General features: G+C 39.4%; 1 protein-coding gene across 3 annotated transcripts; it reads left to right on the forward strand.

The window, feature by feature from the left end:
• The first annotated feature begins 27,477 nt into the window (after positions 1-27,477).
• On the forward strand, positions 27,478-94,152 carry Ccdc50 (coiled-coil domain containing 50). Of its 3 annotated transcripts, XM_036203615.1 has the most exons (12): positions 27,478-27,734; positions 58,245-58,307; positions 59,263-59,389; positions 62,132-62,222; positions 69,902-70,019; positions 74,741-75,250; positions 82,284-82,399; positions 83,070-83,114; positions 83,196-83,300; positions 85,854-85,930; positions 91,733-91,839; positions 93,368-94,152. In XM_036203615.1, the coding sequence occupies exons 1-12, from the start codon at positions 27,686-27,688 to the stop codon at positions 93,385-93,387; spliced, it is 1,428 nt and encodes a 475-aa protein (XP_036059508.1). In that variant the 5' UTR covers positions 27,478-27,685; the 3' UTR covers positions 93,388-94,152. The 3 variants fall into 3 exon arrangements, with proteins under 3 accessions (XP_036059508.1, XP_036059506.1, XP_036059507.1); XM_036203613.1 differs by lacking the exon at positions 74,741-75,250; XM_036203614.1 differs by lacking the exons at positions 27,478-27,734; positions 74,741-75,250 and adding an exon at positions 54,668-54,779.
• Positions 94,153-133,726: the final 39,574 nt, after the last annotated feature.

Genomic DNA, 133,726 nt, shown 5'->3' on the forward strand with positions numbered 1-133,726 from the left:
AAAAATCTCATTTTATTCTTGAAATATTTAGAACAGAAGATGATGCCACTTAAAAATTATAATCTTCATTTATGTCCATTGATTCTGTGATCAAAGAGGGTCTCAGAAAGAAACACTTTCATTACACTGCTAGAGACACATGTAAGTCAAGTCATCCTGTGGAATCTTGAGGTTGGAGAAGATATTTATGAATATCATCCATTCTTTAGAGTTATATATGTATTTTTAATTTCACAGATGCATGAAACCAGATTTACAATGACCAGTAACACATATGATTGTTGAAAAGTGTACAACAGATCACCACATTTTTCTTCACATATTTTACACTATGCCAGAACCATGAGAAATTTCATTATTTTGCAGAGAGAGCAATAAAGACCTACAAATACAATGATTTGGATAGAGAGAACAAAATGAGAGCAAAATGCAAGACCCACCCTTGTATTTGTTTCTGGTGGTATTCACCTATCATTAGGTGAATCTTCATTAATAAGTAAGTTTCATTGGTTTTTCAAACCACATTAGGTGTGCCAAAGGTCCAGGAAAGGTGAATTGGACCCAAAAGTGAGAAAGTTGACCTTTTTCCTTACCTCAATGTCACAGAACATTTATTGAACTCCCTCCCACTCCCAGCTATGTGTGATAAAAATCTAGTGCCTTCCTCACAAGGATGTGGATTAGAGATAAGAATAAGAAAAGCCCAGTTTCAAGTCAGAAAGGATATTGTTTTAAGAACAGTATTTTTAATTCACTACTTTTAAAACAAGAACATTTACAAGAATTTCAGAAGTTAACTTGTTTGCATAATAAAGCAACACTAAATGTAAGTTGACCAAGTCACAGAGAACAGGCAATTTGTATACATTGAAGTAATGTTTTCAAAGAGTTTGTTATGATGTGACAAGCATCTAAATCCACTTTCACAGGTTTTATAATAGTCCATTTTTATAGACATCACAGTAAAATTGTTTCCTCAATGTGCATAGGATGAACTTAGTGACAAAATTAGCCAGTACCTAATCTGAGTGTTGCCCCCACCACTGATTGTCCTGGCATTGCTGGCCTCTTAGCTCGGCAAGCACATTTTTATCTTCTACTTTCTCTGAGATGTACCTTTCACAAGCATCAAACTAATAATCTCATGTGAAAGAAGTCTTCTCCTTTCTCCAAGGTACTTGTGGAATGTGATCAGCTCTACAGCTTCTTACACGTTTCAAATCTCTGACCATATAGAACAAATGTAAAATAAATGCCTGCAACTAGAAAAAAAATATATAGCTTAAGTTTATTTAGTATGACATTGGACATATTTGGCTCAATTTGCCATGGAAGAAAAGCTTCACAGAGCCTATTCAATTCAGAACAGCACCTACTTAAGGGGGGATTCGGTGATTAACTTATATTACTGCATTACAGAATTATTTCAGTAATGGCAGAAAAAATAAGTGAAATGAACAGAAAGATGAGGATTTAGATTCATGCATGCATACCTGAGATCAGATGTGACTGTCCATGCACAGATTTTAAAAGGTTCATCACAGACAACAAAGCCAAGAGTCCAAAGCAGAGAGAGGTTGAGAAGACCTTCATGTTAAAAACTTCCTGTGCTAACAGAGAAACCAGATTTTCAAGGCGAGACAGATATCCCAATGGCTGTAGAGTGCAGCGGAGCCTGCCTTTAAAAGGTGAGCGTGTTTCAAATATGAGTCTCCTACATGAGGAAGAAATTCATAAAATGTAATGCATCCTGTCAACGTGATTCACTGCCTGGAGAAGAGACAGATTGGCTGTACAGTCAATGGCAGGAAGCACCAGATCGATACATCTTGTACCTGCTTATTTCACTAAAGGCAGGCATTCTTACCCACGCTCATGCAATCAAATACATGCACAAGCAGGAAGCAGTTGCTAGGAAAACAGAACATGTATGTTGTGTTTTCATAAACTCTCCTTTATCTTCCTTATTATAGCATTAATTGTCCTGAGAACCTAAGGTTGACAGCGTAAAAAAGCTAGTAAAAGTGGGACCAATTTGACTAATTTAGAGCCAACTGATCATATTCCTAAGAGTCACATAACCATCATCACATCTTTAACCAGTCAAGAGGATGAGAGATGGAAAGAGCTCAGGTTTGAAATGTGTTGCTGCCCTAGAGAAGGATGGGTTCATTCTGCTACAAGCAGCACTTTCTTAAATCCAGGCTCAATTTAATTAATTAAAAAAAAAAGCTGGCAAATGTCCCATCAATTACTCTCTTTAATAGCCACCTTAATCAAAAAGGATTTATTTTAAGTCAGAGTATTTCAATACATCCAGAATTCCGACTTAATGATTCTAGGGGTGCTGCGATAACCTCTAGTCTTGGCATTTGCTTCTCCTAAGAGACTGAGTATGCATCAGCCCTACAGCTGACTCTGTTCCAAGTGTACTTAGTAGACTCAAGTGGGTTAAATACCAATTGTTTTACTATCCAGTTCCTTTGATATTTTCCTGAATAAAGTCTGAACTACCTATTTTAATATCCGTGTGTATCCTTTCACAGATTCGTTTTCCAGTCCTCACTCTTGGACCCACCCCCTACTCTCCAGCTGGCTGATGTCCTTTGTTTTCTGACCATTTCCTTTTTCATTTCAGAAGCCTCTGAACAACACCACTCACTCCAACACGTTAGTGTTTTTGCTCATTCAACTTACTTTGAGTTGTGACATTTGTTTCATCCTTTGGACTGTATACATCACATCTCAGAGTCCATTCCTCTAATGTTACCATTGCATGTTTATATGTCTGTCTCCACTTCTAAACTGGGAAGATTTCCAGAGACATCCTATCCACTTCTGTCCCTGGATAAAAATATTTCAATGAACTGAAGAGAAAATGAATGAGAACCTGCTTGATATGTGAATAAATAACTGTATTTCCAGGTAATTGAAAATTTAAAAAGTGGGGTAATATCCCCAACTTTGTAGCTGGTTACAAAGATAAAGGAGCTGAAAGAATAATTATCATTCATTTTTGTTTATTGGTAACCCTCAAAGTATATATGATCAATATCTTTGCAGTTTGATCCTACTACTTCATCACACCACTGTGTTTCAAAATTATCATTCAAAGAACCCTTACATCTGTCATAATTTGTATATGGGTTATTAGACCTCATTTAAGTTTATTTTAAAAATTACATAAAGATGAAAAATATTAAACCGTGTCACTTGGTGTCAAGAGGATATACAGATATGCTTTTAAAATAGTGTAATTCCAAGACAAATACTAAAAGAAATGTAAGTAATAAGATACAGAATAAACTCATAAGAATTAAACTAATAATTGAAAATTAAGACTTCTTAGTAAGTATTGCATGAAATCATAAAGTTAAATGTAAATGGTTTTAAATATTTATTCAGCTCATGTCTCCTAAATGTAAAAGAAAACCTTGAAATTTACATGTATATAATTTCTTTTTGAAAACTGAGGGAAAATCTAGCTGATTCTCACTATTGTGTTCTGGCTGGCCTGGAACTTTCAGTGCAGGGCAGTCTGGCCTTGAACTCAAAAATCCACCTGCCTCTGTCTCTAAGTGCTGGAATTACAGGCACGTGCCACATCGGCCAGACATAGGTAAATCCTTTTTAAGACCCTATGTTAAATTTCTGTGTATTAGGGGGTTAGTATTGCCTGCTTTGGGGGATGCAAAATGTTGATTTCAAAATTGTAGGAAGAGGGAAGTGATGCCAAATCTAAGCAAAACACTAATGCATCCAAGTTACTGTTCAGTGATGAACTAGTGATTTTATTTTGGCAGCATCTAAGAACTCTGTACAATGTGAAGCAATAATTTTTAAGATTTACTTGCAGTTTGTTTATTTATTCATTCATTCATTCATTCATTCATTCATTTTGTATGTGTTTTTTTAACAATAAACATATTTATTTCTTTTTTATTTAACATGTTTTTTTCATTTATTTTACATACTGACCACAGTGTCCACACGCTTCTCACTTCCCATTCCCTCCCCCAGACTCCTATCTACCCATTCATTCCTCCTCACCTCCATTCAGAAAGGGACAGGCCTCCCATGGGAGTCAACAAAGCACGGTACATCAAGTTGAAGCAAGAACTCCTCCCCTTGCTTCAAGGCCGGGGGAACTGCAAAAGGCAGCTAAGCAACCAGGGACAGGTCCTGATCTCACTGCTAGAAGCCTTACAAAGAGACCAAGCTACACAACTGTCACACACATACAGAGGGCCTAGGCCTGTCCAGAGTCCATGTGCTCCCATGACTGTCAGCTGTTTCTGTGGGTTCCTCCATCATGACCTTGACCCCTCTGGCTCATACAATCCCTCCTCCTTTTCTTCAGGAAAACTCCTGGAGCTCTGCCCAGTGCTTGACTGTGGATCTCTGCATCTGCTTCCATCACTTACTGGATAAAGGCTCTCTGATGACAATTAGGTTAGGCACCAATCTTGATTACAGTATATGGTCAGCCCAGGCACCCTCTCCACTATTGCTGGGAGACTTAGCTTGAGTCATCCTTGTGGATTCCTGGGAGATTCCCTGGCACCAGGTTTCTCCCTAACCATGCAATAGACCCCCCCCATCAAGACTTCTTTTTGTTACTCTCTCTCTCAATCCAGCCACTAACCACCTCCCATGCCCAACCCCCATACCTACTCCCTCAAGGTCCCAACCCCCTTCCCCCCCCCACCCTGTCCCAGTTTACTCAGGAGATCTCTTCTATTTCCCCTTCCCAGGGGAATCCATGCATCCCTCTTTGGGACCTCTTTGTTATCTAGCCTCTCTGGGAGCTGTGGATTGTGGATTGATTATCCTATACTTTAATGCTAACATCCACTTATGGGTGAGTACATACCTTATTTGTCTCCTGGGTCTGAGTTACCTTACTCAGAATAATATTTGCAAGGTCCATCCATTTGCCTACAAATTCATTGTATTTTAATAGCTGAGTAATACTTCATTGTATAAATGTATCACATTTTCTTTATCTATTCTTCGGTTGAGGGGCATCTAGGTTGTTTCCAGGTTCTGGCTATTATGAATAATGCTGCTAAAAACATAGTTGAGCAAATGTCCTTGTGGTATGATTGGGCATCCTTTGAGTATAAGCCCAAGACTGGTATAGTTGGATCTTGAAGTAGATCGATTCCCATTTTTCTGAGAAATGACAATATTGATTTCCAAAATGGCTATACAAATTTGTACTCCCACCAGCAGTGGAGGAAGGTTCCACTTACCCTACATCCCCTCCCACATAAGCTGTCATTGGTGTTTTTGATCTTAGCCATTCTGACAGACGTAAGATGACATCTCAGAGTTGTTTTGATTTGTATTTCCCTGATGGCTAAGGATGCTGAATAATTCATTAAGTGTATTTTGGCCACTTGAGATTCTCCTGTGGAGAATTCTCTGTTTAGATTTCTAGGCCATTTTTAATTGGAATATTTGGTATTTTAATGTCTAGTTTCTTGTGTTCTTTATATATGTTGGAGATCAGCCCTCTGTCAGATATGGTGAAGATATTTTCCCTTTCTGTAGCCTGCTGTTTTATCTTATTGACAGTGTCCTTTGCCTTACAAAAGCCTTTTAGTTTCAGGAGTTCCCATTTATTAGTAGTCGATCTCAGTGTCTGTGCTACCAGTATTTATTCAGGGAGTAGTCTTATGTGCCAATGCATTTAAGGCTACATCATACTTTCTCTTCTATAAAGTTCAGTGTAACTGGATTTATATTGAGGTCTTTGATCCACTTAGACTTGAGAGGTTTTTTGTTTGTTTGTTTGTTTGTTTGTTTGTTTGTTGTTGTTGTTGTTGTTTTTTGCAGGGAGATAGAGATGGATCTATTTGCATTCTTCTACATGCTGACATCCAGTTTAGCACTGCTCTCATAATGTTCCATATTTGGGTATGTTGTGCCTTCATTTTCATTAAAGTCTAGGAAGTATTTAATTTCTTTCTTTCTTTCTTCCTTGACCCAGTGGTAATTCAGTTGAGATTTGTTCAGTTTCCATGAGTTTGTAGGCTTTTTATAGTCTGTATTGTTGTTGAATTATAATGAAAGACCCCCGGAGAGATCTCCCTTCAGGAGAGACCCCCGGCTCAATGAGCACGCAGTGACCACCGATCAGATGCAACAGCATGAGGTTTATTAAAACACAGGTACCTGGGGCAACCAAGCCTCTCGGAAGACCAGCGCGCCTCTGGGTTGGTGGGATGGGTTTTTATAGCAAGAAGCACGGGAAAGCATTAGTCAAAGGGTTCTGATTGGATAGTTTAAACAAGGCGCGAATGGTTACAAAGCTCTGATTGGACAATTCAAGTGAGGCGCGAATAGTCAAAGGGTTCTGATTGGATAGTTTAAACAAGGCGCGAATGGTTCTGATTGGACAATTCAAGTGAGGCGCGAATATATAAGCATAAATCAAATGGGGCGTGGATTCAGGCTCAGGGCGGTTTGTGGGTTTCCTTGGTAACCAGATATGTGTGTCGACTCAACCCCTATCTAGAATTCCAGCTGCTCTGGTTGCCTTCTAGCTGAATTCCTTTGTTCCCCTACGTGCCTCACAAGCTAGGGGGTTTGCACAACAGGGCAATGTTATCGGCTATCTGGGCTGCGGTGGGGCCATTCTATTTCCTGGAACTGTCTTTTGTTCCCTTATAAGCCTTGCAAACATAGCATTCCTATAGGGGTGCCGGGGGGTCTTTCAATAAGTTTAACCCATGGAAATTTGATAAGATACAGGGGGTTAATCCATTTTATTTGTATCTGAGATTTGCTTTGTGACCAAGCATATGTTCAACTTTAGAGAAGGTTCCATGAGGTGCTGAGAAGAAGGTATATTCTTCTGTGTTTGGGTGAAATGTTCTGTAGATGTCTGTTAAGTCCATTTGAGTCATAACATGTTAGTTCTCTTATTTCTCTGTTAAGTTTCTGTCTGGCAGACCACTACATTGGTGATAGTGGGGTATTGAAGTCTACCATTGTTAATGTGCCGTGTTTGATGTGTGATATAAGCTTTAGTAATGTTTCTTTTAGAAATGTAGAAATGTGGGTGCCCTTATATTGGGGTCATAAATGTTCAGAATTTTTTCTGTGATGAATATGAGATGTCTTTCTCCATCTCTTTTGATTAATTTTAGTTTGAATTTTATTTTGTTAGAGATTAGGATAGCTACACCAGCTTGCTTCTTAGGTCCATTTGATTGGAAAATCTTTTCCCAACTCTTTACTCTGAAGTAATATCTGTCTTGGAAGTTGAGATGTGTTTCTTGTATGGAGCAGAAGGTTGAACCCTGTTTTCATTCTGTTAGCCTCTGTCTTTTTATAGGCAAATTGAGTCCATTGATACTAAAGGATATTATTGATCAGTGATTGTTAATTCCTGTTATACTTTGGTTTTGGTTGTGGTCATGGTAGTGGTAGTGTGTTTTCTGTTCCCCTTCTTTGAGATTTGCTGGTGTGAGATTATCTATTGCCTGTGTTTTTGTGGGTGCAGCTAACTTCCTTAGGTTGGAATTTTCCTTCTAGTGCTCTCTGTAGGGCTGGATTTGTGGATAGTTATTATTTACATTTGGCTTTGTCATGGAATATCTTTTTTTCTCCATCTATGGTGATTGAAAATTTGCTGACTATGGTAGTTTGGGCTGGCATCCATGGTCTCTTAGTGTCTGCAAAATGTCTGTCCAGGAACTTTTGGCTTTTAGAATCTCCATTGACAAGTCAGGTATAATTCTAATAAGTTTGCCTTTATATGTTACTTGGCCTTTTTCCTTTCCAGCTCTGAATATTCTTTCATTATTTTGTATGTTTAGTGTTTTGATTATTATGTGGTGAGGGGACCTTTATTTTGGTCCAGTTTATTTGGTGTTCTTCAGCTTTTTGTACCTCCATAGGCATGTCCTTCAAGTGAAGAATGGATAAATAAAATGTGGTACATATACACAATGGAGTACTACTCAGCAGAGAAAAACAGTGACATCATGAGGTTTGCAGGCAAATGGATGGATCTAGAAAAAAGTCATCCTGAGTGAAGTAACCCAGACTCAGAAAGAAAAACATGGAGACAAACAGAAGTTCAAAATCTGAAGATCTATAGCACACCGCAAAGGAAAATGTTCTAATCACAGAGAAGACAAGAGAGGGAAAAGATAAAAGAAACTACAACACAGTTAAGATGATGACAGTGTGTGACAAGAAACCAGTTGTTTGTAGTAACATTCCAAAAGTAAAGTGCTTGGGTGGTCTTAACTAAGGAGGCAAAAGATCTGTACATAAAAACCATAAAATATTCATTAAAGTTGAAGAAGACCTGTGAGGTCTTGGTTTGGAATTGTAAATGGCCACACCCTAAAGCAGTACAGGGATTCAGTACAGCCCCTCAAAAGTCCAGTGACAGTTTTCTTATAAATAGTAAACAAACAACAGTGAAAAAAACAGAGCTGGATGTTCAGCTCTTTCAGAGAAGGCTTGCCTAGCATATGGACTTGGACTTACACACACACACACACACACACACACACACACACACACACACAAACCCAGAGGTGGCAAGAAGGAAGGAAGGAAGGAAGGAAGGGAGGGAGGAAGGGAGGGAGGAAGGGAGGGAGGGAAGGAAGAAGGAAGGGAGAGGAAGGAGGAAGAGAAGAAAGGAGGGAGGGAGGGAGAAAAGGAAGGAAGAAAAATTTGTAAGGAAATTCAAAGCTCATCAAATAACCAAAGTGGGCCTGAGCATAAAGGACAAATGAGACATAACATTATCTGATTCAGAAAACTGCAAAACCCTATTAAAATAAACAGCCTGTGGCTCAGCGGGTTAGGGTGCTTTCAAATCTATTGATGGAAATACCCAGTAGGTAGATAAGAATAAAACAGAAAAATCTGTGCATTGGGTTCTGATGTTATCTGATTATTTTCTTAGCCTTGGGTTGGGTGGACGCTAGTGGTCTGTTAGTGCACTCCAAAACAATTTACCTATTAGTCACAAAGGAGTTAGGTCAAGCACAGAGATGGGAGATGAGAGGCTACTACAACGGAGCGCCGTTCCAATGCAGGTGGCTGCACAGTCCCATGTTCTATTCACCAGTGCAATGATGAGTAGAAAAGTTAAGAAAAGACCTCCCCAGCCAGGCAGTGGTGGCACACACCTTTAATCCCAGCACTCAGGAGGCAGACAGGCAGACCTCTGTGAGTTCGAGGCCAGCCTGGGCTACAGAGCGAGTTCCAAGGAAGGACTACTCAGTCACTCCAGCTTTTCACTCCCTGTTTGATTGTTTTGTTAATTCTTTGTAGGTGCCATTTTCATTGAGGGAGTTCCCTTCAATGCCTACTTTTGTGTTTTTGTTATGAAAGGACATCAGACTTTTATAAATTCTTTTCTTCCGTATATTAAGGTATCTTGAAAAAAAGTATGTCTTCATCCTATTGATAATATATATTCTCTGAATTTTTTTATACTTAGCATACCTTAGTATGCATGGTGTATGATCTTCTTTGTATATGTGTAGTTGGAAATATTCTCTCCAGGTGCCACCAAGCCCCTGTGGTCCCACAACCCATGTATAAAATAATCACTCAGATGCTTATATTACTTATAAACTGTATGGCCGTGGCAGGCTTCTTGTTATCTACTTTTTCTATCTTAAATTAACCTGGCAGCCCCCTCTCCTGCCTCCATCTTCCTGTTCCCAGAATTCTCTTCTCTGCTTGTCCCGCCTATACTTTCTGCCTGGCTACACAGAGCAATATCCACAGTATATGTTTGCAGGGTTCAATTTTCTGGCATTTTATTGAGGATTGTTATAGTTTCTCATTAATTCACTATCCGTCTTGGTTATTAGGTTAATTCTGGTCTCATACAACAGGTGGAGATGGGTTCTTCCCTCTTCTTTGTTTTTAGGAGCTCTGACATTGAGGCGGAATTTTCTGCCTGCAGTCTAGCACCTACACACTCTTCTGACTAAGTCATCCTTATCTTCACATTTCCTTCCCAACTTCCCTGAAGCTGCCCATTCAAAAGCTTTATTCTTACTTATTTAATCCATCACAGACTTAACCTTTACTTTCCCTGGATGCTCTCCTGGTCTCCACTGCTGAGTAGATTTTTAACTAAGGAAAATTCCCTGGTTCTTTCCCATGTCTCTTGTCCCCATTTTTCGATTCCTTCTTCTCTGGCCTTAAAAACCTGAACCTTCTCAGGCTTCAACTCTGTTCTCTTTTGATATTACCTTTCAGCCTGCTCTTAGGAGATCGTGCTTTGGATTTCTACCACCAGCCAGTGAAAACAGAATTTATCCTTCTTTTTTTTTTAACCTTTCTTTTTTTTTTTGTTTTGTTTTGTTTTTTGTTTTTTGTTTTTTGAGACAGGGTCTCTCTTTGCAGCTTTGTGCCTTTCCTGGATCTTGCTCTGTAGACCAGGCTGGCCTTAAACTCACAAAGATCCTCCTGGCTCTGCCTCCTGAGTGCTGGGATTAGAGGTGTGCGCCACCAAAGCATGGCTTAATCTTTCTTTTGAGTAACAAAATCACATATCCCAAGAGGCTTTGCTACTTGGGTTCTTCATAAGCTTCTCAGTGATGCCTAAACTGAACCCTGTGCTTACCTCCAAGTTTCTCTTTTCATTTTGTTATCACTGCTTTATCAAATAGGCCTTATTCACATGCACCATTAAAGAAGCTCCGTTTTCCCCTGACTGCTCCGTTTCCAATGTCACAGCATTTTCACTTATACCTCCTAACTACTCCCTTCTCTTTTCTTTTAAGAACCAGAAAGATAACATTTTACATTGGTACAAATAAAACACCCTCATTAACAAGTCTTCTCCAGCCCACAGTGCCTCCCATCAATACATTTTCAAAGTCTCTGGATTAATCTTTGGGAAATGTAAATGCTCATACATAATACATTTACTTAACACCTTTCAATATTATTTTTTTTCATTGCCAATATGAAAGTGGTCCAGTATGGATCAGAAAGTCCTGCGTTACAGTCTTTACCCACTTCTCCAATCTCATCCGTGTCCATCTTTCTTTGACTTAACTCAACCACAGATGAGGTCTTTCATTTCTTCAAAATTTCCAAGCTTATTTCTGCCACAGAAAGTTTGCACCTGTGAGGAAACCCCTCATATTTCTGTCTGTTTGTCTCTCTGTTCCTTTTTCTTTCCCTCTGCATTTTAAACTTCAGTGAAAGTGTTACTTTCTCAACCAAATATCTTATTGATTCCTCACGACTAAGTTCATTACCCAGTCCATAGCCTGTCACTGAAATGTCACTGAACCATGAGATTTTCCTGCAAATCTCATATGCTCACTCTAAATCAAGTATCCGCACAGGATTTGGGTTTTTCCACAGTGTCCATTGCAGCATATGTTTTGAAGTATCATCTGCATTGCTTAATTTATAACTAAGTCTGTATAATGTATAACTAAATCTGTCTCAACAACCAGAATTGTTGGTCCCTTCTGTGCTCCAGAGATAGCTAATAATTAAATGAATAGATTTGTGGATCTGTGTGCAACACTCAAACATTACCTGTAGGAGAGAATAAGTCTTCAACTATTCCATACATAGCAAGGGTACTCCACGGAAAGTAAAAGGATAGACGTTTTCAAAATCATGCAAATCTGAAGCACTCAAGTTCAGAGCCAAGAAAGAAAAGGGTGATATATACAACTGTTAGCCTCCTACACAGAGGTATTATAATCACATTAGGTGAGTGAGATGGAGGGTATCTGAATATAGTCATGGTGACTGACATGTATGTCAACTACAGAAATACAGATGTCTTAAGGAAGAAAGAAAGAAAGAAGAGAGAGAGAGAGGGAGGGAGGGAGGGAGGGAAGGAGGGAAGGAAGGAAGGGAAGGAAGGAAGGAAGGAAGGGTGGGAGGAAGGAAGGAGGGAAGGAGGGAAGGAAGGAAGGCAGGCATTCAGACATGGCAATAAACTATAATGGAAGCTGTTGTGCTTCGAAATAATGTTGCCATCTGTGAGGAAGAACTCTGTTGAGAGTCATCACAGAAGAGGTGGTAGGCCTCCCACAGAAACAGGGGCTGGAACTGAAGGAGGCTGTGTAGGAAAAATCTTTTCTACAAAAATGCCATCCAATAATGAGCCCCCCTATAATTTGTGTACCCTTTCACCTTCTGTGTGACTTTTAGATTTGAACCACGCATTCCTATAAAGCCTTTGTCCCTTCATAGAGTCTGACTCGTGTGCACTATGTCCACACTTGGCCCCTTTCCTACCTCTTTAGTTGCCGTGCTCTGGAGTCTTTAGTGCTCGTCTTTAACCTTGATTTCAGCTTGCAGTGGGCAGCCATTCCAGCTTTGATCTGCAAGTTCCAACCTCCACTGAGGCTTCGGGTAATGGTCACAACAACAAGGTGGGGCTGAGAGAGGACGCTGAAGACCCGGGACCCAGATTCACAGTCTCTCTTGGTTCCTGGACCCTGGACTCTGGAGGTAGACTGTGTAGAGTTCTCCAGAGAACACCGCCAGACTGTACCATGCCTTTCCCATACCCTGTAAACTATCCCTTCACTTGTAAGTTACCCCACAAAATAAACCTCCCTTTTAACTACGTGGAGTGGCCTTAATACTTTCACCAATATCTGGTGCCCAGCTAGCTCAGTTGGTAGAGCATGAGACTCTTAATCTCAGGGTCTTGGGTTCAAGCTCCACATTGGGTGCCATTTGTAGCTGGAGAGCTTCTCTCCAGGTCCCACAAAGCCCCAGCAGTCCCTGTAGCCCACTTATAAAATAAACACATAGACTCTCATATTACTTATAAACTGTGTGGCCATGGCAGGCTTCTTGTTATCTACTTCTTCTATCTTAAATTAACCCATTTCTATTAATCTACTATACTTTGCCACATAGCTCGTGGCTTACCGGTACCTTATGTCTCACTTGTCATGCTGGTAGCTGGCTGTGTGCCCTCCTCAGCCTTCCACTTTCCCAATTCTCTTCTCTGCTTGTCCCGTCTATACTTCCTGCCTGGCTACTGGCCAATCAGTGTTTTATTTACAAACCAATCAGAGCAACACATTTGACATACAGAACATGCCGCAGCATCAGGGGTTCCTTTTCTCTTGCTCAGACCTTGCCTTACTGTGCAGAGCAGGTAAGAGAATGCTCTCAAATGACCATCCTGTGTTCCGACTATTCTTTTTCTAGAAAAATCCTCATTCTTTCCTCATTATACTTGGAAAATTGATCATTTTTAAACAAGAGGTCCAAGGTCACACTTTCCAATTTACAAGATTCCTTGATTTTTCTCCTTAGGGCAGAATAAGTTGCTTTAACCTTCTCACATTTGCATCTGAACATCTGCTTGTCCACTTTTTGCATTCTATTAGTGTTTCAGTCACTTAGCCAAACTCTGTCTCCCACTCTGTCTTGGTTATAGGAAAATACTGATATTAATTCCTCATTTTGCCTTGCACCATACTTTTTTCAGCTTGTTGTGGAAATTAAAGGAGAAATGGATGTGTCATGGTGTAACATGAATTTAACACAGTGCCTGGCACATAGTATTGATGATGTGTTGCCTTCCTTTCTTTGACTAATGTTCATTACTCATTCTCTAGATGGACCTTCCCCCTTTCTTGGTGGCCAACCAAGTCTAGGAACTCATATTTTCCTTAGTCAGGGCAGAGGAAGAATTTGTCTCCTCCTATCTAGAGACCCATAGCTTTACAGGAAGTACAAGAGAGCAGCTCCAACCCAATACATACAAAATGGTGATTTTGCTTGGTCCCAAGCTGTTCATGATGCCACCCTGATCCATAGATCCCATTTTGCCTTTGTGCCACAATATTTTTCAGGGTTTTCTATATAAAACCTTCAACGATATTGATATATATAGTAATACATGAAGTTATATATTGAAAAATTCAGATTAGCTTTATTAACACAATTTTGAATATGTGTCCACAGTGCCTGTTTGAATAACAATGCATTAAGAAGAAATTGATACCAGGCATGATGGCACACACTTTAATCCCAGAAATTGGGAGGCAGAGGCAGGCAGATCTCTGTGAGTCCAAGGCCAGCCTGGTCTACAAAAAAGTTTCAGGATAGCCAGGACTGTTCCCACAGAGAAACCCTGTCTCAAACAAAAACAAAAGAAAACAACAACAAAAGAAACCCCTACTGAACAAACAAACAAAAAAGATGAGATTTAAGATAAAATTGCCATTATTCCAATTAGATTTCTTCCCCTGAGAGAAATTAGTAGAAGGAGTCTTTATGCTGACTTCTATAATTTGTAGTTCCTGCCTGCCTGCCTATGACTTCTCAGCTCAGCTGATCCTAAGTCCATTAACTACTGTAATGGAGTGAATTCAGATTTATTGGTACTACAGAGATTTGCTGACAGGTGGAGTTGAGGGGAATGGATTTCCTGAAAGGCAGGGGATGTAGAAACAATCAGTTTTATTGGCAGTTGCAGCTCAGATCTTCCCAGGGTTAAATAGATTCTTTTGAAACTTTCCTTTGTCTCTTAAGAAGGACTTGGTTCTTATCTTTCTTGAGTCTGTCTACCCCTCCAATCTGTTGTCTCCTTTAAGTGATCTCTCTTTCCCAGCTTGTCTCAAGTCAGAGCTCTCAAGGTTTACATTAACTGTCTCATGCTAAGAACTTTAATTACTCCTCAAGCTCTGGAAGCGCGGGACCCCACAGAGCAAGACTGAGCAGACCCCACCTGGCTGGAATTGCTATATATAGCTCTTGTCTCCTCTACTCCCATACCCACATCTTTTTCCTTTCCCTGTGTAATACTGGAGCTATTGTCAATGTGGGAAGAGACTTCTCATAACCTGTTTAGGTGTCCCAGTTTGGGGAAGAGAAATCACTTCCTTCCTGCTTGTCCTCTCACAAGCCCCTGTGGTTGGGGGCCTGGTCCCCAGCTGGTGCTGCAGTTTGGAGAGGTTGTAAAACTATTAGTGGGTGAGGTCTGGAAGTGTAAGTAAGTTACTGTGTTTAGACCTGTGAGGGTCATAGCCTGGCCCACTCCTGGTCCTGAGTTCTGCTTCTGTCTAGACATAATGGAGCAGCTGGCTGCTGCACAGTCCTGCCACTGTAAGCAGAGCCACTGCCTCTGTGTCTTCTCTACCACAACAGGGTGTCACCCCGACACCATAAGATCCCACCAAGGCATAATCCCACAAAGGCAGAGTGTTAACCATGACACCATAAGATCCTACCAAGGCAGTGTTACCTCTGACACCATAAGATCCCACCAAGGCAGAGTGTCACCCCTGACTTCATAAGATTCCACCAAGGCAGTGTCACCCCTGACACCATAAGATGATATAGATCTGCCTTCCCTTAAATGGTTTTCTTAAGTATTTTGTCATATTTACTAGAAAAATAACGCTCTTTCTCTGTCTCCCCCCCCTCTCTTCCCTCCCCCATTGGGCTCTACATTGAAGATGCCCAAATTTGATATGAAATCCCCAGAATCAATCCTTTGGCCTGTAGCGGCTTTAGCATGAGACACTTCCAGCTCTGTCAGGCAACCCTTACAGCCCAGGAACAGATCTTCCCTGTGAGCAGCAGAATAAACACAGAATTATGGCAGTAGTATCTAAGAATACACAACCTAAAAAGAAAAAAAAAAATCTAGCAGTCCTTAAGTACCTGTTCAACCTGAAAGCATTAGCACCAGCAGCCTAAGGATATAGAGGAGGAAATTGTTATCTGTTAGTTTATCTCTTCTTGATTTACCCCAACAACAAAGAAAAGTATGAAACACACAATATTAACTGGATTCTGTATTAGTTCCAAATGTTGCCGAATGCACCATCCTCATTAATAACAAAGTACAAAGGGCTGGGGTTGGGATCCTTATGCTGCATGGACACCAGCCAGTCCTCTTGGAAGAGTGGGAAAGCAAGGAGGGATGATTCTTCTGCTTATGGCTGCTGCCAGGCTTTTCACTAATTCCCTTCAGAAGCCTATTTCACCTCTGACCTTTATCCCTCCTGACAGGGCAGAGGAGTTACTGGCAGAAGTGATGTAATTAAATGAAAGGTCCATAAGGACTTTGGGAAGAGAGAGAACCAGCAATATCAGCTCCTCAGTTTAATTAGCTAATGAACGCCTGAGTCGTTTTTATTGATGTGGAACCTTGGTCTTGCCACTCTGTTTGAATACAGAACTGTGCATCATTGGAAGGAAGCAGGCTCTTAATCCTCGGGTCCACATTGAAAATTCTCCATGACCTGGATTTAACAGCCATACACAATCCTCACCAACTATGGTTTCAATATGCCCTCTGCAGTCTGGGTTACTCCACCTTAGCCTGAGTCTTTGAAGAGGAAAACCCTAGACAAAATTCCATGTTGATGTTTTATTGAAAAATACAAAGAAATACAAGACACACACACACACACACACACACACACACACACACACACACACACACACAGTTGAGGAACGGATGGGAAACGGCAACCCCATGAAATGCTGTTTCCCACTAAAGTGCAGTCAGCAGTGAGGGGTAAATCTAGACTGCTGAAAGGAATGGTTCGTTCACAGTGGGAAGGAGCACCAGGAGCTTTCTACTGCTCTACCGCTTCCTCCATAACCTGGTGTCAATCACTCTGTTGTATTAACAAAACTGGCATAGAGCCAATGAGAATGATGATGTCCACTGCTGATTGTGTATTTAACCAAAAATGGAAAAGATCAACATGCTCAGGGAACCTTAGGATTATGTTACAAAAGACAGTGGGACCAGGAATAGAGCCATGTAAAGGCCAACCATATTTGTTCCTAATGAGACCACTGATTTGATAACAGCATACCAAAGTTCCAGTGGCTGGCTCTTGTTCTTTAAGAGCGATACTATGTCTGCTTCTGGAGCCACTTTTCAGTGGCCAAGGTTCCCACATATCTTATGAGCAGAGGCATGGGTCCCCCTTTGTTCCAGAATATATTTTTAAGGATGTTTGAATCATAGTCAATCTCGAAAGGCAGAGTGCCTTCTCCTCAGACAAACAGTAGGTTTATTTCTAGTTTAGAATAAGAAAGATAGTATGTCTAACCAAGGATCAAGGAAGATAGGGCCCATTATAAAAGATTCAGGACGCCTAAGCTTATGGCTCCCTCCTCTCTTGTAACACATTCATTAAGTAGGGAGATACGTTGATACCTCTTGGCTCTCCTGCTATCACCCTTGGTTAATGAAGGCTGGGGTGCTGATGGTTGTTAATTCTGACTATTGTTCTTTCTGTAAAAACAAAGCAAACAAGCAAAAATCACTCCTTTTTGTCTTCTAACTCTGGAGTGTTATATTTTCTGTCAGCATTCATGAAATGTGGCACACTAGTTTACTGACTAGCAAGTGGAGACTTATCTAGAATTCTTCACAGTCCTTGACACTTGACACACAAGTGATTACAGAAGTTACAACTTGGTTGAAGTTATACAAGTCTTCCCACATCCACTGTGGTCCAGTTGTTTGTGACAAAAAAAAAATCACACAGATGAACTGATTAGGAAAATTCTGGTTAACAATCCTGAGAAAAACCAGTTCCACAATTTTGAACCAAATTTTGAACAACAGGCATAGTGGAGTCCTCAGTGTGGTCTTTAATTTAGACTGTCGTCTTCTGATAAGTGGCAAGGTCAAATCCTCTGATAGGGATCCACTCTTTTCTTTTGTCACAAGAGGTCCATCAAGCTCACATTTATTTCTCTTCTGTAGCTCTCTCAATTTGATAATCACAATCACTGCCATAATGAGCAATTGTTGGCTTGCTTTGTGTCAGAGATCTCACTGTTTAGCTCAGGTTGGCTTGAAACTCTTTATACATCTGAAGCTGTCCCTCAAACTCTCTGAAGTCTCCCACCTCATCCTCCCAAGTGTTGGATTACAGGTTTGTGCCACCATGTTGGGTTCTAAGCCAGTCAACTAGAACAACCATTCATCTCTCAGTGGCTGTCCATCTGGAGTTCATTCTACTCAACCAAAAGTGAATAATAATGGTGATTGTAATAAGGGCCAGTCACAGACACTTTGCTTAGGCAATACTTGGATGAGTCCCAAAATCCAGAATGGGTACTATAGTCTCAGTGTTTGAGTAATTTATTCAGTTAACTGTTTGCCTGAAGCCAGGAGAAACCAGAAGCTGCAGAGCTTGCTATACTCTAATACTGTATTGGGGAGCTTGAGGTTATTGGGAGTAAAGACACAGGACAGGCAGGATAGAAAAGAGAGAAACATTAAAAGGTAATGGTTTTTCCTTGCTGTCCATATGTCTGCAGAAGATATAAGACCATGGAGGTCAAGTATATTTAGAAGTAGGAACTGTCAAAATCTTTCCTACAAAATCCCAGTTTCTTTAGTTGTTGCCAGGATGATCCTCTCTTGAATTACTTTGGCATCTTTATAAAACAATCTAATCAATTGAATGTCTACATAGTCTCTTTCATTCACTGACCCACTTCACCATAGCAACACTGCAGCCCTGAACACTGTAGATTTCTAGTATGATAGGGAAGCTGTTTGTTTCCACCAACTTTGTTATTTGTCCCTATTGTTTTTGACAAGTTTAGTGTTTTCGTATCTATATTAATTGTCAACTTCTACCCCAAACCCTAACTTTTAGTAGAACTGTGCTGTGTGTGTATGTATATATATATATAAAATTTTAGAAAATTGGCCTCTTAAAAATATTCATTTTTTCAACTAGGGAACAAATGACAATTCTCTACTTCAGATTGTCTTCAGTTTCTATGAGCGATCTACAAAAGTGATGCTCAGATTTGAAGCCTTGCTTACCTTTGACAAACTTCAGCCTAAAACATATGAGCCTTTTGATGCTATAATAAGAGGTGTCAATTAAAAAAAAATTCCAACTGATTGTGACTAGAGGGAGATATAATTATTTATGCAGATTGACCTTAAACTTTGTTCTTGGCTTTTATTTCTAGTATTTTTTTTTTAGATTTCTTATAAGTTTATTGTTTAGGCAATTATAACATATATGTAATAAAAATTATTGCTTTGAGTGATGCAGTATAAAGTATGGATAACAATTGGAAACTGGTAAGAGTTCTCTAGTACTGTCTTCCTCCCAAGTGGTAGTATTACAGGTATGTGCCATCACACAGAGCCACATTGCCACTGATATTTTACCCTGTTTGTATACTTCTTGATTTGATTTCCTAGTATTTTGTTCAAGACCTTTTTGTTTATCTTTATGACCTATATGGGTCACTGTTGTAAATTTTATACAATGTTTCAGGTTTTATACTTGACCTGGTACTGTCCACGCTTTCTCCTCCTTGCAAATCTTCAACACTTCAACCATGGAAATTTAGTTTCATTATGTCACTTGGTATTTGCTTTCATTATCATGAAATTTACATCTACATTCATTCAAATGTCTGTTCATGCATTTTTATGTAGTTTACTTCTGTATTGAGGTTCCCCAACAAAGAACTTACTAAGACCATGTATGTCCCTGTACGTCAATAATTTACATGTAATACTTGCTTATAATAATCTATTTATGCCCTTGCGTATTAAATCCAGAATTTGGGCCATCTCAGTCTCTGGACTCATTAATTTTTTTTTTACTTCTTTACATTTCTTATGTCTAATTTTTTCACATCTAATAAGTTTTAGCTCGATGTTGAGGATTATAAGGATATTTTTGTAAGAATACATCATGTGATTTTTGGAATAGACTTTCTTATCATTTTGTTCTGGCAGACAGTTGATTTTTCTAGATACTTTTCATTTTACCAAGCCTGGATTCAGACTCTCAGACCATCTGCAAAGCATTCATTGTAGACGGCCTCTTTCTTACAAAAGCCCTGGATGTGTGGGTCATTGCTGTAAAAGTTCTAGTAGTTTTCAATTTAAAGATTTTTTTAAAATTAAGATCTCCCTCACATGCACAATTTTAAAGAACATTTATTTGGTGAAAGGCACACAATCAAAAAAAATTTTATGATTTTGGTAATAATTGCAAATAAATTTATATTTATTACTTGAATTCTCATGTTTTTGTAAACATTTAAAACTTGCTTTATGAGAAATTCGTCACTTGTGAAGTCTTCAGAGAGTTCTTTGTACACATATGAATTTGTGGAACTTTATGATAACAACTCCAGTCTAACAGAGATTGGGGAGCTTACAGTAGTCCTGCACCTGTAAATAATGGGGGCTCATTATACCAACGCTTCTGTTTTCACAGTAACCTATGAGATTAATTATAAAGATCACCAAGGACCTTGGAAGTGTGAGACATGGTGCCCCTTGGAAAAGGAAATTAATTTACCATGTATAGTTGGTAGCAGATTATTTCTGTTTGTAATACTGCTGTGAAAGTAACTCTGAGGAAGACTGGTAATTGGATCACGTTTATCAGTTAGGGAGAGATTATCACAATGGGATGCAGATTCCGAACCAGTGAAGAAGGATGCCTGGGAAAAGTGAAGTGGGAATAATTATAGAATGGGAGGGCGAATGGGTTACAGGCTCCGGTGTGGTCGTACAACAGTCAGAGTTGGGGCCCTAGTAACAGAGGACAGACGGATGAAGAACTGTAGCATAAATAACATTGCAGCTAATAGGCTCTGGGAGTGTCTGGTTGAGATATGGGAGGAGCAGATCTTTGTAAGTGCTGTTATATTTGATTCCTTGTCCACTCTGTTATGTTGTATTTTAATCCCCACTGTGAAATATTGAGAAGGTGGAAACAATCCAACTGCCTGGCTAACAAGTCTAAAATAAGGAGAGGTGGGGGGTTCTTAGGTTTTGATAAGACTGTCAGGACAAAGTTCCTATGATTAAATAGTGTTGACTACATAAGACCAAGGAAAGATACATAAGCATGCATGTGTGTGTACGCGTGCACATACACCTATTCATATACCTCTTACCTCTTGCCATGTGATGCTCTGCACTGCCTTGGGGCTGTCAGCAGGAAGCTTAATATCAGATACACCCATCTTATCTTGGATCAGATTGTAAGTGAAGTAAACCACTTTACTTTGTCCTTTATCCAGACTGTGATGCTGTGCAGTTCACAGCAGGGAACTGACAAAGATAGGAAGGTAGAAGGTCAAAGATAAAGAGGTGAATTTACCAGAAGGATTGTCTGTTGAGACACTGACATCAGTGAGGTACAGGATGACAGGACAGTGAGAAAGGACTATCAGTTTTGAGGGGTGAGAAGTTTCCCAGAGGTACAGGTAATTGTCATGAGCGGTACAGTGAGAGATGAGTGTGAGCCTCAAAGAAGCAGCAAGTACTTAAGAAGAGCCATGGACCACATTCTGTAATAGACAATGAGGTGAAAAGAAGGTCAAGAGGCACGTTTAGGTCCTTGGGTTACTGGTACTTAAATCATACGCTTACCAATTTAGGGAACTGGTGGGGCTGCAAAATCTTCGGGTAACAGTCTTCATTAGGGATGGACGGAAAAGGCAACATTCAACAGGAAGCCCTGAGTCCCGCATCCCGGAACCAAGAGAGCCACCTCCTCCTGCTCCTCAATCTTCCGCTCCCTCCTCTGCCCCGCCTTGTGGGCGTGATCATTACTGAAGCCTCAATGGAGGTTGGAACTTCCAGGCCAATGCTGGGATGGCTATCCACTACAAAGGGGTTAATAGAAAAAGAGGAATTCAGGAGAAGAATGAGCACTGCTGAGCATGAGTATCAGCTTCTTCCAGAAGAGCTGTAATTAAGTAGTGACTTTGCAATGGTATAGGAAGGATTTGGGTGGCTCTCAAGTTACACTTCTTAAAGACTGCTAAGAACACTCCCCACTTATTCATTTCTTTACTCCAAATTATTTTATTTTATTTTTAAAATTATGTCTGTATGTGTGCCTCTGTGTGGGTATGTACATGTGAGTGCATGTGCCTGCAAAAGCCAGAAGAAGACATAAGATCTTCCCCTGGAGCAGAGGACAGACAGCTGTGATCTGCTTGACATGGTTGCTGGAAACTGAATATAGGTCTCTGATATATATATATATATATATATATATATATATATATATATATATATATATATATATATAAAATGTTATTCTGAAATTACTTATAGCACATACATTCCAGAAATGGAGTTTATAGCACGGTTAAAAGTTAAAGAATTTTCTTCTGGAAACAAAGCTGTGTGATGGGTTTTTGAGAATCATTGTTGATGTAGGAAAGGGGAGCAGTTCTAGAAACAACAAGGCTATACAACATTTTGTCCCGCAAATAGACAGGATTTATTTATTGTCATTAACAAGGTGTCTTCTGGTGGCATCTTCAGTTTCTTGTCTTTCTCAGCCGAAAAGGCAGATTGCATCCTAAGATGAAGGCGCTACCTCCCCACTGCCTCCTTCCATGCTATTACCCACAGTTCTCTCTCCTTCTATCCTGCTTCAGTGTGAGGGTCCATGTGAAAGCTCTTTGATGCCTGACACAAACAAACATGAGCAGAAATGCTGCACTTGCTATCATGGTAGTCTCTGTTCATAACTGGGCTATATCTCCCCCATAGAGATACTCTGGACGGCTAACGCCACATACTTCTGAATGGGATTGTATTGGGAGGCAGTGCCCTTCACAGGAAATGAGGTTAAAATAAGAACATAAGAGTGTGCTCACTCCTAACACGACTGATACTTCTGAGTAAGAATAAGAAATGTAGGCATAGAATAGACATATTGGTTGCATACACATGGAACAAAGATTTCACGGGAACCCATGGACGAGGAAGACACCTGCAAGACAAAGAGGCAGAGGCTTCAGAAGAAACTAGATCTTTTATACCTTTTGATATAGCAGGTCTAGCTTCTAAACTTGAAAACTATGTCCTTCATTTAACCCTCCCATTGTATACTGATATGGTGTCTGGGGGTGGAAGGAGGACGTATGATCTCCTTGAGGTAGGTAGACTGTCCTATTCACTGTCTCGTTTTGGAGCAGCTCTCTTATCTCTTAGGTACATCCTCTTGATGAGGCAGGAAGAACTGGTTGTCAAATAGGAGACAGGAGTCTTTTCTGCTCTGTGTAACTTGATGTGCAGCCCTTCCTTCCTTCCTTCCTTCCTTCCTTCCTTCCTTCCTACCTGTGTTATCAAGGTCTAGAGCCATTCATTTGTCCATGTTGCTTTTTGTTCATCCCTTTCTATTTGTGAGGTTTATTGATAATACAATTAGATAACTTTGTCCATTTCTAACCAATAGTTTTTAAATGCTTATTATGCATGAAGGACTAGTATAAGTATTAGTGAGGATGGTCAACACAACAGATATGAGCCTCTGCTGTCACAGAGAGTACTTTCTGATTGTTCCAATTTCTGGAGTCTTATGTTTTCCAAGTAGATTTCTAATGATCATTTTCTACACAGTCCAATAGGCGATTTTTTTTTTTTATTGAGATGAAATTATTCTTGCCTTGCCCAATTTTTTTTTTTTTTTTTTTTTTGCGAGATGGGTATTGATAGCCCAGGCTGGTTTCAAATGTACAGACAGCCTGCTGCCTCTGTCTCCTGTATCTGAAATTGAATATGCCATCACACTTGCTGACCTTCTTCAAGTCGAAAACCTATCATATATCTTTTAAAAAAGTTATTACTGGTACCCATACTTCTTCATAGATAAAAGTTCTTATGTGTTAGATTGGCATTCAAAACTGACATTTTAAGATACTAAAATACATGGTTATGGGAATTAATCACACATTCATTCCTTATTAAATTCTTTTAAAAACATCAATTCCCTCATGTTGCTTTGAGTCCCCTGCTAAAGGTCCTCTAACCCTGAGCTTGAATTGTTCAGATTTGGGGCAGATACAGTGTGGGTATGAGTCACTGATGGCAAGTTCAGTCATGCAGGGAGTTTTCAAATCTTCAACTCTAGAATCTGGATGGGGAACCTAGTTCCTTTTCATTACTTTCTCTCTTAAAAAGCAGCTGATTCTTTAAGAATAGCCACGACTTTAACTTTTTTGTTTGTCTCCATTTTTCTTTTGGCCAGAAATGTGGGTGTTTAAAAGGAAAGCAAAGCCATGGCCTTTTGAATACCTCACTGAATTAGTCAGCTTCTAGACAGGAAACATGTTACAATTAACACAATTTAACAGAAAAGAACACAACTAAGAGACTATTCACAGGGGTGTTGGCAGGACCCAGGCAGCTAGCAACACTGGGAAACCATTCTACCCAAGCCCTGCAGGGCATTGGAAGGCAACATGACCATTAGAGGCCTATGCCACCCTGAAGCAATAAAAAAGAAGCTGTCGGGCTCTGATTAAACCTGTCATTCTCATCCTCAGGCTCATTCTACAAGGACATTCCTTAAATCCTTTTATGAATCCCAGACCACTGAGGACCCTCCCATCCTTCATCATCTCCTATATCACCAGGGAATTACTACACACTATTTGGATAAGTCCAAATTTGTCTCCCATCTTGAGTCTCTCCTGCTCAGTGGGGGCTTCCAAAGACAAACCAAATCGACACAAAATGAAACAAAGAGCAAAACCCCAAGAAACAATCCCCTTTGCTATTTCCCCATTGCACAATGGACTCACTCCTGCCTTTCTGCCCTTTTCCCGGGTTGGTAAAACCTTTTCTCTATGCCAAGCCTACTGCTTTGCCTTTGTATTTGCTGCTAGGTTTTATAATCATTATTGAGAAGGACATATCCATAGTGTACCTTCTTTCACCTACTCAGGGAGATTCCTTATTTTGCTCTACATTTTTGGTCTTTGTGTCTTTCAATGGCTAATCGATTTTACTTCTTCCGAAATTAAACAGAGTGTATGTTAAATGGCTACAAATATCTTCAGTATTAATCTAGACTTTGACCCACTCAAGACCTGCTTAACCGGGTTCCAATACCTCCTCACTTTCTCCTTTTATGGCACTCCTTAACCTCATATGGGGGGCAGCCATGACTTCTACTTTTCTAATGTACCATTAAAATCATCAACAGCTTAGTGTTTTTCTTATCTCCTGCCTCAATACTGAATGTGTCATATTTTCTTTGTGGGATCTAGACCTATCTCTGCTGCCCAGCCAATAGAACTGAAATATGAATCTTGCCATCTATCCTCCTCAAATTACATTTAAGAGTAAGAGTATATATTCCTACAATTGTATACATCTCCAGCCCAAACAAAACGACCCGAGGCTATTGCAGTGTTAGTTTCTTTTGGCCTCATTTGAGCCATAGGTACAGAGTGGGGAGGCCTTATGAATGCCCAGACCTCCCTGGAACTCACAAGGCAAATAACTACAATAGCCATGAAGTTTCAGTAATATGGGACCAATTAGATTTTACTTATAACTGTCCTACTTCAGACCTATCATGCTGTGGATTTACTTATAACTGCTTAAGTCAGAGCCTGTTTATGGTAGAATACATGAAAAACCTTTGTTTTTAAAAGACAAAAAGTTTGAACAAGTACAACAAAATCTCCAAAAATACCATCAAAAACACTAGTGATTTTTCAAAAGCAAAGAATAAAATGGAACCTTGGCTCGTGGGTTTTTAAAGATTTATTTTTATTGCATGTGTTAGTGTTTACCTGAATGTGTGTATGTATGTGCACCACATGTATGCTTAGAGCTTGTTGAAGCCTGAAGAGGGCATTGGATCCCTTGGAACTAGAGTTACAGATAATTGTGAGCCACCATGTGGGTAGTGGGAACCTAACCCGGATCTTCTCCAAGAACAACCAGCACTCTTAAAAACTAAAGCAACTCTCTGGTCCTAACTGGTAAATATTTAATAAATGTCTGTGGGCCTGTGAGATGGCTCAAAGCGTACATATGTTTGTCTCTGGTCCCTGCAAACCAGTGGGAGGAAAGAATGGGCCCTTGCAAGTTGTCTTCCAGCCCATCATGTTTAGGTTTATCAAACAGGAAGAAGAATGTAATACAGACTCTGTCTTTTCTCTCTTCCTTCTGATTTTTATTACTTCTGGTCAGACTCAACAGAAAGCACAAATGAGCAGCCCCAAGTGGATAGATACATCTATGGATGTCCGTCTCCCAGGGTAGAGCTTGGTAAAAAAGTTGAAATAATTTAGGGAGAAGAAAAGAAAAGAGGAAATACTGTCATTTTAAATGTTCTCTAGAACTACAGAAAATTCAAAACAGAACCATATATGGCTGGGCAGCTAAAAATATCCCCAAGCCTACTTTGCTATACTTTCCTACTTCTCACTTAGTTTAAAAAGTGCTCTATTACAGGGATGTGCAAATTTGTCTTATAAAGGCTTTGATAGTACTTTAGACTTTGGGCTTAAAAGGCAAAAATCATAAAAAAGATTAGATATTTTTAGTTCCTTAAAAATGTAGTATTTAAAAAAATATATAAAATAGTCACTCAAATTCAATGCGCTGGATTTGACCTATGGGCAGCAGCTTTGTCAACCTCTGACGCTCTAATTTCTGCTCTCCGCTTTTAATGTCCTGACCTCTCACACTAGGATCCCGAGCTGAGATAGAACACCAGCTCATGCCAGCGGCTGAAGTGATCCGTCGGACTTTGAGAAGAGGCTGGCGCGAGATTGCAGAGTCTAGCAATCCCGGAAGCAAACCTGGAAGCTAGGAGGAGGAGGAGGAGGAACTGTTTTCTACCGTGTTTCCACCAGAAAGTGCCCTTTTCTTTGCGTTCTCCTATCCTTGGTTATGCTCAGTTCAGTTTCGTCGTCTGCTAGTTAAGAGTGACCTTTCACTCAGGAAACAGAATACTAATTTGCTACCCTGCCCTTTATGAAGCAAGCCCGGGGAAGCAGTCCGCTCCACCCGATTTGATCTCACACCCATTCTTCAATAAATATTCAGGGCTTGTGGACTAATGGACTGAAAGATAAGAGCAGTGATGATACAAGTTTAGGACAGGAATGTTCCCTTTAGATGAGACAGTCCCCAAAGGAAAGTGAATGTGTACCCACGGGGAAAGCATAGCCACACAAAAGCCGGCCTATTTCAGGGAAACACAAATGTCAGAATTACAGACCAGCGTGTGGCATGTTTGAACAGTAGGAAGCCAGATAGAAGTCACAATCTCGCCACCCCAATACCGAACATCAGATTTGGTAGACATGTATTGGTTATTGCTGAGTGAAGATGACTCACTTCTCTCAAGTGGTTGTGAACACTCTTTTTTTTCCCAGGAGGGCCCAGAATTGTATTAATTCTGTGTGCTTCAATTCAATGTGTGGTTCCCCCTTTTTTAAGCATATGTATATATGCTCAAACCCTAGAAACAAGAGAGCCGGCTTGGCACTCAGTAAGCATTTTATTCAAGTCTGCAATCTCAGAGAGGCTCTCAGACACGACCGATCCCGTCGGGCTAGCAGGTGCAGCCTGCGGTCCAGTCCCGGGACTTCCAGGACTGGGAGCTGCTGCGGGCTGGCCGGGGCTGGGCGCGGCAGGCACACCAGCGAGGAGGAGGCGGTCTGGCTCGCACGCCTGTGCGTGCGGTGCAGCCCTGCAGCTCCCGCCCCCCGCCGCTGCCGCCGCCGCCGCCGCCGCCGCCGCCTTTCTGTCTCCTCTCTCCCTCCGTACTGGACTCCGGTGCATTTCCGGCCCGGGGGAATTTGGCTTCGACCCGGCCGGGGCGCGCGGGTGGCTGCGGCCGGCCCGCGGGGTGGGCGTGCGCCGAGGTCTCCGTGCGCCCGAGGCCGAGCGGCCGCCATGGCCGATGTGAGTGTCGATCAGTCCAAGCTGCCGGGCGTGAAGGAAGGTAAGCCGGGCCTCGCGGGTCCTGGGGAGCGGGGTGGCCCGGGCTGCGCGGGGTTGCGCGGGGCTGCGCGGGGCGCGGGGCTGGCCAGGCGCGCGGCGACCCGGCCTGGCTAGCCCGGGGCTGCGGGAGGTCCTCGGCCCGGGCCGCGCGGCCTTGTTCTGTCCAATGGACGCTGAAATGTAGTAGAAACCACAGCCCAGGCAGGCAGGCCGGGGCCAGGGGGCGTTCAGAGTGGAGCCTTTGTTTTGAAACATGACCCTCTCCTTCTGCTCTTTCTGCTCCCCTCTTCTCCCTCCTTCTCTCCCTTCTCTCTCCCCTCCTTCCCACTCCCTCCTTCTCCTAGCCAAGTGTCTGGCTGGCTCTTTCTCACCTCTCGAAAGGTTTTAACATTGCAGGCTGGCAATGGCCTTAAATGGATGGGCCCCCATGTCCTTATAAGCCTGTCTCCCCTTCTTTTTAATGAAGACCAGAATGAAGGGAGTGTTGTGACCCTTATTTTTCATGGCTCCCTACATTGAAGTCCAGGAAAATAAGGTTGACTAGTCCTGGCCAGGCCTAGCATTGCAAATAAATAGTCTTCATCACATGCCCTGGGGCCTAGCTTTTTTTTTTTTTTCCCCCCTTTTTTAATTATTTTGGTTACTGACTCACCTTAACCTCCCTGGTTGGCTCACTAGGAAGCATTGATGTTCCAGACTTAAGCATTTCAAAACCCAGACTGTTCATGAGTGCTGTTGGAGAGCCAGAAGTTCTAAAGGGCCTTTGTTGTGGATCCCTCTTGTTGCATCTGGGATCTGTGGCCAGCCATGGGGAGTGTGGAAGTGATAAAGAGTTTTGTTTTCTTGGGACTTGAGGTTTAATTGCTAACTTAATGTGACTCAGATGGTCTTGCTCAGGCCAACCTAGAAATCCCAAGACCATTAGTGACTGCTTGGCTGCATTTGCCCCAGAGTTTCAAAGGAACCCAGTGACTGGTAGTCAATGATGTTATGTTCAAAGTGTAGTAGATTTGGATCTGCTCCTTTGTTTCTAAAGGGTAATAATGTCCCCAGGCTAAGCTTTCAGTGTCAGTATTTTTCCAGCATTTAGGTTCCTAGCTTGACTATGGTTATTACAGTTTTTAGTTCACCGAGACTAGAGAGCTGAATGTTGGGGAAGACAGATGGGTTCTTTACCGTGAGACCTGTCATAGAGCTGCTTGTCTCTCAGAGGTTGTCTCTTGCCAGATAGGGGTTTTGTGTACATATGTGTTGGTTGGTTTTATGTCTGAAGGAAAAGTGTTCCCTTGGTAGTACTCTCCTTGTTTGTGGGTGTTGTGGAGGAGGATGAGACTTGGAGTTCAAACAAAGCCTGACACACCAAGTTTCAGCTCCCTGGTGCTGTGCCTTCCCCCAACCCTCCATCTTGTATCAGTGGCCTGGAAAGAACTTAATGTTTGTGTGCGCTCTGAAACCCTGAGGCCTCCTGATTTCTTACCAAGATGTGCCTCATTCGTGCTATTATCTTCTTTCTCAAGGAGTTCCACACTTTCCATCTAAAACTGTTTTTCATTCCCAAACACTAAGAGTTTTAATACATTCCAAGTGGTTTTCCTTCTGGATGATATGCCTGGCAATCCTGTTTGCATACTCTGATAAATTGATGAGGAAATTTAGTGTGGCTCTTTCACGGGTCTTTGTTAAGTTAGAATTTGCTACTTGCTCCCTTGGAAGGCCTCAGAAGCTGTTGAGATCATTGTCCTTGGGAGCACCTGCTTCTCTGGCTTGTAAGATCATCAAAGGACATGATGGGTTTACTAGTAGCACCCCCACATTGGGGCGATTTTGATCTGGGAAGTAGTCAAGTCTAATAACTTGTATCTTTCTTTAATGTAATTCTTAATTATGCCCCAGTTGCCACCTAACAATATCTTCCCCCTAATTAAAGAGATCTCGAAGGTGCCCATGATGAAGCAGAGCATGCCCTGATGCTGTGTAGTCTGCAAACTCTTACCTAAGTCCAAGGGACTTAGTAGCACTTTGATTATTATTTTGGTTCAGGTTTTTGAATCTCATTAAAAAGATTTCTATCTGTGTTTTCCATTCTTCTTTTGAGTTTAAACCTTGGTGAGTTTATGTACAGTTACAGTTGACATCATGGGTGGTTCCAATAGAGGCTGGGACCAATGTGAGTGTGTAACCCTTCCTACTGCCCCTTCTTTAAGAGAGGGTAGGACACTTTGATTTTTGATGTATCAAGAACAGATATCAGGGTACTGGCATATTTCCAAGTCTTCTTTCCTAGGTTATGGTTTTATGGAGGTAAGAGCTTCCTTGGGAAGACCCTTTATACACACAGCTGGGAAGTGTATATGCTCAAAACCAACAAATTAGGAGACAGAGAGATCTGAGTTTATACAGGTGAAAAGAGTTGAGGCAGTTAAACGTCAGTACATTCCTGTTTCCTAATCAAAGTAGATTTGGAGCATCCATATACTTTTGTAATGGAACAACTCTTCTCTGTCAGTCTTCTCTTTCCACTCAGTGGTTCTCCAAGTTTTGTTTTGTGTTCTTATTGTTCAGATACAAGGCTCATCATTTGCCTCATCTGTAATAATCTGCACCCTCCACCCCATTGTGTGCATGTGAGTAGCAACATGCTTAACTTCTAAAATCAGTGCACCCAGGAGTGACCCATTTTTAGCGTATAGGCCCTGTTTATGAGCCAATTCTTTTTTATAATCAATAAAATTTAATAAAGTTTTAGAAATAGCTATACAAAGAGTCATACCTAGAAAGTGCTGGTTGATTTTCAGTCTAAGACTCCCAGGTGGCACAGTGGGGTAAATTAAATGAATGGTGTAACTTCAGAACTTCAAGAGGAAGATATTTAAAACAATACCTGGCACGGTAAAGTACCCTGTAGTTCCAGAGATCCAGCACTTAATGCCTGCCATTTTGGCAGCTGATGTGGTGTCAGCATTTGTCTGGTTCCAGGGTGAGTTTACCTTTCTTTTTCTTCAAAGATCCACAGCAGATTGTGCCATGTTTTAATGAGACCCTGATTAGTCTCTTTGGAACATTTTATTTATCTCACTGTATTCTCCTTATCCACGTTCATGGCTTTTATGGAGCCAGCAAGTATTCAGGCAGTATTTGAATATGTGATTGAATGAATAACTGAATGAGTACACGTATTTTAGATGTTCCCTGTATGTTTAGAAAGTCTACCGTAGTGTAACGCTTTCAGATTCCTTCTCAGACTATAGGCTTCTGAAGCCAGAGTTCCTTTTAGTTGTATCACACACCAATAATGCCACCATTGAGTTTAGAAGGACACACACTTCTACATGTACATATATACACATTTGTGTAAATATATATCTTGTAAGTAGAATTCATCTAATATAAACATGTAAAACATACAAAGAAGAAATTTCTTGCTTTATATTCTGGCTTTGGGAATAATATTGGAATAAAATTATACTAAAACCATTATTTTTTAAGTACAAAGCAGTGTGACAATTTGGGAGCTGAATGGACAGGTTTAAAAGTAATTTTTTTATTTTATGTATTTGGGTGGATAGTCTGCATGGATGTCTGCACTGTGTGGGTGCTTGGTGCCTGTGGAGCACAGAAGTAGGGCATTGGAACCCCTGGAACTGCCATTATAGAGGGTTATGAGCTGCCATGTGGGTTCTGGAAATTAAATTCATGGCTACTGGAAGAGCACCCAGTGCTCTTAACATTTGAGCCGTCTCTCCAGCCTCCAGATACAGATTTTTAAATAAATCTGCTTGTTGCCATATAAGGTGTGAGGGTAGTTCCATAATACAAGTGTCCTGGGCTACATGGCCATGATCTTGATTGCAATTTATACTGCATGGCGTTATTTATGATGCATGGAGGATTTTTGTTTGTTTGTTTGTTTGTTTGAGACAGAGTTTCTCTGTGTAGTTTTGGGGCCTGTCCTGGATCTCGCTCTGTAGACCAAACTCACAGAGATCAGCCTGCCTCTGCCTCCCAAGTGCTGGGAATAAAGGCATGTGCCACCACCACCCGGCACATGGAGTTGTTTTAAACAACCACCAGATAGAGCTGTCTGTGCAATGCCTGTAACCTCAACAAGCAGGGGGATTATATAGTGAGACCTTTCTCAGAAACAAAACAGACTTGTACATGTTACAGACCTGTGTGTTCTAAAAATACCTCCTGCGGTAAAAGCCCGTCACTTTACTGCACTATGCAGGCAAGTGATAGTTTCTTGAATGAATAAGTGCAAGTTGTTTGTAAAATAGAAAACAACAACAATAACAACAACAACAACAACACACACACACACACACACAGACACAGACACACAAAACCCCACAGTCCTGCAGGTAGAGAGAGTATAATTGCCATTTATCGAACATAAAGCTCACTGTCATTTTTAAAAAGATCGAATGGAAAGCACTACAAACTGTGTATACTGGCAAAGTATTTCTTTTCATTATGAAACTCCAGGAACCAGAGACGGGCAGTGAGTAGCATGACTAAACAACTGACGTCATTAGTGGGATTTGCTGCTGTCAGTCTCCCCCTTCCCAGCCCTCCATTCCCACCCCTCCTCCCCACATTTTCTTTGGAATTGTTGTGTGGATGTGTAAGTAGAACTTCTGAAGTGCTTCCTGTAGTGTTGCCATGTTCAAAAAGTGGAATGAAAATTATGCATGACTAGACCGTTTCAGGGGTTTTTCTGAGGAGTTATTTTGGGGATAATGCTTCCTATGATGCTTCATAGCCTTTATTTTTTAACTGAACCTTTTTCTTTTCTTTTTTTTTAGTGCTCATGTTTGAGCAAATAAATTATTGCATGAGTTACTGAAAGTCACACTTCTGCCTCAGTGTTTCTCTGCTTGAAAAAAACAAACACTTGTATTTTCTTGTATACTCAGCCTTCATGAAAGGGTTAATGTTAAAGGATATAAACTGTCTACAATTAAACTTTTTAAGGGAGTAAACTTAAGGGAAATCATAGTTCATGGTCATTCCTTACTTCCTATATGCATTTTCCAGATAAATGAATTTTACTTCAGTGACCAAAAGCACTTTAAGAGGTAGTCACTGTTAGTGCCATTGGATGGACTATTTTAACTGATGACACACTTAAAGGTGTCCTTGCTTCATAAATAGACAATCAGGACACCTAGATCTATGATAAGACTTACAAAGGATAATTAGTTTTATATTTGGGAGGACTATGTTTCGGAGATTATTTATATCTAGGAGATTATTCAGATGCTTGAAATAAGAAACTAGTGTAAAGGAGTGTTCAGATCCTATTTTTTTTAAACAGATGACAAATAAGAACTCTTTCCTTTGACACCATTTCATTTAAATACACATACACACTCACATACTCACGAACATGAAGATGTGTGCACAGGGTAGTTGGTGACCATAGTGTCATGAACTACACAAGGGTTTACACAGTCCTTGTTTACATATTGTTCCTCTTCTCTCTTTTCCTTTGCTTCCTTTTTCAGTAGAGTTCAATGAGTTATGATTTACATATAGTAAAGTATCATTTGTTTCAGTGTATGGTTGTGAATAGTTGTGGAGTCTATTTAAAAAGTTTGCCTAGTTTTGTAAATAGACTTCTAACTGAAGTTGGACAATTCTCTATATATTCTGAATGTACATCAATACAATTTACAAATGAAGTCAGTTTTAAATTTTCATTTAATATCACAGCATTGTATGCAGCTTTATTAAATACCCATATGTAACCCTTTAAATGACAGATACATCTCTTGGAGATGGTTCCAGGAAGTTGTCTTCATGCACAAGACTACGTATACATTGAGCAAGTGAACAGAGGGTACTTTCTGAGGTTTTAGTGGTGCAAAAGAGAATTTGATTTATAAAAGCTGTAAATTGAAATTTCAGTAAGTGACGTGTTGTAGGGGCAGTCATGGCTGAGACGGTTCTTTATAAAGTACAAACAAAGATATCTTTAAACTTAGTATGAACACTATTATAACTTTACTTTGATATCAAACTCAGGGCTTTACTCTTGCCAGGCAGGTGTTGATATCAAACTCAGGGCTTTACTCTTGCCAGGCAGGTGTTCTACCACTGGCTTACAGACCTAGTCCCAGGAGACCCAGCTTTTAAAATAAATTTGCTCATTTTATTTTTAGCTTATTTCTCAGTAATTGGCTGCATTCAAAATCTCTTATGTGCATTTGCATAGGTGAAGTATTACTTCAGAGACTTTGCCAGAGGTGTACCTAGACCAGTTTGCCATCAAACCTTGAAAGCTTTGCATCTGATAGACATTTGCAGAAGCTCCTTAATGACAGATAGCACAGATAACCAGGAAGGTCAACACTGGACTTCCTTGCTTTGTCTTTGTACTGAGTCTTCAAGATGGGGTTAGTTTCCTTCAGTTTACTCTAGACATGAATGCAATAGAAGTGTGAATGGCATTGGTCTGTGCTTCCCTCTCTTCTGTCTCTGCGTCAATGGCATAATCAGTCTTGTTTCCTGACTGTATTGGCACTCACTAAGAATCACATTCTCTAATTTTGAGGACACTGGGAAACGAAGCAGAGAAGGGACTCAGTTAAGGCTCTGTTAATTCCCTTTTGTAGTTCTCATTTGTCCTCACATCTGGGCTAGCAACTCTTTTAGAAAGTGTCAGTGTCTTCAATTATAGGTCACGTTCTGGCTTTGCCTACACAATGCTCCTTGTTTTGTCAGTGACAACAGGATTCTCAGTTGAGGTCTGTTTCTGTTGTTTTCCCAGATGTCTGTTGTCTGGATTCATTTTAAACGGGGCTATATTGTATGTGCAGCTCATTCTTTTATTTTGTTGTTGTTTTTTCCTTTTATTGAAAATAGATTGTTTTCTCACATATTATATTCTGGTTATAGTTTCCCCTCCCTCTACTCCTCCCAGGCCCTCCCCACTTTGTCTCCCCTCCAGACCCACCCCCTTTCTGCCTGTCATTAGGAAAGAACAGGCTTCTAAGAGAAACAACCAAACAAGACAGAATAAAATATAATGAGATAAAGCAAAGGACATCATTTCGATGTTGGACAGGGCAACCCAACAGGAGAAAGAGTCCTAAGAGCAGGTACAAGAGTGAGACACCCACTCATTCTTACACTCTACGAAGTTAAAAGCTGTAATATCTGCGTAGAGGACCTGGTAGGTTCTGTGCTTGCTGCTTCAGTCTGAGTTCATATAGGACTTGCTTAGTTCTCCTGGTGTCTCCATCCCCTCTGGCTCTTACACTTATTTTACCTCCTTTTCCTTGGGGTTCCCTGACTTCTGAGGGGAGAGATTGGATAGAGAAATCCCAATTAGAACTGTGTGTTTCAAGGTCTGTCTTTCTCTGTATAATATCTGGCTGTGGGTCTTGGCATCTCTTTCCATCTGCTGCTGGAGGAAGCTTCTCTGATGATGACAGAATAAGACACTGATCTGTGAGTATAACAGAATATCAGTAGGAGTCATTTTATTGATACTTTGTTTTTTTAAGACCAGTAGTGTTTAGTTTTACCCTAGGTCTTTGGGCTATCTAGTCTCTGGTTCTGGTTACCATAGCAGTGTTGGGTATGGGTTCCATCCCGTAGAGAGGGTCTTAACTCAGATCAGACATTAGTTGGTTGATCCCACAAGTTGTGTGCCAGCCTTGCCCCAGCAGTTTTGCAGGCAGGGCAGATTATAGGGTCAAAGGTTTTGTGGTTAGGTTTGTTTTTACGTTTCTCTATTGGTAGCCTGCAGAGTACCTTCCCACACCAAAATCACTGCTTTTGGTTGCTGACATAAAAGGACTATGGCCTCTAGGTTGCTGTTTCCTCCAAGGTTTCTCTGTTGTCCTCTCACCCATCCTTTGCTCTTGGGGCTCCAGCACCTGAGGCTGCTGGGCCCATGCATGCTGCCAATTCCCTTGCTTGCATGTGCTTTCCAGGTGGCTTGTGTGGCCTCCTTGTATCGCATGTCAGGCATTCTGTGTCAAGGTTGTCGTCACTCATACCAGTTGGTGGGCCATGCATGAGCAAGAAGGTGTCCTTTTGTTTGGTTGTTTTTGTTGTTTTTCCATTAAAGCTCCATAGAGTTGATACTTGAAAGTTATCAACAGGAAGGGGGCATGGAATATGATAACGGAGTAGGATCCTTGTTAGAAACCCTTCCTGGCTGTGTGAATGCAAAGCTTCATTGGCTGGTGAAACCTGAAGGCTATGTGTCTCCCAAGACTGTTCTGATGGTCTTATTTTTAAATTCATAGTTACTAAGTGAAATATAAAGTATGCACTCTAAAAAATGCAGTAGAAATGATTGAGACCTCATGCATTCATTACCAGGTTTATGAAGACTTTCCTTGTCTTTAGCTTTCTTTCTGCTTGCTCTCTACTTATGGGATTCTCTGTGTATTTCCTAAAAATGTGGGGAACAGATGGTGAACTGATTTTGCCACAAGGGAGTGCTAAGAAATATGTACATTTCTGATTCCCCATTAGCAATATATAGCTATCATTTTTATTTTTACTTAAGATCAGGTGTAGGAGGTTACTCCTTTGCTATCTATACCCAATTCTGCTGTATACCTTTCCTGTAACTGAGCCTCCCCTAGAATTATTTTGCAACATTTGTTTTTACTTAATAGTACATTCAGTTTGACATCCGCTTGCAGGGTAAAATTTCGGTTCTGTGGAGAAACTTCTTTGTAAAGGAAATTACCTTGTGCTTAGATCTGTAATACCTGGTTTTGTCTCTCCTTTACTATAACTCTAGCAATGTTCTCAACCTGTGGGTCATGACCTGGTTGGGGTCGAAGAAACTTTTCACATGGGGTTGCCTAAGATCATCAGAAAATACAGATATTTACATTACGATTCATAACATTAGCAAAATTGCAGTTATGGAGTAGCGATGAAAATAATCTTATGGCTGGGGTCACCACCACATGAGGAACTGTAATGAAGGGTCACAGCATTGGGAAGGTTGAGAACCATTGCTCTAGCATCTCAGAAATGAGTCCTGTCTTCTGGTTCCCATTTCCTTATCTTTTCCTCAGAGCTAATGTTTCCTGGGCCAAATCCGTGAGCTTGCCGCGAGAGTTCTCCTAGAACTTGACATTTTGTGCAGTAGAGTGGTGGACGTTTTGTCTGCTGTCACTGCTGTCCAGGTCACTTTGTGATCATGCCAGCATTGTTTCAGTGAGCCCTAATCTTAGCCCTCTGCCTGAAGTCAATGTCTCCACTTTGCACATGGAGCCTTTCTGCAGTCACAATCCTTGGCCTACCTAACCTAGCTCAAGTGATTCTCTGGAAGTCTGAGCCATCCCTTTCCCATGTGTCTCCTGAGCCCCCTGTGAAGTACTTACTCCTGGAACAGCCTGCCCATTCTCTGAATGGGCTACTGGTCTGTTGACTAGGCCACAGCTGACTGCTCTCTCTAGGTTTTACAGTTTTGTACACTAGATAGTACTCCAGAAAACGTGTTTTCTGGGCAGGATGATCTGGTGTAATTGAACTACTAGTCGGGTAAGAGCTAGGATCCTGCTCATGAATCCACTAGGGTAGCAGTGGGAACAAGGATTAAATCGTGTTTACTTTTCCATACACAAATTGTCTCATCTTTCAGATATCTAAAGAAGTTTTGTATTTGGGTTTATTCAAGGGACTAGTCTAACCTGTTTACAGATTAATGTTAGTATTTCGAGACCCTGGTAAAATATGTACATTATTCAGTAATTAATGTACCAGTTTCATTGTTGATACTAGAAAATATGGTCTTTTAGATAGTGTTGCATTTAAACTCAGAATTCTTATGTGTACCATTTTCTCCATTAGTATTATTATTAGATAAAGGACATTAAAAATAACATTTAAGATAAATAGGTAAATTAAGTGCTTTTAAAAATAAAGGGAGATAATAGCAAATAATTTGAAAGCTTTAAATAAAAACAAAAATTATGTGCAGGTTGTAAATTTATAATGGTTTATGATGAAAAGAAGGGGAAATAATATACAAAGTAGCTCAAGGGTTTTTTGCTTCAGTTATGTTTAATTTGTGCTTATTTTAGAATGATCTCATTTAGTTTAAGTGTCAAAAGAGAACTTAGCACTCCTTTAGAAACGCAAATGTTATAAGTGTATCCTTGGGAATTCCTTGTCTGAATACAGTGTATTTTGATCTTATTCACTCCCTCCCACTCAGCTCTTTTCAGACCCTCTTCCCTATCACATACCTCCCAACTGCTTCTCCTCATTTCCCCTCTTCCTTTTTAAACGTGTTTCCTTTTAAGAATTATTTTGACTACTTTTGGTTCTCTGTATATATGTGTGTCAGTGTGTGGGTGTGTTTACATGAATACAGGTTCTGTGGAGGTCAGAGGCCTAAGGTAATTCTGGAGCTGGAGTTATAGGTGCTTATGAGCATTCTGATGGTGCCTGGAGCTGAATTTGGGTCTTCTGCCCAATCTCTTAACTGAGAGGCCCTCCCCTCAGTGGTCTCTCCCCTTATAATAAGAGTCAAATTTGTTCTGCACTCATGTTTATGCAGGGGCAGACATCATTAGAGTTGAGTGACCAATGTGTATTCATCTTCTTGCAGGGTGAGAGATGAGGATCAAGTTTCCTTCATCTACATGTAGCTACTCAGTTTTCCGTGCATCATTTGTTGAAGGAGCTGTCTTCTTCAATGTGTATCTTTGGTATCTTTGATGAAAAATGGCTGTAGGTGTGTGTTTTTCTATCTGGTCCTTTGATCTGTATGTCTGGATTGTGGCTGTGCCATGCTGTTTTTACTACTGTAGTAGTATAGCTTGAAAACGGGGATGCAGACTCCTCCAGCAGTGCTGTATTGCTCAGGACACTTTTGGCTCTCCTGGATGGTTATTGCTTCCCTATGGATGTAAGATTGTTTTTGTTTGTTTTGTTTTTTATTTCTGTGAAGAGTTGTAATTGGAATTTTGATGGATTTACGTGGAATCTGTAGTTTGCTTTTCACAATATTCTACCAATCCATAATCTTGTATTTTCTTTACATTTTAAAGTTTTTATTTCATAGGTCTTTCATTTCCTTGTTATGTTTATCCCAAGGTCTTTTACTTTATTTAGGGTATTGTGAATGGGATTATTTCCTTGAATCTTTCTCAGTGATTTTGCCTTTGGTTTGTTAGTTTTGTAGCTGGTCATTTTACTGAAAGTATTTATCAGTTCTAGAGTTGCTTTGGGGACCTTGGGATCTCTCATGTACAGAATAGTATTATCTGCAAAGGGATACTTTGACTTCCTCCTCCTCCTCTATATCTAATCCCTTTTATTTCTTCTCATTTTATTCCTGTAGCTGGGAATCCATGTGCTTTAGTGAATAGAGTGGACCCTTTGTCTTGTCCCTGATCTCAGTGGGAATGCTTTGATTTTTGCAATTACACGTGATAGTAGTCCTAAGTTTATGGTATAAAGCCTTCATTGTGTTTAGATGTGATTCTTGTGTTCCTAGTCTTCCCCAGGATTTTCTTTTATCATAAGTGGATGTTTTATTGTACCAATGTGATGATTTCTGTCCTTAATATATATATATATGTGAGTTACACCCATGTCCCTAACTTGGTCTTTTGGATGTGTACTTGAATTTCCTTTACAAGCATTTTGTTGTCAGTTTTGCATCTTTGTTGATTAGGGAGATTATGTTACAACTGTTTCGGATATGTCTTTACGTGGGTTGGTATTGGCTGATATTGGCTTTGTCAAAGGCTTGGAAGTGTGCCTCCCATTGCCATTTTACAGAATAAAGTTTGGAGTGTTGATGTTAGTTCTTCCTCGACGGTCTGATAGACTTCTGTACTGAATTAATCTAGACTTGACTTTGTGTGGTAGGAGATTTTAGTAGACTTCTGTACTGAATTAATCTAGATCTGACTTTGTATGGTAGGAGATTTTAGTAGACTTCTCTACTGAATTAATCTAGGTCTTACTTTGTGTGTAGGGAGATCTTAATTGCTGCTCTTACCTCATTGCTCGCATAAATCTTTTCACGATTTACTTCATCCTGGTTTAGTTTTTGTAGATCTCCTCCCATTTCTTTAACATTTTTTGGTATAGTTGAAATGTAAAGTTTTAAGGGATGTCATCATGATTTTTTAAAAAAATTTGTTGTCTTTTAATTTCTCCTGTTTCTTTCCTGATTTTACCAGCTTATGCCTTCTCTGTCTTTCTTTTGGTTGATGTGTGCAAGGGTTTGTCAGTATTTATCTTTTCAAAGAACCAGCTCTGATCTGTTTATTCTTATTGTTTATTTCATTTCTATTTCATGAATTTCTAACCTTATCTTCATTATTTCTACCTGTCTACTGCTTTTGGGATTGGTTTGTTTTTGTTATTCTAATGGCTTAAGATTCATTATCAGGTTATTTAATCCTAGGAATTTTTAACATTTCTTTCTTGATTCCTCAGTGTACATTTCATCTTTCCATAGTGTGTTGTTTAGTTTCCATGATTGTATAGTTGCTGTAGTTTCTCTTGCTGTTGGTTCCTAGTTACATCTCACAGTGGTCAAATAGAATACATGATGTTACTTCAGTTTTTATTGATTTGTAGAGACTTTGCTTTGTCCCATATATGATGTGCTTTAGAGAAAGTTTGATGGATTGCTGAGAAGCATGGATTCCTTTTGTCTTGTGGTCAAAATTTCACCCTGGGCAAATTTGTTTTTGCCAGTCCTATACTTGTCTCTTTTGGGTTTCTAGCTCCTTTTCTGTGTAGAGTTTTCACATGGAACTCCTTGGCACAAACAACTGTGAGCTCGAGACAGCAGATTAACGACAGCAGGGCCATCAGCCAGGACCGCTGTGTGGTGCCTAAAGAATTGTGGAGAGCATGTGTCTACTTCCCAGGGTTTGTTACCCTTGTTGAGGCACTGTGATGACTCTGGCAGCAGTCACTGTAGACCCATTCTGTGAAGGGGGACACTGCACTGCTTGGTGGATTGCATGGAAGAGCTCTTGTACCCAGTGTGCAGTTAATTGCCAGCCTGAGTTGCCAGATTCTGCACCTGTGAGTCTGATGTATTTGGTGCATGCAGTCCCAGCAACAAGTAGGGTCCCTTGGTAGAGGACAGTTTTGGGTCTGGTGGCAGAGAAACTTTGTTGGTGGCGCATTGATCAAATGGATTCTGGTGCTAGAGAAGCAGCTGGTGGAGAGAAAATACTCCTGTTCCCCTTGTTTCCTAACAATAATCAGCCACTCATTCTGACATGGCTTCTACTCTACTATCTTACCTGGAAAAAATTTCTATTTCTAAGGAGAGATATAAGCCTTTTTAAGTCCCTAAATAATATTTATTTATTTTTGGTGCAGGGAGGGCATTGAACCATGGGCCTCTGGAAATGCTAGGCAAACACTGTACTGCTGATCTATCTATCAGCCCTTCCTCCAAATAATTCTTATCTTTTATGTAACCAATGACAGTGTAGTTTAGTAGTAGAGCTTTTGATTTGGCTCCAATACATAAAACAGAACAAAACAAAAATACCTATAATACTCACACATGTACACACACACACACACACACACACACACACACACACACACGGACCTGGACACAGCCACCCTCTAGAGCAATAAAAGTGAAGTCTATTCTCTGCATCAGAAAAGTATGTGGACATCTTGTCTTTCTGTTAAAGATGTAGATAGTCCTTTTCTGTTCAAGATGCAGGCAGCTGGCTAATTTGACACAAATTAGAGTCTTTGAGGAAGAGGGAGCTTCAACTGAGAAAATGCCCCCACCTGCCAGGCTGTTAGCAAGCGCTTTTAATCCCAGCATTCAGAAGGCAGAGGCAGTGAGATCTCTTAGTTCTAAGTCATGCTGGTCTACAGAGCAGATTCCAAAGCAACCTAGGCTATACAGAGAAACCTTGTCTCTAAAAACCCAAAAAGAAAAAGAAGGAAAAAAAGAAAATACCTTCACCAGATTGGTCTGTGGGCAAGCCTATACTGCATTTTTTAAATTAGTGATTGATATGTGGAGAAGGACCAGCCCACATAATATGGCAGGTTGAGCAGACCATTAGGAATAAAGCAGTAAACAACAATCCTCTATGGCCTCTGCATTGCTTTCTGCCTCCAGGTTCCTGTCCTGACTTCCTTTAGTGATGGACTGTGTGTGACTTGAGAATTTTTAAGAAGAAATAAACTCTTTCCTCCTCACTTACGTTTGGTGATGGTGTTCATCGCAATAGAAACCCTGTAGTGTAACTGAGCATCCAGACCCAGGAAGCCTTTTAGCAAAAAGTCTGCATTTGTAGTCACCAGACAGTTGATGACTGATAATACGGTTTCCCTTTACCCTGATAGTGAATGCTTTGTGAGGATTGCTGGTTAGAACAGGAAAAGCTTACCAACGGAAGGTTATTTGAGCTTTCACTGATGAATAAAAGCAAATATTTCTTGCTTTGCTTACTAGAAATAGCTTACAGCAGCAGTGTGGAAACAGTTATTTGATGCAGGACAAGGTTAGCACCTCGGTTAGTTTATGTGGGCAGTCTTCATGTAGGCTGCAGTGGACAGATTTGTATCATTATATCGAATAACTTTGTTTCCTTCCACTCTGTCTCTTGGAGGAGTTCATGGGGCTACTGTAGACTTCCCTCCACAGCTCAGGCTCTTAAGTAAGAAGGAACCTGTCAGAATTCACTGTTGTTCAGCTGCCAGAACTTAGACTAAAACTCTGAATGTTTTCTAGGAGCAGATGTACCTATGTGTTACAGTAAGGTCATTTTATTTCTGCATATTGGCTAAACAATATCATGTTTCCTACAGTTAAAGATACCAAAATGGTATATAGATTATGTGGAAAGTTTCCATTATAAGGCAATTCAAAGTACAGAAATTAGGAAAATTCGTCTAGTTTTAGTTACACGAAACTTTTTCCTGTACATTTCAATGTGTTACTTGGATTTTGAATAGCTGTACTTCTCAGTATGCAATTGTAATTTGTTTTAATTGTGATGCTTTGATGATTGTTCTGTTTCACAACTATAACTGTGATTGTCATAGATTGTTAATAGATTTCATGGTTTTCATTACATTGCTAATCTTAGGTGTTTGTGAAAATTTGGAATGGTGAAACTAATCAAACATTTTAGACATTCTAGTTTCCCCTTAACTTACACTTACTCTGTTTTGGACATGTGCTGTCATTCTGTAGGATGTTAGTTACAAAGAGGTTCTGCTTCTGTCCCCTCATAGTCATATCTGAGTGTCCAGCCTTCATTGAAAATAAAGAACTATCAAGCATCCATCCCTGGAGCTGGAGAGATGGCACAGCAGTTGGGAGCATTTCTGCAGATTATTAAAGGCCCAGAGTGACTGCAGTCCAGTGTAGAAGCCTAGATCTGAGTCACCAGTGAGTTAATAAGACCTGTCTAGAAGAGATACTTAATAGAAAAGAACTAATTATAAGACATTATTAACTTTGATGACTCCAACACCAATAATAGGCTTTATTGAATTACTTCTTGTTAAATGGCAAATATTTACTTTACCTTTCCTATGGCATAATTTATTTTATTTTAATAAAATGCCCCCATTTTAAAGAAAATATTTTGTGTGTATAAAGATAAATAATTATACATACTTATATCCTGGTGTTGGATATGTGGATATATAACATAATGCTTAAATCAGAGTAAATACCTGTGCAAATATTTATCAGAATCCTTTTAGCGGATGGAAATATTCATTTTATTGCCATTTTATGTGGAGTTGTACTGTTCAATAATGCCCCAGATTCCTGGTTCCTAGAACTTAGTGCCAACTCAACTATATTTCCCAAATGAGAAACAAAATGATTAAAAGATTTGCTTAAGGTTTTTAGTTGATGAGTAAGTAATATGTGAATCCTGATCCATGTAGCTCCAAAGCTGATGTTTTGTCTTCCTTGGAAATAGTTCTGTGAAATAATAAACAAAACTTGCAACATATCCATGTTGCTACTCAGTGTGCTGTTTACCTTGGATCTTAGCATCCTTACTGAATTCTATCTCTGGGAGTTTTGCTTTCTCCCTTCATAGTAATAGCTGACTTTTCAGCTTTTGTTAAAAAAAGAAAGCTACCAAGACTCCACATGTGGGGCTGGAGAGATAGCTTAGCAGTTAAGAAAGCTAGGTACTCTTTCAGAGAACCTAGGTAGGATTCTTCTCACCCACATGGAATGGAAGCCAGAACTATCTCCACCTTCAGTCCAGGGGAGCCAAAGTCCTCATGGCCTACTTAGGCACAGTATAAATGTATTGTATACATATTAGAAGCAATATACCCATACACATAAAAATAAGTTAATTTTTATATAGTCATAGTAATTTGAATACCAGTAAGATGAATAATGTTTCCTTCCTCAAGAAATAAACAAAATTATGAACAAAAATAAAAACTGAACTGCACTCAGTTTACATAATCCTTTCTAAAGAGCTTTGTGCATTCCCTCGTTTTTTTGAATTGCAGTGTTATGGTCATACTGGGAAACACAGGCTAGTTTCTTCTTTGTAATTACTGCAGGGTCCCTATATAGACTTTATTTCTGGAGTAGAATATATAACTTTAAAGTAAGTCTCCTTGTCTGGCAGCTAGAAACGTAGTTCTAATCTGTGTGGATACCTACATCATTGTGAGACTGAGTTGGTGTCAGTCTTAGGGTATCTTCCAGGTACATTTCTTATCCATGAATATGACCTATTTCTGAGATATGATGATATGTCAGCATGAACTTATGGAAATCTTAAGACTTGCTCATGTGTTTCTGACCTAATTTTTATTTTATGTATTTCAAAGTTACTGGAAACTTGTGTAGATTCTGAAAGTTACCAGAATGCAAATGTGAGTTTTACAGTTGATGGGAAACTTTTTTAGGGATATTTTACTTTGTTTGTTTATCTTATCATCTATAGCTGTACTAAGGTGGAAGTTTTTAATATTGGTCATTTATTTTTACTGAAATTAATTTATTAATGATAATAGGGGAAAGGATGTTACCAAATACATACTTCCAGAAGAGAAGTTGAGAGTATACAGTCTGGCTCAGGATAAAAAAATAATCTCGTAGGAGCTAGTACTTAAGGGAACTCTCTTGTTCGATGAAGCCACTACCCAATAGGGTTTTTCCCCTGCTCTGGTAAGTTGGGTTGGATGTGATCTTTTGGGTTTTAATGAGCACCGCTGGGTTTATTCTACAGAGGTTTCAGGAGATGAGTGGCTTTTCTTTCTAGGCTAAGGCAAACAGAGAACTAGTTGCCAAACCACAAGAGGCCATCAAAGTGCCAGAGAAATGCTACTCGGAGAGGGAGACAGATGGGTGGGGTTTCTTTCAAGATCCATAAACTCAAAGTAGGATAAATAGATTCTTATTATCTGGATGATTTTAGAGGAAAAATGCTTTAAAAAATCTTTTGCATGTTACCGATTATATAATGGCATACTCTTTTGAGGATGCCCTAGAGCTAAAAATAGTCTTATTTTTTAGACATTGTGACTGTTTCTATCAGAATGAATACCTTTGAAATAATGATGCTCTGTACTGCTTAAATACTTACTGATGGTTACTTCTCTCATATTACAAATAAACAAACTTGTGTTTACACTTATGTGTTACTAGAATATTCAGTTAGAGAATCACAGAGCCAGTCTTGGTTAGCCCTTTCTGCTTCTTTGTGCATTGTGTATTCATTGAGTGCCTCATAGAACCAGTGTTGTACAGTATACTATGGGAATGTGTGAGAGCTGCATCTTTATAAGGATGGTTAGGAAATTTTATGTTGATCTGAAAATAATGAACATTTTAAAGCAGAGATGCTGCTATTTTAGTAATTTTTATGATAGAATTATTTAGTTATTTTAAGTTCAGATATTCCTAGATTGTTACAAAGTAGATCAACCATATAAAATATAATTGCATACAGAATTTCAAGGTCCTTGGGTATGTCTTGATTGGAGCAGCCTGAGAGCCTTGCTGAGTGAGCTCCATTAACCATTAAGCTCCCTTTCCTGTTTGGGCATTATTTACTTTAACTTTAGCTTTGTGGTTGTATGTGCACAGTGGTTGCCTCATAAATATAGAAGGACTCTTTTCCTTTTTACCCTTCTGAAGGCAAAACTATCATCCACTGCCAAGCTAAGGGCCATGAGACAGGAGCGATCTCAGGATACAAGAATCTGGAGCTAAGTTGGTGGCTAACATAAGAGCAGCAATGTGCTCAAGAACCCTGATTGCTTATAATTGCAAAATGCTTAGAAAAAGAAATATTGATTAAAACAGGTGTACTCCCACATGTACCTGGATACACATGTACTCACACATATCTGCACATATGTACACTTAAAGGTGGTATTGGTTTTAGACGTTTATGTTGTGGAGCCTAATCCAGATTCGAGTGATCCATTTATCCAGATGAGTACTGTCCCATCTGTCCAGATCTAATTATTATCTAGAACACTGTTCACACAAGAAAACTTATTTGATAATGAAATTATTCTATATATGGTATGTAGCATATACTATATATAGCTATTTAGTTCCACCAGTCCCAGCTAACAGTTTACTACTGGAAGCATGGTTCATGGAACTGAGAACTCAGTTTTAAAATTTTGATCATAATTAACTGAGGCTGAAATAGATCCATGTGACTAGTACAGTGTGAGCCAGTATTGTGTCCCAAGGTCAGAGATAAATTGTACTTCAGTGGAGCCTTTCAGCCTTTGGTCTTCACATGAGTGTCACCTGATACTGTCTGCCCCATGTTGGGCCCTGTAGACTGCACATCACCGCAGTGTTGAAGGAGCCCTGTGACTACTGGATGGACCAAAAGAAGGCAGAGCTCAGCCCTCACTTTGGTGATCTTCTGATTGAACTCATCTCAGACTGTGGGTGTTCTCCCCAGAGAAAGCACATGCAGCTGTGACTGGAGTCTCAGTAGTTCTTTCAGTCCGTGTGTCCGCATTTTCAGAGAATAGACAGGATCTGAAATGTAGCTTGCTTAGGTTCATTTCTGCAACAAAGGAAGTTGATGGAGTTGTGTTTTCTAAACTCATAAGGGCAATTTCCTTTGGAAAGTCGTCTCTCAAAAGTGTTACTAGTAGGAGTAACAACTCTTCACCCCCTGTTTTCTTTGCTGTGAGCCCCAGCCGTTTTCCAGCAGCTGGAATTCCTGACTCAGCGTTTTTCTCCTTTAGTTCCTTACCCATTTTCTCTGTGGTCTTGATAATGAAGTAGAAGGCTTGAGATATTCAAGTAGTACTTCTGATTTGATGACTTGTATCATCTCAGCATTTTCAGAACTGCTGGCCTATAATCTGCTGCGTCTGTGGTTAGCTATAGCCCTGCTTGCCAAGTAAGTGGTTGAAGTTACTGCTTTTACACTTAGCTTTGAATTTGGAGGGAAGAAAATCCCAAAACAGTGACTCAGAAATTTACTTTGATAAATTGCATAATAGTGAAAATGTTTGGATTAGATAAATTGTTTAACTTTAAAAAGATCTCTCCTATTCTTAGCCTTGTGTGCGGTGTATGTGTTTCTGTGTGCTTCTGTGTGTGTGTGCTTAGTGCGTGCATGCATGCATGTGTGTGTGTCTTGTGTGTATCTATGTATGTCTATGTTTTGTGTGTCTGTGTGTGGATGTGTCTTTGCATGTGTGCACATGTTTAAACTAATACATATTATCTTTCCATTTTATAATTTAAGTTCTAACATGAATTTACTTACATATTTTATGCTAATAAACAGTTTTTCCAAGTGAAGAACTAGCTTTAATTTTCTTTTCTGGTGATAAGAATGAACTACTCTTAATATTTTACCTTTGCTGCTTCAGAAACAATCAGAAAAATTTATGTAAATTTTATTTATTTGTGTTTTTTTATAAAACACAAAAGCTCTAATGGAATAGTATATGTTGAATCAATAAAACCTGATGAGCTTGATTTTTTTTCCTATTTGATGCCTTACATTTAGATATTTAAATTACATTAAAACACATCTTATTATATGTCTATAAAACATTTTATTACAAAATGATTTGAAAGGATTATAGGTATACTCTTTATGGAAAATAATTGGTAAATAGAAATGTCCCAAAAGGAAAGGAATTTCAGTTACATTGTAATGCTACAGTATATTACTAAGATTTTTATGCTTCCCCTTTCTGGAATGTTCTAAAAATTCTACTTGTTGAAAAGTCAGACATTCCTGTTGTAGTCAAGAGTATTCTATAAGGCTCCCCAAGATCACTGTTGGACTCTGTTTGTACCACAGAGAAAAAATACTTGGCCTGTGCATTAGCCTCTTATAAGATACAGTAATAGACATCTGTGTGGAGAATAAGCTGTAATTCATTGTGCCAGGGCGGTTTTGTTGCATGCTTTAGGGAATGTGGATGCCTTTGGGCTGAAACTGAGACCCCACTATACAGGATACCTGCTGCAGGCCAGAGGATCGTGTTTTTCTGAAGACCGTTTTACTTAGTTACTTAACGGATTGGTTTGAGAGGAAGAAGGCTTCATGCAACAGAAGTATTTAAGAGGAATAGAAATGATTGCTTGGATTGAACAGGAAAAGCCTGGATTTGACAATTACTGAAACCTTTTGTGATTATTACTGTTAATTAAAATTTGGTTGAGGTGGTAAGTTATTCACCTTTTTTTTTTTTTTTTTTTGTGAATAGTGACTGAATTTAAAAATACTGCAATGTGTTCCGTCATTCATTACCTTTATTCTTGACATTTTCTCGGGATTAAAGGTTTCTGATAACTGATGCACTGGTGCTCTCACTGAGATGGGAACTCCCAGTTACATATATATTTGGAAAGACCTTGTGGAGGATACTTGTAGATGTAACCATCTTGTTAAATAAAAAACACAGAACCAATTGCAGAGTTAAAAACCACAAGGTCAGAGCAAGAGCTGAAAACCTTACCCTTCACTGCTTCTGCTGTCCTTCCTCTCCGCAAGAGAACTACTTCTGTGTGTCCTGCCTATTTAAAGACTTTCTGTTCTGTTTTCTCATTGGTTGTAAACCCAGCCACATGACCTCCTCATCACTGCCTGTCTGTACAGACCTCCAGATCTTCTATGGTTAGTATTGAGATTAAAGGCGTGTGTCTGCCTTGCTGCCTGTGTCCTTGAACACACAGAGATCTGCCTAGCTCTGCCTCCCAAGTGCTGGGATTAAAGGCGTGCACCACAACTGCCCTGCTTCTTCTCTGGCTTGCTCTGACCTCAAGGCAACTTTATTAACATACAAATAAAATCACATTTCAATACAAATAAAACATCACTATATTTCCCCTTTTCTATTTTAATAAAAAGGAAAAAGTTATAACTAATATAAGAAAAACTATATACAAAAGTACAAGAACTATATATACCATATATACAAACAATAAATACCTAAACAATGTCTAGTCCATTTGCATTTGACAAATTCAGAGAAAAATAATTCCATTATCTATCCTATTTTGGTAAGTCCAAAATGTACCTGATTTACTTTCTATCCGAACTTATATTGCTAACGGAACTGTCTTATAACGTCTTTCAAATTTATACACTTACAACTCTCAGTGAGTTTTTCTGAAATCCTTAACAATAATAAAAACTATAATTAACTGATCTTCAACTCCCTCAGAGACCCAAGAAGGAAATAATACTACCTAATAAAAAATAAAAACAGGAAGTGCATGCAAGCAGCTTCCAAAAAAAAAAAAAAATGTGAGTTGACAGAAACAGCCAGCTGCCTGGCCAGTCACCCGAGGTTTCTCCACAGTGTTGGGGCATCATCTTCAGCCTATAGGCTTAGCGTATCTGACAGACTCATTTGTGAACTAGGATGTATACAAGGCCAACAGTTTGACCTCACATTTGGTGAGAGCAGTCCATGTACCAGAAACACCTGAATTCCATTAGTGTCATGTCATGATTCAGGATTTTAAATTCTGGAAATTATTGATGTTTTTTCAATTCAGCTGCCCATTCTTCTTGGCTGTGTATATGTGGCTTCATCTCGGCATCCTGTTCTTCTCCACATCCCTCTATTAAACGCCAGTCTACTATTGAGAGGGGTGAGCTTAGTTATTCTTCAAGAATAACCGTTTCATCTGCTGTTCCATTGCACATCAGAAGCCATTGGCCCACTCCCTGTTCAGCTGCCTTCGAAGAAAAGGGCATGGTACCTTTTACAGATTGCAAAGGCCACTCACTTCAGGGATGGTGCCATATTGTCCTGGCTTCAGAAGATGCCTTTTGTTAAAGCCACAACCACACTTGTTTTGGCAAGAATTGGTAGTCCTTGGTTTCGTGTCCTGTCTGTCAGCAGTTGATTCGAGGATACTTTGTTGTCCAGTGGCTAACTTTTGCCACAATGAAAGTTAACTCCATATGCAGTTTCTTCAATGCCCATATTTTCTCTGAAGTAGATTGGTACTGCCAGGAGCCAACATGTCTCATAGTCATAGCAAAAAAGAAAAATTCCTAAGTTATTAAAACATTTAAAATGCCATATTCTGTAGATCTCTGAAGGGTTTGAAGATGACCTGTCTATCTAAAATATATCTGTTTGATCTTGAAAACACACCTAATATGACTACAAGTTCAATTGTAATGTCTAACCACTAACTTTCATTTCTATATATCCTAATAGTTGGTAATACTAACATTCAAGGATTAGCAAATTGCATTACATTGTTAAATGAATGGTATAAATACAATATCTCGAGCAAGATTAGAAATATGTGTATGGTATATTCTAACAATCTCAATCTCAATAATAATAATAATAATTTGTATACAATATAAAACAATCCAATCCAATGTAAAGTATTTAAAACTAGTAATTGTCTTTTTCTTTTTTTCTTTTTTTTCTTAAAAAAGCACCTTTTGCCTAGCCCTTTTCCTAACCCTTAACAACAACTTGTAACCAACCCTCCTAAACAATGAAAACTATCCCAGACCCAATACCCATAAAAAGACCAAAAAACCACCCACCCCACATTACCCCTTTGGGAATGTGGGCGTCGTATTCTTAAAATTGCTTCCTGCTGGGTATGGGCGAAGTTATCTTTATTCTGAAAAGAAAAATTTTGGGTTAATTGACAAATTCTAGGAAAGGTAACTATATTCTTTGTTATCCATAATGCCAAAGTTCAGGGTTTATCTCAAGTCCTTATTCAAGTAGTCTTTGAAACTGGATCATCTCAGCTAGCCATCTCAGAATTGCTCTAAGCACTTTGTAGTCCGAAGCTGAGCTGTAGATGATGTTTGTCAGCTTAGTGATATTATTTTCCATGTGGAATTGTCGTTGTGGAGCCCCATCTTCTTCCTGGAGATTTCAGTTGAAGTTAGGCCTGGCCGTGATTTCCTGCAGAAAACTGAAAAGAGACTCGAACACAAAGACATGTATAGGCAGCTAATCAAAGCCTTTTCTCTAGAATTAATTAGTACTCTATATAACCATTATTATCTTAACAAAGTTTAAAAAAATATTTATATATAGTAAATTTTGATATAAAATTCATACTTTAAGAAAAGTTTAAAGAATCAGAATAGAATCAAAGAATTGAGATTAGTAATAGAATAGTCCCTTAATTAATTTGGTTTTTCTGAATACTGCAATGTGTTCCATCATTCAATACCTTTATTCTTGACATTTTCTCGGGATTAAAGGTTTCTGATAATTGATGCACTGGTGCTCTCACTGAGATGGGAACTCCCAGTTACATATATATTTGGAAAGACCTTGCGGAGGATACTGGTATGGAACCTTTGAGTACTAAGTCGTTATCTGTCTATTGTCCTTATTGCAAGACTATTACCTGTGAAGTATCTTTTTATTACTAGATTTCTTTAAGATTTTGTTACTTTTCCTTTCTCTTTTTGTCTTGTGAACTTTGACTTGTTTTTGTTTTCCATTCGCTTTACTGATATTTTCTAGCTTTAAGCATATTTGGCAACCAGCAACTTCTGAGGTCATAGGATAGATAAATTTTCAAACCAGTGACTCAAGAAACTGGTCCCAAGTTCTGCAATTTCCTATCACTATCTTATCACATTTTACAATCTTTGCTTCAGTGTGCCACCTATATCCTAAGTCTTGCTGCTTGCCTTAACGGACTTACATACACACACACACACACACACACACACACACACACACACACACACGGTTCTACATTTGGGCAGTGTCACTATTTCATGATCTTGGAACATCATGTTTACCATTTTTTTAAATACATGCAGTGGTATGTTTTATTATGGTCCAAGGAGACCAAGAGTGGATCACTGAGTAGACCATCTTTCTAGATGTCCTAGGATTCTGTCACATACAGTATACTGAATTTGGGATGACAGAATTTCCTGTTGCTTGAAGAAGTGTTGATAGATATGCAGGACTTAAAGACAGTTGTGAGCTTCCATGCTTACTGGGAATGGAACCTGTGTCTTATACAAGAGCGATAAGCCCTCTTTAACCACCGAACCACCTCTCCAACACCAGTATCCTTAGTTTTACTATTGGTTAATATTACTTTATCCTTCAGTATACAGAAGTATACAGAAATAAAAGGTTGTAGTTTTACAAAGAAATTTTAGAAGTCTTTTTGTGCTTTTTGAGTAGTTCAGTGGAGTATGATGACATAGTAACGTAGACAGATTTTTCTTTGAGCACCAGCTCACAAATAATGAGATGAAGACTTACTAATTATGAAAGCTCAGCCTACAGTTTAGGCTTGCTCCTAACTAGCTCTTATAACTTAAATTAACCCATGTCTATAAATCTGCATTTTACCATGTGGCTTTTTGCCTTTCTTTCTGTATGTCCGACTCCCTCCATGTCTTGTTATCTTTCTTGCTCCTTGATTCACCTCCTATTTCCTCTTTCTCTGCCTGGAAGTCCCACCTGTACCTCCTGCTTAGCTATTGGCTGTTTGGCTCTTTATTAAAACCAATCACTGTAGGTAGAGTTTTCCTGCCTGGCCTACAGTCAAGACAAATCTCTCTTATCTGCCAGTCCCACAGTCGCTCAGACCCAACCAAGTAAGCTTACAGAGACTTATATTGTTTACAAACTGTATGGCTGTGGCAGGCTTCTTGTTACCTACTCCTTTTATCTTAAATTAACCCATTTTTATTAATCTATACTTTGCCACATGGCTCGTGGCTTACCAGTACCTTACATCTTTCTTGTCATGGCAGAGGCTGGCAGTGTCTCTCTCTCCCCTCAGCCTGTTCCCTGAATTCTCTTCTCTGCTTGTCCCACCTATACTTCCTGCCTGGCTACTGGCCAATCAGAATTTTATTTATTTTAACCAATCAGAGCAACACATTTGACATACAGAACATCCCACAGCAAATCACAGCAGCATATCTTCACACAGTGCACAAATATCCCACAACATACTCAGGATCATGTGTGACTGAATTATGGATAGATGTGATTGAATTATATACACACACACAGACACACACACACACACACACACACACACACACACACACATTATATTGTGGATCTTGGCTAGGAAGGATCATCTATTTCCCAGGCAGGTGGAACAATATTGTTAAGAATGGGATTTGTAGAGTTGGTCAGAGAAACAGTATCCCTGACTTTGTTCTTTTGACCTGGGACAAATAATGGAAGATGGAGCACTTGTACATTTCATCTGTTCAGCACCTGCCAAAATTACTCCTCTTTTTCTAGCCTGATGCAGTTTGAATTGTTTAGTTTTATGTGAAGGGCCACTAAAAGAGAGAATCAATGACTTCAATCACCCTCCATTCCACAGCACAGTAATTGCTCAAATATCACTTAGACATTTCTTTGTTTTCAGCTTTCTCTTGTCATTTGTCAGAGAAACCAATTATCCAGAGTTTTATTTGCTATTTTGAGGTTCAAAATTGGCCAAATGGTGAAGAGAGCAGTGGCTGAAGGTCTCTGTCTTCTGTTTCAGCCAGTGGTTGTTCAGGTGATGGTTGGGTTGGTGTTGGTGATGCGCGCGCGTGTGTGTGTGTGTGTGTGTGTGTGTGTGTGTGTGTGTGTGTGTGTATGTACATACATATATACATACACATGTGATATATATCTTAGACCAGTGTTTTTCAACCTTCCTAATGCTGTGACCCTTTAATACAGTTCCTCATCACCCCCAACCATAAAATTATTTTCATCACTACTTCATAACTGTAATTTTGCTCCTATTGTGACTCAGTGTAAATATCTGTGTTTGACAGTGATGTTAGGCGACCTCTGTGAAAGGGTTGTTCCATCCACAGGTTGAAAACTGCTGTCTTAGATATATTAGTTTAAAATTCTTTAGTACAATCTCTCCTTTGAGGGGAGATTCTTTGATGTGAAATGGAGAACCAGAATGGAGGGGGCTGAGATTGTAAGGTCCCATAAGGGAAATTTTCCTGTTCAAATAAAAAATGACTACAGTGTTCTTTCTGCTGTTGGTCTTCTAACAAGCATGGCAGATGCCTTAACGTTACAGCTTTTCCAGAGTGAATTAATTGAGGCGGAGTCTCACTGGTGGTAGAAGCCTATTCTAAGTAAAGACTGTGGGAAAGTAAATTACCTCCCATTGGTTCTTCTGGGGGCACTGTATGAGTACATATACATACCATCTTTCCTGAAATTTAATTTCCTTCTTCATTTCAAAACCACACATACATGTGTATTATTCTAACAAGCATTTAATACTACCACTCCTTTATGACATTCTGAAATGCATATTATTTATCTCAGTTCAAATTTTAGCACACTAATATTTGAGACCAGAAGAGGTGAATTTAATTAATAATGTTTGTTTGTTTGCTGGGGAATCTTGCTCACGCTACTTCTTTTTGTTTCAGTTTCTTCATAAATCAAAAGAGCATGTTGATAAATCTTGATATTTAGATGATTAGGAGACATAAGCAGGCAAGTCTTACAGATGTCAACTGTGACTGTCACACATTCTCCAGAATATGTTTGGAATATCCTCATTGTGTGAATGAAAGCAGACACAATGCCAAACCCTCTCTCAGAGGAATCAGTGAGTATTCCATCTGATGTTAATAATATTCACATGAAGAAGGACAGTACATAAAATTTGACCATTTCATAAAAGGGGAGTTGAAGGAAATAGTCTCTAGTGAACGCATTAGTAGTCTAGGCATTTGTATGTGGCAGTGCTGCTGGCTTGTGTTGGATAGGTTGATTAGCGTGTGTGCATGCACACACACACACACACATATACACACACATATATACAAACACACATACACACACATGCACACACATACACACACATATACACACATATACACACACATGCACACACATATACACACACATATATGCAAACACACATACACACACATGCACACACACGCACACACATATACACACGCACACACATATATATACACACATACACACACACACACACATCCCTATATATTTGCTATGTGTATATTAATTTTGTAGCTACACTGGAGTGAAAGGTAGTTCTTACCAAAAGAATATAGTTTAATTAAACTTTTGAGTGGAATTAGTTTAGCAAAATGTTACTTTAAGCTTTTGAACCTTACTAAGACTTTTTCTTACCACTGTAAATAAATTGATGTTAAATGCTTGATAGTTGGCTGAAGTTTGAGAATGAGTTCATTTGTTGGAAAAGGAAACTGAATTTCTGCTTGTACTTTGATATGTTTATATATCTGTGCATGCTTGTAGAGGAGCTAGCTATTGAGGGACGCTTCTTTTTGTCTACACAAAAGGTAGGAGAATCCAATGAATTAGGCTCTGTAATAAAAAAGGTTACATCCTCAAAACAAGTTTAAAGAGAGTACTTGGTTCACAAGCAACAAACATATTTTGAATGTGCTTTTTAAACCAACACTTTAAAATATTTTATGTAAAATACAAACTAGTTTTTTTTTCCTTTCTTGGTAGAAAACTGAGGTGGTCATAATATGTTACTATTAATGACTAAGAAAACATTTTAAAAATACTATTTTAAGACCTTACATTTGTTTTCTTTGGGCTGGAATTCTAATCATTGATAGTCAACTTTTCTAAGTTGTTGATAATTAAATATAGTTTCTCCTTTCTGACTGATTTTCAAGAAGAGGATGGATGGGGTGCTATTTGTGTAAGAAGTAGTTCTGTAATTATGTGTGTGGAAAGCCCCACAATTACTGTAGGGAGAATTGGGAGACAGGCAGGTCTGAAGCTCAGAGGTGAAGCTGTTTATCAGATCTGTTGTAGGGACAAATGATGAGAAAACATAAGAAGAAACAAGTTAGTGATTGACGAAGAGGAAAAGAAAACCATAAAGGACAGTGTTGGATTGGCTAGTGGAGTCTGGTGTAAATAGCAGAGGTTGTTTTATTTTTATTTTTTTTTTTGATGCATTTCTTTTAGAAATTGCCCCTGGACTACTGTGGGACTTGCCAGTACATATGCTAGTGTCCATAGGGTCTTTGCAGCTCACTCCACTTGCTGGGATTCCTAGACTTCTGTTCTTCAGAACACTGAACTTGAGGAGATCTGAAGCAATTTTGTGTTTTGCATTCATTTTTATTAATTAGTTTTAACTTTCCTTTGACACTCATCTTTACATGTTAATTTAGAGTTCTTTGGTTTTATACACACGAGTAGTATAGCTACTTTACACGACAGTTCATTTTTATTTTTCTGAGGAATTGCCACTTATTTATAGTGGCTGTACATACATTATTACATTCTTTTTCTTAATGAGTCAATTTTTCATACACTCTTCTAATCACAGTTTCCCTTCCCCTTTGGTCATTGACTCAACTAGATGTAACCCATTCCTGGCACTGAAGGTTTCACTTAGTGGTGAGAGATGTCTAGTTGGAGCATTGTCTTCCCTGTTCTTTGGTGACTCCATTCATAGTTATTCTTATATGTGTATATTATAAAAAGCTTCTACAGTAGTAGGTTTCCATATGACCCCTCAAATGACCCTTATTGTTAGTTATCTTTCTTCATATTTACTCCTTTACTCTGTCATGCATCGGGCATCTCCCTTCCCTTCTTATCCTTGTCACACCCCTCACTGCATCTTCCCCAGAATTATGTTTGCATTTAATCAGCATCCATTAGTTTTTCTGTATACATGCATTGTGTAGAGAAGGTGTGGAGATAACCCCCCCAAAGTCCCCTGCCATTAAGATTTTGCAACACATGGGAATGCCTGGTGAGTGAAAGTGGACATAGCCGTGAAGGGAAATCTGAGAAGTAGGTACATTAAGCTTTGTGGTGTGTGCCTTACAATGAGCTGGGATGCTAACACTAGGTCAGTTCTGCTTTCTCTCGACCATGACATAGCATAATTTGAAAGCACTTTCATTCTGTGAGCTAAAGAGTGACTCAAACTGGGCCTCAAGTCATTAGAATTTTCTAAGAATACGCCTAAAGAGAAGAGCACAAATTTCAATTGGATTTACTAGTTTAACAGTTACATTTGAAAAGGGATAAGTGAATTATATTCAGTTTGACATGTTTATAGTGCAGAAATGATTCCTGTGCTGTGAAACCATTTCAAAATAATCTTGACATCTCCAAGACCCCCCTACATGTTTTCACATGATCTGTGGCTGTTAAATTAGGGGCAGATCCCTGGTCTCGAGGATTCCCATTGTCTTTGGATTGCAGATTATAGGGGAGCAGTTCTTGGCTTACACAGAACTAGAGACTCCATTCTAACTTATGTGTACAGCCATTAATGAATCCTCAGAATAGAGATCTCCAACCCTGAGAAACTAACAAGGTGAGATTCCCCCCATACACACACACACACACACACACACACACACACACACACACACACACACACTGAAATAGGCACAACTCTGTAAAAGAGGGTCTCTGAACTATAGGGTGAGGTGTAGTAAGATGCTGTGACTCTTGACCCTGCCAGAAACCAGTTTTTCCTTAGCAGCAATGTGTAAAGCATTGTTGAATCTGGTTATTTTAACTGTATCCTAGAAAGGTGGATGGAAATTTATAAGACCTTTGGGTTCTGAGGCAAGGGAGGAGAGCTAACCATTGTTTTGTGGCACACTTCCTTCATGTTTAGCAGGCACTTTGGGTTTTTATTTTATGATTTCTTCATTTCGTTTTCTGTGTGTGAGTGTTTGTCTGTCTGCATTTATGTTTGTGCAGCACGTGGGTGCCTGGTGCCTGGTGCCTGTGGAGCCTGAAGAATGGGTTGGATCCACTGTTGTAAATTGACATATGGGTTGCTGGGATTCAAACCAAACTCTTTTGCAAGAGCAATAATTGTTCTTAACCACTGAGTCATTTCTCTAGTCCCATCACTAGGAATTTTTGTGAATGATGAATTAATACTTCACTAGACATTTTATGCATTGCGATTTATTTAACCTAAAAAACTGCAAAATATTGCAATTGTTTTGAAGTACACAGAATTATTTTCATGTAGAAGTGCAGTAATACTAATAAGTTCTCCGTTCTTCCTCTTCTGCAGTGTGTCGAGATTTTGCTGTCCTGGAGGACCACACCCTGGCTCATAGCCTGCAGGAACAAGAGAGTGAGTAACAGTTCTAATTCATGAGTCTGCAGCTTTCTCTTTAGTGGCAGCTTGAGGCTGGTTTCTTCCTGTGAGGTAAGGAGAAAGTCCGTAAGTATACCTCATATCTACCTTGAAGGATAGGTCTTGGCAAATGAGAAGGGTAAATAATGAATTCTGCATGTTTTGAAGTGAGTCAGGGTAAGAATAGTGTTTACTGTCTGGAGGAAAAGGACACACAGTCCCTCCCTTAGGAGGGAGACAGTGGTGGTAAATATATCTGTAGTATGTCAGAGGCTTGCCCTTGGACTAGAAACAGGGACATTTTCCACAGGCAATAGTCGTGTCTATGTTAAGTCACGCTGTGGATTTGTTTGTTGTTTGAGATAGGGTCTCATGTAGCCTAGGCTGGTCTGAAACACCCTATGTAGTCTAGGGTAATCTTAGAAATCTGATCCTCCTGCCTCTGTGTCCCATGTGCTGGCATTACAGGCATGTAACACCACACACCCAGTTGATGCCATGCTGAGGATAGGACCCAGGGCTTCCTGCATGCTAGGCATATACTCTGCCAACAAAGGTGTAATCCCAAACCCACATGGTGAAGTTTTCTGAATACTGATTTAATCTTTTAGTGGGAAATAAAACTCAATTAGATGACAGTTTATGAATTCATGATTTGTGAGTTCTTGGAATGGCAAGAGAGTTTAGTAGAAAGAATAGAAAGAACAGTGGCCAGCTTAGAGTGTCTATGTAGACATCCTGGCATTGCTACTTTTGTGTCACATGATCAAAGGCAGTGACTTACTCCTTTTGGTATTTTTATTAAGTGGAGTAATTTCTGAAGTGCTTTTATCTACTGTTAAAAGCATAAAATGGAGTGGTGGATATCTGGCAGGGTTCTTCTTAAATTAATTAAGAGTTTTTTATTAACCAGTCAACACATTGTAACTCCTCTTTCAATGGTTCTGTCTAGTTGAGCATCATTTGGCATCAAACATTCAGCGGAACCGTCTGGTCCAGCATGATCTGCAGGTGGCTAAGCAGCTCCAAGAGGAAGACTTGAAAGCCCAGGCTCAGCTCCAGAAGCGCTACAAAGACCTGTGAGATCTGGGGAATGGTGTTGATATGAGGCCTGCCTATGGGACCAGCAGCTGGGGCAAGGAGGGGCCCCTCCTGGCTCTTTCTTTTCTGGCAGTGATTACAAATTGGGTGGTGGCTGTCCAGAAGTTTTCTTTGGATATTTTTTTGTTATTGAAATATGCTTTGGGAAGTGTTAGTCACAGCAGGCACACTTTTAGCTCTATGACTTTGAGCTGATTGGTTGATCTCTTTCAGTTTAGTCTTTGTACCCATGTTGTGAAGAAAATAATCTCTTCTGATTGTAAGCTTGTTTGGGGAAAGCACTGGAGCAATAGGCACCAATTCCTTGTGGGCCATCATGGGCTCCTTTAGTTTTCTTAGCCATGTCTGCTGCTCCATCTTTCTTTGATTGCCTTGTTTTTCAAGAAGCACAGTGTTCTAGAAAGCACTGAGTTGTAGGTTATAAGTGCTAAATGTGAGAAATGCCACATTTCTTCATAGAACCCCAAGGATAGGGGCTCCTAGGAAGCTAGAAATAGTGGCTTTCAGCCTTTGCTCCCTGGCAGTCGGGCTAGCTGGCACAGCAGACCTTTTAATTAATGGTACCTTTCACTCAGATAGGGACCGTTAGCTACTTCTGAACGAGGGTGACCAGTATGGACTGCTCTATGCTCAGGTAGTCCTCCTTCCTCATGGCTCTGTATATTTAGCCGACTGAGCTAGAACTAGCCCTACCTAGAAGCATGCTTTGAAGCTGTGAAGCTAAGCCTGAGCTAGAATTAGCCCTACCTAGAAGCAGTCTTTGCAGTTGTGAAGCTAATCCTAAGCTACCCTTTCATGTCTTCTGTGTCACATGTGACCTTTGGAATTTTGATCCTCTTTCTTTCCACACTGTGCTTCTGCCTTCTTCCTGTTCCTTATCACCTTTTTTTATAACTTCTTCAGTGGCATGAGAAGTCATGGCATAGCTCATGACGGACCGAAGTCAGGTCTGTAGACTTTTCATTTAGGGATTGATTCTTTGCTGCCATGTCTTAAAACAAAGTCTGATGTGAGCTTGTGTACTCCTTTGTTTTTTACCGCCTTGCGTGTGTATACACTTTAGTGTGTATAGACACACTTCTACTTTCAGATACATTACCAACTTCCAAGATTATTCAAAACCAACATTTTGTGATATAATCAAAAATGATTTTCATCTCCTTGGGTTTGTTAGAATACTTGGGTTTCAGTTGCTTCAGAGAAGGTTAAGGTTCTCCTGACAACACTTTCTAATGTAACATGCTGACTCTGAATATTGAGTGTACAACCATGTCTGAGACTCAAAGAATATTTAAAGTTCAGTTGTTAGAGGGAAAATGAAAGGAGATGTATTTATTTAGCAGTTGAACTGCAAATTATAATTTGAATTTTTTCTAGCTTGTTTTGAAGTAGTCATTTCTAAGCATAATTTTGTTCATCTTTCCTAGATGGCTACTTTGTACAAGAGATAACTCCCCAGAGTTATCACATCTTGGAATGTAAAAACTCCCATTTTTCTTAAAACCTGAAATAAGAAGACTCTGTACCTAGGATCATACTTTATAGTTACTTCTAAGAGAATCAGACTTCTTCAAGATGAGATGGCTCAGTGGTTAAGACAACTTGCTGCCCTGGGAGCAATCTCACGTTACCTTCTGTACCCTCCAGTTCCAGGGATCTGATGAGGTCTTGTTGCCTCCTTGGGTACCAGACATGTATGTGGTGCCTGTTCACACATGCAGACACTCAATACATAAACATAAAATAAATGAATATGTCTTAAAGGTGCTATTCTAAAGGTCCCTTTTCTCTTACGAAAATGATTGCCTTGGTTTCTCCCATCTGAATATATAAAAGACTTACTTTTTTTGTTTCCTCTGTACTAAGCATCATGTTGGGTCCATAGTAGTATTGCTTTAATTTTTGTTTTATGTACTAATATGAAAATCAAACAAATAAGCAGAAAACTAAAAATAAGAAACTATGATAGCAACAGTGTTTCTAATTCCAAAGCATTGAGAAAATTGATATTTTCCAAAGAAGTCTCCAATGGTTTACAGTTAAAAAATGAAAACTCTTTTTGTCCTTTTAAATTTTTTTTTTTTTTGGTTTTTTGAGACAGGGTTTCTTTGTGTAGCTTTGCACCTTTCCTGGATCTCGCTTGGCTGGCCTCTAACTCACAAAGATCCGCCTGCCTCTGCCTCCCAAGTGCTGGGATTAAAGGCGTGCGCCACCACTGCCCAGCTGTCCTTTTAAATTTTAACACAACTTTTAGTGTTCATTTCTAAATTTAAAAATAACGCAGATCATGTTTTATTTATACAATACTTTTGAAATCATACTACTACTGCTGATCACAAAATTATTGATGTTTTCATGAATTTGCACACATTCTTTTTCTGTGTGCTCTGTATTTGAATATTGGCGGGTATTGCTCTACTGGGCTATACAGCTTCTGTAGAATTCTGGAAGACCCTGTATCTTCTTGTAGAGTGGCCCCAGTTGCCTGAAGCAATACAACTTTCATAACAATATCTGGAGGAAATGGCAGTTTTAACACACAGTCACTTTGTGTTCCAGCTTTCTCCTTGGTTCAGTTGGACATTGGTCCTTTTTGTCACTGTCACACAAATTGATTAAAACATGTAACAGCTTGCAGTGAATATTCAGTGAACGGTTCTGCTTAACAACAGTGTTCCCTTGTGTTCTTTGTTTATATCACCTTTGCCTTTGTTTTATAGTGAACAGCATGATTGTGAAATTGCTCAGGAAATTCAGGAGAAGCTGACTATTGAGGCTGAGAGACGACGCCTTCAGGAGAAGAAGGATGAGGTATGATATTGGTGAGGGTCTACATCCATGGGAGAGGTTTAGCTCCGTGCAGCCTTTCTGGATGGCAGCAGGACTCTGGAGTGCAGTAGGGCCTAGGTGTTGTTCTTTGTGGACCACTGTTTATGGCCTCTTGATGGCTTGTGTTCCTGGAGAAGTCTTGCCGTGAAATCTGAGTTCATTTTCTAGCACTACTGAAAGAAGTTATCTCCAGCGTGATGACGTAACAGGATAGGAACTTACTCTCAAAAGCAGGAAGTCTGGCATGAGCTTCTTTGCCCACATCAGCTTCCATCATCATTGGCATAAGCATGAAGCCTATGACTGGTTCAAGGACCCTGTCGTATCCTATATGACCTTAAATGATTATATCACAAAGGCCTCAAACAGGGCCACATTTTGAGGCTCTAACTAAGTGAAATGCTGGGAGCATTCTTCAGCTTGCTAAAACTCTGCACCTGGGTTGCAGCTTTTTCGAGCAAGCTTAGAGTGCAGCTCACACTACAGTGAGGAGTCAGTTCTTGTGACCTGGCATTATTCTCATGGCCTTTATATCAGTGTTATATATATAACACTTACCTAATGCATTTGATTCTTCCTTTCTTTTTAAGTTTGTTTTTAAAATTACAATGAATACAGTTGACAATAGTGTTTGATTGTGAGAAGAGGAATTTAATTGGCACATGTTTGCTGTTGTGTTGTTTATTTGTAATACTCTATACTGAGAATTTCATTTGCACTGACTCTGTGTCTACCTTCTTTCACACATCTTAGGCTGTTGGCGGTCATTGTACAGACTTATAGCACTGTAGAAAATGATTGGTGAATTTTAATGGCAGATTTATAGTCTGATTTGTTGTATATCCAGGAACATCTTTCATAGCTACAGGGGGTGATGCTAATAATCACATACAGTGGGACTGTTCTGGGCTAATTTACATGTGTAACTTTTAGATAGATCAGGGTCATTGGTAAATTAGCTTACATACAAAGAGCTATCTTGGGTTGGGGATTTAGCTCAGTGGTAGAGCGTTTGCCTAGCAAGTGCAAGGCCCTGGGTTCGATCCTCAGCTCAAAAAAAAAAAAAAAAAAAAACCAGAAACAAAAAACAAAACAAAACAAAACAAAAAAAGAGCTATCTTTGCTTCTTAAGATTTGTTCAGTGTCACTGAGTGTGCATATATCTAAGTATATTTACCTATTTATTGAAGAAATAAATTATGGTTATCTGATAATTATAGCTACAAGTAAGAATTAGGGTTGATTTCTGATCTACTCTGTTAGTATCACAAGAAACCTTTCTTACCGCAGGATGCCATGAACCCAGGCTGAAGTAAGTAATTGTATTTTATAGACAGGAAGCTTCTGTCTGTAACTTAACAGATGGATTGACCTCTTATAAATGCTACTTATATTCTCTGACCCTACCTCAATTCAGGAAAACATGGGATAGAAAGGAAAGTCAAACACTTGATGTTAAGTATGTGGGTTCAAGTAAGCAAGTTAGTAATTAATTCTAGTTTTCAGATCAAGAAAGTGAGTCTTAAATAGTGACTTGGTTCCAAGTTATAGTAAGATACAAGAGAAATTTGTTTTTCCTATTTAGTTCTGACTTATATGTACTGTGGCACAATATAAAACGTGTGTTTTAGAGTTGGGATGCTCAGGCCTAAATTTTAGCACATTAGCTTTTAACTGTTTGGTGTCCACCTGTTCAGTTATGTCTGCAGTCTTAGGCTCCAAAATGGCCCATAATGTCAGTTGATAGACCTTTGCAACTGAGAAGCTGTGGCAGGGTTTCGGTGAGATGGTATGCAAGAGGCCTCTGGTGCTTACCAAGTTGATAATTGCCTTCCTTTTAGCTTTTGGCTGGTTGGTTTTTCCACTTCCATCCCTTTTAACAATATAGCTTCCCTTTCCAGAGTATATATGCAAAATTAGGGAAAATTTAATAAGTCTGTTCCATTGTGGTGTGATTTAAGGCTCTCCTTTTCAGACCTTCCGCTTGCTTGCCCTCCACTACATTTTGACCTACCTCTTTCTTTACTCTAGTAGAGTCAAAAGTGATCTGAGAAACAGTCAGGGAGATTTCAGCAGCTAAGTCTTTATGATTAGCCATACAAACACCCTTGTGATTGTTCACTGCTCAAACTCCTGCCTTAGCTTAGGGTGGCTGCTGTGGAAAGAGAAAAGTGTGACTTGGTGATTACCTTGTCATCAGTAGTGAGTGACCGGTTGCATTATTGTCCCTGGAGGATGGAACAGCATTCCTCAGAAGTGGAGCAGTAGTTCCAAGTCTCCAGCCTGGCTTTGACACATTTACTGTCACTAATGACCTGTCCTGTTTTGTACTGCTCTCTCCTCCACTTCCCTTTGTCTTCCTGTGGAGTCTCGGAGTCTCTGGTTCATTTTTCAGTAGCGTGGCTGTGGAAAACTAACTCCTCTTTGGATTTTTACCAGGAACTTTAGAGATGGTGTGTCAACTCTCTTGAGCAGTCTGCCCCTCCCCCAAAAGTAATAAGATCAAAGCCTCTTTCCTCTTGGGTCAGAGATATTTTTCTAAACATTGCTGGTCATGAGACATAATCGAAGTATATGCAGTTTTGTGTATGTGAATGGACTTAGCATGTTTATTACCTTTGTATGTGTTAGCAGAGCAGATGCAAGCACCATAGCCACTGTGCAGGGAGACAGATGGAGAAAGTCAGGGGAGGGAGGGTGCTGGTTAGTGTTGGGAACCCCTTCGAGTCTCCACTTCCCTTCCTCCCCCTTGTTTCCCTCCCTCTCTGTTCATCCTCCTCCTCCATTTCCTCCTCTTCTCCCCACACTTCCCTCCCTGCAGTCCTCATGCTTTCCTCTTTTCTGTTTGAAAACAAAACTCTTATCTCACATCTTAAATACACTAGTTGAGTTTTTCCTAGGTGCCCAATGGAAAGACTTGCAGCTTTGGGTTGTAGTACACTAGTAGGGTTTGAGGGTCAGATATGTGGGTTGGTTCCATGTCAGGGGTTATCACTTTGGTCACAATAGAGGCATTTGTTGGTGTTTTTAAAATGAATCAAAAGAATGTATATTTAGTTGACTTAACTTGGCAATTCTTATAACTCAGTGTATATATATGACGTGTATGTTTCTCTCTCTCTCTCTCTCTCTCTCTCTCTCTCTCTCTCTCTCTCTCTCTGTGTGTGTGTGTGTGTGTGTGTGTGTGTGTGTGTGTGTGTGTATAGAGGTATACCATATTTTGTACATTTAAAGTTTGGTCCAGATACATGTGATGTGCAACTCTTTTAGGCAATATTTTTTATTTATGTAATATCAGCATGACTAACCCTGTCATGCAGGATTACAGGTCTGGTCTAACAGTTTGAAGCCATCTGTACTATGAACTGTTCAGAGATAGACTTAGTAACCAATTTATAATCAAGATGAATTCAATGTGATGTGCACTTTCAATGTATTAAGTAATAGTACTTTCAGTGTATTAAGATCCTATAAAAGTATATTTATGTAAGTTTATTATTTTGAGAGCAGCTCAAATAGCAATAGATTTTGTTAGTACACTTTCTGTCATTTGAACTGTAGACTACTTGTATACACACATAGCAATAATGCTGTGAAAGGGTCTTTCTAGTTGAGAAAACCCTGCTTTCTATATCTGAGTGATGTTGTTACATTTATACCTGTAACCTTTTCCAGTTTTCCTAGCTTTAAAGGGTAATGCTTGGTGTTATATCTGCTTTGCAATGCCTCCTGAGTTAGGCATTCATATGCTAAATGCTCACTAAGACAGTAGACTAGCAATCTAATTGAGTGTTTTCAGGGCCCACTTTCCCTCTTACTGATGCAATTTAAACCTCATATTTTTAGGTCTCTTTTCATTGTTTTTAGATTGATGTATTTATTTTGTATACAGCATATATGACTGCAGGCCAGAAGAGGGTGTCAGATCCCATTACAGATAGTTGTGAGCCACCATGTGGGTGCTGGGAATTGAACTCAGGACCTCTGGAAGAGTAGCCAGTGCCCTTAACCTCTGAGCCATCTCTCCAGCCCCTTTTCATTTTTAAGTTAAAAATTTCTTTCGTTTAAAACTCTTGATGATTGGAGGACAAAGGTGAAAACCTTAAGGGAGAACTAACCCTGACACACTCCTGTGTATATGCAGTGTAGAATTTCCCTCTAGTTCTTGGTCCTGTGATTGATAGAGGTTTCCTCTGGGAAAGCTCTGAGGGCTACCAGAGCTGCATTAGTGACTGTCCTGGAGCACTGAGCCGAGCCACCGTTTCCTGCGTTATTCTCCTGTGCTGTGGCCACTTGATAGGTGTTGTTAAGGATTCTGGCCTGTATCTGGATTCTCTCCTGTCCAGAGCGTGATGTTTGGCCCCTTCAAGGGAATCTGTAAATGTACGTTTTCATTGTTTTCTTCCAGCATTCTCGAGATTTTGAGCAATGTCTTTCCTGTGGTTGGCACTAGGAACGGGAGAGAGGAAGTGTAATTGCTGACTCACATGCTAACTAATATGCTTACTTACCACATGGTCTTCTGTAAATGGCTTATTTCTGCAGATTTGCCCAAAGTAAATCTACCTGTTACATTAAAGCTGACTGGGTATGAGTTCAAAAAGGCTTAAGATTTCTTGAAGTTATATTTGCTCAATTTATTTCATAAAACATGAATTCTGCAGGGTTCATATATTTTTAATTTAATAAAACAACTGTCATAAAACAAAACTGAAAAATCCTAGGTTACTTCTTAAAAGATTTCTTCTATCCAGTTTTGAAAATGTTAAGATGCATTTAATTTAATTTCCTTATTTTTGGGAGCAGTACTGTTGATTGAACTCAGAGCTTCGGGTATGCCTGAGATACTTTTCCACTGAGCTATACCCTCAGCGTTCAATGTGCCTTTTAAAGAGTTAACTTCTACAGTGAGTGTTTTGAGCTGAGTGCTTTATACTAGGAGGATCTGATGAGACTGTGTGCTCTGTTCTGTATGATGTGTTCACAGGAAGGGAGCTGAAGATCAAGAAGATTGTACATATGCTAGGTGATCAGTTGACTGGCTGCATCCAGCTCAATGACTAGTACCAGCCGCCTTTAGTTTCATAGGAAACCACTTTGTCGTAGGTCACACTGTCCAGAGGTGCATCAGGCTGTGGTATAGTTGGAAAGCAGGAGGAGACTCATTTTGGGGCCCGTGACCTGGGTACAGTGGCAGTTATTCAGTCCTTCCTGTCCTGTTCTTCAGCTTTAGAGAGCCATTTCTTCTGCAGCACCTACAATCACTGAGAGCTTAGAAGAAAAGAAAACTCACTGGTTAAGTACCTGACATGTGTTCTCTTTCTCACCAGATAGGCCAGCCAGTGCAGTTGTAAAGGAGGTCATGATTCTTGTTCTGCTATTCCTCAAGGAGTAGACTGTGATTACTTTATCACCAGGACTGAACTCAGAACCAGAAAAGCAATGAAGAGTTTCCGGAGTGTCGTGTAATGGTGTTTACTGGCCCTTGGGCCTGATGGTTTTCTCTTGTATTCTTTTCTTCAGAGGCAGCATCCATGCTTACTGTAAAGCAGAGCAGGCACTGAGGGAAATGCTATTGGGGTGCATAGGAAATAATGTAACTCAGGAGGCATTGACTTCTTTCTGTCTCTGTGATCAGCAGTGTAAGAACTTGGGAGAATATGCATAGAGCATGATAGTTATAGGGTACAAACTATCTTATGCCCCACCCCCCCCCCCAGTTTGAGTATCACTTAGTAAGATCTAAGGCAACAGTTCTGGCTCACTGGTACTGATGAAAGCAGGCAGATTTACTCAGATGATTGTTAACTTCTCAGAAACAGTTGACTTAATTTAAGGTTGAGTAGCTTATACTTTGGATCATACCAAGCTTAATTGAAACCTTCAGAATTTTGTCTTGAATAGTTACTGTTTCTCTCATTATGTCACTTTTAGATAGTTTGGCTTGAGCTAGACTGAGAACAGAATCACCAGTGGGAAATTTTTCTATCAGTACATTAGAAATTCACTTTCCTGTATGGAAAAGCATAAAGTGGGATTGTACCTATCTCCTTTACTGCTCACTCTGAGCTGTGACATTGTGTGAGTTTAAAAAAATTGCAAACTTTTCTCAGGGCTGTGTGTATATTTTATATGTATAAGTTGGTTAAAACCATTTGTTAATAGCATATTTAAAATTTGAAACTGGACATTAACATCCATATTGTCAGAATGATAAAAATACCTATGTTACAGTCATTACTAATTTTATTTCCTGGTGGCATTAGCATCAAATTTATATTCATTCGTTCATTCATTCATTTATTTATTTATTTTCAAGTCAGGGTTTCTCTGTAACAGCCCTAGCTGTCCTAGAACTTACTCTGTAGACCAGGCTGGTCTTGAACTAACAGAGTTCTGCCTGTCTTTGCCTCCTGAGTGCAGGGTTAAAGGCCTGGACCACCATGCCTGGCTCTAACTTGTTTTTTATGTATGTGAAATGATTCTGATTCCTTTCAATGAGTTATTTCAAGGTTTTTGTTGTTGTTCTTGTTGTTAACAGTCTTTTACCATGTTTTTTCGGACACATTTAGAAAACTTCCAAAAGAAGAGAGGTACTTTTTATTCCATATTATAAAGAGCTACTCAAGTTACTCGTGTTCTTACCATCACTTGTTTGATGAGCTTTCTTGCCCTGTTGTCTGAGCCTTGAAGAACCTGGTGGGGCGTGGAGCTTCTCTCCAGAAAAGTACACAACATGCACAAAAGTCTTCTTTTTATGGGCAGAGTCTTGACATCCAGAATACTCCCACCCCAAGCAGAACTATTGATAACTTTTCATATTTTCATATAGTACAGACCACAGACCTTGAAGATGTTCAGGAGTGCCTATGACCGACCTGCCATCTTTTGCTGCAGTATTTCACATCATGTGTTCTTTAAGCTTCTGGCCATTTCTTGTACCAATTAAGACCCCGACAGCCTTGCTCATGCTCCGTTCTGCATGTTGCCTGCTAAAACGTCATTCCTTATCCAAAGCCTACCAGTGCAGAGCTGCAGTAAGAAGTATTTCTCTTGTGGTGTCTCCATAGGTATTCAGTTGTCTTTGAGTTATCATCTTCATGTTACTGTGTTTGTTTGTAATATTTGGGGAGAGAATTAGAATCCATAGCAACTGCTCAGAATGGAGCCTATGGATACCAGGCAGAGGCTTAATACAGCAGTTAATTTAGCAGTATCCCTGTGAAAAACCAGCTCAGAATCACCACATGATTATTTTTACAATTTTTATAACTAAACTGTAAGCCAGCTTATTACGTTTGGTATCTTGCTATTTCCTTGCAAATCCAAATCTATTTTGGATGAAAGACTTCAAAAGACAGATTTTTAAAAATTATGCCAGAATTAGCTTTAGAGAAAATTACTTTGACTTTCTTCATAGCTTTAGCTAGCTTTATGTTTTAATTAGGGAAAAAAGTGAAGCCTAGAGTGCTTTTCTGGAAGTATGCATCCCTCTTGCTGAGCAGTCATGTTGGCATTTGAATGACATTTCATGAGCGCATGGAAGGCCGAAGAGCCTTAGACAGCAGAGGAGAGCAGACAGGAGGAAGTCCAGTTCTCTGCGTCAGCCTTGTTTACTCTCTGGTGACAACTCTGTTTTCACTTCCCTTTTGTTTTTGTAGGACATAGCACGTCTTTTACAAGAGAAGGAGCTACGAGAAGAGAAAAAGAGGAAGAAGCATGTTCCAGAGCCTTCCGGGGGCAGTGCTTTTGGAGATGGCTGCAATTATGATGATGGAGGTAACAGCCTGTGCCATGAACTCCCCTGTCCTTAGCTCAGCTCCAAAACTCCCTTTTCAGTTGGTCCACAAAGTCACCTGAGGGATTACGGGACATGACCCTTATTCCAGACCCTGGGCGAATTTAGATTTACGGCAGTGTTCTGTTTGACTTTTAAATTTCTATCCTATTTTATTTTAATGAATGACTGAATTTCTTATTCCTTTGGTGGCCATGTTTTTACTTAGAACTTGAAGGTGGCTGTGTGGCTTTGTAACACTTACACACTCTTGTGTGCTGAAGCCATTGTAATGCTGTGTCATCGTCTCAACACAAAATAAGGTTGTGTGGGAAATGCTGGCTGCAGCTCTGGACTTGACGCTTTCCTCAAACGCTCTGAGCAGTGCTGTGTGAGGGAAGAAGGTGCACCATGCAGCAGTCACTGGGTGTGAAGCTGTCTTCGCCCTTCTTTCCCCTCTGATTACTTGCAGTACCAACTTATGGTCGTGATGATTTCCCTGCCATTTGATTGGCATGACCTGGGAGGGAATGAAGCCCCTCTAGAGCCCCATGTGTCTAGTGCTGCTTTTCATTGTGGTGGTGATGGTGTGGTGTGGGGATTATCTCAAAGTGTGTTGGGAACAGAACATTTGCAAACAGAGTTCAGCTCTTTTAAGATTTGTCAAATGAAGGAGATTTCTTCTAGCTTCATACCAGTGAACACAACTAAGGGCAGCCTAGGTAGTAAACATTGCTATATCAGTCATCCTGGAGGGCCTTCAAAATCAGTATCAGCTGCTTAAAAGAATTCTGTCACCTAAAAGTGTGTCTCTGCCTTTACTGAGCAGACTCAATGTATGTATAGGTGGTAAGATTATTGTAGTTTGAGAATAATACTGCCTAGTCACTTTTTTTCTTCTTTTCCCTCACATGACAGTCTTTGGTTAGCAGTATGCTCTCTGGCGTGTTTGGGAAGTAGCTTGATTTCTTTATCCATAAGCTCAACTCTTTTTAAAGAGCTATCTCCATTATGCTCATTTTTCTTCCAAATTGTATATTCCATCTTATACAAAGGAAAACGAGTTTGTTTCATTGTTTTCTATAGTAGGAACCAGAAGATATACAGTTGGTTTTTTTTTTTTTATTATTATCCTTTAGTGTTGAATAAAATCTTAGAAATGCAGAATTGGTGCACTGGTGGGTTTTGTTTGTTTATCACTGTAATAAAAATAACTTCAATTTTTTTCATTTTATTTTATGTGGATGTGTGTTTCGCCTTCACATGTCTGTGCACTGCATGTGCCCATGGAGGCCAGAAGAGGGCGTCAGATCCTCTGGAACTGAGTTACAGACAGTGGTCGGGAGCCTCCTTGTGGGTGCTGGAAATCAAACCCAAGTTGTCTAGAGAAACAACCACTTGAGCACCTCTATTTAAAAATTTTAAGTCTAAAGCACATTAGGATAGAGAAGAGTCAACTGAAATGTCCATTTTAGGTATTTGTATTAAAACCCATACTAACTTGAGCTGGTACTCAAGCCTGTGTGTTTAGATTCCAGTACTGGTATCCTGATGTGACTTTATTATAGGAGACTATGTAAACTTTCTGTGGTTTTTCTCTTTTTCTTCAGGAACACATACAATTATATTTATTTTAGCTACTTTTATAAACTTGCAGAAAATGGCGTGGAATAAATGCTTGTTTTGAGGTGCTAAGAGAATATTGAGGAATAGAAAATGTTGACTGCTCTGAGCTTGTGTAGACACTGGTATTTCTTCAGCTTTGGCAGTGATATGTGTTGTTGACTATATGGTTCTCATTTATACACCCTTGAGTTGCACCTAGTTGGTTTCCGTAGGGACTGTGCTATTTAGCTTGTCATTACAAAGCAGTCGTTATGCTCTATGTAAGGATTCTTTCCCAACACACATGATCAATTCTTGGATTCTGCTTTATCTTTTTTTAAAATCTGATTTTTGCCTTAGTTATGTAATAATCACAGTCTATCAATATGCTTGCCCTTTCAGCTTTTGCTGTACATAAGCTTTAATAAATCTTAAACAATGATCTATAGATTGTAAATTTGAAATTATTCAAAAAATTTGTGAAATGTTCATAGAAAAAAATAGCATAAATTATTCCTTTGTGAATCCATGTTTATCTTCAAAGCCACTTGTCTGGTATCATGCTTGTATTTGTGATTAATTCTTAATACATGAATAACCTTTGAAGACTATCACTTTTGTCCCTTAGGACAATTTGTTGTTTGACAAAGTTATTTACTCTAGTTTCTCTAAGACATTTTTCTCATCTCTAAAATGAAGTTATAAAAATATATTTCTCATACAGATTTTGAAAAGGTCAAATAATGTAATTTTGGTGGATGACTTCTAAACTTTAAAGTAATATATATGTGCATTTGCATTTTGTTTAAACAAGATCTTACTTTGGATGACAAACATGGAGGCGCACACTTAAAATGTAGATACAAATGCGTGTGCGTGCGTGCATGCGTGCGTGCGTGCATGTGTGTGTGTGTGTGTGTGTGTGTGTGTGTGTGTGTGATACACACCACACATAGACTGCCAATAAAGGCATTAGTTGTATTTGCCAAATAACTTGGTCTCAGGAATGCCAAATGTCTTTCTGCAGCCAGAAGGGGTTGGAAAAGATTCAAGCAGAATCCCCCACGTTGGTCTCTCCTACCTCAGATTTAAAGATGCCATTATAGGTAAATGATAGAAAATAAAACTAATATCAACTAACTGTTTAGGAAGAATTAAAAAAAAAATCATAGTCTTGTAAATTCATTTCCAAGCAAAATCCTGTGTTTGCTCTGAGCTTAATGGTGACTCCACTCATCCACTCCATGATCACACTGGTATAGACACTGTAAACCACTTCTCTGAATGTGGTCATCATTAATAGCTTGTCAGTATCACGTTAATTCCTGGAGCCAATGAGTTAATGAGAGTTGAAAGAGCAGATGTTTTTATCATAGATACTGCTAGGCTTCACTTTTATGTCAATTACAAATTAGGCTCTGAACTATGGAGAAAATCGTTTTATAAATACCTGTTAAAGAAAGCTGATTTTACTGTAGACCCACCTTTGAAGGAATGTTCCTTTTCTTTCAGGAAATGTAAAAGGAAACTCAGGTTGTTGAGTGGTAGCTATTTTATCACTGTTGAATTTTGCACATCCTTTCCTTCTTTATATACATGCAGTACTTTTACATACTTTTCTTTATATTAGAGTCAAAACACCCAACCCAACCAAGACCCCTTCACTCTGCCTACTTGCGGAAACTTTTTCAGAGTTCAGCAGATGCCTGATTACGGGAACAGCTTAGTTAGTGGAGCAGTTTTTTCATGGAACGGAAATTTGTTTTTTTTACCTTTTCTAAAGTGTAGTAAAAATACTTTAGAAATGTTAGAGTTACTATGGTCTTGCAAAATGCTTACTCATTTGCTTTCTTGTTTTTATAATATGCTTGGGCCTGATCAGACCCTATAAAAGCACCTGTGTATGTAGGGTTTTTTTTTTTTTTCTTTTGAACTGGGGAATTTGTATTTATAGCTTATATTTTATTTTTATACATAGAAGACAGTATAGATTATTTTAAAATATATTTGGAAAATGATGCCTGTATATGTATTACATATGTCATTCCTTTTTTAGCATTTTCCTTGATAGGATTCAACTAAAATGAGGAACAGAATTACCTCAGTATAACAAGTCATTTATTCCTTTGCATTCTGCTCTACTCTGTTCTCTTTCTACACCAAACTAGAACCTAGGCTATCCCAGAAATATCTGAGAATGCTTGTTTTGGACACATGTTGGGGTAGAAGTGGAGGGTGGAGATCTGTGGGTCACTTTGAGCTGGGCAGAAGTTAAGAACATTATACTGTATTTTTACTGCCACTTCAGTGAGAATGCTTGGAAATCTACGACTGAAATCTCACCCTCTTAGAAACCACTGTTTTACAAGACCTTACAGCCTCTAATTGTTATCACCTATTCTAGCTGCAGATTGGCTCTATAAAGTAAAACTTGCTATCTTAGTTAGGATTTCTATTTCTGTGAAGAGACACCATGACCATGGCAACTTTTATAAAGGAAGAACATTTATTTAATTGGGGCTGGCTTATAGTTCAGAGGTTTAGTCCATTATCCTCATGGTGGGACATAGTGGTGGGCGGGCAGACATGGTGCTGGAGAAGGAGCTGAGAGTTCTACTTCTGGACTTGCAGGCGACAGGAAGTGGTCTGAGACATTGGCCTTGGCTTGACCATATGAGACCTCAAAGTGCAACTCTACAGTGACACACTTCCTCCAACAAGGCCACACTTCTTAATAGTGCCACTCCCTATGGGGGGGCATTTTCTTTCAAACTACCACACTGTCCATCATTTTGTTATTGGTTTTATAAAGTAGGATTTGATTATAGTTGTCCATCATTTTGTTATTGGCAAATATGAATGTGCTTAGCTCTTCCTAATCATGATCAGATTTTTTATGATTCAAATGATTTCACTTAAATTTTGCTTTTTACCTATTTGGCTATGTATGCATGGACCATTCCAGTCAGTATTCATTTCCACATCTCAATTTGAGAGGTTTCAAAGCAATTTTATCCACCTAAAAATGTTAGTATTGAGTCCCAGATTCCCTGTGTAATGAATTTATACTCTTATTAAGCTATCCATTTTTATTTTTATACCCTCTACCTCCACTAAGACCAGCCAAGGTCAAGGAGGGCCAGGGAATTGGGTTCTGGATATGCAAGGTTTTCTAGACTCCAAAATGATGGGAAGACTATAAAGCAGAAGAAGGAGAAACCAAGGCATCTATTGGAGAACTTGCAAGAGCTGGAGGAACCCTCTTCTTCAGAGAGATTGGGCAGAGGGAAGGATGATGCCCAGACTGCCATTGATCAGCATGAAAGAAAGCGGGCTGGTCAAGAGAGGCTCTGGAAACCTCCACTTCCAAAGATCAGCGGTGAGGTATTTCTGAGCACCGAACCTGATGACTGGGAAGCTAACAGCAGCCCTCGAACTCGGAGTTGGGAAAAACGGTCCCAGTACCATGGAAGACTTTCACCCAAGTCTTCACAGAAAACAGGGCTTTCCTCTGAGGAAATTGTGTGTGGGAGGGACCTTGGGCAAGGTGACCACAGAGGAAGGAGACGTAAGCCCAGGACACTTCCCTTCTCAGAGGATGAAGAACTTCACCACCACCATGATGCAGGTAATGGATCGCCCTGTTGGAAGTCCTGTGTGTAAAGCCAGTCAGTTTAATAAGCATCATAAGCAACCTTTGTCTCTGTTCAATTTGAACTTCTGTCCTTAAAATGAATCTTGGAGCCAGGTATTGTAGGAGGTCCCCATTGATCTTAGGTCTTTAGGAAGAAGGAAATATCTGTACTGTTCTCCTGTAAGAGCATGCTGAGTTGGAGGATTCTCCAGGACCAGGTTGCAAGTATGGGTGCCCATCCCAAATGCTAGTCATTGTTTGCCACAGCCTTGCATCAGATACTCTGACTCTAAGTTGAAACTTCTTGGATTTTTGGTTTTATTAAGCAAACCAAGAAGATCTGGTTTAGCGAAGGCTTTTAAGGATCAGCCTTAAAGACCTTCTCTCAGGGTCCAAAACAGATGCTACAATAAACAAAGGAGCTGCCTTTAATCCCAGCACTCGGGAGGCAGAGGCAGGTGGATCTCTGAGTTTGAGGCCAGCCTGGTCTACAGATCCAAGACAGGTTCCAAATCTAAACAGAAACCCTGTCTCAAAAAGAACCAAAAAAAGACCAATAAATGAAGGAACTAGGATCTGAGAGAGAAGGAATGAATCCACTCAACACTGCATTCTTTCCATCTGTGTCTCTTTAGTGCTCTACAAAAAGTAAGGTTTTTCTGCAGTGAGGGCACCGGCTTATAGACATTTACAACAGTAATTCTTTTGGCAATGCAACGTGAGTCTTAAATTTCTCAGGATCACCAAGGCAGATAAGACTCACACACAGAGCAACAACTGTCAGCTTTCACTTATGGAGTTGATATAGATATGATAGGATGAAAGAGTAGATTAATGAACTTACTTCTAAAGAGCAACAACTCATTTAAAATGTTTTACGTCGGTATAGATTTTAGTCTACTGATACAAACTTAAAGTTAATTTTGTTATACTATGTGTATATTTCTACTCGTGTTTAAGGTATTATGTTTGTATAGCTCATTTTAAATTGTAATGTATAATTAAGAAATACAGATCAATTAGTCTTCTATGATAGTTAAACTTATAGTCATGTTAAGTTTTCTAGGTATACATAGATATATTTCAGATAGACAGGTAATCTTCAACCACATCAAAGACCTCAGAAGGATATAATATTACCTGAGAACCGGGAGAAGGATGCAAGCAACTTTCGGGAGTCTTGCAGGGTAGACAGAGACAGCTGGCAGCCTGGACAGTCACCTAATGTTCCTTTGTAAAGTTGGGGCATTTGTCCTCAGCCCACAGGGCTAGAGTCTCTCAGTCACTTCTCTCAGTGTCCTCTAGAATGTCTGGCAGTTTCCTCTGCAAAGCAGGAACCTGAAGGACCATTTTGTCAAGTAAAGTTTAGTGGTCACCTTTCTATGGGTCCTGCATGTCCAGTCAATACATTTTTTTTTCAAGCAGTCCAGGCAAGAACAGTTTCCTGCCCAAATGGCTATTTTTGCCAAGAGGATAAACTTCATAATGGAGTGTCTTTGATGTCCATCTTCCTCTTTGAAGCAAGTCAGTGGTGCCAGGAGCAGACATGTCTCTCTGTCCAGAAAGTCTAAATTTTAAAAATATTTAAAATGTCATATTTTGTGGGTCTTTGAAGTATTTGAAGATTACTTGTCTATCTGAAATATATCTATGTATACCTAGAAAACTTAACATGACTGTAAGTTTAACTATCATAGAAGACTAATTGATCTGAATTTCTTAATTATCCATTACAATTTAAAATGAGCTGTACAAACATAATACCTTAAACACGAGTAGAAATATACACACAGTATAACAAAATTAACTTTAAGTTTGTATCAGTAGACTAAAATTTATACCAATGTAAAACATTTTAAATGAGTTGTTGCTCTTTAGAAGTAAGTTCATTAATCTACTCTTTAATCCTATTATATCTATATCATGGAGTGGTTAGTGGAAGCTCCTCGATAAGGTCAACTAGAGATTAAATCATCAAGGGAATCTAAGAGGGGAATTCATGTGCTTAAACTATTTCCTAAGTGTGGCTAGGTAGTAAGCTAAAAGTCTATAATCAGTGAAAGTCACAAATAAGGTAAAAACTGTCTTTTTCTTCATGCGCCGCTTCCAAGTGGCTCCAGTGCTGCTTTTCCAGTGGGCAGGCCAGTGTCCTCAGTAGCTAGGCAACCTGCGGAAGCAGTCGAGGAATACTGCAGCTGTTGCACTTGTGACGGCATTGGCTGGCCCAAAAGATGCTCTTAGATCTAAGGGATTACAACTTTTGCCTTAAGTGGTTAAAACGAAGGGAGATCTAAGCCTATTCTGCACAAGAAACAGAACCTGGCACCTTCCAGATGCTCTGGCCACTGTGGCACAGGTTTTCAGCATGTCTGTGGGAAAGTTTACTTTCCTTCGGGAATCAGCAAATCTGATTACCTTTCCCGTTTTCTTCTCAGCGCAAAGCAGTAAATCTCTAAGCCAAAATCTTGTGTTAATAAATCAAGGTGAAAGTAAGTACAAGGAGTTAAGAATCTTTTAGTGCGAGGTTAGTCTAGGTCATTGCTTCTCTTATCTATAGGTGTGGTAAAACTAGGGCATGCTTGTTCTCCAAGTGGCTGTGAATTATCATTTTAGACATGTAGCAACTCTGTGTCCTTGGTGTGTCTGGAAATGTCTCAAATGAAATACTTTTGCCTGGACCCTAAACACTGACCAAATGCCTGCCAATAAAGATAATTGCAGGAAGGCAGATTTACATTTATGTTTACATTGGAGAAAGGAACAAAAGATCTGATTGTGCAAAACAGGTTTTGACTGTGTGACTTTTCACACATAGCTAGTGGATGTTATCAATATACCCAAATGCATAGGGGAAATTGTGCCCAATAAATGATCAAACACTTCTAAACTGTGGGAAATAAATCCAAAATTTGTAACAGATGGGAATAAGCGATGACTTCTGCAGCAAGACATCTATAGCAAGAAACAGCCAATTCATTCAAAAGGCAAAAACTCCAACATGACTTATATCTTGAGTCTCGGCTTAATCCTCCACCAGAGCCCTTGGTTCTGATTGGTTGACCTTTATCAACGATGATCAACGATGATCAACGATGACTGAATCTCTACTGCATAATCCTGCAGCTCCTAGCACTAGTTGTAATTGACTTAAGTGTTTGTCTGCAGTGGGACTAGAAGTACTTTATCCTTTAGACCTTGTCTTTCTCATCTGTAAGTGAGACATCAGAGAGGAGGTCTTCTCAGAGCACTTTCGGAGTATGCACATTCATATCATTTTTATCAGAGATAGCTAGGGTAGGGTATTTTCTAAAACTGGAAAGCTCTGAATCAATTTGGACTATTTTAAATCTATAAGTGATACTTATATAATTAAAGCTTAAAAATCATTGTTTTAAGTTACCTTTTATGGTTTAATGTGCAACTCTTAACTCTGTAGTTCTTCTAAGTGCCAAGATGCCCAAGTTATCAACACCTGTAAAGAAACAAAGAGGGTAAGGGCGAGGAGATGGCTCGCTTACTACATGGTATGAGAACCCAGACAAAAGTCAGGCAGCCTTAGCAGATGCCCATCATCCCAGTACTCAGAAGCAGACAGTGGATCCCTGGAACATGCTGGACAGCTACACTAGCCAGAAATGGTTAGTTCTAAATTCAGCAAGAATAAAATTGAGAGGGAGCAAGAAAAATACCCAGTAACTACAGGCGTCCATAAACACATGCATTAACACTGCACACTCTCACTTAGTCATGCCTCAGGGTTTTTAAAGAAGTTTGGGGACATGAAACTAAGCATCAACTTAGTCTTCAGTTCTGGGGCTGTAAGTAAATATCTGTTCTGTTAATACAAGGGTTTGGAGAACACGGCTATTATAGCTACTAAAATGATTACAGTGGGTACTGCATAGTGCTTATCATTTTATACTCAGCCTGCTTTAGACCTTTTACTTCCCAGTTCCTATTGGCATTTGATTTTGAGCCTTCTTGGTGTGGTCGGGAGATTACACTAAGAAATAGTAATTAGGCACTGGTGTCAGCTCTTGCTGTTGAAGATAGTCACAATTCTTAAAGATGTGGTATGTGCGAGTTTCCTGTCAGTTATCGGTGAATGAAAGGGCAGGATAACAACACTGGGTCGGGGTGTTTGCAGAAGAGTGGTGCAGGAAGCCAGCTGAGAGTGGAGGTGCTGGATTCAACGGAGAGTTGGCTGACTTTCCATGGAGCACAGAAACGCTGTCTCACTCTGAGAGGAACCTACTGTGCTTACATCTGTGACAGCTTGTTGGTCACACAGGTTAGCTTCTCACCCTCCGGGGCCTTAAATAGTGCACTTATCTGTTGTGAATTCTGAGTCAGATGAATTAGGATGTGCCCTAAATGTCAAATGACTTCTTACAAAATACGCATACACAATACCAAAAAACCCATCAGTTACATTTTGTTTTAAATCATACTTAGTGTAAATTTATCTCCAGTACTAGCACTTTCAGTTTTGCTTGGTTACAGGTGCATACTTCTATTCCCAGCACTTGGGAAACAGAAAAAGAAGGATCTGTGAGTTGAAGTCCATTCTGGTCTACATAGTGAGTTGTAGGTCATCCAGGGCTGCATGGTAAGACCCTGTCTAGTGAGCTCTCCGTTCCCATTTATCTTACCATATCAAATTTTATTTAAAGAGAATGGTTCATTTGTGATTCTTTTGAGAAGTCTTTGTGTCTCTGATTGTAGGATGTTGACTGGAAAGGATAAGAAACAGGTTAACTATGAAAACTGGAGATGTTGCTCTGGGTAGAGCACTTGCCTAGCATGGCCATCTGCAAACCACACAAAAAGAACGAGAGAGGAAGAAGGGAGATCAAGAAGGGAACAGCTGAGATGTGGCTCATCTATTTAAGAGCAGTTTCCGGATTATATTTAGAGATCCAAGATGTACAGTTTTCTCTGTTTTTATAGTGACGACTCTCCAATGCACTATATACTTAAAACACTTTTCATTGCTTCAGGTCTAGAGGGCACTGTAGTTGGGGAGACAGTCCTGCCTCTGCTGAAATCCATTGTCTTAGGCTGAGTGTTTCTGTGAAATGAGAATTGCAAATGCCAGTGATGTGCAAGAATCTGAGTAAACTGTCATCATCTGTGTGGTTGGGCCTGAGAGACGGAGTGGTTCAAATTCTGACTTTTATTAATGGAATTCTATTTCTTTTAAACTGATAGTAGTTATGTTATCATCCTTAATAATACTGTTCATTTGACTGTACCTCTGTTAGTATTTAAAGCGATGCTTCCATAGTTAATTTTGTTGCATAGAATAGAATAGAAGAACCCACTGGTGAAAAATGATGGGTATTTTGAAAGCTGAATGTATCCACTTGTAACATTTCACTAGGTAGAAAATCAGGCATAATTAATCATCCTCTGTGAGGCTTTGGGATGTTCACTGAACTTGTTTCTTTTCTATAGATTGGAGTATGGTACAGCAATTTATCCATTCACTGACTTTTCCCAGTGTTACGTTCCCTACTTAAGTTTAGTTGTTTTCTCTGAAATCTGCCTTTCTAAATACAAATCATACAAATCATAATTCAGACAAATGTATTTATCCAACTGCATATGCCCTGTTCTTGAGAATCCCAAACCAGTCAGAAATCTGTTGTAAACCAGGCCAGACCAGCATAGGATTCAATACCACTAGAGGTGGTTTGTAGTGATCTGTAGAGTTAGGTCCTGGGAAGTGTGAGTTAAGAAAGACAAGGTTTCTCATCATTTTTATGATAAGAAACACACATATGAGTCTCTATTTTAAATTTACCATTATGTTAGGTAGAATGTCTATAAAAGTAGATTTCATAAGGTAAGTGAGAGTCTCCAAATATAGTTTTATTTTCACGTATGTATGTGTGTTAGCAGCTTATGAATCAAATGTAATGAGGTATTTTGCTAGCCATTTTAATATATACTTATCTTGATGGCCTACTGTGTTGAGCCAATCTCCCATGTTGCTTGAAGATAAGAATCCATTGGAAAGGCTTAAAATAAATGCCCAATGCAAGAGCTCACCCAAGCTACTCAAGCTAGAATACATGGTGTTGGAGACAGTATCTTAATATTGGTCAAGTTTTCATAAGTGATTCAGGTAGGTGATAGTGGCTCTGACCAGTAGTACAGAGAGAGTTTATCCAAATAAATTTTGTATCCCTTTGGTGTCCATTTACTGATGATTATACTAGATGCCTGGTCTATGAATTCCATTAAAAGATTTTATTATTTCTGAGGTAATATATTCACCCTGTTGACTAACTGTAATGTCTAAAGGTATGTAAAGGAAAGTATTCATAATTTTAAAATGATATTAACTTTTGCCTTGTTTCAAATTTATAGAAGGCTGTATGTTCCTTTAACATCACAAAGTAACAAAGCATAATTGTCAGTCAGTTCTCTTTGTCCCTTTCTCTCTAGAGGAACACAATTCTGAGGTCATTGCATTCTCTGATATTTCTTCTATGTTATGTTTTCCATAAAATTTTGTAATGTCAATAACAGATGGGTCAAAGCTGTAGGAAAGATCTAGAGCAAATGGTTTTGTGTATCTGACAGAGGGTAAGCAGGGTCATTTTTGACATGTTTTCACCTCATTTGTAGATGGCCCTTTCTGTTCTGCAGGAAGATGCATAGGCTACCAGATGTGAGAGGAAGCCTTTCTCTTGGTTGTCTAAACCACAGTAAAACAAATTCTGGAGCCTTCTTTTCTCTTCAGTCTTTTCAATTGTAGTGGCTTTGTTTTTCTTCTTTTCGGTTTCTGCTTTAAAAACTTGTTTTCATTTGGGGAAGTAACTTTGTTTAAATGTTTGAATTGTATGTTACTATTTCCATGCCCAGGAAAAATTCATTTCAATGTACCCCTCACTGAAATCCCCAATCTACAGTCTATAATCATCAGTGTTACATATTAAGAGAGAATGTCTTTTTCCTAGTATTTTTCATCTTTTCAGAGAACAGCCTCAGTTACCTCATTAAATTGAGATTTTTCTAGGAATGAAACCAAGGGGAATAAAAGAAGCTGTCTGTACTCCTGCACGAGCGACCCACAGGGACCAGGAATGGTATGATGCTGAAATTGCTCGGAAATTGCAAGAGGAGGAACTTTTGGTGAGTACATTTAGGGTAGAGTTCAAGCCAAGTGGTAGGACTGTATGTGCAAGCCAAATCCTAGTTCAGTCTATAGTAAACATTATAGAGTTCCATTGTTGGCATTGTGGTTCCATCAGTTAAAACCTGGTGACTTTCTAATGGTGGGAAATCAAGACAGTGGAAGTGGAGTCGAATATCATCCCACTTACCCATGGTTTTACTTTCTGTAATTTTGGTTATCTGTGATTAAAAATAAGTACTTTAAGTACAATCTTATTAAAAGTGATGTCTTTCATTATTGGGGTTATTACTCTTTTCCTGTGACTGGTTTGTAAATTAAACATTTTGAGTTTGTACGCGTAGACAAAACAGTCTCCGTAGGGTTTGCCACTGTCTGCAGTTTCAGGCGTTCACTTAGGCTAGAGGAATGTGTCTTACTTGATGCAGAGGCCTTTTACATCTAGCTGTGTGTATTGATAAGCATTAGCAACAGAACTCCATATCCTGATCTTTGTGTTAATAAGTTTTGGTAGCTGTCTGAAAATAGTTACGAAGTCCCTTCATTCTGGCTAGTGAAAATATGTCCACTGACCATCAACTTCAGGGATTCAGCTACAACTAATTTCAAATAAGCTATTTTAAATGGACAGCACAGATTCCAGTTATCTGTTGTGTTTCTGATTCACAGGCTACACATGTGGACATAAGAGCAGCTCAGGTTGCCCAGGATGAGGTCAGTTCATGTTAATGAGATGTCCCTAGATTGTGAGAAACAACCTCACATCTGTGACTCATGATATTGTCCATTTCTTAGGAAATTGCTCGACTTTTGATGGCTGAAGAAAAGAAAGCCTACAAGAAAGCCAAAGAGCGAGAAAAGTCATCTTTGGACAAAAGGAAACATGACCCTGAGTGCAAGGTAGTGTGGGGCCTTTTCTGTTTTGCTTCACTTTTAAATCACGATAAAATGAGAGATGAAAACAGGACTCTGCTTTAAAATCCGTTTTGGATATGTAAAATAAATACCTGCATTACATACATGACTAATATATCATGGTTGTTTCACAATGAAAAACGTCAGTGAATTGGTACTGCTCAGATTGCAAGAATCTCTTGGATCATTTTCAGGCTGAGACTCAGGTGCGGGGATCTGTTTTCATATGCTTACATTGTGAAAGGATGCGTCGTTTTCACAGCTTTCCATCCTTCCACACTGAGCTGTTTTTGCCCCGCTTTCCCTGTGTGCCTACCTTGTCCTTCTGTCCTTTCACACAGCTGTCTGTCTGTGTTTGATAGCTGGAGGACCGGCAAGTAAATTCATATCCCCAGCAACCATTGCTTGTGTCTCAGTACAGGAACACTTAAACAGGACCCGAGACTGTTGTCTTTCCTTCTTAATCAGAAGTAGTTGCATTGTCATTTTTCTTTGTTTTTTTTTCTTCTTCCCCCCTCTTTTTTTTAATTATATTTGTGTTTTAATTTTATACATCAGCCATGGGTTCCCCTGTCCTCCCCCCTCCCCCCCCCCCTTCATTCCCATCTCCTCCAGGGCCAGTTTGCCTGGGCCACCAGATAAGTGGGTCACGTACCACAGGCATTCGCGCACACACACACACACACCCAATCAATCATTCCTCACAGGCATGCTGTGGGATGTTTTGTATATTAAATGTGTTGCTCTGATTGGTTAATAAATAAAACACTGATTGGCCAGTAGTATAGGCAGGACAAGGAGAGAGAATTCTGGGAAGTGGAAGGCTGAGGCAGGGAAACACTGTCAGCCTGCTGCCAAGAGTACCAACATGTAAGATACTGGTAAGCCATGAGCCATGTAGCAAGGTATAGATTTATAGAAATGGGTTAATTTAAGATATAAGAACTAGATAACAAGAAGCCTGCTGTGGCCATACAGTTTGTAAGGAATATAAGTCTCTGTGTGTTTACTCAGTTAGGTGTAATCGGCTGCAGGACTGGTAGGTGAGAGAGATTTTTCCTGACCGTGGGCCAGGCAGGACTAGAGAAAACTCCAGCTACACAGGTATGTGTAGATGAATGGGCAACCAGATGAGTAGGTCACATACTGCATGCTCACACACCACTCTTTCCAACACACAAAACACACACATACACAAGCACACACACCACACACATTGTGATCCTCACAGGCATTCACAGGTGAAATCAGTAACAAAAGAGCTGCACAGCTGACTAGACCCAGAAGACACAGCTGATGGAATCTGGATTTGAGCTCTTAAGCTCTTTTCCGTATGTCTGACTCAGGGTGAAAACTTTCCAACCAGCCAACTAAAGCACATTTCAAGTCAAATTTTCTAAGAAAGGATTTGCACCAGTAAAACGGAAATATGAAATATGGAAAGCTGGAAAATATAGAATATGCAAACTGTAAAAGGCAAGACACTCACTAGTAAGGTAGCTAAACTACCTTTACTCGGTCAAAGAAAGAATCTGAACATCTGTGGCTTCTTTTATGTAGCAGAAACTTTTGGAGATGCTGAACTCAGGAGATAAATACATTAACTAGAACACATTTTGAATTACTAAAGAGACATAATTCATATAGAAATAATACTTCCATTTGTTTTAAGACTGACACTTGGACACTAAGTAAAGGGAAAAAGTTAAGTGATATTATCAGTACAGTTTCAGGGTTATTTTCTCTCACAATAATTGCAGAAACTATGAGGCAGGACCAGAGACCTGGAAGAGGAGTGCAGAGAAAACAGTGCAGAGATTAGGTGTGTCACGAGTACATATTCTAGGCTGCACGTTCCCAAGCTAGTACAAACTCTGCTTCCTTACTTCAATTGCATGCTCTTCGACATGACTTGGCTTTGCACTGTTAGCTGTGCGTCATCTGTGCTACTCTAGAGCCCTCCTGCTCTGCTCTTCCGCATCCCTCCTGCTCTGCTCTTCCGCATCCCTCCTGCTCTGCTCTTCCGCATCCCTCCTGCTCTGCTCTTCCGCATCCCTCCTGCTCTGCTCTTCCGCATCCCTCCTGCTGTCCTCCTCTCACTGTCAGGGAAGGACGCCCTTGTGTTCCCACAGTGGTCGGGGTGGTACGTGGCACACAAGTACTGATGGCTAAAGTGAACTTGCAACCAGTGCACGCAACAATTACATTATAGAAATAAAGCTTAGGGGAGCAGGAGATCCCAGCTGGATCAAGAACAGAAAGGGAGAACAAGCAGTCGCCTGTTCGGAACCTGGGGCTTCCACAGGGACACATGCTCAGCCTGGAAGGAGGGGACAGGACCTGCCTGTACTGAATCCACCAGGTTTAAATGAGAGACCATTGTGTCTGTCAATTTTGGGCCTGAATGACTGCATATAAAAATATTTTGTTATTCAGTTAAATGTAGCCTGAATTTCCTAAAGGAAAGCTTGATGGGGAATAGATATTTTCTAAAGTTCACCTTTCCTGTTGCTTGGTATTTTGTTTCTCTATCTACAGTCAAAAGCAAAGTCAACACACACAAAGTCAAAAGAGAGTGAAGAAGCACACCGTTCCAAGATTGACAGGCCATCACGGTAAGATGACCCTGAAAAGGAGAAAAAGAAGTTAGCTCTGGGGTAGCAAGCATCCGTCAGTTGGCTGAGAAGACTGTTCTTGCTAGCAAAGAGCCAAAACTTTGCAAATGGAAGGTAGTTTTCAAGTGTCACAGGGTTATTTTTAAACCCTGTTCAGAGTCTTACATTGGATTGCGTAAATCATTTACAATGGACACTGGGATAGAAGGAGAATTCTTCCTTATTTTTTGTTAGGACTACCTCTTGGCATTTAAGGAGGTGTCCCCTCAACTAGAGAGAGATGAGATTAACCAATTTCTAAATTAAAATCTCAGATTTTAAATTTTTGTTGGGGCTGAGAAGATGGCTTACTGGATAAGAGCATTTATATGTGTGCGTGTGCAGTTAATTGCCTTGTTGCAGACTGAGTCTCCCTGTAGCAGGTAGCTGGCTGTGCTCAGTGTTCTTCCTTACATACACAGTCACGCATCGAGGATCTGCTGTCTGGAGAAGCAAGTTCTTTTTTCTTTATTAATTTATATTGCCTTTTCAGAATGTTTGATGGAAATATGAAGAGAAACAGTAAATACAGAATAATGGCATGGAGAATACAGGAGATGAGTGAGGGGAGTTTGATTGATGGAAATTAATATGCAGTTAAATAGGAACAAGAAGCTTTGGTATTTAGCAGGAGCAAAACTATACATAGCAGTTGTGATATGTATATTTCAAGAATGCATAGGGGCTGGAGAGATGGCTCACAGAGGACCTGGCTTCAGTTCCCAACCACCCACATGGTGTCTCACTGCCACCTATAATTTCAGTTTCTGGGGGCCTGATGCCCTGTGCTGGTCTCTGTGGGCACTGAGTATGCAAGTGGTGCATGCAGTACGTGTAGGCAAACACTCACACACATAGATTAAAAATAAATTACACCTTTTATAAAATAAATGATGGGACTGGAGCAGTGACTCAGTGGCTCAGTGGTAAAGGCACTGGCTGCTCAGAAGATATGGCTTTAATCCTCAGCACCCACATGGCAGCTTACAACCATGAGTAACTATAGTCACTGGGAAACAACACTGTTGGCCTCTAGGGGTACTGCATACATGTGTTTCACAGACATGTGTGCAAGCAAAAACACCCATGTGCACAAAGAGTAAAATACAATAAATATTGTAATAAAAGCAATAAAAGAAATAATAAAAGAGGTGCTAGGTGTGTTTAATCAGATTTGAATGTTAGAAAACACACATGAGGGTTGAATTATGTTACCTTATAAATATGTTCTATTTTTATGTTTTTATGTATGCATTCAAACTGGTGAACCAATAGGGGCTGGGGATACAGCTTGGTTTGTAGAAATGTTGCCTAGCATAAGAGAAATGCTAGGTTTGGTCCCAGCACTGAATAAACTGGACGTGGTGGTGCTTGTGTGTTGATCGTAGCATTAAGGAAATGGAGGAAGAAGATTAAAAAGCCAAGGTCACTGTTGCCTGTATACAAGAAACCAGGTCTCAAGGAAAGAATAAAAAAGAAAAGAAAGAAAATACACTAGTAATCGTTCAACCACCCTGAGTTAATAAAACCTGACGTTAATCATAACTTAATAGTTATTAAAATTACTGGGCTTTAAAGTAGCTTCCCTTGTAGGCATGAACTAGAGTCCTGATTCCCCCAGACTTAGGCAAAACTATCCTGCTTAGTGGTCACTTGTAATCCTTGCACCTGGGAGGCAGAGATGACATCCTCAAGGCAAACTGGTTAGCTGGACTAACTGACACTGTCAGGCCCTGGGTTCAGTGAGAGGCTCTGACTTGAAGAAAAGTAGAAAGCTATTGAGGGAGACCTCAAACATTAATATGAAACCTCCATGTGCACACATGTGCACATACCTCAGCACACACATGTGCACCAATACAAGTTTGAACCCATGCCCATACAACATATATACAAGTAAAATTTATTTTTTAAATGTGCATTTAAGCTTATGTGATTTCGAAAGGTAAGCTCCTTTCAGAAAAGGATCCTGGACATAAACTGCTCTGGTGGCAGCAGTAACATAATCCATGTGAAGTCTGCTCTGTAGCTGTCGCTTAAGCACGTATAGAATGTTTACATTTATAGTTCTCTACATTCCTGTAGTCATGCAAAGGAAGAGACAATCTGTTCTTGGGAGGTAAATATCTGGTTTTTATTTAGTCAGTTCAAATCATTTTTAGGGGTGTTTTTGTTCAGCCTTCAAAGTTGTTTGCCCCTTTTGAACACTAGCATCGTTGATAGCAGCTAAAACAGGGCACTCTGGGATGGCTGTTTCTAAAGTTTCGTTAAAATGGAAAACAAGTTTGCAGAATATAATAGGTCCTCTGAAGACTCGTGGGCATATTGAAAGTGAACAACCAAGTGATCTTTTACAGTGGCTGTTAAGAATTACTGTGGAGTCGCAGAGACATAGATCCATATGTCTTCTGTGTACTGAAAGGAACACTTATTCTATTCACTTGCTAAAATATTGTGTCTATGAGAAAATAAATGAATGAGGAATTTATGAAACTATTTCTTAGTATAACTCTCCCATACTTCACAGGTTTGTGAGGGTGTGCATTTTGCATAGCATCTGCTTCCTCTTTCACATTTAATCATGATGGAAAGGTTTGGTAACTATTTGCATAGACAGAGTTAGTGTAAAGGATAGGACAAGATGGGTTTCCATGGTCAGTATGTGTAATGCTTCAGCGTAGCGATTGCACCAGTCAACAACAATAACAGCAATATCAACAACAAAACAAACAGCAAATTCTCATGAGGAGCTTGGAGTATCCACTGTCAATGTTCCAATTTCTTTTGTTATTGCAAGTTTTTTTTCTCTTCCTTGTGGGACTTAAGGATAGATCAGTCAGTAGCTTGGATTAATTTCAAGTCAGAAACTCCAGAGGGCGTGCTTGTGCACACTGCAGAAACTCCAGAGGGCGTGCTTGTGCACACTGCAGAAACTCCAGAGGGCGTGCTTGTGCACACTGCAGAAACTCCAGAGGGCGTGCTTGTGCACACTGCAGAAACTCCAGAGGGCGTGCTTGTGCACACTGCAGAAACTCCAGAGGGCATGCTTGTGCACACTGCAGAAACTCCAGAGGGCGTGCTTGCGTATACTAACAGCCCAGTGAGGCTGAGGCAGGAGGAGGTTGTCTTCTAAGCCACTTGGGAAGAAAACTTGCCTGAGGAAAGAAAAACAAAACAAAGTTTCAACCCCAGGATTTTATACTGAAAATGCCAGTGACTATTTTAGTTTTTACTATAGAAATGTTTAAAATGTTTACAAGTCTCTTTTACTTTCTAGCACATTCATATGAATATTATGATCTTTATCTGCACTCATCTTTTCATTACTTCATACTTAGATCTAAGAGAAACAGTCTTTAAGAGTGAAGATTTCTTTGTTATTAGAAAGCTTACAGTCTAACAGATTATTAAATGACATTGGTCAAAATACTGGGTATGAAAAGCCTAGCAAGCCACTTAGCCTGACTCAGGTGCAGGCAACCAGAGGATGAGGAACTCTTAGCAATCTTACTAATTAAAAATATAATTTTATGAGAAGAGAAGGAAGCAGGTAATTGTAACAGAAGAACTACCAAATAAACTCTTGATTAGTAAGAGTTTTTCCATCTTTAACAATAAATATTACTAACTTGGAAACAGTCTCTCCATTGCAACATAATGATTGTGTAGGAAATAGTAAGTCTACATGTATTCTTGTACCACCCAAGGAAGTGCACTGTGAAACAGTCTCTCCTAAAAATGGCTGCATAAACAAGATCTGAACAATAGCAATATCAATGGGCATGTTAACATGGAAGGGAGAGGACTGTTTGCTGGGTTCCACCCCAAACAAAGAACAGCAGGCAACTCTTGACTGCTGGGAGGAGGGTTAGTCTCTCCCAGGGATGAGCCCCGCCCCCTGCTGGTTGTCCAGTGCAGGTAGTCAGCTGGAAACCATAAGCACAGAGACAACACAAACAGACTCAGCAGGTTGTATTACACACAGGTGTGTGTGTGTGTGTGTGTGTGTGTGTGTGTGTGTGTGTGTGTGTGTATACTTGTGTATACTTTATATGTGTGTTATATATGTATGTAACAAATAAAAGCAAAGGAAAAGTGACTACCAACTTGAGAATGGGGAGGGCGTGTCAGGGACTGGAGGAATGAAAGGAAGAGGAAAGTGATGTTAAAGTTAAAATAGATAATATTAAAAAAAACTGAACAGAGCAACATAGCAAGAGAACTGAGGGTACCTTAGACTTGCTTGTCCCTGCATGGACGTCCAGTGCTTTTGTCTTCAAGTTTGGGGTCCCTGGTGAGATTTAGGAAAAACTAAGGAGACCTCTCTGCTCCAGTGAGAAGCGATATGCTTTTCTTGGTCTTGGGTCTCCTCTTTAGGCCTTTGTCTCTCAGTTCTTCTTAACATGTCTCAAGTCCCTTTCTAAGGTGTTAGGATGTCAGTTAACATTGAGAAAACAGACAGACGACAGAGACAGTGTTTGTAGACACATGATTCAGAAGGAAAGTATTGCTGTGCTTACTGTGTTTTTATGCATGAACAGGGACAAACATAAAAACATACCATTAAAAATGTACTTTCAAGTGACATTTGAATGTTGCAATATAAGGATAAAGAGATCATTCTAGCTGGCCCTTGGTTCTCGTACTGTGTTGCTCTGTTGGATGTTGGGCTGCACAGAGCACACATTTGACTTACTGCTTCCATTTGCGAACAATACAGACACACATGTCATATGTGCAGGTCTGCTCTTCCTGCTGATAAACATATCAGAGCACTGTTTCTGAAATCTGATGGTTAACAACTGTGTTTTCTGTGCTAATCAAGTGTTTTCACTTGGGTCAGCCCCTCACCTCACTCACCATGCTTCCTTCCATGCATGGCTGTGCTGTAGGTTCACACTGAGATATATAGAGTTCTCCCTGTGCAGACAAGGTGTCATTTCAAGTGATTTCTGCTAGGGATAAGTGAGGAAATCCAAACATAATTGCTTCAATTTGTAGATTCCCAGTCAATTTTGTACCAACCTGGCTACAACTTTTCAAACCTTAATGTACTTACACCTTATTATTATATAAAAAATCCAATAGTATGGATATAATATTAATATATTCTAATCTGGCTCAGTGTTTTAATGCAAAATTTTGACTATGCCTTTGGAAAATTAAATGGAATTAAACTGGTCTTTCTTTTCATTTTCATCAGTGCCAAGTATTTGCAAAATTCTATATTAAATTTTTTAAAATTTCCTTTTCTGACACTGTTTCTCTTTGACATAAAACCTTGTCCATGGGTTGCACAGAAAGTGCCATGTGTTTTTAAGATGGACTTTGCCACCTAGTGGATAAAGAACCCCATTGTTCATGAATGTTCTCCCATTCTTGCTCGGCTCTGCCCTCTCTGAGTCCTTGTTTTCTTCTTTACTTAGCTTTATTAAGTATTTATTTAGTCACTTCTTTCTTTCCTTGGTAAAATATGGCAAAATGAAGTAAGTGGCAGGCCATATCTCATTTACATTTGCTTCTGTAGCACACTGCCTCACCCATGTTAGCTATTGGGAAAATATGCTTAGTGAGTTATAGGCATCAAGAACAGTAAGACAGAAATAATTTATTCAAGGACGTGCAGCTGCCCAGGAACTAAGCTGAGAATTCTGAAATGCGGTGGCGTTCCCACTCAACCAAATAGCTTTTGCCATGTTGCTCAGTGAGAGATGGAACTGTAGTAAATATCACTTAGAGGTTTTACATTCTGACTCCCTGCAGACCACCACCACCTACAGTGATGGGCCTTGAGGATCTGGACCATCCCCATTTTACAAGCCAGCACAGTGCCACTCGTCATTTCTCAAAGTCAGAGTCCTCACATAAAGGTAAGAAAGGAATCACAATCTGTGTGATCAAGCTTGCGCTCGTGCAGTAGGAACTGAAACACTGTCTTCCAGTTATGGGAAAAGGAACCCTCTTCCTCTCAGCAGCTGGTGAAACTCCCGGGAAGGCAGCAGTAGCTCGCCTTAAATTCCATGCCTGGTTTTGGCATCTGCACTCTTTCCTCCCTGTGGAAGTCACATCAGTGGAGGGAACTGCAACCCCCACTGGGATTGGTTGGCTACTCTATCTGCACAGTTGAAACAGCTGAAATCTGAAGGCTGAAGGTTTTCAATACTGACACAGTCTTCAGTTTCGGATTTTGGATCATTTCAGATGTAGATTTCTCCTACTGGTGTGCCTCAGCTGCCAGTCTGTAGCCACATAGATTAGAAGGGAGAAATTAAGGATAGTCTATACATACATTTCAAAGAAAAGTTCTGAGACCTAAAACAGTTTTGATTCAAGCGTGTTGATGATATACATCACTAACAGTGGGAATTAGGTTTACAGTGTGTGCACATACATGCCACACAGCTTCTGTCAGGTGAAAGGGCAGTGAGGGAAAGGAGGGAAGAAATGGAGAACTGTGGGGGATTCATAACTATCCAATGGGAGCGTAGTTGGTTGCATTTGCTTTTCTACGCACAGAGACACACGCACACAGTTGTCAGTTCCTCAGTGACAGAAAGAGTTCCTTTTTTAACTTCCTTGGCTACAAAAGATTGGTAGTAAAATAACTAGTCCAGAATTGTCAGTTATGAGGGAGGTCTGTGTGTGGTGCTCTGCTGTAGTCCCAACACTCCAGAAGATTGGGATTGGCAGGCAAATACAGTGAGAGACCTTGGGAGGTGGGGAGCAAATGAAAGATGATCGCAGAACAAGTTACAAACCTTAGGTCTGAATATTTGATGGAACTTACATGAAGACTTCTTCGGTGATATTTGTATCATTCTTTTTCTTTTACTGATATTTTCATCATCTCTGGTGCAGCTGGTTGCTTGTGGGTTTGCTTTTTCTTCAAGCTGAATGTATATCATTTAGGGGCAGAGTGTTTTTCTGTCTTCCACATACATTTGCTGCCAAGCATTAAAATGACAGTATGGTTCTATACATGAGTATTTTATGTGCATAGACTTTCAACAAAAAAGCTAAGAGGAACCACTTGCAATATATAGAGATCAGGATAAATCTTGGGTAGGGAGACAATGTTTCAAAAATTGTATCATTCTTCAATTTACTAAAATTTATTATAAAGAACTTACAAATGAAAAAACGTTACACAACAAAATTAACCATATCCAATATTTATATATTTCAATGAAATGGTATAGTTAGAAAGCTTTCAGATGTGGAACCTCACACTGGAGTTTGTACTTTCATTCTCAAGTGTTTACTTTGCACTTTGGCACCATCAAGAAATGAAAAATCCATGACAAAATTGAAACTAGAAGGACAGCTTTATGTTCTTCCCTGACTCAAGTGCCCATTACCTACATTTTAATTGTTTTTCCCTTTTTCTCCTCTCCCCAGGTTTCCATAATAAGCAGTAAAACAAAACAAACTGTGGGATCTGCCTTGAAAATGGACGTGCTGTAGCGGATATTAACTGAATGATACAAAATGCATTCCACGTTGACTGTTCTCCGTCTATGTGCCATTCCTGGGAGTTGCTATCCAGTGTTTTCCTGACTATAAAAAATTTCAGTTCACTTCAAATGTTTTGGTTATTCTGGTCACTTGGGCAGTGTAAGGAAATATAGCTTCTGAATTTTGGCCACCTCTTCTCTGAATAGGTTTCCTGGGATGTAATTAGAACTGTGTGAAATGACACTTGCTAGGTATAGGATATTGGCATCTAGGGACTAGGGTTTACTAAGCAATTAGAAGTGTACTTTATCAAGTAAATCATAACATTTTGATCAAAGAAAGTATAGGAAAGGATATGAAATAGCCGCTTCGTTGTTTTTAGTATGATACTTTGAAGGCTATAGTCTTTGGTTTTTATCCTCTTCAGAAAAAGTAGAATCACCACAGTAAAATATAGGGAGAAATGCCCAGAGCAGTGGAAGTCGTTGGTTATTTTGATTGCATGGATTGGAGCAGGAGAGGCTCTGGAGAGCCGTATGACCCATTAGGAAAGTTGCTTTGGGATCATTCTTGAGCACTGTGCTGCTGTTTCCTCAGTAGCAAGTCTTTCTGAAGGCTTTAGGCAATGCATCATGTGCTAATATTTACTGGTAAAAACCTTAATTATCTGATATTTTCACTCAGGTTCATGAAGAATCAACTGAAAATTAAAGAAAAAAATAGCCTTGCTTTTCTAATTGAGTTGTGGAGCAAAAGGAAATAGGACGGTTTTCCTAAGAGTTGATGCCGTCAGTCTTACTTGCTGTCCCCATCACGTGTCTCGTTCCTAGGATGGAGCAATTCTATTGGCAACCACTCAGTGAGGTTTCACGCACCTGTCGTAATTAGACTAATTCAACATGAAGTTGAGTTTGATGAAGTGAGTCGTTATCCAGGTATATAGCTCTCCTTTGATGTTGATGGCCATTGTAGTCCTTTCCACAAGACCTTGAACTCCCCTTTAAAACTTCAGTCTTTGGCTGGCTGCTAATTGATAGAAGTGTTTATTTGTCCATACCACTTCCTTAATATAAACGCCAGCCAAGCCGTATCTGATTAACACTCTCCCAGCTGGACTTGCTGGACTTTTCACTGTATGGGTTTTTATTGTTGTCATTTCAATAAGCTGTTTCTGTAGGAAAGAAGAAAATAGGTTGCTGAGAGAGAAATCATTGAGGGACTGTCTGCCTTCCATTTGCCTTGTCTTTCCAGAGGGTTTTAACTTGGGGAGGATTCTGGGAGGCTGCTCGCAGCAGGTCATAGTTAACATATGCAGCAGCAAAGAGTGAAGCTGTGGGCAGGTGCTAATCTGAGAAGAAGCAAACAAAGCGGAGCAAACACTTTGGGAGAGTGAAGAAGAGGGAACTTAGAGGCCTGAGTGTGGCTGTGAAATCCATAGAGGAAGGGCTTCCTTCAGACAGATGGAAAGCCCAGCCTTAAGTCAGTCTGCACAGTGGTTTCCATAGCAAAGCTTAGTCTTGTTGCCTTTGCTAAGGCTCTATCTTTCTTTATCTGCCCAATGATTTTACATCATGTTTGTTAAAGGTATTTTGTAATGGTAACCTTAAAAAGTATAGTTGCATTTTTATTTGATAATTAGACAAAACAGGCAACATCTTTTGCCATATTTTTGTTTTATAAATGTTTATTTTTCTATCTCATAAAATGGTCACTTTTACTTTAAAAATGCATTTTTTTTTTTTTTTTGCTTTTCATGTACTTCAATTCATCCTATTTATTATTGTAAAATGGACAAGTTTCAGTTGAAAAATGCCAAGCCAGAATGCTATAGGCTTACCGGTTGTGGTGGATGGCCAAAGGTGGTGCTGCCCTGGGATAGCCAGCATAACATCAGTATTGGAACCCTTGTTCCTTTTTAACAGTTTTTTTTTTAAGGAGTAGAATTTTAAACTATTTTGTTTATTTTTTGTAAAGTAAACAGATTTTTAAGAGTATCAGTAATTATTTACCTATGACTAAGAAGATAGAAAAATGTTCTGAATTATTCTTGCTGTTCTCAAAGTTTTGCTGTCACTCAAGTGATGCATCTGTGAGATGACAGGAGCAACCAATAGTTGTTAATGAACTGCCACTTTTCACTGTGCTTTCTGCTTTCCGATCTGTCCTGTTGATACACAAGTGAAAGCATTCATTGTGTTCCTCCTGTTGTGTAAGTACACGCAGCTCAATTATTAGTCCAGACTGTATTCTCCTTTGCCGTCAATACATAGACAATGTATTCTTCTGGCCTTGAGAATTCCTTTGTTTCTAAATTTTTTGTAGGCCATGTCCTTATAACACCAGTATTACTGAATGAGCACAGTATGTTAAGGAGCCGCATCACAAGTTTTTAACTTGACATGAAACTCTCTCCTTCCCTTTCTTAAAGTTTTTAACTGTTACTTAGAAAAGAGGGTAGTTAAAAGTCACATTACATATGCTGACTTGAAATTGACTCCAGTATTCAGGCCACTGTATCCCAGCTACTGTTAGTCATATTTGCTTTGGTGGGAGAATAGATAATTGCTTCTTTTGTTCTCAAAGAATATTGAGAATTTTAGAAAGTGACTTCATCATTGAAATGCTGTGGGTCAAGTGATTTTATAGTAATGAACTAAAAAACAAAACATCAACAACCCAACTATAGATTTAGATGTCTTTGAGAAAGATCTAAAATAGAAAGAGAGATGCGCTTAGACAGACACTAGAAGAAACCTTTTCATAGTGGCATTGGTCACGTGTCCTAGACAGCCATACTCTAAAATGAAGCCTGTGTTCCATTGGACTCTAACACTGTCATAGCTTCTCGATCTGTTTGTGCCAAACTAAAAACAAAAAGCCAGCCTACTATAATATGGTGCATTAATTCTGTTTACTACCGAAGTGGTTAACATTTTACAGCCTTGATTTTTAATGAGTAATGCCTTTGTATAAAACTCACTTTGGGAAATATGAAGATCTATTCTTGATACCTTTTTTTTTTTTTTTTTTTGGTTTTTGATTCAGGGTTTCTCTGTAAAACAGTTCTTGCTCTCCTGGAACTCACTCTGTAGACCAGGCTGACCTTGAGCTCACAGAGATCCACCTGCCTCTGTCTCCCCAGTACTGAGATTAAAGGTATGTGCCACCACTACCTGGCTATTCTTGATACTTTTAAAAGATAAATTCTGATTGGCTGAGATCATCAGCCTAATGAAGGGATGAGGCCCATGCAGAAATAACTCAGAGGACAAACAGAATAGATCCTGAAATAAATGGCTTCTTCCATTTGGGGAGGACCGTGTTTGTGGGGGGAGCATTGATACTGAAAGGAAACATTGCTCACCTTGATTTCACTGCCTATGTGTGCCATGGCATGTTCTTTTTAGAATAATCTCTTAAAAAAAAAATCAAAACCTGATCTTTCAGGGAAAAAATGATTTTTAAAGTATATAATGTGTGCGTGTTATATGCTGCTCATAGCAATGATGTGACTCTAAAGAGTCACTCCATCTCTCTCCCTATCTGTTGATGCCTGTATGCTTTAGAGCCATAGCTATGTATCTGATTGGTGATAGGATGCTTATTTCTTCCTATGCTGTGGTAGGTCAATATAGGCAGGGAGAGGCCTACTATCTGGTGTCCTGTTAATGCTGCATGGAGCAGTATTATCCAAATATGTTGTGGAAGTCTTTTTGTTTGGGTGGGTTTAATCATGGTGATACATAAGACAATTAAAGGGAAGACTCAGAGGCTTTTGTTGCTTCTGCTGTGTAACTCATCATAAATGATCACTTTACTTGTAGGGTTTCCAAGAAAGCAAGACTAAGCTTGGAAAACAATAATAGAGTCATGTTTCTGATGAGCCCTGCACTTTATGTCAGCAATGTCTGTGAAGATCAGTTTTGCCTTAAATTACTTTAGCCCAACTGAGGCCATTGTGTTTGGTATATGTAAACTCCTCCTGTGAGCTCTCCAGTGGCATACAATTCATAGAAGAGCCTCAAACATCATCATCATCATCATCATCTGGAGCTTTGAACTTCTCGCACTGTACTTGGGTTGACTTGTAATATTCATAGATGCATTTCTCACTTCCCTGATTAGCAGAGGCATGGCCACAAGCATTGCAAAGGGAGAAGTCCCGGGCCGGAATATTCATACGCAGTGATAATTTTCTGAACAGTTGAGAGCTTCCTGTCCCATTTTATGGTGACTGTGCAAATGACTTTCTATGGTTCAGTGACAACATTAGGATTATTTTTAAGAATTTCCAGAATTTTAACAATTATCTTTGTGCATTGGAATGTTTAACAAAAATAGGAGAAAACCAAACAAAGTGGAGATGCTTATTTGATATGGTGATGTGAAGAGTGTTGGAGTTGATTACTTTTAAAAGAGAATGTGATAGAGAAGCTAGAGGAGCAGCTGTTAGAGCGGTGTTTGGTGCCACAGAGAAGCACAGTCATGTACGTACGCAGTCACACAGGTGTTTGCCACTGTCCAAGCACTGCTACTCAACATCTTCATCAGTGGTTTAATATGCCTTTGTGGATTTGGAGCAAATAGAAAGTGGTTTTCTCCTTAAGTTGCTTTTCATGGTATGCTGATTTCAGCATTCTAGATCAGGGCAGAATTAATTATGTAACTGTATTGTCCCGCTCTTTATTGGTGAGGTTCACATATGAAGAAGGGTTTGAGTAACAAACCAGCCAGAATTGCAAACAGTCAAGAGTGCATTGAGAGGCTATACAGTGATGAATTATATACTCTGGGTATATTCTGCTGCACTGAATTCAGACTGTAATTGCTGAAATTGATTCTAGCTAAAAATTTACTAAGCATTGGGTATTAGAAGTTTTGTACTTGTGAGTAAATTTTCTCTCAGTTCCCACAGGCTGTCTCTTTAGCCCTGCTTGAATCTGAAAGGCAAATGTCCTTTCTCAGTGAAAGCTGTATTTTTCATGGAGCTTTTAATGAGCAACCAGATATTAATTTCATGAAATAATGTAAATATTAGAAAGTGAAAGAGGAAAATGACATATAAAACTGGCGTTCTAAAATGACAAGTCTTTGCAATGCTGGGCATCTCCTAAGAACCATCTGTCCCTGCAAAACATTTGAAAGGTGCTAGAGTTGAAAGTACAAGTTTGTTACATAAATCAAGTTTCTCAGGAAATTTGAGGTGGTACTGCCATTTGTCTTACAATGTTGAGAGATCATCTCTTGAGTTAAGCTCTGCAGGAAGCACACACTTCTTTTGGTAACAGTCCTTTAGGTATGGTGAAGTAGATATGCTTATGAAACACATGAAATGAAATCCCAAGTGCTGGTCAGTTTATAGTCAAGAGAGGGGGTTTAATGGCTGTGAAGTACGTATTTCATGGAACTGATCAGAACCTCAATAGAATATTGTCTCTTGTCTGAAGAAAGAGACCACCTCAAACCACATGCCTATCTAGAGATTGAGTAAAACTGTGAGGGACACTGTGTGAATGAATGCCTTAAGGTGACTGGTGGAGGTACTGGTGGGCACGTATGCACCCATCTGAATTAGGCTGTGGAAAACAGTCTATTCCAAACCATCTTAGTACAGCCTGAGTTGCTCCTGTCCATAACCTTGTTGAGGAAGATGAGAAATATGGTGCTGGCTACTTCACATATCTGGGAAGCTGACATCCTTTGTTAACATCACCAAGGCACTGTTCCAGTGCCCAGGCCTTCCTTCAACACCACTGTACATCTGCATCAATTCATCTATGCAAGCTTGTGTTTTTGTGGTTTGTGTTTTACACCTGAACATCAGGATTAGCATTGCTGTTATAAATAATTTTTAAACCAAAGTATTGTATGAGTAAACCTGTGCGCTTTGTTTCCGTGGATGGTTTGAAGTAATTATCTATCTTGTCTTCTCTTAATAAAGTCATCCGTTTATTAAGTCAATGATGGCCTCCTGTTTTCATCACTACACTTGGAGTCTGCAAAAGCAGTTTATTTTATTTTGCTTTACTTTTTGATTGAAGAACTCCACCTAGATCTTTTTAAATACTAGTAACATTTTTACCACTTCCATGTTCTTTGGTTGAACTCATATAACATAATACTGTTACATTGTACAGTGAACATTTCCACAAATAGTCCAAAATGTACATCATCAAAGTACCCCTATTTTGTGTGTGTTGGTTTGTTGACAGAATTGACATATTTTGTGAGGGGGGTGATACAAAAAAGGTAGTCTGTGGCTCACACAGTAACCCTATGACTAAACTTATAAGTACAACTCACTCTGTCTGGTAGACATCTAAGTGAAATTTGAGAAAATAGAATTATTAATTGACATTTATTTAATATTTTATCTTTATATGGATTGTTCTTACTGTTCCAGTGACTGTGATATAAAATCATTCTGCAAAAATAAATCTCTTAAAAATATAATGCTATTATCAACCCCTGTTGTGTTGGTTAATTTTTTGTCCACTTGACACAAGCTAACGTCAGCTAAGAAGAGGGATGTCAATTGAGGAAATGTCTCCATCAAATTGTCCTGTAAACAAGTTGCTGACTGGGACATTTTCTTAATTGATGCATCCTAGCCCAGCTCACTGTGGGCATTGCCTTCCCTCATGATCTTGGGGTGTATATGAAGGCAAACACTCCTGTATTGTCTTAAAGTCATCCATGTATTAAGTCAGAGATGGTCTCATGTTTTCCTTATTGAATGACCAAGAACATCACAGCAGTGCCCCTCCCCCCTTTATGAAATGGCACCAATAGATCTTTTTTAAAATAGTGGTGCGATTTTATCACTTCAGTGATTTTTTTTTTTTTTTGATTAAACACATGCTGTACAGGGAAATTTTCAACAAGTAGTCCAAAATATAAAAATATAAATCATAAAAGTACTGTTTTGTGTGTCATGTTTGTTTCATATCTGAGACATTTGCAGGACTCTGAACTTCCAAGTAGGGTTGAGATTTTGAAATTATTTCACCTCCATTTCAGGGGACAGACACACTAGTTATTTCCCCTCCACATTGCATTTGGGTCTCATGTTTTGACATGTAAACACAAAGAAAGCAAAAGCAGTGTACTGCAGGAACCTATGGCCCCTGAATCTCTTTAGTGTTGCTCCTACCTGTAAGACTTTAGGGCTGCAGGGTGGTGGGGGCGCACGCCTTTAGTCCCAGCACTCAGGAGGCAGGGCCAGGTGGATCTCTGTGAGTTCGAGGCCAGCCTGGGCTACAAAGCAAGTTCCAGGAAAGGCGCAAAGCTACACAGAGAAACCCTGCCTCAAAACAACAACAACAAAAAAAAGATTTTAGGGCTGGCCACATAATATTGTATAACCAATCAGGCTCATCCCATTTGAAATTTCTAGTCACTTTAGTGTTAGTTCTGACAGATTTATGTTTCTGTGTTTCTTTGTGAGCAGTGAAATTCATAGTCCTACTTCTGGCACTATTTTTATTCATTTGTTTTAAGTGAAATGTGTTGTTTTCTGTATTTGGGGCTGATCTTTTTTTTTATTACATAAAAAACTTAGGGAATTAATATACTATCAAATACTTGTTAGCCACTAAATTGATTTTTTTTTTTCAAGACAGGGTTTCTCTGTGTAGTTTTGGTGCCTGTCCTGGATCTCACTCTGTAGACCAGGCTGGCCTTGAACTCACAGAGATTCATATGGCTCTGCCTCCCGAGTGCTGGGATTAAAGGTGTGCACCACCATTATCCGGTGTTGATGAATATCTTAACTGCAGCATGATCTACAGGATATATTAGAAAAATGCATGGTGCTGTCAAGATAATCTAATAAAGCTGAATAGAAGGATGATGCTATTATGTACATATAGTATGAAAAGTTGATAATGAAAATTTTAAGTTAACTATAGAGAGGGGAAATTGTGTTTAGGAATTATAGAAGCTATATAGAAAATATTCTTGATTTTGAAAATTCTGTTAGAATTAGGCATTGTAAATAATTATGAAGCAAAATTTTGTAAATATAAACTTCATATACAGTAAACTATTTCAGCTCTCCACATTTATGTAACTATATATATATATATTAGCCCCAAATTTCTCTACTTGTATTTTTATAAGTATGTTTATTGCCTCACTTATTTTTCAGCCTATATCTTTGTACCTATGTATATTTCCCCCCCTCTAATTTTTCTGTCTGCATTTATTTATGTATCACTTCTCCCATTTGTCTGTATCTGTGCACATGTATATGTATCATCCCCCTTTTCTATTCCTGTGTCTATGTAACTGTATGATTCTTTGCCCCATTTCTCTGCCAATATTTATGTACCTATTTATTTAACCACATCCCCATTTCTCTACCTGTTTCTATATATCTATGAATTTATAGCCCCCTAGTTTCTCTGTCTATTTCTGTGTATCACCCCTGCCAATTCTCTCTCTCCATATACTCAAATATTTTAAAAGTATATTCAACAGTACCACTTCACTAATAATACCGAGAAAGAATGAATGACTCACTAGAAATAACTCCCGTTCATGGTCATATTGTTATTTTATGTAATACTCCCTACAAAAAAGGCAACAAGCCTTTACACACACACACACACAGACACACACTGATCAGTTTTGGCTTTTAAATGTACAAGATGAATGTAAAAAATTATACTCAGAAACAAGCAGGGAGCATGTCTGGGGAGAGAGCTCAGTGGTTATCACACTTGCCTTGCAGACCTGAGAACTTCAGTATGAATGCCAAGAACCAGTGTGGAAGTAGGAAGCAGTAATTCAAGTGCTTATGATCCCAGTATCCACTAACTGAAAATAGGGGGTGAAGACAGGAGAATAGATGGAAGCTTTTGTGTGAGCCAGCTTGGTGTAAGCAATGGTGAAAAATGCCTGTCTCACACTTAAGGTATCTCTCTCATCAAACATGCAAAAGTAAAGATGGTGCCTAACTGGAAGCTTCCTCCATACTGACTAGCATTCATGGAGTTACAAAGTACTTTGCATGAATCAGAGAAGAAAGGTAATCCTTAATACAGTTACTAGCCCTACACAACATTGACCTCCCTGTAAGACACACGGGTGCAGTACTGGCACAAATATTATGGTAGTAACCAATCACTTTGTGATTGAATTTAAGTCTCACTCCATGAGTCCGAATGAACCCATATCTGACACTATTAATGTGGTCAAGAACCCGAGACTAGGTAGGGCATGGGCTAAGGGGAAAACCCAATACTGCTATTCTGCCAATGGAATATAGCTAGCTTAGAAAAGTTGCTTCTTGCAATAGATAGGAACTAACAGACAAACAACAATGTGCAGAGAGTGAGAGACTTTGGAGCATTTATTCTCAAATGGGATGTCTTTCTATCAAACCCCTCCAAGACTTGGGGTGGGTGGGATGGAAAGATTGTTAGAGTCAAATGTGATGGATGATTACAGGGAAACAGTGTCTTCATATGCAACAGAGCTGATGCAAAGATTAACTCACAGAGACTGTGGCAACACATATTAGGCCTGCAGAGATGGGGTTCCAGCATTGAGATGGAAAGTGAGTGTGGGTTCCCACACATAATGAAGAAGCTACGTGCAGTTGATACCCACCAGAAGAGGAAAAGTTAGTCTTCTCCACTGTATTCTCACTGGGTATATTAACCACTCCTCAGGGCAGCTCCATGCCCAGGAGTAGGTGGCCAACACAAAACCAATTAAATGGTATTTTTGGAGATTTCTTGTTTCATTTTGCTTAGTTTGGGATTTTTAAAAAATCTTATTAGTTTCTTGTTTCTGTATTTTGTTTTTTTGTTTTTGTGGAGATATTTTGTGTACCTGTGTGTAGGTGGTCTATTTCTTGCTTTTGTTGTCCTTTAGAGAGAGAGAGAGAGAGAGAGAGAGAACAAATATGGGTGGGTTAGAGAGGTAGAAAGGATCATGGAGGATTTGGGAGAATGGGAAGATGATCAAATTGCATTGTGTAAAAACATTTTTCAATAATAAAAGGAAAAAAGTCTGTCTGAAGAAGATATAAGATTAGACCAACATCTGAGCTTGTGCCTTTCATCCACATGCTCATCATAGCATGTGCACACCCGCACTTCAACCCCCCCCACACACACACACAGGTCATACCACAATAATATTTACTAATCCCCTACAGCATGGGCTGTAGACCCAATCATTGTTTTGAAAACTTATAAATAATATAGATAATTGAATAACTATCCTGATTTAAGAAAAATAGGATTTGTACCTCAGGATAATGACTAGGTACCAAGGGTTAATTGCCCTTGCTGGAAATATTTTAATTCCTAAATGAAGATGATAGGAGATTATGTTAATTTTTAGAAATATGTTTGTATAAAATGAAGGTGAACTAGACATTCTATTTCTCTACATGGAAGTTACATTATTAGAAACAATTTCTTAGTGCCCAGATTTATGTCCTAATGTATAGCAGGGAGTAAAGGTGCTGAAGAGCATTTGTGTGTGCGTGTGTGTGTGTGTGTGTGTGTGTGTGTGTGTGTGTGTGTAGGAGTTGTACATATTGTGGAGGATGTCTTCCATCTCTCTCCATCGTATGCTTTGAAACACTCTATCAAGGAATCTAGAGCTCATCAATTAGGCTGGACTGGCAAATCTCAGCCATCCTCCATTTTCTGCCTCCCCAGCACTGGGATTACAGATGTGCTACCAACCTAGATTTTCACATGGATGCTGGGATCTGAACTTAGGTACTCATGCTTATTCAGTATGTACTTTACCCATTGAGACAACTCTTTCCAATCCCCAAAAACAGTTTAAATAGCAAGATAAATTTGCATTCCCCCAAATCCAGAAAACTTTAAAAAACAAAGAACAAAAATAACCTCAAAACTGGATATACTCAAAAAGAAAATGGAGGACAGAGGTATTTGTGGTGTTAAATTTGCAAGCCAATTGAAAAGAAAAATCTGTGACAATTGGAGAAACATGAACACTTTTGATAGTTGATATTAAGAGGTGAATGTTAATATTTTAGGTTCAATCATGATCCTGAGATTTGATCATAACCTAAGGACAACAGTAGCATTTCAGGGCATATAAATACAGCTCAGTAGTTCAGCTGCTCTTCTAGAGGACTAGGGTGAACTTCCACATGGTGGCTCATAACCATGTGTAACTTCAGTTCCTCGGTATCGGATGCCCTCTGCTGGTCTCTGGGGGCACTACACATGGTTCACATTTGTGCATTCAAGCATAACACTCTCACTCATAAAATAAAAATAAACAAATCTAAAAAGTTCAAAGTTATATTTCAGAAATAGCAAAGTTCTTACATATGAGCAGAGCTAATGGATATGATGTGAGTGATGAATAGGAGATAGTGATCATATTTGAACCAGTGACTAGCTGTACATCTGATTCTTCAGATTATTTTCTCTTATAGTTTATTTGAAAATGATCCTGATGTTTATTAAGTGAAAGGAAAATATACTCTTCAGATAAAATCTCAATGCAAAATCTTTACTGACATAAATGTGTGTATATGTGTTTCAGGCCACAGGAAATTCTTAATGAAAAGGCAAATATGTTAAAAAAAAATAAATATAATTCAAAAATCTGTTTGCTGGTAGACAGATGAATACTGACTTTTTAAACAATGCCACTTTGTGGGTTTAAAATTCAAGTAAAATTAAAGTATATAAGGAAGGTGTCCATAAATGATGAAGAGTGGTGTTAAATTATACCAAGGTGATAGTTCTGAAGCTTTTTCCTTAAGCATCTAAGGATTTTGTGAAATCAGAGATCAGGGTCAGAAGACACAATGTTGGGCTCTAGATTTTGCGTGACTATCAAGCTTCCAGGGCTATTTTTATATTGCCTATCTAAGAACACATTTTCAGTAGGAAGAGGAGGTTTCTTCAGTATCTTGAAAGAATCAAAAGTACTATTGTACTCTGATGCATAGTTTTGCATAATTATAATTAATTATAACAAAGAGAACAAGAGAGAATATAAAGTAACCAAGAATCTGGTTATTCCAACTTCTAGCAAGAGAACATACTTTTGGGCACAAAGTACATGGAACAGATTTACAGTTTTCAGCTAGGCATAAAGGGACAACAAAAGCCAAAAATTTCTAGCCGGCCAATCCCCCAGTGCTCAGGAAAGCTGCGGGGTAGGGGAAGCTTCCTCTGCAAATGCCCAAGCACTGCAGTTAAGGGGCGCTGAAAGTCAGCCTACCCAGAGTGTTAGACTCTAGGAAGATGTGACGATTGAACCAATGTGTTGACAGTGCCTTGTTTGCAGAAGACAATAGCAGAGCCCAGGGTTTCTCACCAATTCCCTTCCCGTCTCAAGCTGAGTTAGAACTGCTTTCTGTCTTTCATGAGAAGTGCACAGGAGAAAAGTGAGAGGGGTCGGGCCATTGATGTCTAGCTAGAGAATTCTCTTGCCCAACAAGTAAGGAGTGGGTAAAATACGACAGTCAGATGTCATCAGTCTGAAAGGAACACAGAGAAATGGGCCAACGAAAGAGCCGGGGTTTGGATGATGAGTTCAAATACAGTTTAAATAACTATTCAAAATGTTTGGGGGCTCAATGTTCCTATTGAAAGAGACAAGACTATCTGGATGCTAAAGCCCACCTAGCTGATTCTTTGTAAGAACTACTTGAGATAGTACAGAAATAATGAAAATAAATTTTTTTAAATTTTCATATAAACTATCCAAAACATACATATGTGTGTGTGTGTGTGTATATATATATATATATATATATATATATGTACATATATAAAAACATATATATGAGTGTATTTAGTAGAGAAGCAGAGAAAAAAAATCCATGAAGATAAATACTTAATCTCACCAGGAACTATTTGACAGAATGGGCCAACGCCCTTTCCTTCCAGTCAAAGCTAAGTGGACAGGCTGCACATCAAGCAGACAGTTCCCAGCACTCTACTGCAGTCATTCTGAACCACATTATCCAAACCCTTGACTCCATTGTAAGACTAAAGAGAGCAATTGACCAGTGAACAAAAGCTCCAGTGCTAGGCATGGCAACTCTGTCTTCAAGCTGTTGGTCATCAGAGTCCAACAGACTGTCAAAACAATACAGGCTATTGCCATTGTCCTTTGTTTCCTCCCAGAACTTCAAAATAGAATCCTACTGCTGAAAGCATCACACACTTCATGCACAGGGCTTGAAGGATTTGACATGGGTCTAAACTGGAAGGTTCCTCTTTGAGGACTAGCCCTCCCAGATACAAAGGTGCTATGCGAGCTTCCACAGTCAAGACTTGTAGCCAGCTGTAAAGCCTATAAACTACAACAATGACCAGCCCACCAAGATATCCCCAATAATGCAATATATATTCTTATATGTTCATTCTCATATCTTAGGCTGTTTCAAACTCATTGTGTAGATGAAGCTTGCCTTATACTCCTGATCCTCCTGTCTGTAGCTGCTAAGTGCTGAGAATTACAGGTGTGTATCACCAAGCCTACCTATGGGGACAATGTTTGGGGCTGGAAGGTAAGTTTCTGTGTTATTCTTTAAGTTTGCCAGCAGAGGGCGCTCAGAGATGGCAAGACAGCTTATCCTTCCCACTCAAAGCTGATGAACCCACTTTGCTGAACAAACTACACGGAAAAAAAATCATATGTTTTCAAAGAGCTAGCTTATCTACAAATGGACCAAATGGGTATGATAAAAATAATTTGAGAATATTAATAAGTATAATATAAACTAATTAAAGCACTCACTGAAAAACACTTAAAATCTTCACTATATTTTGTCCCAAGCTCTGTTTTGTAATTATGTATTGTTATAGTTACACTAAGAAGGATTTGGAGTGGAAGGAACTTATGCATGCTTAACCAATGTTGAGAATAACCAACAAGGAGGGGAAAAACTTGAAGAACATGGAAAATGTGTTAACAATATAACAAAGGTCTAGGTACACACACACACACACACACACACACACACACACACACGTATGTATGTATGTGTATATATATATGTGTGTATATATGTATATATACACACACACACACACACAGAGAGAGAGAGAGAGAGAGAGAGAGAGAGAGAGAGAGAGAGAGGAAAGAATCAGCTGTGGTTAAGTTATAGGCCACATAGGGGTGCAAGAAAGCAAGTTTCTTCAAGGCAGAGAGTATTTCCCATACTGAGAACCAAGGGGACCTTTTGGGAGATTGAGGAATGCCATGTGAGATGGTAAGTTATTGTCTAAACTAAGCTGGTGACACTTAGGAGCTTGTAGAAAATGGTGACAGTTTAGAAAAATGGCTGAGGAGAATGATGGAGAGCCCAGACTAGGAATTGCTGAGTACAGTAGATCTAGAGAGCAGCTGTGATCGGATTCCATGCATTTATGATGGCATCAATCTTCATGGCTGCTTGGTTTTAGCAGCTGCATCAGCAACCCATATGCAGAAGCAGAAATAAATGGATGAAAGTGACCCATTGCTGAGGTTGAGGTGGGATTGAGCAACAGGGAGGTATAGGGCCAGATGTAAGGAAAGAAATTAAGGAGAAGCACCTTGGAAGTGACTGGGGTTAGGGAAAGGAAGTAACATTGTCAGAGGACAGGAAACTATAGTAATACATGAGTGCATGTACCTGGAAGTGAAGAACTTAATCTAAAGAATGAATTATTATGGTCACAAAACAGACACTTTAGATATGGAATAGGCTTGCAGGTAAAGGAATAATAATGTCAGAGGAGGAAGGTAGCCAAGATGAGGGTACAAGGACAAACAGCCCAAGGTGGCTCAAAGTACCATTTCTGTAAGCACTGACCTCTGGAATACAGAAGGAGGTGCCATCGTGGAAGTTTATATGAATGTAGGAGAATCGATCTAGGGGAAGCTATGCTCCCGTGATGATGATCTCACTTCAGGGTGGAGAGCTCATGACCCTTCAAAAAAACCATTTTGCCTTGCCCTTTGCCTGACTTTTTCTTTCCTTGTGTGTGTATATGTGCCTGTGTGGTAGTGGGGAAGAGAAGTTGGGGTAGTGTGGTGGTTTGAAAGAAAACGTCCCCCAAAGGGAGTGGCACTGTTAGGAGGCGTGGCCTTGGTGGAGAAAGTGTGTCACTGTGGGGGTGGGCTTTGAGGTCCCTTTTGCTTAAGCTTCCCTCAGTGTGACTGTCAGGTAACTTCCTGTTGCCTGCAAGATGTAGGACTCTCAGCTCCAGCACCACGTCTGCCTGCTTGCTGTCATGCTCCCTCCCTATCACGGTGATAATGGGCTGAACCTCTGAAACTAGAAGTGAGTCTCTCTCTAAAAGTTGCCATGGTGCCTTTTCACAGTGATTAAAAAAAAAAAGTCCCAACTAAGACAGGTAGGCATACCACCTACAAGACTTGAGTCTTTCTTTGTTAATGCAGCAGATTTTTGTTCCACATCTTGAAATTTATCTTCTCTGTGACAGCTCTCTCAGCATATGGAAGATAATAACTACCTTTTATTAATTTCCAGTTCTCCTAACAGAAGCCTTAGGGTCATCAGTTTCTTGTTTTTCATTTTACTATTTTATGTTTGAGATTATGATACAATTAATTATACCATTGTTCCCTTTCTTCTTTTTCTCCTCTAACCCCTCCCATACACCTCTCCTTGTTCTCTTTCAAATCCATGGCCTTTTTCCATTAATTGTTGTTACATGCATATGCACATTAATTCCTATTCCTAAATATAAGCTATTCAGTCTGTATAATGTTACCGTGTGTTTTCAGGGCTGACCGTTTGGTATTGGATAACTAATGGGTGTGCTCTCCTCTGGGGAAGACGATCTCTCCTGCTCTCAGCAGCCCTTAGGTGCCTGTAGCTCTTTGTCTGCTTTGGCAGACTTCTCTTAATACAACCCAGGGCCTCTGCTCTTGTGATTTCCTCCTTTAAGTCGTCCCTGTTGGCCCCTCACCTGTAGGAGGGTGTGTGTGAGTTACAGCAAACCCAGTGGGCCAGACCATTTTTAAGACATGGGCATAGCCCCTGCATTGACAACCTAAACTGATTGACAATCTAGATCTCCCATGGCCTTTCACTCTCCTTGCTCACACACCACTATTATTGACTTCCCAGAGGTTTGGTCCTTTTCCCAGGTTAATCTCGTTAGATTTGCTTACAATTACAATTTGATGAAATTATTATGTTTTTTTTTATGTGTGTGTGTGTGTGTGTGTGTATGTATGTGTGTGTGTGTGTATGTATGTGTGTGTGTGTGTATCTTATTTCTGAAAACTTGGATTTATGTGTGGTTTTGATAATCACTGGCTTGAGCTCGGATGTCCAGGAGCTGCTTCATTGCTGGTATTCTGGACTGTGCCTATTCCTTTAAAGTGCTAGAGATTGGAATCTTTCCGCACACACTGGAAGCTGGGAGGAAAGAGGTTTTGTACAGTGTCTGGCTTCTTTATTGCCGGGGATGAAATAGAGCTAATGACTTGCAAACATCACTGTGTGTGCTGAGCCTGCTCTGTGAGAACATTCTTCTCGTCAGAAGCAATGGATTGTTTTTATGGAAAGGATTACTTTCTGACTAAATTGTTCTTATCTAGCATTTTGAAGTTAACCTCTTTAGTTTGTAAGGCATATATGCTAATGACTGGGGCATACTTTTATTTTCTCACTGGAAAAAGTGAAATTTGTCAATCTGTTGATCTGCTAAAGGGGGAAAATGAAAGTAACAAATATTGTTTAAGAACATTGGTCTCCAACTTGTTTAGTAGATACACTGAATAAGTTGAGGGAACTGTTGTTTCATTGTTAATGGATCCTAATTTGTACTTGCAAAACAATCAATAGCCTAGATCTAACACTGTAGGTTGGGGCCTGGACATATAATAAACTCTGATAACCTGAGTTCACTATGACTCCATACTTCAGTATTGCCATACGGAAGGAGGAAGGTGTGAAATAGCAAGGCCCAATGAGGCAGAATGGATGCAGTTTCTAACAAGATTATTTCATGACTCTAGGTATTAAGCCAGGAACTTAAAGACATGGCTAGTATGCACATGTAGCACATGATGCACAAATAGAATTGTGCATCAAATAGGAAGCAGGACCATTGTCTGTGTGTCTGTTCGACTCTTCCAGTTCAGTTTACTCATCTATTTGGCTTTGTTACATGAAGCCCTGTTCTAGCTTTACAGAACTGAGTTGTTAGCTAAATGGGTGAAAAGCAATGGAAAAAGACAAAGGGCGTAGCCAATGAAAGGAAGTGAGTTTGTGTGCTCTGATCTCTGATCTATGTGTGGGAACTGAAGGGTTTTGGAAATATGAGTTATTTCCAGCAAATCTGAAGTAGACCAGTCTTTTTTTTTTTTTCTTAAGAAAAGGAATAGTTGTGGGAAAGAGAAAAGCCAGTGATAGTCAAGGTAAATAAGGTCAACTAAAAATGGGCATTATGCTTATGGTATGGAAGGAGAAAACCAACCCATCAATCAGACAGTGTCATGATGACCAACCACTAAAAGCTACCAACTCATGAGGAAACAGGCTTCTTGGTAAATGGCAGGTCTTCCGCTCTCTTTCTCTATACTCTCTTGCTGTATTTTAATTGGCATGCTCAGCACTTATGACCTGTCACAAGTAAGAGACAGTTTCTGCAGATGTAGCCAGGTCAGGTGTCTTAATGTGACACCAGGGCAGAAGTGACAGAGGAGGAGCTGCATATGCCCTGGGAGTCTAGGCTGTCAGGATTTGACGGGGCCCTGCCCTAGTGAGGGCGCCGGCCTGTGCCAAAAGTAAGCGCTGTCACCTAGAGGCAGCAGTACTTCTTAGGTAAGAGTCTGTGCACCAAGCAGCTGGCTGGGAAAAGCAGCCTGACAAACAAGAATTATATCACATCTGCCAGAGAAGGTGATCAAAAGCAAAAGGGCACAGGCAGCTGGGGAAAGGTGACCCTTGGATGTGTGGATGCTTCCAAACAGACGATGACCTTATCCTGAAGACCCAGAAAGTGAGCTTACTCACTCACAGCAGGCTCTGTGATGATAAATACCATCTCTAAGCTCTCTCTCTCTCTCTCTCTCTCTCTCTCTCTCTCTCTCTCTTTCTTCTTCTTCTTCTTCTTCTTCTTCTTCTTCTTCTTCTTCTTCTTCTCCTCCTCCTCCTCCTCCTCCTCCTCCTCCTCCTCTTCCTCCTCTTCTTCTTCCTTCTTCAAAGTTTATCTTCATAGTATACTACTTATGAGCTCTCAAGGCATAGTATTTATTTGTGGATTGTGTCTATTCCAGTTGTACTCCACTCATTTCTTGGGGGAAATATATTACTTTGTTGAGCACACCAGAGACTACACATGAGTCTTCCTTGCTTCCTGTCAGTTCATCAAAAGCCAGATGTTGAGATGAAATGAAAAACTGTTTGTAGGAGACGGCACACCTTAATGCCCTGCTTCATGATTTTTTGGTCACACACTCCTCTGGCTGTTCCCTTCAGTATGTGACTATGTAAGGAGAAGAGGTCACTTTCTCAGGAAGATAATTAAATTTTCCACTTTCTTTATGATTAAATAGTTTCTGGGATGTGTTCTTAGCAGGACAGTTAACCTTTTAAAATAAATACATTTACTGCAATTAAACCAACTGTAAAATATTTATTCATTAATGGAAAAATTAAAACAGTATTTACTAAAAGAGTACTGTATATCCTAGAAAACCAACTTATCATTTTGTTGAGAAGGACGCATTGAGGACAGTTTGACCCCCAATGTCACAGGCTCTGCCCATGTCACCTGCCTCGTTAAGAGCTCAGACAGGCTTTGGATTCTTTCCCCTTAACTCACACTGTCCTCCTCTTCTCAAACTGCTGTCCTGCCTCCATTTTCAAATAAAATATGTATTGTCCATTGATAATCAATAAGTGGCCTCCAAGTCCTTGTTATTCAAAGTGTATTTTGAGAGCAGATAACATGGATGCCCCAGGCAGCACATTAAAATGCAGAATCTTAGCTCCTGTGTTTAATCCATAGATGCAGAGTTTGAATTTTAATCAGTCCCCAGAAGCTACATGTGCAAACTGAAGTAACTGATACAAAGAGTGCTCAACTAAGGCTTTTAATTTTAATTGATGGGTATTTCATTAGGGTGTGTTCTTCAGGACTTATGAAATTGTATGTTTCTGTTTCACCAACTTAGTTTTCTCCAGGACAGAAGTTTGGGCACAAAGTTATCCCAAGTGGATGATGACCTTATCTAGTACACAAATCTCAAAATGGCCTGGAACACGACAATGACCTCAGATAAAATAGCCTTTTGTGGCTTCTACTCAAGGCCTGTCTTAATTTGACGTACACTAGTAAGGGATTGTAAAAGTTTTACAAAGGTTTTATTTTTTTTTAGAAGTCACATGAAAAGATAGGAAACAGAAAAATTATCTTCCTCTGGAGAATAATCAATTTATTATAAACTCAGTCTTATATGTGCCCCACAAACAGGTTGATGGCCATGGGAAATCTCACATGCCTCTCATATAAGTGAATTTTCCCAGCAGTAAGGTCAGGCCTGATGGTGCAAATTTAAAAACTATTTTGTTCCTACTGTAGGATATAGGGATAGGGGACACTTTGGAAGCCCCAAACAGTAATCTTGCATGGTTTCCTTAAGCTCCTAATTCAGCATGTGAGCAGAGTACTCTCCTGCAGACCCATGGCTTTGTCCATCCAGTTTTCAAGGATGCTGCAGAGATCCTTAGAGTCAGGCAGACAAGTACTGCGGATGTGCAGTTCTAGCTAGAGGCAACATCTCCTAGGGAAGCTCTGGAAGCAGGAGGACTGCAGGGACACAATGTCATGTGCCAGCTAAAAAGAGACGCAGGCACCGAACCACGCCAAATGAGAGTGAGGCAAACTCTGACCAGCAAAGCCTTGGGGGTGAACCCAGTCTTCATCCTCATGTATCTGGCCTGGAGGATGTGGAGTCTCAGATGATTCTCAAGGCTGACAGCTAAAGTACTTAGACATCATTAGGATCTGTTACTTCTCCCTTCTTTCCTAAGGCTCCCTTTGCAATGGGAGTCCCTAGCCTATGCCTGTCCTCACCAAAGTATTTTGGAAGCCCATGATTTATTCTATGTCAAGGGTTAAATTGATGCTGAAAAGAGTGGAGATGTCTGAGGCTACTGGGACTGAATGAAGGTATTGCATATCCGAGGAGGACATAAAAAGACATGCTGTACTTTGAATGTTTGTATTTTTTTTTTACCATATTTATTGAAATTTGATTGCCATATGCCAGGTGGAATCTTGAAAGGTGATTGGGCAATTAGGCCTGTGCTTTCCTTAGTAGTGCTATACTTAGAATATGGTTTATCCCTTCGGATCACTTTAAATTTGATTGCCACAGAGTTGGCACTGAAAAGTGGTGCCATTAAATGGTAATTAGGAAAATAGACTGGTTTCAAGTCTTTCTTGATGGGGTGGGTTTGTTTTTGTGAAAAGCTTGGAATAAATCAACCCTGCGGTTATGTCTTGCATGTTCTGTGTTCTGTTTTTACAACACTCAATGATGAAAACCCACCAGCCCTTCAGCTTTTCTGCCAAGCTGTGGTGCACCAGATTTAGCTGCCCTGTCATAGACATACCGGTTTCCAGAGTTATGAACCAAATGGACTTCTTTCATTTGTCAGTTACTCAGCCTTCTGTACTCACATGGATATGCATAGAATGTGTGCAGTTTTAAAAGGCAAGTCATAGGCGCCTGTGGTGGGACTGTGTCGGCTAGACATGACAGGAAATCTATACCCATGAAGTCTCAACAATACAGTTGTCAAACAAAGGGCTGCAGAATGGCAATACCAATTGATGTGCCAATGTGGATAGGGAAAATTTCACGAGGTCTCACCCCCATAGGAAGAGCTACAGGCAATCAGTGGCTGCTGCGGGAAAGAGAATCAATCTTCTCAAGGAACAAGCCTCCTGAGATACTATCCAATCCCAGGCGATCAGCCCTAAACACAGGTACATATGAGCAGTGCTCAACAGACACAGTGGATTTTGTGTGTGTAATTAAAGAAGGGGTTATAAATTTGTGAGCTAATATTTCTGGACACACAGGAGGAATAGGAAGGAGAAAGGACGAAGTAGAAATGACATGAATACAGTACTCAATTGAATACCACAAGGGCAAGGCACTTAACTGTCCACTCCACCTTCTTCTATGTCTTGGTAAGTCAAGATGCTCACTGCCAGATGCCAATGCCTTAATCTTGGGTATCCAAGCCATCCTCCAGAGCTAGGAGGGAAAAAAGAACATTTTTATTACATTTTTTGAGATTATAATTACATTTCTCCCTTTCCTTTCTTCCCTCCAAACCCTCCCCCTTCTCCTTCAAACTTTTGCCTGTTTTTTTTTTTTCATTATTTCATGCATGTGTATGCTGAAATGTAATCTGTCAGCCTGTATCTTACTTGTATGTATGTTTTCAAGGCTGGCCCATTTGATAAAGTTTCCCAGGTGTTGTTTCAGGCATGCTGTGGTTAACTCACAGCAGTGACTAGCCAGAAAGCACGGGTGGGAATGGGGACATATGCTACAGGGTGTGAGCATTTGAGGAGCTTGGGTAAAATAATTTTAGGGTTCTTTGTGTTATATTCAGCTATGCTCTGAGTCTCATTTTCAAAATGAAAATGCAGAGTAATTCAAATTTTTCTATCAGATTGTCACATGACCATCCTTGTGGCATTCCATTTTCATTATAATATAGGAATCTCCATGAAATGTGTTCATGACTATGTTTGTTTGTTTTGTTTTGTTTTTGCAGTGGGATCTCCTTCTCTGGCCCAGGCTGACCTCTAATTGCAATCCTCCTTTCTCAGCATGCTGAATGCTGGAACTACAGGTGTGTGCTACTGTGTCCAGCTTGACTGTTTTAATTAACACACATTGCCTGCACACACTGTGATGTTTTTCCTCGTGTGTATAGTTTGCACTGATAGAATCTGCTTTCCTCTGCTCTCTGCTCCACCCCACATCCTTCCCAGTCTCTACAGATATTTTTTAACTTCACATATAAGAGAAAACATGTATTTCATTACTTACATTTTTTTTTTCAAGACAGGGTTTCTCTGTGTAGCTTTGCACCTTTCCTGGAACTCGCTTTGTAGATCAGGCTGGCCTCGAACTCACAGAGATGCGCCTGCCTCTGCCTCCCAAGTGCTGGGATTATAGGTGCGCACCACCACCGCCTAGCTCATTACTTACATTTTAATAAAATAAAACTTCTGAAATAATAGGCATACCATGATTCATGTGTTGCAAACTGTATGCACATATCTATTGAAGCTGTTAAGAGCACTTTGCTTCTCTTGCAAAGGACCTGGCTTTGGCTCCCAGCTCTTACATCAGCCAGCTCATAATTGCCTATAAATCCAATTTCAAGGGATCTCATACCCTCCTCTGGCCTCCATAGGCACACATACACATGTTCCATACCCTTGCATAGACAGTTCATCTTGTTTTATTTTAGATACACACATACAAATGACTAAAAACTAAAAAGCAAAGCAACAAATAAACAAACAACTAAGTTGGATAAATAAGACAGAGCAAGTGCTATGTACATTGGAAGACACATTTATCCTGTATAACCCTGGATCTACTAACTTTAGCTTTTGTCAATTTGAGAGCTTAAAAACACTATCTCGCTATAAGATTCCTATGATTGGCCAATAGAAAAAGTAATCTTTTTAGGTGCTTACTGGTTATGCATGCTTCTTATGTAGCTTGTCTTCCATTTGCTAACTAATGATGAAGTGCTAGAGGATGTGAAGAGCTTACATGAATGGGTTCCTTTCTTTGTCTATGTAGGTCTTTAAACTAGAGAGACCTGTTTCAACAATGTCTTAGAAGGAACTCTTTAAGGTGAAGCATGCCTGTAGAGGCTGAGGGGATACCCTTGGAAATAGGAGAAAAAAATTAACCAAGTTGTTTGGAGGAGAAATTTGTATAAGATAGGAAATAAAAAAAAGAGTGAAGGCTAAAAAGAGCACATGGAAACCAGTGAGGAAGGCTGGCGTCACAGTGTATGAGTGCTGAAGGCAAAGCTTGAAGCCGGGAAGAGAGCTAGGGTCAACAGCTGGAGACTGATAGCCAAGGCGTGAGGGAACATCTAGGGTAAGGAGGGTCTGGTGAACTAAGTTAATTTGATAGGATTCATGCTGAAGGCAGGTTAGGGTGACAGGCATCTTATAGGATTGAGGGATTCAGTTTTTTTTTTAATTTTCTATAAAGAATTTGCTCACATATTTATAAGGATTTCTCCACTGGCCTTATAAAATTAATTTTCTAAACTGAGACAATGAAGAGATGAGTACAGGATTCAGATGAAAAGAACTCAGTGGGCCTGAGTATATCTAAGTAGACTTGAATGGAGGAGAGAATATTAGCATGGGCAGATACACCAGGAGAGGAAGAGACCAGAACATGAGAAGAAAACAGGTGCACACCATCTTCCTCTGCAGGTGGCTAACTCTACAGGGGAATTATAAAATTTGTGTACATTTCTAGAAATAACTCAGTTGAAAGGCTAAGAAAAAGTAAGAGGACTGGGATTATGCATGCAAGAGGTCCAGGGCTATGAACTAATACTGCCAATTTAAGCAGTATTACAAGTCTCTTGAATCACCAGAGGCCAGGCTCAAATATCGTCTGGAGCAAAGGCCTACAGGAGTGTGTGGCTAAGCAGGTTCTTGGGTCCCTGGAAGACATTTGGGCCTTACTAAAGGACCATCTTTTGTATGTTGAGGGAGTTTCTGTGTCATCATAGTCAGTTTGGGATACCATAACAAAGTATGGCAAAGTGCATGGCTTATAAATAGCAGGGATGTATTTTTGTTCTGATGTTGGAGGCTGAAAGTACAGGATCAAGGTGCTGGCATGGTCCAGACCCAGTGAGGGGTCTCTGTGTTGCATATGGCCTACTAACCTCACATGGTAAAAAGGAGATAATAACAGGGCTCTCTGGGGTCCATATTGAATGAGCATGAATTTCATTTATGTACCCATTTATGTTACCCTCATGACCTAATTGCTCCAGTAGTGCACCAATACTCACATTAGAGTGAGGAGTGCATCATATGAATTTTAGGGCACATAAATATTCTATTGCATGCTCTGCATGCTCCTGGTGTAAAAATTTCTCTGAATACCCTCTGCAGGGAAAATGGAGATTTCCAGAAGCTAACTTCCCCATGTATAGTAACTTCTGAATACTTATTTTCAATTGTTTGTATTTTATAACATACATCATTAATACCAAGATCTTGAGACTGAAAGAGATCCAATCACATGCCTCCTTAAATAGTGCTGGTATTCCCCAATAATCTCCTGCAAATTCACTGAGGAAAGTATATTTATGTAAACTGAAGTGCAGTCAGTACACACACACACACACACACACACACACACACACACACACACACACACAGGCCTTCTTTTCTCTCTCTTAGAGTAAGTTTGCCTGAGGGTAACTTTGCAGAGATCTCAATAATGAGACTCTTTGGACATGAATAGAACATAGTCTATAGTTACAGGTTTAACTCAGTTCCCCACAGTTTTGACCTCACTGTGGATTCTTGTGCCAACTTTGATATTTTCATAGTCATTGGTAAACTTAAAAAAAAAAAAAAAAAAAAAAAAAAAGGATACTGGCTAATGCTATTTGCCTGGTCCTATTGGCCCAAGTTCTCTTGGTGCCTTGAATTAACTTAGGGTTAGGCATTTCAAATGAAGGGGATGTTTGCAGGTGGGAAACACATTATAACTATCTTGGGAGAGACAGAAGTCTTGGAATTCCCGCTTCCAAGAAAGGAATGTGATTGACTCCTTTCCACTCTGCTGAGAGGAAACATTAAATCCAACATTTGGGGCCAAGACAGGCGGTTGTAAACCTGTATATGAAGTTCTAGAACACTGGATCTCTACTGGCTATATGTCATCTGTTATACAAGCAATGAGGAAGACATAAGGAATGTGGGATACTTCAGACTCCATGGAAAGAGCCCGAAAAAATCCCTAGCTTTCGAGATGACATTCATACTAGAATACACTGCAATCCTAATCCCTGCTTCAGGATTCACTAAAGAACAGCTTTTGCTTGTAGGCATGGCTAGCTATCTTTGGCAAAATTTCACAGGTCTTGGGTTATTTAAGAGGACAACCCCAATACTTAGAGGATCCATGGGTGTTTATGTAAATTATTTATGGCCTGAAATCTTGTACATTATGTCTCTAAGGGAGTGATGTAATATGGATGAAGCCCAAGTCCTGCCTTTCAGTATATAAACCATGTTCCGTATTCTTACAGAATGGTCTTCCCCATGTGGAGTCTTTTAGATAATTCTGTGCTTTTTAAAGCTTTATGACCCAAGCATCTCTCAAGGTGGATTGAGTATGTGTGGGAGTTTATTTCCTTTGTAACTTCCTTGTAAAATGGCATTTGATGTTCTTCTTTCATCAGGGTAGATCTGAACTGTGTTTTCTGCTTCAAAGCAGTGGCTTTTGTTTATTTAAAATTTGAAAATAATACAGAGGAAGTATGATTGCATTTATTTTGCTGAAGAAGTTTGACTCTGACAAGTAACCTACTCAAGATTACATAGTAAATGATTGAGTCTATTCACAATATCCATATTCGACGACCTTATGTTGAATTCTGCCATTCAGTGACCAAGAGGTTCTGAAACATTGTCATGCACCAGAATTACCTGAAGAAATTTGGAAAATGTAGATTTCTAGATGCCCTCTATGGAGTTTGTGACTCACTGAGCTATAAACCTCACTTTCCCAACACACTCCTGAGTGGCACTAGTTACTAGAGGTTGAGTTCTTCCACCCCTGATCCATATGTTGAATTCTAGAGCCTGTAATCGTATTTAGAAAGTTTCTAAGGCTTTACCCTCATCAACAGGATTTAATGTCCATCTAAGAAACCCAAGAGAACCTCGTTCATCTTTGCACCTGGGGTCCTTTATCAAGAACAAGACAGTAAATACTCACTGGCTATTCAGTGTGCCAGCACCCAACCTTGACTTTAGATTTCTCAGCCCCAAGAGTATGAGGAAAAAAAACCTCTGAAAGTTATGAACATATTGCATGCTCTGATGGACTGAGACACTGGTGCTATTGATGCAGAGAGCTATTCTGAATTCTCCTTTCCAGATTATCTTGGGGTCTTGAAAATGAAGCAGTTCTGTAGTTATGATTGAAGAGTTTATATTGCCTTTCAATTTGGAGAATATCTTTAACACCTTGAATATTGTTATAGATAATGGAACATTTGAATAACTCAAGGGTAGTTCTAGGTTATGTTAGAGTTTTTATTCCTGTACTTTCTTCTTTGAAAGAAAAACTTTAGCTCCTTAGGGAAGGTATGTAACTAAATAATTTGGTTTTATTTCCCTGTGAATATAGGACAAAACTTTGCTGGAATCTAAGTGAAATAATTTTTCCTCTGACATCTCTGGAATAAATTCTTAGCAAAACTTTCCCCTTCCTTTAAAAATTATTTTCAAAGTTCCCAACTATACCCTTCCTGCTTGGCAACCTGGGGGACCACCCTTCAGAGCTTCCTGCTGATCTTATCTTGACCCATCACCTATACAGTGTCTGTGTGATGTGTGGTTATACAGAAGGCCCCACTTCCCATGGGCATTGTTTTGTTTGTTTGTTTGTTTGTTTTTTTTTTTAAATTGGTTAAGCTAAAGTGTTAAGTTGATCATGCCAGATAAGACGGGAAAATAATATGAAGATTTCCCCCCAAAACATGAATACTACTATATTTGAAAAAAGTCAAATAATATTAGTAGGGGCAAAATGATTGAACATTCTCAATCTGTCTCTAGATATATGTATATAATTAACTGTTGTGTCTGTCTAAATACTTGAAGGCAAGTAGGAAAGCTCTGGATATCCCTTGTATCTGTGGACTTTGTGTGTATCTGTTTCCATGATGTTCTGGGGTCTTGACTCTCTGACAGGTTACGTGTTCTTGAGTTGGTAGCACTCAGTGAGTTTCCAGAGATCAGTACTTGGAGTCCTTGCACTGTTGTACCAATTGCATGAAGCTATATAGCCATGTCTCAGATGAACTTTAGTGGGTGGCATATTACTTCTATTTTTTCATTCCAAAATACATTTAAGGTATCATTCTGTTTTCTGAAACTAAAATATCGCACATTTAGAGGAACATTGTCTTTGTTCACAAAGGTCTATCGATACAATGGTACTGTTTTCCTTTGATTCTTCACTAGAAATAATATGAGTAGCTAATGGACTACAATTTTTGAAGCAACTTTAAAGTAGTCAGAAGTTGGTTGCTGATGTATGAAAACTCAGAGCTCAGAAACTCATGGTGCATTCTGTATTTTTTTTTTTCAGAAAATACCTAAATTACCCATAAAACTTTTATGAACAAGGCAATTTTCAAAGTTGAAAAGCATAAAATAATGTAGAAGCTTTCAAAGTGAAGAAAATAAAATCACTCCTTACCTCTCCAACACCCCCCTCCTCGCTTTTGTCCTAGTTTTGAGTTAAAAGCTATTTTAGCATATTGGTCTCCTCTCCTCCTTGCCTCTGACTGGCTGATGTTTAGAGAGGTCGGCTTTGCCTTGGGTGATTTTAGGGAATACATCTTTAGCACATATTTGTGTCTGTACAATTTTCTGGCTCCATAGGACTGGCCACTGTCATTAGCTTTTTCTGAGTCTTCCCATCAAGCCCAATTTATAGTCATCAGAGGAGATGGTAAAGACTGGCAGAATGCCATTCGTTTGAAAATCATGCAATGTGAGCCAGAACCCTGGTGGGAAAGGGAAAACAGGCTTATTCAAAATAAGTGGATTGCTTTGGGTTGTCACATGGAGGCGGGTGAGATGAAAGAGGAAAAATGGATTGCCTGTGGACTAGGATAATAGTTCCAGACAAGCCTTGGAGAAGGAGTAAAGGCGGGCAACATGCGACCTTCTGTGGCTGGCTTGCGGGCCACAGAAGGAAGTGTCACTGAATAAGTAGTTAGAGGGAAGAGGGCAAGGTAGAAGGATGTCATTTTCCTTCTCTTCCTAGTCCCCCCCCCCCCCCCCCGTTCCCTGCAACTTTCCCCCCAGTTCCCTTCAACTTTCCCCCAGTTCCCTTCAACTTTCCCCCAGTTCCCTGCAACTTTCCCCCAGTTCCCTGCAACTTTCCCCCAGTTCCCTGCAACTTTCCCCCCAGTTCCCTTTAACTTTCCCCCCAGTTCCCTTCAACTTTCCCACAGTTCCCTTCAACTTTCCCACAGTTCCCTGCAACTTTCCCACAGTTCCCTGCAACTTTCCCACAGTTCCCTGCAACTTTCCCACAGTTCCCCTGTAATTCTGCCTATTAAAACTTAGTCACGTGACAAAGGAATCTTGAAATGGAGTTTGCTATGAATCTCCTCATCTCAGAGTGAAAGAAATGTAGAGGAAAGAGAAAATAATAATCCACATAGTCATAAGAGTTCGAATTCAAAGAGAGTAATTTTCACTATATTTTGTATGGTGCCATCATTGCTAGGCTTCCTATGTAAATAATTATTCTATGAATTTGTCAAGTTTTTGTTATTCCTATTATTATATTATTCTTTTTAATGGAGACACTATGTTTATTCTCTAATTCATTAGTTTCTAACTCTCTGTTTTGGTTAGAGAATATTTTCAGTTAACATTCATAATTTAAAGGATAGATTTTTTTTATTTGTTGTGTCTGTTTATCGCTGACTCTATATATAAGGTTTTAATTGCACTTGGTCTAATAATACAGACAAATGTAAACATAATCAATTTAAAAATAGTAAAAATCTATTACAAATTATTTCCCTGTAGTTAGTTAAAAGACTCTGGAGACATACACTAATAGGATTTGTAGAGGTGCTTACAGCTTCTCTGGTGGATGGACCTTAAATTCTTAGTCATTTCCTTGCCCCAGCCAATTCTTTCCTGAAAGAATTTAATACTATATTGAGACTATATTGGAAATGATGAAAAGAGATTTGCTTGTTATACACATGGCTTAAGCCCAGATGTCCTGACTGGCGTCACTGTGCAATGTTAGACATGTAAGAATGAATAAAAGGTACCCAAGAAGGAAAACAGAGGACTGGAGTGAGACACCATCTGAGTTATAGCTGGGGACTGGAGAGGTGGCTCAGCAATTAAGAGCACTTAATGCTCTTCCTTAAGATCCAAGTTTGATTTCCATCATCTGTAGCTGGAGAGCTTCTCTCCAGGTGCCACCAAGCCCCCAGCAGTCCCACAACCCATGTATAAAATAATCATACAGACACTTATATTATTTAAACTGCTTGGCCATTAGCTCAGGCCTACCATTATCTAGCTTTTACTCTTATATTTAGCCCATTTCTATTAATCTATAATTTGCCACGTGGCTTGTGGCTTACCAGTGTCTTTACACGCTGCTTCTCATGGCAGCGGCTGGCAGTGTCTCCTCCCAACCTTCTTGTTCCCCACCTTCTCCTCTTCCTTGTCCCGCCTACCCTATCCTTCCTGTCTGGCTACTGGCCAATCAGCACTTTATTTATACAGAGTGATATCCACAGCAATCATCCACTTGGTAGCTCACTGTCTGTAACTCCAGTTCCAGGGGATTCAATATCACCTTCTAGTCTCTGGGCACTACATGCATGTGGTACAAAATTCCATACACATAGAATAAAAATAAATAAAATCTGAAAATACTTTAAAGGGTATAATTATAATGTATATTAGATAAAAGACAAAATACTGTTTTTGTCTGTATAATAATTTTGGAAATATCCTCCTTCTATGTACTTGGAGGAAAATGTTTTAATTCTTCAGCAGAGGGATTACCAAATAGCTTCTGGTCATGAGGCCAGCAGTACATACAGATTTGTTTAGCAGAACCTCATGTAGGAGAGTGTGATTGCAGTCTGTCCTTGCCACCTGAGAGCGAGAAGAGAGTTGAACTAGTGTGGAGCTCACGTTCCTCCTGTGTAACAGAGACCCCAGAGAGCCCACTGTAGTTCAAAGGTTTTCCTTTACTGTCCATGACCCAGCATCTGCTCAGTGGCCTTCCTACTCCTTCCTACTCTCATTGTCTTAGCAGGTGGGGAATGCCGGCTCTCTCCTCTCAGTGGGCCCCCCATTTTTTCTCAGTATGAAACTTCTTTGCTTCTTTTTCTCTCCCTGATGAAATCCAAACTCTCTTTCAAGATTCAGTTCAAATTTTTGAAGGTTCACAACCTCTTCCCAGATTCTGTTACTCCTTGAAAAATTATCTTTTTCATTGTCTGTGTTCCCTACATCAAGAATCCTTTATTTCAGGGGGTAAGTTCTTTGAGGATACTGCTGTGTAGTACCATGGGTGACAGCCTTACATGTGTCTCAGGAAATTGTGCATACTACACTTAGAGAATTTCACATTAGAATCTGATGATATTGAGCTGGGATTTTCAGAGGTCTACTTTTTCAGATGTTTAGTGCATCATTTTTTCCTGCATCTTCTTCCTTCCCATCCTCCCTTCCTTCATTTTTTCATTTCTTTCTTCCTTGCTCCCTTCCTTTCTTCCTTCCTTCCTCTTTTCATATTTAAGCTTATCTTTTCTTTATTCAAGTGGTTTCTTTATTTTACACAGCTAAATAAGCTATTCCTCTCTTGAGAGGAATGTACATCTTGATGAATGAAGATCACTAAAAGCATAGATTGATATCAAATGCCATTACTTACTTTGAACTTACTTTTAGTTGAAGCAAAAACTGAATTGTTCTCTGCATCTTATCATGTGTTTAACATCACTGTAGGATTAAGCAGTGGAAATAACTTGGTGCTCAAAGACACAGGGTTAATTTAAGGGTTTGTAGCTGGTATGTATGTGGATATGCTAATTAATATAATATCCTTTAACCTACCACAACAACAAATGAATGTATTTGTGTAATTGTAGAGACCATGAAACATCTATATAAACCCATTTTCTGAACTTTAGATTAAGTTGTAGAAGTTATTAATGAATAAGAATCCATATAACTTAAGATCTATTTAAATATGAACCCCAAAAAGGTTCTAGAATCTTTAACTTCAGAAGAGGAAAGAGGAGAAATTTGTGAAGGTCTGGGTCAGGGAAATTTATACAATATGTCGTATTTGTTGCTCCTTGTATAGTATTTCATTTTTAAAAAAGCAAAATATAAAATGAATCTCTCTCGTGGGCTGAATTAGTATAGTCCATAGGACGGCGGGGCAGTGGAAGTGGAAATACTCTTATGACAGACACAACTTGGTTAGCTTCTTAATATCCTTTGGCCTAGGTTCTCTACCTTAAATGTTGTTACTATGAGCTCATTAATGGTCCGTATGAAAACTCTGTTCCTCTGAGTGTCTTTTCTTGTGAAGCACTGCTTTACATTTCCTTAGAATACTTAAGGTTCTGCCGACACTAACTCATTCTGGGTTGTACCCACCCAGGTTATACTCCAGGTGGCACATGTGCCAGGAGCTTAATTCTGAGAGCAGGATTGCCCCTGCAGTACCCATGGCACTCTCCTGTGGGAGCCTCATCCAGAGTGAGCAGTATAGAGAATCACTACCCTTGATTTTTGTCTTCAGAATCTAAATAGGGTTTTTTAAATTCTATGAAAGGACCCAGAGGCTACAAAATTGAAAATTAAACCCACCATTTACAATAAAGGAATGGAACAAACTTAATTTTTATACTTCCAAAGTCTTTTGATGTTTCCAGTTACAAGATGTATAATTTTACTCACGCTGCTTTTTCAAGACTCAGTTTCTTCTTTTAATATGAAAGATTGAGCTGTACATTTTAAAATATCCTTTATCCTCTAAGATGCATTCGATTATCAAAAATGTTTTAATGATATTTATGTATAATGTTTCTATTTAAAATAATTTCACCTATCATCTATGTATGTATCTATGCAATTATCTCTCTGTCCTTTTATCATTTTGGTACTGAAGATTAAACTAAGTGCCCTGTACATGCTAAGCATGCATTCTACTTGTAATGTATAGACCTGGTCTCCAAAGAAAAGTATTTAACACAGAACCATAATTCTTTAAATGTAAATGAAATACCTATTTATATACAATGCCTCAATTATGTGTGCCTAGTTATAGCAGTATTTCATACTCAAAAAGGCATGTTTCAAAATTTTTACATGCATTTATGTTTTGCCTATATTATATCTGTGTGAGGGTGTAGAATCCCCTGGAACTGGAGTTAAAAGCAGTTGTGAGTGCTGGGAATTGAACTCATGACCCCTGAAAGAACATCCAGTGCTCTTAGCTGCTGAGCCATCTCTCCAGCCCCCAACTTTGAAATTTTTAACAATTTGAAAATTGATGTTTGTTTGCTAAACCAGCATTTTTTATTTTTCTACAATGAAAAATTTTATTTAGTACATATGAGCTTGGGTATGCAAAGTTATGAAGCAGGCCTGCAAAATTATGAACAAAAAATGTTAACATTTCTAATAAGGAAAATTTTCTGATTTATTATTGGGTTATATTCTTACTGAGATGGTTAATATGAATTGTCAGTTTAATGGGATTTACAATCACCTAAGGGACCTCAGGACACATCTGTGGGTGAATTTATAGATTGAGTTTTTGGGTTGGAAGACCTACCCTAAATGTAGATGACACCACTCCACGGGCTGGAGCCAAGGACTGAATGTAAAGGAGAAAGCAAACTGAACACCAGCATTGATCTGTACTTCTTAATTTCAAATGAAATGTGACTAGCTGCCTCCTGCGACCACACTTTCCTCATCGTGATGAACTGTATGTGTCTCCTTCAACTGTAAGCCTAACTAAAGTCTCCCTTCCTTAAATAAGTTGAGAGAGAGAGAGAGAATGCATGCTAATTTTTGTGTGAGTGCGTATATCAACTCCCAAACATGAAGCTCAGAAGAGGGCATCTGGTATCTTTCTCTCTCACTTTCCATCTTGTTCTCTTGAGGCAGGGTCTCTCACTGAACCTGGAACTAGAGTGGCGGCAGCAAGCCACAGCTATCTCCACTCACTACAGGGCATGCCTCCATGCCCTACATTCTATGTGAGTGTTGGGATTTAAACTCAGGTCCTCATACTTGCACAGCAAGTCTTGTACCCACTAAGCTATCTTGTCAGTCCCTTTAGTTGCTTTTGCCTAGTATTTTTGTCATAGTACTGAGAAGTTAAACTAGTACACTTATACAAAATTATACATTTAAGAAAGAACATATGCATCTTTTCATCACATGGTTAGCATAAAAGAATATTAATAAATAGTACTTGAATTATTTCATTCATCACAAATGAAGTACATGGTATGTACCAACCATCTCAAAAGGTAACAGGGAGGTGAGGAAGACACTGCCCATGACCTTAGGGAATGCTGAATATATCTGCCTAGAGAACACAGGTAAACAAAGTAATGATCAATCACAATAATTAACAAGATCCAGTAGCTAAAATGGCCTCAATGGGTTTTGAGGATGAATATCAGGAGACTATGCTCAGTTTTTGCACACGGGTGGTGCTCTAGCTGAATCAAATGAAGAGGCTGTGCTGAGGTGCAACTGTTTTAAAAAGCCTGGGTTCTCAGAGACTCAGAGCATGCATTTCAGTATGGCTGGAATGTCAATTTCTCGGGTGCATTTCAGTCTGATAAAGCTTAGGTTGTAGGGAAAGTGTAGTGAGAGAGGATGCTGTAGAGACTGGCAGTTCTGCACTAGTGTTCAGGGGGGTTATTTGATTTTGGAGACTAGAAGAAGCAAATTTGTTCTTTTGAAGCTGGAGAAATAGAAATGCAGCTTGACTGACTTTACATTTCATAAAGTTCCTATTGATAATGTCATAGGGGTTAGATTAATGGTGGGCAAGCCAGGGCAAAGAGCAGAGGTAAGTGGTTAAAGTAAACATCAAGAGTACAAGGCATTGGAACTGTTCAGGTGAGAACCATCTGACAGAACTGAGAGACTTTTGTGGGCCGATTCCACAGCACTTGGTGAGACTGTGGAAGGGAAGGGAAGAAGAATTACATCTTGTCTCCTGGATTAGACAGTGCACTGATTGCACTGACCGAGAAGGGACGGGGAGTGGTTTTGGTTTCACTGATTGAGAAGCCCTAAGGACTATAGGGAGCATAAACATCCCTAGAATGGAAGTTCCAGAGTCCTGCGAGGAAAGCGCCATTGGAGCCATTTGGATCGCAAAGTAAATCTGGGCTTTCATGGCATCACTTCAATCGAAACAATTGGACTAGATGGTGTCACCTGCATATTGAACACAATGAGCAGAACAGAACCAGGGCAGGACTCTGAAAAATACAGCCTTTAAAAGTCTACTTGAGAGATATCACAATGAGAAGTTGGGAAATATTCACAACATGGATAGAAAAATACACCGAATTGTGTTTTGATCACCGTCCAGGAGACGATTTCAATACAAGTTTGGCTAGATTTCTGCATATCCCAGAAAGAAATGATAAGGCTGACATGTGTTCATTTTATCAGAAATAATGGAGTAACTGCTTAGTGAGAAAAATTGCCCTGGACAGAGAAGAATAAAAATCTCATGAATCCAGGTGATGGCAGAGCGGGAATGAAAATAAGCACACTTCTTATGTTTTTTTTTTTTTTTTTTTTTTTTTGGTTGTTGAGCTATCCCTCCAGCCCTAACAAAAAGATCGCCAGGCAGAAGGACAATGGTGCAGAGATTCAGATTTGAACTGAGGATGTTGCAGCCACAATACAGAGTACTAACTACTATACCATCATGGCAGAGCCATACTCTAGTTTAAAACAATTAAAAAATATTTCTTTAAAAAGAAAACAAGTAGGCTTCTTATAAAGAATGCTCGAGTTTTGAACAATCAGAGGAAACAGATTTCTTCCTATTTTTTTGTGAAGAAAACTAAAGTGGTTGAGGACTGTTGTGGGTGCCGACAGGAAGGATGCTGTGAAGTTGTTAAGAAAAGTAAGATTTAGGGCACAGTTTGAAGGATTATACTCAGACCTGATACCAGATAAACTTTCATAGGAAACTGGAGAGCAATGATAACAGCCAGAGGACATAGGGCTATTTATTGACAGACAGTGGGGCGTGGGACAATCAGGGAACCAGTGATGACCCAAAGACATCCTCTTTGTGAACGAAAAAGCCTGATGCAATGCTGGTACTTCCTTAAATTTCTAATGCTATTTTATTAGCACATTGATATCTGATGGTCCATTAAATTTAAATGCTGTACATAACAAAATATTTTTCAACAAAATGTTGTATGGTGTAAGACATTTTCTAATTATCTTATATTACTGTAACAAAAATTTGGGCAATTCTTTTTTCAGAAACTGAGTTCCATAATCAATCTTTTTCAACCAGCTCATAGAACTCAGTGTTCCTGTGTCTCTTAGAGGAATAATCTAGAAAGTTTCTATCTTGGGTTAAAACTATTGAATTTTTCCCATTTGGATATATAAGAGAAGCAGAAGAAAAAGGACCATTCATAGGGTTTATTCATGTAACATGATAGTTGAGTGGAAATAAAGACTAATTATTGTGAGACTATTTATAATATAAGTAAGTCTATATGATAATCTAGCAGGGGCATAGTGATAATTCATGGGTCAGGCATCATATCATACCCAGTTATCTTATGCTTTATAGCATCTGAAGAAAGAATATTTTTAATATTTTTATATGAAAATGATAGTCATACATATTTTATATATGTGTGAGTATAAATTTATGAATGTAATGTTTTCATATATGTTTATTGTATAACATGACTCATGACTCAATCAGGCTAATTAACAAATCCATTACTCCTAGAAATTTTATAAGCCATAAATTATTCTGTATATTTTCATTCATATGTGGAGCCTAGCTAATATGTGTACATATGTAAACAAATGAGAATATACAAATACATTGTAACATGTAGAAAGGTAAACAAGAATGGATAAGAACTAGGGCAATGGTTCTCAACTTGTGGGTCATGACCCCTTCAGGGTTTGCATATCAGATATTTGCATTATGATTCATCACAACAGCAAAATTACAGTTATGAAGTGACAATGAAAATAATTTTATGGTTGGGGGTCACCACAACTTGAAGGACTAAATTAAAGGGTTGAAGCATTAGGAAGGTTGAGAATCACTTTAGTAGGGGATGAGAAAAGACTGAATTCAGGGAATAGACCTGGGTTTGAAAGAAGATATAAGTTTTTTTGCTATATCTTTGTCATGGATTTTGTTTTGTTTTGTTTATGATGGTAGATAAAATTATATTCAACAGTGAAAGTGTCAGTGTCAGCAGGTAAATGTATAGAACTAGAAAATATAACCCTAAGTGAGGTAAATTAGACTAATAAAGACAAATGTATGAATTCATTTATAGGTAGATATTAGCTGTGATGTCAATGTTAAGCAAGGTATAATCCATAGAATTATAGAGATTAGGTGTAGAGTAAAGGGTTAGTGGGGACAGAGGTCTCCCTAGGGAAGGAAAATAGAGTAGATTGTTATGAATGGACTGGGGGAATGCTGGAATGGGAAGATCAATCAGGGATAAGGGAACACAGGGAGAGAGAGAGAGAGAGCTAAAATTAAGGACTATCTGAGGAGTAGTACAGAAACATAATAAATGGAAACTTCCTAAAATATATGCACATATGAAGGCTATCTAAATGGAATTGCCAAATATTGGAGAGACAGAGCTCCAACTAGATATCTCTCATCACCAATTGAAACTTCTAGTACTGAGAATGGTTTATATGTAGTTGATTAGTTGGCCAAAGGGGTCCTATGGGAACCCACAAACAGCCCAAACTATTGCCAAGGCTATAGGTTGCTCTCCACAAACTGACTGCCAGGCCCTATTGCTGAAGATAGCATCTACATAACTCACTGAACATGAAGTAGTTGAGTTGGTGCCTATGTAGAACTTTCACCCCTACAGACTAGTGCTTTTGGTACAGGAAATTATTCTGCATGCTACTGAAGGAAAAATGTAAACACCAACGCAGCTACAAACCCTTCAATCTAAAAGAGTGTACTACCCGGAAGATATTGGAGGGCAATGGTGGCACACAACTTATGGGAGTAACCAACCAACCAGTACCTAATCTGCCTCCACAAAATATAACCCATTCCCAATGCTGCTTGATCAAGAGCCTGAGTCCTAGGGTAAAACCAAATACTACTCTTTTACTGAAAGAACATTGTAATAAAGTGAATCCTAATGACATTCTGCTATAAACATAGGTCAGTGCCTTGCTCAGTCATCATCAGAGAAACTTCTTCTTGTATAAATGAGGAAAAATACAAAGACCCACAGCTGGACAATAGACAGAGAGTGAGATACCTTGGAACCCTCAGTCTTAAATGGAATATCTCCATCAAATCCTTTCCCTCAGGGCTTGTATGCAGAAGAGGAGGCAGAAAGAGTGTAAGAGCCATAGTGGATGAAGGACACCAAGGAAACAAGACTTTCTAAACACAACAGCACTAAAGCACACATGAACTCAGAGACTGAGGCAATATACACAGGGCCTATGTGCATCTGGGTATAGGCAGAGTTTTTGTGCCCCAACTGCCTGCTTCCAAATAATCAGCAGTTGTTTCCAAAATAACTGGCTCAGAGACTTAGTATAACTGGTAAATGATCGGCCAATAGCTCAGGCTTGTTACTAACGAGCTCTTACATTTTAAGTTAACCCATATTCCTTATTTATGCTCTGCCATGTGGCAGTACCTTTATTAGCATAGTTCATTCATCTCCTGTTCACTCTGCCTCTGGCTGATGACTCCTGACTCCACCCTTCCTATCATTCTGTTTGGCTTTCCTGCCTAACTTTATCCTGATCAACTATTGGCTAGTCAGCTTGTTTATTAAACCAATCATAGTGACATATATTCACACAGTGTAAAGAAATATTCCACAGCATCAGGGGCCCTGTGCTAAGAGGAGAATTGGGCACAAGCACCCATACCAAACCCAGAAGCTACTTGCAAAAGAAAATTTAGTTTTCTGCAAAGGAGTCTCACTGGGGAAAGAAACACTTTTTTTTTTCTTGGTTTTTTGAGACAGGGTTTCTCTGTGTAGTTTTGGTGCCTGTCCTGGATCTCACTCTGTAGACCAGGCTGACCTCAAACACACAGAGATCCATCTGGCTCTGCCTCCAGAGATCTGGGATTAAAGGCATGTGCCTCCACTGCCTGGCAAGAAAGCACTCTTAAGGGTAGGCCCCATGCCCCACAAAAAATGATCTTAAAGGCAGCTTTGGAGGTTCCTTGACTCATAATATTGTGTCAGGTTCTTTTCTTTTTACAAATTTTTATCTCTTTTTTTAGTTTTTATTTTTATTTATTCCCTCCTCTCCTTTTCCTATGGGCCCTTTGCATATATATCGTGGGTTCCATTTTAGCGTTTTTCTGGAATTCTTGAGTGTGCCAGCAGTGGGTTTCTGCCTCTATAGCAGTTTCTTGTGCCTTTTCTTGAGCTCTTTCCCTTCTTTTGTTTTGTCCTGTTTCGAAGTGTTATGTTTTGTTTTACTTGTGAATTGTGTTTTATTATTATCCCTTAGAAGCTGTTTTCTAATGGGACAACAGAAAAAGGGTGTATCTAGATGGGGGCGGATGTCAGAAGGAACTAGGAGTAGATTTCCTTCACCTTGGCTGCTTTACTTCAAATTATTTGAAAGACTCTTGTGAATAGCATTGTTTCTGTGGCTTCTTTCTCCCTGTGGTTGACATTGCTATATGGAATTTGCATCCTATCTTCTTGACGATAGTGGGAGAAGAAGGAGGGGAAACCATAATCAGTATATATTATATATATGGTCATCTACTAATTCATGAACATGAAAGGTCATGCCATCTTCTAGTGCCTTCCACATTTCTTTTAGCCTGCTTTGAAATGTCTTTAGTACTACTGTAGCCTCTTTAGTTTGTAATTACTTTTTAATTTTATTTTATTTTTGTTTTTTCATGACAAGGTTTCTCTGTGAAGCCCTGGCTGTCTTGTAACTCACTCTGTAGACCAGACTGGCCTTGAACTCACAGAGATCTCCCTGCTCCAGCCTTCTTAGTGATGGGATTAAAGGAATGTGCCACTACCATCCAGCTATTGCATTCACTTTTAATTCACATTACACATTTTCTCCTTTTATTGCAAATAGATTTTTCTCCTCACATATATATCATGATTACAGTTTTCCCTTCCTCTACTCCTCCTAGCCTCCCCCCACCCCCACCTCTTCTCCCATCAAGATCCACACCTTTCTGTCTCTCATTAGAAAACAAACAGGCTTCTAAGGGATAATAATAAAATACAATAAGATAAAACACAAACTAACACCTGATAATTGGACAAAACAAACAAACAGAAAGAAACAAATGCTCAAGAAAAGCACAAGAAACAGAGACTGACTCATTCGCGCATTCAGGAATCTCAAAAAACACTAAATTAGAAGCCATATTAGATACACAAAGGACTTGTAGGGAAAGAAGAGAGAAGAAAAAGCATAAAAATAAGTAAAAGAAAACAGTAACAACCCTGACACAACATTATGATACAAGGAACCTCCAGAGGTATAAATGAGTTCATCTTCTGTTTGCCATCTACTGATATGCATGCAGCCTGCCCTTAAGAACAGTCTGTTTTCTCAGTGAGACTTCTTGGATAAAACTGAATTTTCATTTGCAAGTGGCTATCAGTTGGAGGTTTCTTCTGGGTAAGGGATGGGGACGGTGTCCACTTCTCCTTCCAGATCTGGATTCTGGTCTGGTGCAGACCCCTGCAGACCCTTGCACATGGAGCCTCAGTCTCTGAGCCATCTTATGTGCTCTAATCATGTTGATTTAGAGGGCCTTTTTTTTTTTTTTTTCATCTATCCCCTCTGGGTCTTAAACTTAATTTTGATTCCAGTACCAGGACTGGGTTATATCTAACTGAATTGTTGGACAAAGAGGTCCTCCCCATTGTAAACCTCAGACAACCAAGACTGTAGGTTGTTCTCTGCAAAATGACTGCAAAGCCCCTTGCTGAAGACAGCACCTACACAACTCCTTGAGCATGGAGAAATCGAGCTGGTGCCTACATAGAGCCTTAGACCCTTCACCCCTACATTCTAGTGTCTTTGGTATAGGAAGGTACTGTACATGATACCAAAAGAAAAACATAAACACCAATCTGGGCACAAGCTCTTTGATCTACAATGGTGTCCTTCCTGCAAGATATGCTAAGGCAGTGGTGGCAAAATGTTGGCAAAATGTTTGTAA

The sequence above is a fragment of the Onychomys torridus genome, chromosome 12 (assembly GCF_903995425.1).
Source record: "Onychomys torridus chromosome 12, mOncTor1.1, whole genome shotgun sequence".
In the NCBI taxonomy this organism is placed as follows: domain Eukaryota; kingdom Metazoa; phylum Chordata; class Mammalia; order Rodentia; family Cricetidae; genus Onychomys; species Onychomys torridus.

Bases quoted from the DNA above. Each gene is read 5' to 3' on its own strand.
- Ccdc50 (XM_036203615.1), top strand. From the start codon at position 27,686: ATGGCCGATGTGAGTGTCGATCAGTCCAAGCTGCCGGGCGTGAAGGAA. The intron at 70,020-74,740 runs GTAACAGCCTGT...ACCTCCACTAAG, and splicing joins CTGCAATTATGATGATGGAG to ACCAGCCAAGGTCAAGGAGG. The intron at 83,301-85,853 runs GTAGTGTGGGGC...CTCTATCTACAG, and splicing joins AACATGACCCTGAGTGCAAG to TCAAAAGCAAAGTCAACACA.